At 39.1% G+C, this 143,911-nt stretch overlaps 6 protein-coding genes across 19 annotated transcripts; 1 reads left to right on the forward strand and 5 right to left on the reverse strand.

Annotated features, from left to right (window-relative positions):
- Window positions 1-10,135: 10,135 nt before the first annotated feature.
- Window positions 10,136-73,887, reverse strand: dyl (transmembrane protein dusky-like). 12 transcript variants are annotated; one of them, XM_069110663.1, is made up of 10 exons: window positions 73,750-73,887; window positions 60,525-60,692; window positions 47,016-47,133; window positions 46,447-46,753; window positions 40,564-40,651; window positions 30,158-30,239; window positions 13,901-14,682; window positions 13,336-13,653; window positions 12,778-13,099; window positions 10,136-12,018 (listed from the first exon to the last, which is right to left on the reverse strand). In XM_069110663.1, the coding sequence occupies exons 6-10, from the start codon at window positions 30,224-30,226 to the stop codon at window positions 11,611-11,613; spliced, it is 1,899 nt and encodes a 632-aa protein (XP_068966764.1). In that variant the 5' UTR covers window positions 30,227-30,239; window positions 40,564-40,651; window positions 46,447-46,753; window positions 47,016-47,133; window positions 60,525-60,692; window positions 73,750-73,887; the 3' UTR covers window positions 10,136-11,610. The 12 variants fall into 12 exon arrangements, with proteins under 12 accessions (XP_068966764.1, XP_068966763.1, XP_068966770.1 ...); XM_069110662.1 differs by having other exon boundaries at window positions 40,312-40,651; XM_069110669.1 differs by lacking the exon at window positions 73,750-73,887 and adding an exon at window positions 69,018-69,313 and having other exon boundaries at window positions 40,312-40,651.
- Window positions 73,212-79,972, forward strand: Nt5c (5' nucleotidase C). Of its 2 annotated transcripts, XM_069110675.1 has the most exons (8): window positions 73,214-73,884; window positions 75,381-75,556; window positions 76,286-76,513; window positions 77,681-77,821; window positions 77,892-78,049; window positions 78,390-78,576; window positions 78,656-78,796; window positions 79,042-79,972. In XM_069110675.1, exons 1-8 carry the CDS (start codon window positions 73,686-73,688, stop codon window positions 79,396-79,398), a joined length of 1,587 nt encoding a protein of 528 aa, XP_068966776.1. In that variant the 5' UTR covers window positions 73,214-73,685; the 3' UTR covers window positions 79,399-79,972. The 2 variants fall into 2 exon arrangements, with proteins under 2 accessions (XP_068966778.1, XP_068966776.1); XM_069110677.1 differs by lacking the exon at window positions 76,286-76,513 and having other exon boundaries at window positions 73,212-73,884.
- Window positions 79,973-81,731: 1,759 nt separating this feature from the next.
- P58IPK (dnaJ homolog subfamily C member P58IPK) lies at window positions 81,732-86,239 on the reverse strand. The gene is made up of 6 exons (XM_069111980.1): window positions 84,742-86,239; window positions 84,557-84,667; window positions 84,168-84,367; window positions 83,753-84,078; window positions 83,337-83,680; window positions 81,732-83,075 (listed from the first exon to the last, which is right to left on the reverse strand). Exons 1-6 carry the CDS (start codon window positions 84,788-84,790, stop codon window positions 82,657-82,659), a joined length of 1,449 nt encoding a protein of 482 aa, XP_068968081.1. The 5' UTR covers window positions 84,791-86,239; the 3' UTR covers window positions 81,732-82,656.
- Window positions 86,240-86,377: 138 nt separating this feature from the next.
- On the reverse strand, window positions 86,378-96,049 carry bel (ATP-dependent RNA helicase bel). Of its 2 annotated transcripts, XR_011173015.1 has the most exons (9): window positions 95,710-96,049; window positions 93,749-93,830; window positions 92,803-93,353; window positions 92,231-92,697; window positions 91,850-92,154; window positions 91,468-91,767; window positions 91,088-91,351; window positions 87,040-91,023; window positions 86,378-87,006 (listed from the first exon to the last, which is right to left on the reverse strand). XR_011173015.1 is itself a non-coding variant. In XM_069111979.1 (8 exons), exons 1-8 carry the CDS (start codon window positions 95,752-95,754, stop codon window positions 90,929-90,931), a joined length of 2,109 nt encoding a protein of 702 aa, XP_068968080.1. In that variant the 5' UTR covers window positions 95,755-96,049; the 3' UTR covers window positions 86,378-90,928. The 2 variants fall into 2 exon arrangements, 1 of the variants encoding a protein (XP_068968080.1); XM_069111979.1 differs by having other exon boundaries at window positions 86,378-91,023.
- Window positions 96,050-96,426: 377 nt separating this feature from the next.
- On the reverse strand, window positions 96,427-98,247 carry RpL8 (ribosomal protein L8). The gene is made up of 5 exons (XM_069111981.1): window positions 98,146-98,247; window positions 97,718-97,865; window positions 97,303-97,444; window positions 96,870-97,183; window positions 96,427-96,660 (listed from the first exon to the last, which is right to left on the reverse strand). Exons 2-5 carry the CDS (start codon window positions 97,853-97,855, stop codon window positions 96,481-96,483), a joined length of 774 nt encoding a protein of 257 aa, XP_068968082.1. The 5' UTR covers window positions 97,856-97,865; window positions 98,146-98,247; the 3' UTR covers window positions 96,427-96,480.
- A 1,414-nt stretch (window positions 98,248-99,661) lies between these two features.
- On the reverse strand, window positions 99,662-102,850 carry LOC138178866 (proline-, glutamic acid- and leucine-rich protein 1). The gene is made up of 8 exons (XM_069111162.1): window positions 102,611-102,850; window positions 102,082-102,480; window positions 101,657-102,003; window positions 101,399-101,578; window positions 101,063-101,327; window positions 100,769-100,969; window positions 100,400-100,692; window positions 99,662-100,297 (listed from the first exon to the last, which is right to left on the reverse strand). The coding sequence occupies exons 1-8, from the start codon at window positions 102,722-102,724 to the stop codon at window positions 99,721-99,723; spliced, it is 2,376 nt and encodes a 791-aa protein (XP_068967263.1). The 5' UTR covers window positions 102,725-102,850; the 3' UTR covers window positions 99,662-99,720.
- Between the last annotated feature and the right edge of the window lie 41,061 nt (window positions 102,851-143,911).

Below are 143,911 nucleotides of genomic sequence, written 5' to 3' on the forward strand. Positions count from 1 at the left end.
AACGATTCGATGACGATTCAAGAACATACGCTTCCGTGGAAATATCTAGGGCTGTAGATGTCACGGATTATGATGACAGTAGCGCGAGATTCGACGAGCGTACGAGCGTGAAGGAAAAACTAGAGAGTGCCGATCGAACGATAAAACATCGATCTGCCGATGAGATAGGTGAGACACGTCGCGCGGAAGCTGAAGTGTTCTCGAAGAAAACAAAGATAGAAAGATACGACGATTCGAGTCGGCAATGGGATAAATTTGACAGAGTCGAGGGCAGGGATTTAACAAAGACAGCAGCTGGTACGTTGGAGGGAAAGATGAGAGGAAAAATAAAGAGGAACCGCGATATCGACGGAACCGGCGAGTATCCTATCACGCCAGATGGACGGGAGGAACGTGACGATGTTCCGTATAAAAGTAAGCTCGACAAGATCCGTGGATCGCGTGGTTTACGTGACACGAACGAGGAACGAGCAGCTGCTGGAAAAATGAAGAAAATTAAAAGGGACGCGAAGTATTTGAGCCAGAAGCGATTGGAATACACGGAATTCTCGGAAACGGAATCCGAAGCAACTAGAGTTCATCGATCGAGAGAAGGGGATAAAGGTGTACCAGTGATAACGGAGAAATCACCTAAAGAAAGAAGAAAGAATAAATCACACGGGCGTACATTGGTAGAGAACGAAAGGAAGAAAATGGTCGAGAAGACGACCGACACGGATATCGAAGAGAAAACAACCGGCCGACGAAACAGCAAGAAGCCACGAACGGAGGAGGACATCGAGCTGGACGAAATGACGGATACAAGCGAGCGTAAAGAGGCTGATGGACGAAAGAAGAAGAAGGCAGATGCGTTCGACAATGGAAAGAAAGTGGTATCTTATACCTTCGACAAAGAAGACAAAGTTTTGAAATCTGCTGGAACGCAGGATGGACGCTCGAGCAACGAAAGGAACGAAACTGAGTCTATCTTAACGAAGAAACATAGGGACGGTAGGTATACCTGCTGTATACGTACATTGTGAGAAGAAGTATCAAAATTTCGAATCGTCGGTGATCTCTCGTAATCTACAGTTTTACGAATGTTAAACGCCGAGCTTTTATACTTAGTACAGAGAATTAAAAAATTTGCTATATATAAAAAATAGCTAAAGAATTAAGACTTAGAGAGCGTAGTTCGACGCAAAGTGTACTCGGCAACCTGTTATCTGTCTGAAAGAAGTTTCGCGTACAACGTATAGAGTAACCGGCGTAATGATGCAATTAAATTTTTCTTTGCATGCGAAGTTAAGCGTGGTGTAAGCAGCGCCGAAGATAAATCAACGCTCGATTCAGAGAGTCAGAATAAGAAAGAGACAAGCAAATCGAGTAAGAAGGAACATAGTAGACGGTCTGGTTCGGATAGAACTGAGGATAATTCTAGCAAGACGTATGGATCTCGTTACCACAAAAAAAGAGCGATATTCAGCGATATCCAAGTCGGTAAGGTGAATTATTGTTTCCAAGTGATTCGAGATTCCGAAATCGAAAAAATTCATTTTTTACATATCTGATTTGCAATCGTTGCACGTAATAGTTTGATTTGTAACATTTAGGCACATTAAATGTGCAAAAAGCACGCGACATTTATGGATGTAGCAAGATATGTAAGTATGCACGACAGATATATAGAATACACGCACGCTCGTAAGTATAAGATGGATATTATTTCGAACGGCACCGACCGCCGATCGGGACGAGATAGGTATCGTCGGACGAAATAGTAGACTCGAGATATAACGTTTTAGTTTCGGAAAGCCTCTAGTTCCACTCCAGCTCGATCTCTATACGTACGTGTATAATACATTATCGATCGCGATTTGATCGAGTACACGGATGATTCGATCAGGCATCAGATATTTTCCACGACGAACAAGGCGAGCGAATTGCCTGGCCATGAGAATATATGGATACTCTTCGATACACTGTCGTAAATCAAATTACTTCTTTAGTTTCAGCGATCAATTTAATTAATTAAATCGTTTAATAAAATATAATTAAAATATAATTAAAAAAGTAAAAATATAATTTTCCGATTTTAAAGGTTAAACGTATCTTCGTTCGATAAGTAAGATAAAGAAACAAGATTTAAAAGCTACTTTCTTTCAACTTGAATCGCGAGATCTCGATTCGACCATCAATGGTATCCAATTCGACGTTATTATCGAGATTTCTGACTCGATGGAGATTGACCAAAGTCCGATACCAAATCGTCATTAATCGGGAACATTTAGGGCCTGGCAACGTTTCGTCATCATTATCGTATCGCATCCAAATAATGTGGTTTGCGTGTATACAGCGTGGCGAGTTCGGCATCCTCGTGAAATTTCTACGTTACAGACGATCGAAGCCCGATCGAGTACCAATTATCAAACCAGCACTTCGTGAAGCTCGGTTGGACAGTGCTGCCGGTTGCCAAAACCATGAGGAAAATTATCCAGTATCGAGCAAAGCCTTCGAAACCTGGTCTCGACTGGTACGTAAACGAATCAATACGACGTAATCAACGTAATCGTAACGCAAGGAAAACTTTAGCCTCGACCAAGCTAAAGTACGCACTTTCGGCATTCTTTTTAACAAGCAGATTTTTATTGTAATTTCTCGGAAAAGCTGTACCGAAGTCGAATTGACAACTCTCTTTCGTAGCTTAAGTAAATCTGTATACATATGTATGTATTTATAAGACATTTCTTGTTTAAAGATATTAAAGGTATTATAGAATATAACCGTTCTAAGGTATATCATAAGGTACGTATTTTGCATCTACCGAATAATCCGTTTCTTCAATCTTTTTTTAATCTGCCATAATTTTTTAGAAAGCTATAATCGTACGTACCACATAAAAAATATCGGAAGAAATAGTTAGGAAATTTTAGATTTACGATATTTTATAAAGCCGCTGGTTGTCACGCAACAAAGTAATTTCTTCAAACTGAAAACCAATTTTCTATTTTAATCAATTTCCATTTCAACTATTTACCATATTTTCTTCTATTATTGGCAGCGTCGATCAATAAATTACCGAATATAGAGGATAGCAAATTCTTGATATATTCAGAAATTCTGAATTTGATTAACCAAACTCGTCATCCGTGGAATTCGATCACGTGAAATAGCTCGTTAAATTTTATGCATCGATGAATCGACGATCTAACGCTATACTTGTGAGCTATCCTGGTAGGTAGTCATATGAGCGCTCGACGATTTCTCAACGCTGCGGCCCATTACCGAGTAATATTTCGCGAGGACGAAGAGTAACGTAGCATGTATCGTTAAAAAAACGAATAGAGGATGCGACTCGCGCTATAACCTGTACGACGATCGTATCCTTGTCGTAGAAAGTCAGAAAGTTCTGGCTTTAATTTCTTTAAAGTAATTCTCATTGCGTTTATTTAAATGTTATTCGATATTGGCGATCGAACGAAGAGAAAACGCGAGACCAAAGTAACGCGAAAGCGAACAAACTAAAAATTCGTCGATTCACGTCGCATTCGCATCAACTGTGAACAAACTTCGGAATTAGTTGCTAACGAGTTAACTATTAGTTTGAAGCGCAAAGCTAACAAGATGGCATTGAAGACGGTGCCGCGTACTAACTTGTTGCTACAAACCAACTTCCCTAATTTATTATAATTAATCATTAATCCTTTTATATGTTCTCTCGTTCGTTAAGTTGAAAAAGCACAATCTCTAGTTTAAACTTGCTAATATAATCTGTTTAGTTAAAAAGTTAGTAAAGAGAATGAGGAAAGGGAATAAAACAGGTATGAGAGGAGCTTCGGAATATGGAAACTCGACTATCACGAATTATAGGCACAAGGAAAATCTTAATATATCGTATAACGAGGAAAAAACATTTTCATTTATGTTATATCGGACAATGCTTTTCCTATCTTTGCACGTTTACACGTTTGCTTTTATAATACATCCTCTGTTGTTTGTCAGGTTCAGAAAGCACAAACTCAATGGAAGAATGTATTACGACAACGAAACTGGTATTTTTGTTAATTTTCACACCGATGGATCGGCAGAAGTGTTTTACCCGAATGGAGCGATGGCTATTAAACTCCAGAGACCGCAAAATCGAAAATGTAATTATCGAAGTAAAGTATCAACGTGTTTTGATTGGAATCGATAATCTCGTTGAAAGTTGTAAATTAGTAGGGCGAGGCAATTATTGCTAGTTACATAAAAAGCATATGACAGACCTCATGGATTCCAATGATCTTGGAATATGTTGTCACGTGGTTCTGAATAACCGAATTTCACCGATACGCGTAATTGCCGTTCGGCCTTAATTTCGAATATTAATTAATTAATTGATTTCGCAAAGTTATCTTCAATGCTACGTGCTGCTACAGGCAGTCGCCGACGAAGGTATTCAATCACTTGTGAAAACCTTTTACGAATGTATTATACGTTGTACGAAATATTTTGCAATTTCATTGGCACTGCCACAAAACTCGACTGTCACGATCGTATCGGTAAAGTTCGAGACAAGTGTGAAAATTTATATAGAAACTATAAGATAGTTAGCGCGAGTATATATATATATATCTTTATTACCCGTTATATGTTTAAGATCGTTATTTACAACGTAGACTAATTTTTTAATTAATCTATGATTACAGACAGAGACTATCTTGCGTCTTTTATATACATTTTCAGAAAATCTAACTCCGTTGAATCGTAAAATACGAATCTACCAATATATGCGCATATTGCAAAAAATTATAATCTTATTTTGGGTAATTATCGATTCCTACCGATATAAATTTTATTAGGCTTTCATAAATTGTAACTGAAAGATTAGTTAATTCCGTAAAACATTGAACATAACAAGTATGTATTTACTTGTTATGTGGCACAATGAGATATGAAATTACCATTCGTATATTGGAATGTTCATAATTTAAAGGTTAGAGTTAAATACATGTCAATAGAACGTATTAAAATTAATTATGAAATTTGTGAATATCACGAAAGAGATTATACGTGTATAATTTAAATCAAATATGTTTATACAACGATTTATTAGTATAAATAATTTACATTGATCCGAGTAAATGGATATTAATACAGTAATATTACGTACAACCTGTACTTATTATTAGATCCTCTATCAATTTTACCAGTACAATTGAAAGAAGCAATAATATTTTGAAAATTAATATCTAGAATATTCTGGCATTGAAATTCTGCTAATTTTAAATTGTCACTCGTAGAATGTTTAAAATATTTCAAACGGATCAAACAGATGGAAAAAATTTACCTCCAGCTGGACGATCGATTATACCAGGGTTGCTGAAAAGTGAATCTTATTTTCATCGATGTTCTTTGAATGAAATTGTTCTTTATTCTTAATTTCGTTATCGCGATATTTGGCACTATTAAGGAAAACTAGGGCAAAGCTCTAGAAATGACGAGGTAAAGTAAAATGAAACACGTTGTAATAATAGTGGTCGCGATAGATATGTTTCCATCGTCGTAGGTAAAATTACTCGTTGATGGAATAAAATTAGAATACTATTATATGTATGAATTCTCCATTTCTGCGCTTTCAAATTTCGCATAAATGCATAATAATACGTAATCTAGCGATCGTAAAAGAACGCTACTTTCGGCAACCCTAGTAACGTAATAAAGACCTTTCCCGGCGAAATAGCGAGAAACAAGCGTAAAAATGATCGAAATCGATTTCAAGACGATATGTATACTGTATTCAGCCCAGGAGGCAAAGATTGCATGGGAGTAAAGAGGGGTTCGCAAATTGTCGCCGTATTCGACACCGTAGGCAACGGTGCTGTCTTCGACGAGGACGGTGCGACCAGGTCCGTATTGGAAAAGAATTTCGCTGGAATTTTTAATTACTGTCGCTCTAGACACCTTCCGTTCAAGTTTCCAATTGTTTCTGCAGGCTGTCGTACAACCAGATTGGAGGAATTTGGAGGGATAATCCGACAGGAGTACCGCTGACGTGGAAGTGGGACATCCGCGAAAAGAAATCGATAACCAAAATTGTGTACCTGGTGGGTGTCGATTCCTACATTTCCTACATTTTCTACATTTATTCAATTAGTTTGAAAGAGATTGATTATGGAAACGTTCTAAAAACGATGTACGATACCGTTCACAAGCGTTTCCACGCTTTAGTCAATTTTTAGCGACAGCACCGAAAGGTGAAAGTAAACGTACTGTTACTCGTATTAATAACCGGGCATGGCACTATCTCTCTATTTATATAAGAAGGGTTGATTTAAATATCGCGTTGCTTATTCTGTCTACGATAATACGAGGCGCTTATCGCAGCTTGAAAATACGTAAACAATTTCTTGCTAACGACAACGTGTAATCGTACAACATGTCTGATGTTCAACAAAAGATCGTCTTACTCTTACACCACACCGATATTCGGACGCTTGTCACGTTTTGCGTAACTTTACTTGTTACGTAAAAATCTATTGTACGAATAAACATCATTGTTAGGAAGAAACTGTTTACGTAATTTTAAGCTACGATAAATGTAGAATATCCATATTTTCATAGAACAGGCAACACGATATTTCAAAATCATCCACCTCTTATATTATCATACAAAACAATAAATAGCAACAATAAATAGTACCGTATTCGAATATTGATGCGACTAACTGTAGTATATACCATTGCATGCATCCATTATTATTTAAATGTTTCTGCGCGTATTACCAACGTCAAGAGACTCTCGATTAGCTTAAAAGAATTTCTTTGATCTGACATTAGTATAACGCAAAAATGAACGAACATGGAAATAGAGAGCCTGCGAGTTAACAATCGACGACCAAAAGTTCCAATTTTTTACAATTACATATCACCTTCCAATCTAAATCTATTATATTTTGCTACGACGATTACGAAGAATTAAGTAACTAATTCATAAGTCAGTATCTGTATGTCCAGGAGAAATCAGCAATGCATATAGAGAAGCTTTTGGATCTGGCAGAGAGGAGAATATTAAAAAGGTAGGAATGTTGGAGAAAATTGGACAATGTTCATAAACGATTTCATTAGCATTAGCATTTGTGTTCGACGCAAAATCCGTTCAGTTCCGCAAGTGTCAAAGCGTCGACATCGCCTGCGAGTCCGCGAAATAAGGAGAAGAAGGTCGAGGAGCTGAAACCTGTTGTCGCAGAGCACGGCGACGAGGAAGAAGAGGTCGAGTCCGGGTACGTCGAGGAAAAAAAGTAGAATAATCGCGCTTCACCGAGGGTTTGCTAATTACAACGGGTTCGCCTCAGTACGCGAAACATTCATAACCGTGTCTTTCAATTAAAACTATATGTGACGTCGGCGAGCTTCCAACTTCTCTCCTTCCAGCAAACATCGACTAGATGAATAAACATTAATGTCTGATGCAGCAACGATTCGCCCGTACGAATTCACGCTACATTTCCTTGTCGCTTAATCACCACCAGACGAAATATTATCGAAATATTATAATAATATGAATGGCGATATCACATTGTTATAACGTAAAAGTTTCTTTCTTATTTCTCTGTACGTTAGAGATGCGTATCTTTTTATATTTCTATTTCTATTCGTATATTTTATATTTGGCCCGTAAAACTCATTCGAATTCTTCCGCATCTTAGACAAATTCGTCCCGACGATACCCACCACTTCAGACCGATCCACTTAAACGTGAACGACTATGTCGGCTTAAAAATTTTCAATCGGACAAATATTATACTTCGATTCCTCGCTGACAAGAAGAGTATAAGGTAATATGGAAACAAACAAAGCCAATTGTCTACTTTGCTCAGTTTCGACGTTACGATATAACGTTGAAACGAATATCATCGAGTTATAGTTCGTGTAAGATTATTTCAATTTATTTCGTATCGTGTGGCCGATGCGACTATTGGAACGAAAGCTATCCAATGGCTTTAGCGAAATTTTATAGGTCATAAATTACAAGTTATTAGTAGTATTAGTAAATTCTTTTGCATAACACTAACGGGTTTTACAAGTCGCTTCATTGTGTTCCATTTAACATAAAATTGTCAAATTGTAGAAAGAATCTATAGCCTAGAATTTATAACTTCTTAATTCACTAATAACAGTTGATCGATTATTTTGCAAGAGGTACCAGTTGACAATTTATTACGTAATACGTTTTACCAATTGTAGAATACAGTTGGGCACGATTTTAAATTTAAACGAGGAAGTAGAATCTTATTTCGTGGACGCGAGCCTAAAACATGGTATGCTAAAGTAAGTAATTGCTTGGTAATTTTGTCGAGATCATATCGATTCTACGATATAAATGAATAAAAGATGTACTTGTCATTTTGTTTGTAACAGATGCAAATTCGAGGAACTGTTACCGTCTCGTTTGAAATTGGACATCATCATGGATGGCATAGCCGAAAAGATCCAGAAAGTCAGAAGATCAGCAAGATATCGCCAACTTATGATGACCAAGTATAGACCGTTGTTGCGTGTCTGGAAAATGTCAGGAACTAGATGTCGTCCGCGATAATTTAAATTTATCCTTTTTTTAGCATAACGAATTTATTAAGATTATCCTTCTTATTGAAAATTAATAAATCCTCCTCGTATTTTTAATAATTCAACAATTTACATATCCAATAAGGAGTAAATTTTGCCATGCATATACGAGATTTTACAACAGCTGTAATTACCAATTAATAAATTCGCATAATTATGCAATTTTCACCCGAATTTTCTATAAACACAGCTTAAACGCGGTTTAAATGCATTTTATATCTGAATTTTACATGATAATCCTTGTACATTCATTTTTCCCCTTCCGCTTGCGTTAATCTCCGATGGTTGAAAATTTGTTGAAAAATACATAATTTTAAAGGCGGTCTTTCGTTTTTCTCCTTCTTTTAATAAAGATATATCAGAAATAATAATTATTTGCCAATTACTGCTTACTCCGTTAATAAAAGCAACCCAAATCGTACGTCTTTTCCTTGATTAAGCCGAATAATATCTTCAATTTCACATTGTTTGTTAATTATTATTTTTCATTTTCCTCTACGAACTCTTTCCTACGGCAACTCTGAATTATTATTATTATTATTAATTATTATTAAAGATCTTCGTTCGTTATACGTCGACTGTAGTTGTTTATTCAAATTCATATTTTCGTGAACGCAATTAAGGAATAGAAACTAGATATTTGTTTCACCTACCGAATATTATGATATGTAGTTTCCTTTGAATAATTTGTATATTTTTGCATATAATATGCACTCTGCAAATATTTGCATCTGGAAATTTTCCATAAATGAATAAATTAAGTCGTACGAGCAACTATAACGCATCGAGTCAGTGTGCACCACGTACAAGGAAACATCAAGGATGTACCGAAAAACTTCCACTGAGCCGACACAATCCTATACAAACGTGGCGCGGCTCTTCTATGGCAAAAATCAACGAATTAAGATACGATTTATCACGACATCTATTTTATTCGCCAAAATTAGCTGTCTCTGACTTGCATTTATTCGCACGGTTGAAAAAATTTCTTGCTGAAGAGAAATCCGAAAGAAAGCAGTTATATATAAAGTGAATACTTTACGAATCTTGATAAAGCGGAGTTTTCTAAAAATGTAAAACGATTAAAGGAACGGAGAACATCGAGAAGTAGAAACATTTCCACGATTGAAAAATAATTAATCCATCAAGGACCAATTTTGCGTTATCGAGTTTCGTCCGAACGTGGTTCGATTTTTAACGTGGTCCGATTATGAAAGGAAAGTTAAGCAATATATTTTCCGTAATCGTATCTTCCTCCGTCTTCTTTCAAACCGAAACCTTACAATTTTATGAAATTAAAGAAAACTGAAATATCCGTAGCAGACCTTTGTCTTTGACTTGTGCATCGAAGTTGCGAAAGGTGTCTGTTATTCCAATACTTTCGTTGTACCGTGACACAATGATACTAAGTACGGTATATGTTACGTTATTCGCATCCATCGATACCGCTGCATTTGCGTTAGTTTAACGTATTGTTTCAGTGCTTGGTCCTTAATAGGTTTAGGGAATGACAGCCAATGCCGAAAGGACGAAGAAGAGGAACGCAGGATTATATAAATAAAGATGAATATGTAATTAAAATAATTATGAAATAATCAAATCTTGTCTCAGTGTATACGTTGCTCGCGCCAGTGTAACAATGTGTACGATGTAACTCACGCGCACATACTTCCGCGTATGCGTGTACATGTGCAACTGTGTCTGCATCGTAGGTTACATATACATTCGTACGTACGTGTGTTTCTGTAAGCGCGGGCGTGTGCTTAAGACACATACTTGAAACATATTCCCGTATCCAGGGAATATTCTTTTCTCGAAAATCTTAAATACTAAGCGAACAAGAGGGACAAAAGAGCGAGGGAAAGGGGATGAGAGAATGAGGAAGATGGAGAGAGGTATGTTCGCGGGTAATTTCGACAAATAAATTAGGGTTAGATCGTTCGAAAGAGAAAGAGAGAGTTAGAGATAGCGTAAAAAGAGAAACGATATAAATAAGAAGACGTACGAAGGAATCGTCACGAGTTCCGATAGAGACATCGGCTTCCGGTCGCGCGAAACATCAAACACGCAGAACCCGTGGCTCACGAGATACGAGCTACAGCGAAGTTGCAAGAAGGAATATCTTTCGAATTATACAAACGTATAAATAATCGAGTGTACACACAGTTTGCGATCGAGAACGCGGAATCGAAAAAGAAATCCGCGCGTCGGCATCGCGTAGGGCCGTCTGACTACTTCCGACTTATTTACAATGCCCTCCGAGACTGCTCCGGCGATCATCGACGAACCTTACCCTGGTAGCACGCCGCGACTTATTCTTACCGCGTTAACGCGCGATTAAGCTACTTTTTCTTAGTCTTATTACCGCGATCATGACGCGCCACGGAGTCCGGCCTGGAACGACCCGCATCGGACAACGTTTCGCCCCTTAGTCGCATTAAACGCATGTCTTCGTACGATCGATCTTTTCGCGTAAGGTAGTTCGCGCGGTACGTTACAATTGTACAGATCGTTGCAAGCGGTTACGTTGCAAACGTATCGAGGTAAACATAAAAGTTTGAACAACCCGATGGTACGCGGTGCTTCGTGGCAGTGAAAGGATTAACAGGCACGATCGCGACAGGCGAAACGCGTTCCGTGCGTGTCGTTCTTGCGATTCTTTGATTCATCCTCCTTTTCTCTTGTTCTCTCTGCTGCGGAGTCGCGTTTCTAGTGCGCTTATTTACACGGTACCCGAACATTCCGTCCGTTCCTTCGTTCAAGCAAACTCGATCGAAGAGAAAAGCACACGTTCGATCGACCAACGATAAGATTCGACTAAAAGGAAGGAGGCCTGTGGAAAAGAAGCTGAATTCCGGAGGAGAAAATCGAACGAACGACAGAGGAGAACGGAGAGAATGTTCGAGGTAACTCGGCCATAAAAAATTAAATAATATTCCAGCACGGTGTCCGTCCTCGAGATCGGCCATCCTCGAGAAATCGTTTTCTCTCGTTCTTCATCGAATTTCTTTCACCGTCGCGATCTCAGTTGGCCACCTTGACGAATTCTGGGTTCGGCACGCTGCAGTTATCCGCTGCGTACGCCGCGTGGACGAAGCCGCTTCCGGCCACGATATTTTTCCGGTCAACGGCGCGCACCCTGACGAAAAGAAACGCCGCAACGAGGGATGCGACTACCACTACGAGAAGAAGCATCACGAGACCACCGACGAAACCAGGCAGACTCATGCAGATGGTCTCGGGATCGGCCGAGGCGCTGGCGTTTTGGATAACAACCGTGGTATCGTTGCTGGAATTCGTTGTGCCTAAGGCGAAGTTCACGTCGCCTGGCGCGACCACCTGAATCGTCCTCGAGGTGTTCACGTCCGTCATCTCCTGGGCTGCTCGCTTGTACACGTGGCTCGAGACTAAGGTGACAGTGCGGTAGATACTCTGGAAAATCGAAACGATCGAATGAGTATCGTAAGCCTTTTGTTCTTCGATAACCATCAAATAAATGATAAAGATACTCGTACATTGGAACAACGAACATCGACGTATTTGTAGAAAAGAAATCTTACATTTCTTACATCGTTTTCAGTCGTATTATCGTACGATCGTTGTTATTACTCGCAGCAACAGAGTCGATAGCTAGATATACGATATACCGAGATCGACTGTCGCTGATCGCGAAAGCCTGCACTAACAACAAACGATAGAACGCTAACGAAATACAGTAAGTAGAAATAAAGATGTTCCTAGACGACCAAGCGTTCTTTCTAATCCGTGACTCGTATATAACACGAATTCATAATGGAATGCCCGATAAAGATACGCAACGACGATTCACCGAGTTAATACAATAAATGCTGGTGACAACCAAGTTTCCCGGCAAAATCTGATTTATTATCCGATTTACCTAAATTGTACGGCACGATAATTGACCTCTCGATCAAACTCATCATTTTCAAAAGTAAAAGTCCTCTTTGCAGAAAATCGTATTCTAGATTTCAAATTCCCTTCTAATTATAATTCTATAGCCGATGACTGCGCGTTCGTACAAATAGATATTTTTCTGAAAATAACCAGAACCTGGAAGAATCAGAAGCTAATCGAAAATTTATTTTATTTTATCTTCACATATCACGAGCACTTTGCGCGTCGATTAATTTTTTTTATAGATAAACTGGCCCACACAAAGTAAATACTCACGGAATCATCGTCATGCAAATGTTCGTCGGCGGATCTTCGCCTTCTGGCACCTCTAAGCTCGGCTGGAAAACCTTCGACCGACCTCGGTCGACCTCCGAGGGTGGCCAGGTTACCCTCGAGCTCCTCGGAACCGGCGGTTCCCTTTCTCTTCACGGTCTGATAGGCCCCGGCTGGATGACCAGGAAGAGGGGGCGGAGGAAGGTGAATGTTATCTTGCGGGCTCTGCGGCGAGCTACTGGCCGTCGCATCTCCCGGCGTCGAACTCGGCGAGGAAGACGAGGTTTGTGCTTGCGGTGCTGGTACTACATCCGCGTTCTGCTCACTGTTCCGAAAGTAATATTCGTTTCAAACATTTTCGTATAAAACAACAGAAATTGCGAATCGCTTATAACGTGTAACGTATCAAATACGGCCGAATTAATAACTATACGTCGTTGCAACGAAACGATATTAATTCGTCCTCCGGACACGAAACGAAGAGCGTCGTTAAAAGCATCTTCGCTGGCTTTATTGTACCATCGTAATTCATTGTGTTAATTATATGCGGTTATCATCTACCTGTAAGCTCCAGCCGGTCCGCTAGGATGCCGAGGATCGGCAAACGCCGGTGGTACACCGTACTCGGGTACCGGAGGCGCTCCATATTCGGCACCGAGGTTCTGATGAACCGGTGCACCGTATTCCTGAGTGAGACCCGTGGCAGGGGCACCGTACTCGAGACCAGGATGTCCACATTTTGGCTCCGGACAATTGTAACGACAAACTTGTATCACGCATTGAAAATGAACGTTCATGCTATCGGGGAATTTGAAGGCCTGGAAGTAAGCGAAGCTGACGACAGAGGCGCTCGGACCGAAGTTCTTTATCTTCTGGAACCTGCAAGCAACCAAGAATCGTTACTACTTGTTCCGTAGTCTATAACAGAGTCGACGATATCGAAAGTATTAAGATTACGAAACTGTGTATACGGAATGGAAGAAGGAAAACACGACAAGAACGTTTATTCAAGAAAATTACTAATAAAATTGCAACGAAAGGCCGCTTGATCGCTCGATCGCTCGATCGCGAATAAAGAACAAAGAAATTGGAATTTACGACAGAACGAAAGGATATTATTATTTACCTTGACATGATCTTCGGCCTGACAACGCAACCATACTGATCTACCAGCTGAATAGGTGCTCTCTTGCCATCGTGGGCAACGCAGTTTCTCACCAACATGTCGAACTTATTCTCATCGTCTTTGATAGCCAAGACCATGGTCATGGTTTGCCCTATCTTCACTATGCCGGAGACTTCGCTGGCCCACGGTCCTTTGCCAACCTGGATCTGCATCCAGCATTGCAGATTGTCGCCGAGGAAGTTGGCGGTAACGGCGTGTAACATATCCACTTGGAAGGGTCTGAAGGTTACTGCCTTCTCATAGAAATCGTACCAAGTGCAGCGCAGCTTCCTCGCTTGATCCCACACTTCCTGCACGTACGGATCGTACTGAACGATTATAGTGTTCTCCACGTAACTACCGGAAGGTGTCGGAGCTCCGTAAGCCGCCACGTTATGGTTAGCGGAAGAACTCATTCCGCAGGAATTCAAGAAGATCTCGAAGGTCGCGCTCAGATGACCTGTGCCTGGCTTCAAGTGAACGCAATGCGGGTCCGAGTAGAAACCCTTGCTGAAGATCATTCCGTAAAACGGCCTGTCGAACTCGATGTTTACTCGCATGTGCGTCTTCTCGCATTGCACCTGCAAATGTTTTATTTGCGGTGTGTCCGGAGACGCCAGCGGCCAATTTTCCTCGGCGCCGTGCGTCGCAGGAGGACCATATTGCGCCGGTGGCCCGTAAACCGATCTGTGTTCTAAAGGCAGTGCGCTACTGTCCACCAGCGGAGCTTCGCAATTTACCCTCTGAAAAATACGAATGAACGTTTCTTTAGCTTTTCAAGCGCATTTTACATCGACCGCGACCTACCTGCAACTTGTCGTTGCGATTACCAGTTAAATAATACAGAAAGAAACAAGAAGATAACGTTCTTTCTGTCGTTTCGGAAAATATCTCAAGCGATTTCTCGTTTAAATTTCGTTTGATTTTATTCGAAATCGTTAGAAATGTCGCTAAAATTATAGCGAGAACGGAATATAACGACGAAAGGGTCGCAGTAGGGTTAAATGGGAAAATGTTCGTAATCGAGGTTCGAGAACACGTACAGAAGCTACGACGAAGCAGGGAAAAAATAAGAGGTATTTGTTAGATGACTCTTAACGGACGACTCGAACGAATGACGCGTTTTATGACGGACGGGCCAACTGCCCTTTCCAAGGCTCCGCACGTATGTGGAAAGACAATTTAACCGGCTGCGTTTCGAAACTCAGCGGTAAGTCATAACGGCGAGTTAACCAGAAATATGGACTGGCAACACGATACCGGAAAATCTTCCTCTATCCTCTATCTTCTACCCTTCTTCCTCCGTTTATTTCTTCCTTTCTTGTTTAATCTTTCCATTTCACCGCGTCTACTACGAACGGCGTCGAAGCGCCGGTCCTTTTCGAATTACAGCGAATGACAATGAGCTCGATTCGAGCACCTCCGGCTCGTTTTACCGGAGTAAAGCGAGCAAGAAGCGAGTTGCATTAGGAATTCCACGAACGTTATTCGCCGTTGCAACCTTTCACGGAATGCCAATCGAATGCGGGTTACGGTGCTCGAGATTCCATGCAATTGTGCTGTGAATTGTCAGACCGATCCGACCTTGAAGATCATCAAGCGCAGCTCGACGGTCCAAGTTCCTCCTGCGATAGATGTCAAGGATATCGGAAACGAAAAGACACTTTAATTTCCCTCGTACCGCGATAGTTCCATTGGTACTTGAGAAATGGCGGAAAAATGAGAACGTCGTTGTCGAAGGATAAAATAAATATCGATAAAAATAGAGAAATACGGTAAATAAAAGTAAATAAAAGCAAACGATGAGCAGATTTATAATAGAAAACAAAAAAAAATTCCAACACTTGTACGCTATTTTGTCATAAAAAAAAAAAACAAAAAATCATTACGATTAACATTTTAGTAATAGCAAGAGAACAACTCAAAAGGGAGCTATGAAAATCTAACGTGTAACTAATACCCACTTAAATTTCAACCGAATCGAGTGCTTTTGTCCAATTAAACTAATGTATTATTAGTGAAATTTAGCAAGCCGGAAGCTGCGAGTTAACGGTGTTAACAAATTTTCTCGCGCGACATAACAAATTAGAAATCGTTTGGAAATAAAATAAGTAAACATTTCCGACTAAAGTTTTTAGACAGATTAAAAGTATAGCGTAGTAAGTAAGTATTTACTGTCTTCGTTTGCACATTGCTTCGGCTTTTATTGATTTAAGCGATTCGATAGTAAAATAAGCGAAGCTTTGCAAGCGAATCGTACAAACTCCATTTCATCCGATGATACGGAACAATTGTAAAATTGCAAAGTTTTGAAAGTCAAAAGTTTGGAAGATTGCCACGTTTTTCTTTTTTTTTTTTTTTTTGTCGTTACAAAGGTTGTTACGATTTTTGTCGTTACAAAGGTTGTCACGATTTTTGTCGTACTTGTTAATTATTCAGTTCGCTCATATTATTAGTCGATAAAAATTGTGGCGCAAAAGACACGGATTTTTCAAATTTAACCCGTTCTTCGTGCCTTTCGTTGTATTTGAAGAGGCAATTGCGGTTTAACGAATGCGAGTCACGAGCCGCATCCGACACATGCTGGCAGCTATTACACGGGTCAGAATTTGTATTAATACGACTAAGCGAGTCGGTTAAAAGCGACCGAAAACAAGGGTACTGTTATACAACAGACATTCTTCGGTTCAAATCGATCGCGTACGCATATCGAGGATGTCGGGAGTTCTGACCAACGCCCACAGATTTCGCATTCCAGGTTAACTCAATTGACATACGCACGCGACCGAATCATGTACCGAATAAATAGGCTTACTCCGAATAATTTACATTTGTTCAACGAGCTGCATCTCGACAAAATTATCGGCATATACAACGGAAGCAAATACGACGAAATAATATTTCATACGTTTTATCATTATACGATAAGAGTGCTATATCGAAAGTGTCTAATAACGTCGCTTGGCGGCTAAAAAGAGTTTAAAATTGAAACAGTTTAAATATGAAACAGTTGACTGGGAATAACCCGATGGATTCCGTGTTGTTAGAAACGAATAATATTCGTTTAATCGCGTTAGATCTAATTAATTAGTTTGCGCAGTCCGTGTGCCACTAATGTAGCGTACCGATTTGAACTAAAACTAAAACTTTTCTATGAAAAGCAAAGGACGAGCCCTATTATCGTATTTTCACCTGTAACCATAAAACGATAAAATAGCTATGTTGTAAGAGCGTCGATACTCATTACCCGTATACGACGATCTCTTTTGTTCTTTACAAACGAAAGTACCATGTATTTACCGACTCTGCGTCTCATTCGTGCATTGCTTTGCTTTTTATTGATTCAGTCGATGCCATTTTTCCTTTTTCTCCACTTTCCACTCTCCGCTTTTTGCAATATCAAAGATTTAATTCGCCGCAATCGAACAATTTGTATTTAATCCGTCGTCGCGAGCGAAACCATTTTATAAAACCATTTTACGATGCGGAACGTCGCAGTTATCAAAAAAAAAGAAGAAAAAAAGAAGAAAAAAAAAAGAAAGAAAAGAAGAAAGATCACGAACAAGGATCACGTATAGACAAGGCGAAAAGTAACTGTACAAATGTAGTCAGGTTCCTGAAATTACTCGAGTTCCTGTTACAATAGAGTTACGAAACTGAAGCGTCTTTCTCTACCAACCGCTTTCTGTCCGTCGTCTCACTGTGGCGTTCTCTTATACACGATAAAACCATAAATTATCGTTTTCTCGAGTAGTACTCTGTCCAATCGCTTCGTATCAAGCGAGTCCAACGAGATTAACGAAACTAATTTAATTCATTTCACTCGGATAGAAAGAAAAAAGGAGACGACCGTGATAAATGCTCGTAATCATTTACAGGTGTCGGATAAAAAACGTTATAGAGATGTTACCTAGATCTCGCGTCATATTTTATTTCTGCTTCGTTACGTTGAATCGATTCCGAGAAATTCTAAAACCTATACTATTACAAGATCTGTGAAAGTGTTCCATTAACTGAATCATTTTCTCAACTCCTACTCGTGATTATATTAAAACAAAGAGAAAGCTTTTGCATCTCCTATAGGATGTCTTTCGTTCCTAATTATTTCTCTGTCATCGTAACTTGGTCGTGTCACCTTACCATATATTCTGCCACGTGCAGTAATTAAAAATATAATTTGAAAAATCGCCGATCAACTATAACGTAGTCATCCGGCATCGGAATAACGTTCTAATATACGCGAGCTTTTTAATTCTCAAAAGGAAATAAAAAATTGATAATTGATTCGTTCGACTTAACATCATCCGATGGTCACGTTCGTTCAAACGTATGGTAACAGGATCGTCCGAAGGAAGAAAGATTCGAAATCGGAGCAAAGAACGTTCCATACGGAAGAAAGTGAAAAGAAGAAGACTAGACGTAAACCCCACAAATATACGATATAGCGGTACTATTAGAAAAGTGAAAAAAAAACTCTGCGCACGATTTCACAGAAATCAGAACAAAAGAATGGAAATATTCGCGAACGTTTCATTCGGAAATTCAGTTCTAGGTCTGCCCCGAAAAGGAGAACTGATATCGTGAAAAACACGGCCGACACCCACAAATAAACTACAGACAATAGAAACAACGATAGTCGAACGAACGATAGTTCGATAAGAAATATCGAAATATCGATCGATACCTTTCTAATCGTAATGAAACGATAAAAAAAGGACGATTCGCGATCAACAGGAAACGCACAGTTCGTGCCTGACCGATAGCCAGGTCGACCGTACCTACGCATACCTGGCCGCTTTCTTGTTCTACTTGCACCTGCACCCGATCTGGTCTAAGGACTTTCTGAATAGAAAAGTATCGCGGAACCGGTCGATGCGTGAAACGAAATCGCCTAGCGACGCGGCGTTCATTGTGGACAAGACCGAGCCGTGACCGAGCGCGCATTCTACTCTTCTGAAGATTTCGAAAACGGCCGAGAAAATTGTCCAGCGAGCGGCGATTTTATTTCCACGCGGTAATCTTTACGCAAATTTAATCTCAACTAGCATCGTTGAGAAACGGCAACTTCCTTCGTGATTTCTCCATTCCATCTACGTGGCAGTCCTCGTCAGCGATTATTTGTTATTTGTAAACGCGTTTATCCGAATCCTTCCTTTTGGTAGATGGATTCAAATAATAGTTCAAATAATAGTGAAATAAAGAAATTCAATCGGTAGAGGTGTATCTTTAATCGTGACCTCGTTAAGATTTCATTTCGATAAACGGAGTTCACGCAAGGATAGGATAAGAACGGACAGAAAAAAACCATACTGGTCCACTTTTTGTTGATTTCTTAATTTCCCTATTTTAATTAATCTCTCGTGGATCAAGATGGCTACTAAGTCAGATTCAAAGACGCGTCTCCCAAAAAATAGACGATAAATCTATGAAACGTTTTAAACGACCAAACATATCTTCGAATATCGCTGCGATCGACGAGTTTCGAAAATTTTAGGCAAAATTTAAAGACAGCGTACGATATACGTATAGAATTAGTATCTCGTTAAATAATATTCCGACTTTTGTTATTCGTATTTTGCCACGGTGATGAAATGGTCGTAGATTGGTACGTAATTGGCTGATTGTCGACCGATTGGCATTTCAATACACGCATTTATCTATCGAGTAACACGAGCATTTACTTTGAACTGCTTTAGTAAGTAATTTTAATAAGTAATTTTTGAAGCATCCGATTAAACGTATAACACGCAACGGAATACGGTAGAATAAATCGACTGGCAAAAATACTATCAACTTTTCCAATAATCCGATACATATCGAATCGCAGGTAAAACGTGTGTTTTGGTAACGGCAGTCTTTGATTTTATTAGAAATTTATGTAGCAAGTTGAGATCAAGACGGTCGAATGGCATACGAAAAGAAAGAAGTAGAAAACGGAAAGTAAGAGTGGAAAACGAATGGTGCAGCGATCGGAAGCTCTGTATTGTACTACAGCGTTCAGCACTGAATTTCTTTATGGAGCGTCTGCACGGCGAGTTACTTTCGTTACTCCCCCGCACATTCGATACGTTTCGCTAATGGAAGAAGCCAGGCGCGAGAGCCACCTCCGTGCCCGAAGGAAGCACGGTAGCCGTACGAAGATCCAGACTGATTTCACTTTTCCATCGTCATCCAGCGGGAAGCCCGTCGTTCGTATCGGACGGCACACACTTTCACCCAACACCGAGGACAAAACTAACGCTAGTTAATTGGTTCGATTCAGCCAGCGTCCTGCCTTTAATTAGAACGTTCGCCTTACCGCGATGTCCGTCGAATCACGCCATCGCGAGACGTGCCTCGAAACAGGATAGAGCCAAGAAACTGTCGCGTTGCCAAACAATCCGATAAAATTGCTTTACGTTATTCGTTCGGCAATGCCAACGGAACGATTTCGTTCGAGCAAGTACACTTACGATCAGCGTTTATACTATCGGTTCGTTTTCAACCGTGCCTTGGAACATGCATCTTCCAATTTCGTTGCTAATTTTACCAATACGATCGCGATAATTGTATTTCGTTACAGCGCCAACCAAACTTCGGCAACGACGAAAACAACGGAGAAAGACCGAGCGATCCGTCGAAAACACGAAATGCGCGATAATCTGGTCCAAGTGGCCGAGTTTCGCTCGTTTAGAAAGCAACGCGTTTCCACCGATTCTGCGGGTCCACGTACTTGCAACATACACCGTCGAAAATAAGATAGCCGATTTTACCAAGAGAAACCACGACGTCTCGTAATATCGACCGTCTCTTTCGCTGTATATGGCGGCGAAAATGTAGGCCGGGTCAGTCAACTCGAGCGATGCGATGGTACCAACGTGTCGCGAGCGTTTCGATAACACGACTATCGTAAGCTCGTCTTCGGGAAATTAGAATGTCGGGAGAAAATTCGCTGGCCGACGACACGCTGATCACGCGTCATTTTCACGCGAACATGCCGACGTTTTGCAACGGTGTTTTCTTCGTTGAACGAAGCCGCGTTCTCCTTAAGACGAACTTGTTTCGCAAGCAGATGCAGATCTTAGCGAACCACGTATTTCGTCGATTACTCAGAAGTAATCGTTATCGGTTGGAGAAAGCTACGAGTGCGATTAAAAATAGCACAGCTATAAAATCCGTTTCCGAGTATAATCGACCTTGTCGTTTTACTTTATAAACAGTTGAAGGAGCACGTAATAATATTTGTTAAACTTTGTATTTCAACCTTTTAGCAGCGTTACACGATGATAAAGAATTTGACATGAACGATTTAGAAAATAATTATCGCTTTGTATGGTATTTATAGAAAGCAGACATCGGCGATTCTGTTACGCCCGTTTCTCTCGTTGTCACGCTAGTCCCGTCCTCTCGAACGATCGGTATAAAAATCACGCGTTGATATTTAACAAACGATATAATCGTTTATGCGAAGCATTTACTTTCAAGTTCGTCTTATCGTCGTTACATCGGTATTTTGGTATTTTACTATTTATAGTGGAAATTGGATAATTACAGGAATTCCAAGAAACGCTGCCGAATGCATCGTCTGCTTGAATGTAAAATTGATCGTCGTTTACACAAAATAAAAAGGAAAGCAATTCCAATTGCCATAGACGTAATTACGCGGAAATTCCCACTCGATAGAAATTATAAGAAACTACAAAAGTGGACAGCGAATGTTTGTGCATTTATGAGAAATTTAAAGTCGCAAAGATACAGAGAATACACGTTGATAGAGAAAGATATAAAAACGCGGCCAGTCTGGCAACGAGTAAAGATGGTTTGTTCTTTCGCAGTTGTAATTTTAGATAACGAGAAAATGTTGGTCGGCTAGAAGCAGCGTAATAAGAACTCGGACATCTTAACTAGGGAATCGTTTGTTCTTTAGTCAAAAATGGAGACTGTCGGGAAAACCGAGGCGATCCAATTACAAGGAGACGATTAAAACGACGGCGCGTAGCCCTAACCGTGAGAATCAGGTTGAGAACCGTGGCGAGTGTACGCTCTTTTGTCGAAGTCTGAACTCGCGGGGTGGGATTTTAATTAAAGAAGAACACTGCACGCCGGTACTGCTATGCGAAACGGCGCGGCGCGACGCGACGGTGCATTAAGTGCATAAACGCCCGTTCCGTCCTTCACTGGCTACAGCGTTCGTTCTTTCCTACGAATTGTTTCACGAACGTGACGAACTTATCACTGACAATGAGTATACCGCTGGTTCCAGCTGTAGCTTTTCGTCTCGTCGGTTTACATTTAAAAGTCCTGATTTCTCAGAGCTGGTACCTGCTCTTTACGCTTCACTCCCTGGGCTCTACCTACTGGCTTCACATTTGGAAATTTCCGCTTTCCGTTTTTAACACTCGCGTTTCTTCGATATTCTTAATATTCTTCTCCCGCTTTCTTCGATTTGCATCTAAAGACTTTGCTCGGACGTTTAAAATGCGTTGTTCACCAACGAAATTGAATCAAACTTTGCGTCCTTTGTAGGCTTAATACCCTGGTTATTCGAAGTCAGGGAATAACTGTTGTCATCTACTGTTTCATAACGCGAAACGAAAGTTGGAATTAAGTGTACGCGTTTTTTTATAAAACATATTTGTCCCTTATATAATATACAATATTTTGAAACACGTTCGAGGCATTTTCCGAAACGAAGGGAAATTTTATCGTTGAAAAGAAGTTATGCTCTTTAAACGCGACTTTGATAATCATATAGTTATAGCTATTTATTTTAATTGCGTTACTTTACATACGTTATATACGTCTATACGTAGGTATAATTGGTTCATTGCACCACGTTCATTGCAATATATTATTGCTACTTCTGCTATCGAGTGTTAATTCATCGATTGGACGATTAACGGTAAAACGAAAGAGAAATATTTTCGTTTTGTTAGTTTTACTCTTACTTTTACTCTCTCTTTCTTCTTTAATTTCACCACGTAATTCTTACCGATATCGTTTCTAGAAGAAGAAAGTAATATTATAAAAATATTCCAATTCGACATTTTTATTTTTCATTAACATAAAATTATTTGCTCTTAAAAGATATTTGTGGTCAAGAATTCGAATAATAGTTATTATTTAAGAAAAAGGCGAATGCTAGGCATCGCTATTGAGATGTTTAAAGCGATCGAGAATCACGCGGATGATGTTCGATTACGCTAGCTGGGGAGGTGCAGGTTCGTGAAACGTGAAACAAGTACGGTGTATCGCAGCTCGCGGTCACCCGCAAGATTACACGTTTCAAACGACCACAAAGAAGAAGAATGTTAATGTTCTTTTCCCTATTCATCAGCCTTTATCAATAGCGGTTCGCTAACAGCTGTGAAAGTCGCACTAAATGATTTCACTCTTCTTCGACTACACGACCATAAAACACTTTCGATGTAGTCGTACCTCCTATATCAACGTACGTTTTCCTGCCATTCTATTCGTCCATGTTACTAATTTTCAGACTTGTCGATTAGAAGTATAATTTTTTAAATTTCCAATTTGTCCGTAGTAGCGATCAATTTGCTTCGTATAATTAAACCATTCAACGTGAAACAGTACGACAAACGCATCGGATAACGATTAACTATACTATATTTGTAACGTTACTAGTGGAAATTGAAGTAATTACTTTGTCCAGTTTTTACCCATTTCTTTGTTATTCCGTGAACTTATTTTTTTATTAATTTTTTATTTTGCCACTAAACGATCTCCAAATCTCAGAACCAAAAGGCTTTCATAACTAAATACTTTCCATACTTTCGACACCAACACGTTGAACGATTTCAACGTTACGTTTACAAATTTAATAATTTAATAATGTATATGCGTTACGCGCGTTTACTTCGCAGCGAGCGTTAGCTCGATCCACGCAAAATTCACGTTGATCGATTCCTATAAAGTCACTGAAGCGATTATAAAACTCAAAAACATCGCTACACCGGACACGCGTTTACGGTAAACATTTTTTCTTTTCTTTCTTTCCTTCGCATCTTCTAGCGATTTCGCTTCTTAAGCGTATGTCCACTCGTTTCACGATATGCATATACATCCTCTATATAATATATGTCAGATCATAATCGTCGAAACGTCGATAGCAAACACGGAGATTTTTATTGCATCTTGGAGAGCGATAAAAACTAGAGCGATATTTTTTATTTATAAACGCACGTGCGAGCCTTCGGTTTCATTTCTGTGCTTGGGACGGTACGAGCTACCGGCAAGGAATGCAATTAAACGCGTTAGAAGCTAAGATAAATGCCAGTTTGGTGAACCGCAGCCGCTAATTTCCAGAAGCCGGGATCCCCCGTTTCTACGACGAATTATTAGCGAGATGGGTTAGTTTCGTGCGTTAGTCGCGACTGGTCATCGGTCGTGCAGCCTTCGCTCCTACCAAACAACCAACGTCCAGCAATCTTCGGAGCACGCTGGCCCACGAATTGGCTTTTTCTCATTTTTCCACAAACCATCGTGAAAAGACTTTTTTTTCTAACTGCCGTATCTGACTGGTTGAATGAAAATGCGGCCCATTTACATTAATTCTGCAACATATTTCGGTCTAACGTAATTTCGTCCGCGACGCGTCTCGCGCAGCTCGCCGTCGCGAGTCGGATTTTAGGCGTATTTCATCGCGCCAAATTCCTTAAGCGATTTAAAGGACGCGACGTACCGTTCGATGATATTTTACGGGTAAGGATAGTGGTTTAACGTTGGCTCTAAAATATGCAACGTAAAGAAGTATCGAGCAGGTACGTGACGCGAATTTTTCACTTTGGACGAAACGTGTAACGTTATAATTCACGCGAACGATAATTCACGTAGTTTTTTTAATCCCCCAACCGTAGTATGCAGCCTTCGTGTAACTGTTTAACTACGATTGCATCGGCAACTTTATTTCAAATACAACGGTATTCGTAATTCTGCTACTCCCGCGTTTAAACCGTTTAGCAGCAACGTAACAAGATCGCTTTGTACCAAACGTAAGTCTAGTGATCGCGAGATAAAGATTTCGTGACAAATGAGCAGCCGTAAGGTGTACTTATAATCAAAAATGTTCAATTTCAAGCCGATTATGTACTTCGAAAAAGGATTCTCTCTCGATTCTTTACCAGCAACGTTGCAAAATGAAATTATTCGTTATACCGCCCTTTCTAGCCAAAGTATCCTGCATACTTATTTTTTACTCTTCGAAATATTTTGTAATTATATTTAAAGCGCTAATTTGATAATTTAACGGAATCACGCGACATTTAATTATAAAATGCAATATATTTAACTATAAGATATTATCAGTTAATGAAAAAACAAATTTATCTATGAAAAATATGTAATCGATAATTGGGATTAAGGGCTAGTTTAGAAGAAACTAGTTTTAACAAACTTAATATGTCCCTTAGCAGAGCAATTAATTGCATCGTCTTAACCGCGTAATGAAGAGAGCAGAAACATCGATCGCACGTTCTTAACAGGTGATCTCGCTTCGGTGTTATCGAAGCGTTTTCGATAAAGAAGCTCGAAGCAACTTGCCCGGAATAGGCAGCACGGCTTGCGTTTGCCAAAGCAAACTTTCGACAACGTAAATACGATGAAACATCGTCCCTGAACGTTAACACGTATTAGAGGAAAGAAATTCGTATGCCGCAAACGTACCTCCCCTAAAATCTTAAAAGTCCAATTATGTAACTATATTTGCGTGCGAGCGACGCATATGGTGTAAACTTGACTTCACCCTAATCGTACCTTCCAGGACAACTATCTAAATTTCGTTTCTCGTTTGGCGCAAACCACGATCTTTCCAAATACTTGACAAAAGACATCAACAAAACGCCTCCGTTCGAACTTTTTCGACGATAGGAAAGAAGCTACCGTTGCGATCGAACAAGACGCGCGCGATCGTTTCGCGTTAAAAGGCGTACAACAGCCGAAGCGAGACGAGACGAATAGAAGACGAGACGAGTCGAAAACGAGACGACGCGAGGACAGAGCGAGACATTTCTCAGGAAAGAAAGCTGCCAATGGAAAAGAAGTCGATCCTCGGCTGGAACTCGACTAGAGTCTGACCTGCTACGTATCGTCTCGCGAATCGTCGTTCCTCTTGATAGAGAAAGAGGGAAAGAGGGAAAGAGGGAAAGAGGAAAAGAGGGAAAGAGGGAAAGAGGGAAAGGAGCACAGGGGGGGGATGTAAAACAGAGATCGAGGGAACACGGCGAAGAGCGAGCGAGGAAGAAGGAGCATCGTCTAGAGAGTATAGTCGAAAGAGGGCATCGCGTCCGGCGCGACGACCTACTATCTTCGCTTCGGCTGCTCGACCGTATAGTTAACATCGACTACACCGTAGTGGTGTCCGCGGGTACATCGTGTACGTACCTGCGAACAGCTAACTGTTGCACCTAGCCGTTTTCATTCATCTCCTTCCTCTCGCGTTTTCGAGCGTCGTTCCTTCTTCTTTCGAATTACGTAATCTTCGGAATTTCTAAAATTTACTCGTAAAATTTCATCGGATCGATTCGTGAAAATTACGCAGGACGAGCTAACGGAGACAGCCCCATTGTCATTTGTACGATTACTCGTTGATTATACGTCCAATTATTCCAAGATTAGAATAAAATTGCAAACTATTATTTATAACGTCGGATAAGCAATGTGTATACGTTGTTTTTCATTATCGTTCGGATTATACGAAAACCTGTTAAATCAATTTTATTTGAATTTTATTTCTCTTCGAGGAACGCAACGTTTTACTATCGTTGTCTACGACAACGTTCGTGACATCTTTATGCAGATTCGTATTTTTTGATGGAAATAACCAAAGGCCTAGAACTTGCATGGAAGTCTCGTTTACCGTGTAGCGTTACGTTTATAATCCGTGCAAAGATAGACCTTTTTCTTATATTTTTACGAGTTTCGTGATACGTACTGTTGCGATTCGTATTAAAAGATCTGTACGATCGTATCGTCGATCGAGTAACGTTTTCTCTAATAAACGAGACTGTCAGGAACGTTTTGAACTTGGCGCTTTCAAAGTGCTTATCGACTTACTTGATCGTGATATATCGAGCTGCTTTTTGATCTTCCGTTCCGCGAATTATTTATGTTATGTTCGACTCTCTTCCTACGATATATCGCATAGCGCTTAATGGCAGACAAAAACGACCGATAAAAATCGCAGCTTCGAGTTGGAAACTTTATATTAAAATAGAATGAAACAACTGTAACCAACGCAATACCGGTTTCATATAATGTTATGCTTCCGTTAAACGTTATCGCACAAACTAGTACGAAACCAATTTGCAACTGTTACAAAAATAAATGTATTAATTACGTAGAATGCAATTTATTCCTAACAAAAACTTCGCTTTAATCCCACTACTCGTCCTCCCAGCGGCTACATTTTTAACAAGCAAATAACAAAGCGGAATGAAATATCCATCGAACGAATGAAATGAAATTAATGACGATAAGTCTCGCTAATTGCTTACTCGGAATATCTTTTATCCGTTTTCGTTAAAAACATTTGCATCGATGAAATTCAACATCATGGTTGCAAGCTCTCGTTAATTCGCATCGATCGACGAATACATTTTGTCCGATTAACGCAAATTTAAATGTTTATTCGGCAAAGTATTACATACACCTGGACAAACTGATCGCGTTTATCCGAACATAATTATAGGAAGGTGGAAAAACGACACGGATCTACGCACAGAGCCAACATTCGTAGGTTATAATCCGCTTGTAGTAGCGCAATATGCAAACGCGATGTGTAGACCACGCGTTCCCTTTTATTCCACCCTTCGCGGTTTTTCATGCAGCAACTAAAAAGATACACGCATCCGTGAAATATCGATTGGCATTCGGATTAAACGATAAAACCGATAAAACTCGTCCAACTTTCCTCCAAATCTCCATACATACGACACAGCTAACTGGATCGACTTTTGAATTCAACGAGTTATCCTAACTGGACGGAAAGCGTTTGAAACGAATTTATCGCTTCGGTTCCATTTGTTTAAAATCGCGCACCTGTAATTCCTGTAAATAGCTCGACACGCGAGACACCATTCGATCGCAGCAAATGCCGCGCGTTATTCGAATAAACTTTCCTTTCAATTTCTTACGATAATCGATTTCTCGTTCGTTTATTCGTTTATTCGTTTATTCGTTTATGCGTTGTTCGAAGAACTTATTTACCTATTCGTAATGTTCTATTTCTGAAATAATTGCTTTCCATTCGTTTCAAAGAAAAATTTCTTATTGACGTACGCATGCTTTGTACGACACGTCGTTACCTTTCTGTTCGTTAATTGAAATAATTTTTGCTAAGAAATTGCGTGAAATTTATGCGCGTAAAACTTCATCTACTTGTACAAAAACCCTAGAGCAATGTTTCTAAGCGAAACACGATTTCATTGTCCGCCTAGATTGCATAAGAATACGATTTTACGTAAATATCCGCAGTTAGAATCGCGTATATTTATTTATTTCCGTCATATCGCTTCAACCCTGATCCCACTACGTACATATTAAGATGTATAGTAAAGATGAAAGATGGGGGCAGTTTTAGCGTGGAGATATTAAGTCGCGCGTGGCACACTCGTACTCGACCGTTTCAGACTGTTCAACGTGGTAACCGTTTCCATTCAGGCTTTTACCTCGAAACGATCGGCACCGAACGACGACGATACATAGCGCGAGAAGAGCCCGCGGCAACCTTCATTCCCCTTAAGCATCAACGTCGCGTTGTTTCTCGGCCAGCATGCGCGTCCCGCGAATACCGGTCCAACCGGCGAACGTTTAGGCATCGATCAAGCACGATCGCTTTTTTTCATCCTATCCGAAGGACATTGCGCGTTTTTTAACGCCGATGGAAATCGTTAACGGTCCGATCTGAATCTTTGATCCTGCAGTCGCGGCGACATCGCGTTTCAGCCACGTTATTATCCTTACGAGTAGATCGCCGAGTCCGTTTACGTTGCGACAAACCTGTACAAGATATACGTTCTTTTCTCGCGATTCCGGATATGTTTTCCGCTATGACGTCGACACTCGAAAAGGATCGTTTTGCGATTTGGAAAATGACGCGCGATATCGCGTGTTCGGCGACGATGTCGTAGCGGGATCGACTACGAATGAATCGCACAGCGTCACCGACGCGAGATCGCAACACGCGACAGTTGCGATATCCTAGCGGAATCGTACGCCCGTGCGCATTGCACGATTAAAAAACATATATAACCGAATCGCGAAGCGTGACCGACGCTCGGCATCGTCGTTGCGACACCGCGACGTCGCATCCGTTCTAAACGAGGGGAACAGTCGCTAACCGCGACGTTAATCTCGTTCGTTCGACGGTAAATCAAAGGTTGGCAAGTAGCAATACCGATCGTAATAACGCACGAATCGATCGTTCGTGTAACGATGTAACCTGCGCTTACGAACAAGCATTACGAACAGTCGGTCGTTAAGACACGAAATCGGTGATGATAATATCGAGGATGATTGTCGCCTCGGAGTATGATTTAATTAAACGACGTTCGTTAAAAGACGAAAGCGAAAGATCGGTTGAAAATTTTGAGATTCCTGTAATCGCTGGTTGAATCGTCTTGCCATAACTTCGTATCTATCAAATTTTGACGAGGATCGACATCTTAATTTCCGATAAGAACAACAGTCTTCTCCGTATGGTGGTAAAAATTACTGTTACTCTGTAGTTTGAGAAACTTATCTGCGACTCTAACGTTTCGCGTGGATTACGAAGACGATTTAACCATTAGGGTTTATACGCGGAATCGCGTCGTATTTTGCCCTTGTAATACTCGTAATACCGATTCATAAGGCATCGCGTTTCCACTTGCAGACACGCGTACAGACGCGCGTAGAGAAGCCTCCGAACGCGTTCTTAATCCCTTCCCGTGGCATTTAGTTCGACGAAACTCGGGCCCAAGCGGTAAACATCGACGCGCGCTAAACAGACCAGACTGATGCTAGTAAACGGGCAAAAAAAAAAAAACAGTCCGCGAGCTCTGCTTGTTACGTTTACGTTTGGCCCAAGTATCTGGTCGCGAGTCAGACTGGCGATATTCGTGTTCGGGCCAAAATCTTCGTCGCGAGTCTGACTCGCTAAAGTACGGGAACGGGTTAAAGAGACGAACGAGTCGGACGACAAGACCGTATCTAATCGTCGAATAAATCGTAAATTGTACTCACAGCTAAAAGCAAAGGCAGCAACAAGATTAAAGTCGATTTTCGTATACTCCGCCACGTCCTCTCCATCATGCGAGTGTCCTCTCTGCAATAAAAAGCAAAACAAAGGCTGCTATAAATGCGTCCACGGTTAAACAGCTGATTCCAATCGACCGTCGATGTCGGATCGATCGAACACTCGGATCTTACGTAGGTCGCGCGATATTTCAATTCGTAAACGCTTACGTCGATCCACTCTATGACGATTCGAAGCATCTGGATTATTCGTCGTTGCCACCCCGTTCGTGTAAGTGGAATGCGAGCATCGAATGCGAGCATCGAATGCGAGAGGATCGGAAATATACCGGATAAAAGAGATTCGTGGCATTTATCGTCAGTCGGATGCACAAGTAGCACGTTTACCGTCCGGAGTTTAAACAAAGGACGTTGCGCAACGAGCGTCTAAACCGCACTCTACGAAAGCCGAGCTTCTTAATTAAAAGCTCGTTCGGGATGACGCGGTCAAAGAAAAAGTCGCAGCCCTGCATCGTCGGAAAATTCAATTCCGCGAGATTTAAAGTCTGCTTTATCTCTGTCGGAATTGGCGAGGAAACGAAGTTTAAAGGGAGTTGGAGAGAAAGAGGAGGAACACAAAATAGGAGAAAAATTAAATTCCGTGGGTAGCGCGGAGACAAGGGAAAGAGTTCAAAGACGGAACGCGAGAAAACGAGAAAACTTGTACTTCGAACGGGAGAAGAGATCAAAGGGAACGAGGATCGCGAGTCCGTGCGATCAAAAAGTACCAAAAACTTCGAGCGAAATAGTACGACGGATGGTGAAAAGCGCGAGGAAAAGATGAGAGAAAAATACCGGACAAATATCTGCGTTCTTTCTCCTGCGGATAAGATGAAAAACGATTTGCTCGACGAACAGCCAGTGAACAAGAACGAATCGAAGGAGAAAAATATCGATCGAAGCACCTCTCTCTCTCTCTCTCTTTCTCTCTCTCTCTCTCTCTCTCTCGAATCCTTGGTTTCTTCGCAGAGAAACACCGGCCTATGGTCTATCGCGTTCGAGATCCACCGATGTCCTTCGGAAAGAAGCTGATCGTCGTTCCGCGCGATCCCAGCACGCCTTCCAAGGGGTACACACGAAGCGATAACCCCGAGTGATAATTCACGCTCGTCGATTGTTCGTCATCGGGGCGGAGTGCGCGAGCGTGCTTCCTTTTCCCGTTTAAAGAAAAAGGGAACTTGTGGCTCTGTGTGACGCGACTGCACGGTCCCAGAGGTGGTTACCTTGGCCGACGGGGACTGACTGAAGGTGCGAGCCACGCTCGTCTCCGCCACGAGCCACGTCCCACTGACCTACTCACGATCTCGATCGTCCGCGCTGTACACTCGCCCCTCCTCCGGCTTCTTCCGCCTTCTACGTAAGCAAAGTCCCAAACAGGCCCAACCGTCCTCCGCTCGCTGCTACTCCCCTACCCTACCGCGAAACGCCGCTCTCTGCCACCGTTTCCATTCCTTCTTATTCCTCCTTTCGCGTCCTTCTCTCTTTCTTTCGCCGTCGCCCCTCCGTCTTTCTCTCTATTTCCCCCTATACGCAATTTCTCTTTCCCTCTTTGTTCGCCATCTCTCTTTTCCTCTTCCCACCGCCTTCTCCTTTATCTCTCCGCTCGAGCGTGCAACGTTGCTCGGGCACAGGTGAAAGATAGCCGGAGCGAGGCGCGAGAGTCATTAAACGGCCAATGGGGAGGAGAGAGCCGCGTTTATTTCGGTGGTCGTTGTTCTTCTCCGAACGGAGGCAACGTTTCCAACGCTTTTAACGAGCTCTCTTTGGTTCGAGTTGCCCCGCTGCTAGATATCGTAAATAAAACGCCACGCTCGACGAACCGAATCGACAAAACGGGAAGAGCGAACTTTTCTTTTTTCTTTTTCTTTCTCTTTTTCTGTTTCTCTTCCTCTTTCTTCTCCTCTTTCTTTTTCTTCTTATAGATTTTCACTTCAAGAGGAAAACGTTAAATTCGCGGAATTATAGAAACATCTTCCTTTCGTGGAACGTGCCTCGGATTACTCGCTACGCGTACCACCGTAAAGTAACGAAAGTACGTATTCGATTTATTTCTGTCGTCGATCGACCACATCTGTCAGATCGTCCTATAAATACAATTCTCTCGATACGTATATCGAACGTATTTTCCTCGTGCTTACCATTTTTTACCATCTATCGGTCGAGCTTTCTAAAGACTCGTTTTCTAGCCAATATTATACGCTTCGATCACATCCGTTAAGCTATCGCCTGTTATTTAAATTTCGATTCAGCGAATTTAACATTCGCCGAACGTATCGCGTCTGGAATCCTGTAACGCAACATCGCTCGCGAAGCGCTATTTTACGAAGAAACTCGTTTACGAGAGAACACGTAATAGAACAACGAACGATGCAGACGAGCACCGCTATCCGCGACGATATCGCGGTGTCGGTTCGCTGGTGGACAAAAAGCCGAGACAGAGAAATCTCTGAAAAATATTTCGGTTATCTGTCGCATAGGTGAAACGTACGCCGATCGTGACTCGAATCGTGCCACGGAATCAACGAATCAATTACGACGAAAGTGTCTCAACCATCGAAACAATTTCGATAAATCGCTAGCGAAAGAAAGATCCGAATCGGTGACCGCATCACCCTTCTACGAGACGACGTCTCAACGTTCTACGATTTTTCCTCCGTTGACCAAAAGATATAAACGCGAGACACAAGTTTCGATGAAAGACGAAAATTGACACTATTTTTTCATTTAAACTTATCGTACAATCACGAATAAAACTTATTGGAAAATAAGCGAACGACAAATAAAAGCATCCAGTTAGTTAAAAATATTTCAAGTTAAAAGTAACCTTGCCGGAACTTTGATATCGACGATCATCTATTACAGTTTAGTAATGCTAGCCTTTTTTTCATTTTTTCGTTTCCACGTTATGCGCTTATCCAATTATTAGCGATAACGACAACTCGTTTATTGTCACTGAGATTTTTACCTAGGACTGCCTTCGTATTGGAACTTGCAACGAAACTCTCTATACTTAATAATTCGAGAATTACAAACATGGAAATTGAACGCGAATGTGTCTAATATGGCCGATTCTAAGTCGAACAAATTTAACGGCAAAAAAAAAGAAAGAAAAGAAGAAAATTTACGAATATTTCTTATACCGAATAGTTCTTAAACGAAAGGTATCGCTCCAAATACGGTTAAACGCGAAGGTGTAAATAAGCTTCTAAAACGTATCAAAGTTTTCAGTACATTTCGATTCGCCATAGTATCGTACAACAAGAAGCGGGCAATTTGCATAATTATCGTGTATCTATTAATTACAGCGTGGCAAGTGGCGATGGTAGCACGGAGCCGTGCATATTATAAAACGCTCCACTTTCGCGGATACGAGAGATCACCAAGTCGATAAACTGACTGTGTTCGTAACGTGGTACGCGAGACGAATCGATCTGACTTTTGCGAGACGAGCGGTTAACGTACAAGCCCTGGAAAAGATACGACGAAACGTCCGCCCTTAAGTTAAACTCGGCACACTTTCCTTTTCGCTTCTCGAAATCGCGTCGTAAACCTGAATTTGCGTAACACCGCGACCGATAAGAACCAGACTAGAAAAGCAAGCAGCGGCCTGACCCACATTTCTCACCCGCATGCTACTGAACCAAACCATCCGGAAGTGGCCTATGGTAGTGGTTGTGCGTAGGGATAACGCTGAACGATAGATAATACGTGAAAGTGCGAGTGAATGCAACGCAACCGCCATACTTTAATAATAAATCGCATACGAAGGTGGCGTTCCAAGGGCTTTAGTAAAGCGATCACTAACGAAATATTAGAGCGTATTAGACGAGTAATAGAAAAATTTCGTTGCCAAAGAACGTTTAGCTCTTGTTTGTAAAATAAATTGTCTTCGTTTTTATTAAATTTTGCTATGTATCGAAAGTACGATAAATGTTCGACGAAAATATCTTAAATACCGTCGAACGTACAATGCGATGCGTATACGTTCGATAACGGTGTTATAAAAATTGGATATCGAATTTCGCTGCAAGAAATCGATTCCACGTATTTGCATTCAAATGGAACATAAAAATTGATCAAAAAGCCAATCACGATAGTAACACCGTTATCCCAAAATTGAATAGAAAGTATATCTATTAGTTTTTCATCGAACGTTGTACGTATAATTCGTTTATTATTTCTTTTATAAAAAGATTCACAGAGTGGATTATTTCAGCGTAGCTGAGACACAACCTTTTACCATACGACACTTTTGTAACGCGACAAATCCTCGACTTACTTTAATATCGTACTTATTTTAATATTTCGTACATTTTGTCCGTAGAAACGTTCGAAGAAGAAAAATGAAAGCAACTCACGGATAGGAAAGTATCGGAATGCAAACGAAAACCAAACGAAAGAAAATAGTACAACATTTTATAAATTTTCCCTTCGCAAATTTCATAACGCGTTATAACAGCGCTTGGAAAAAAAAGACCAGGAATTATATTTCTATATAGCACGATTTTACCTAACGAATACCACGATATTCTGCTTCTATTTTTACCTACATTCCTCCATTTTATTCGGTCAGATTGCGTTCCTTTGCCCTTTCTAACCGCGGCTTCTCTTAATTCGCGCAAAAGTATCCCTCCTATTCGTTAAAATTGTTACAACGATTCGAATCGTACGAAACGCAAACTTGGATCTTTTTAAAAGTCCACGGACCGCTGTTTCAATCAGATATCGCGATCGTATCCTTTTCAAGAATTTCGTCTTCTCGCCTCTCTAACTGTTTCGTTTCGTCTCGTTACTGGCAATGAAATTTCAAAGGCATTTTATACAATACGTACGATAGAATTTGAAAAGTTCTTTATAGTAGGCGTACAATAATACTCTGGTATTATGCAACTCGATATCGAGTATCTTTTCATACGCGATATCGATGTCGGTATCTATGCGAAGAACGAGATCTATGCGAAGACACGCGAGACAAGCACAGATGCAAACTGGAATCGGGATCCGGTAGAAAGGTGAACTAATAGGAGAAAGCGGCCCCAAAAATTAATCTTTCGGCTTGGCGCCGGTGTAGCTGATCGAAAATCGTGAAGTTAGGCAGGCGGTATCCTAGAATTTCGTTCCGGATACCCAAATCTTTATCTGCTTAGTGACGGAGACAGGCCTACCTGCTTGCCGCGGGACTGTCTTTGCGCGTATTTTAAATTTACATACGTAGACACGTACCGAAATCTTGACCCATTTCGTCTTAGCGTCTCTGCCCTCTGTTTACCATCTCTGCTATAGTTTGCTCCATGTATCTACGCGTGCCGCCGGTTATATTATTTTAACGAGCCCCTTTGAATTTACGAAGGTTACCGCTGTTAAATTGTATATGCCTGATTTCCAGCAAGATAATCATCTTCTTTCGAGTAGAAAGATTCCGATTAAAGTTTAGATCTAGCGAACCACTTGACAACCAAACGCTTATAACAGCTCCAAGACTCGAAGAGAAGCTTTGTAATTAGAAAATTTGATTCTTTCGTGTCTCGACAAGAATGCGACGTGTCTCTGCTAAATATTATTCGTATCGTTTAAGAACTACGTCGAAGAAGCTACCGATAACATTGAACGCGCGAAATATCATTCCGAATATATGGAGAACCGTCAAAAGTGTCTCGAGTTGCGAAAAGTCGCAAATTAACAGTGTTCGTTGCCATCCTGCGGGTAAACAACCGCTCGAAACACTGACTCGCATAATGAAAATTATCGATTACGAATCCATCGATTAAACGAGCAAACGTTTTATTAAAAGTAGCGAGTTTTCTTCGTACGAGGACATACGTTTTCCGGACTTAATCACTTTTTTCAGCGAAAGATGGATAATCATCGTCTCATGGATTCTCACGGATTCTCACGGATTCTCACGGATTCTCACGGATTCTCGCGGAATTGCATCGCAAAGAACAAACGAATAATGAAATCAAGCAAGTTGGCAAAACTCTTTAATTGCTTCCAACAATTCCTATAACAAAGAGACTAACGAACGTGATAAGAATTTCACGAACTTGCTGCAATTTTTGCGAGATCCGGTTAAAAAGGTTGGTCGTTTTGTTTGAACAAACGTGTGAACTATTCGAGAGTCTGTTAGCAGCAAAAAATCGGGGAAATCGTCCTTTCGAATACAATGAATCGACTTCTCTTCCGCAACGAGAATAGATTTTTTTGCAAGTAGCTTTTCTCCGATTACCGTGTGCCGGTGATTCGCGCATCTTTTATCCGGAGAAACGAAGAGGGGGAGGGGGAGGGGGAAAGAGAGAGAATGCACGCGTGTCGAGAACGCGTCGTTTATGTCTCACGTCCTAAATACGATGCGTAGACACCGGAGAAAATGACACCGAATGGGATCGAGCTCGCGAACCATTAGCAACGATTCGAATAAGCAGTTCGTCCTTGAAATCGTTGCAGATTCACGGACAGCGTATCAAAAGGCGCGTCCAGCGAGATCAAAGTACGCGACCAAGAGCGATCGTTGGTCGGAGAAACAGCGTTACACAATTATTTCGGCAAACTACGTTCCGTAACGCGCCCCCTTTACCCTCGTTTTCGCCAGTCGAGCGATTCGCCTTGCATCTTGCAAACAGATCCGAGAGATATCTTCGTGAATTTATCATCGTTGGTCGTTAAATCTTAACGTACCGTTCTTTCTTTCCATCAACGGCCGTCGCAAACCGACCTACATCTCAAAAACATCGAAGAATCCGTTCCGTTTCTGCCAGTTAATCGCGAATTATTTCCTTAACGACGATAGCGCGGCTAAAGATTCGACCGTAGATAGAAAATCATCGATCGAGTCGAACTACAGCGGATCTTGGAGATTAGAATTACGACAGCGATCGCGAAGCTTTTGGAAAATATTCTAATCGAGATTGTAACGACAGCTGCCTTTTAATTAACGCGATCCAACGCGTCACTTGTACAAAAATGTCTCTGTATAGGCAATTCTGTATAGGCACTCTGTATAGGAATTTATGTAAATGATTTATCGCGACCGTTGGTAAATCAGAAATGACGTTATAGACGAGAGGTTTTTACGTCGCCAGATGCATCTTGAATCGGCAGCTTGAACGAGACACGCGCGCGTATGCGATAGCGCAACGCTCGGATAAAGATAGTCGTGTATATGGGAGAATTGTGCGTAGAACGCGAAACGTACGAAACGAAAAATACGGCGATCGATAAAGGAGACGTCGGCGACAAGGTGAATCTAAGGCGATCAAGGTCCGGAGACAGAGCGTCGCCCTGGGCATCGCGCGTCGCGGTGCTCCGAATACGTCGCTGGCACGAAGGAAACGAGAAGGCGCAAGTCCCAGTTTCCTCGTCACGGAAATCAGATATCGAATAGCAGCGCGGCTTCCTCCTCGGCCCGTATTTTTTTCTCGCTTGGTTGTTATTATTATTAGCGACGGCGGCGACCGGTGGTGCAACCCTTTGTTCGACCGAGGCGTGACAGGTGCGAGCAAATGACGTAACGAGGTACCGTTACAGCTACGATGCACGCTAGTGGCATACGCATCGAACGAAACCCTGTACGAACGCCGGACGACGCGGTGCCCGACACACAGCATGGTAGGACGGTGTTGCGCGAAATTCTGTCGCCCGTTGTGAAAGTGACATGGAGGAAAGGATGCGAAGGTAAAAAAAGATGGTTCGAGTATGCTAATGGTTACACCGTTCCACTTATCGATGGAAAGTTAATCGTACAACGTATGGTATTTTCGAGGAAACCGGAAAGTGGACTCGATTCAAGTTTTCGCCAAGCGATCGCTCAAAATGTTCCAACCGACGCGCTAAACGTCCAGATCTTCCGAAATTGAACTTTATAGTCGAGTGTGTCGAATCTTCCGAGAACCGACTATCTTCGCCAACAACGAACAATTAACGAAAGTAAATTAAGTCGGATAGTCGACGAGAACGATCGAGAAGCATCTCCGGTAAAAGAGGAGATTTTGATCGAAACGATCGTCTCGTTCTACTGGAAATGAATTTTTCTACGGCAGCCTTTGAATCGATTAGTTCTTTGATTCGTTAGAGACAATAAGCAGAATAGCGAGCAAATGTAATTGAGACATTGAGAAAGTCGGTATCCAGTGTAGAAAAGCGTGCAGCTGAAAGGCATGTCGGAACAGCGCGTTAAACCGATCAAGGTGTATCTCTATCTTCTATCGAAACGATTAAAGAGAGAAACAAAAATTCACCGCGTTTCCAAGTAGATATGTAACGTTCATTTTTCATAATTAGTGGCCAAACGAAAAGTTTGGATCGAACGTTTCGAATTAGAGAATGACGGATGATAAATCCTTCTTCTCCGAATCTCTAAATTACGAGGCTGAAACATCTTTTTATGGATAGGATGCGCGAAGAACGCAGGAATAGGATAGTCGTGGAGACAATTCTTAGTTTTCTTAATTTATGAAAATAAGGGGGCAGAAGATAGATTCGGTCGTTTCGGTAGGGAAAAGAGAGGAATGAGATAAACGTATCGTACGATCTGATTAACAGGTTGAAACGGAGAAACAGTCGAGAAAGATTCCAAAGAGATACATTTTAAACACGTATGTGCTTTTTCTTCTCGTTTTCCGATGTTTCTTTCTCCGAGGAATAGTCCGCTGCCAAGGCGAGGCAGAAAGCGGGAAATTAAGGCAACATCGCGCCGCGGAAAATTGATCTCGCGTGAACACGGCCGGTTGCCCAGGAACTTTCACGAATATTCGTCTCGCTTGTTAAAGGGACGAAACAAAAGGCTTTCGATGGTATTTCTGCTGATCCCGCGAAATTATCCGGCGGCGTTCCAACTGCCGCGGAATGACTACACAGCATGGAACTTGAACGACAGGTGGCGGGCATTCCCTCGCTTCGCGGCAACTACCTTCGAACTGATTTTCACGGAAAAATCTACAAATGAAATTAAGCAATATAACGTAAAAGTTTACACGTAGAGATATCGATGAAACGAACGAAGGAAAGAAACTCGGAGAATCAAGGAAAAAGGATCTGTACGTTTCTTAAAACTGTTCGATAGGTTTTAGCCCTGTTTCCCGGCTATAAATCACAAGTAATTAGTCGTTTTACTAAAAGTACGATGATCAATTAAATTTGCCGGCCAATTTTTCCGCGTAATCGATTCGAATAGAAACGAACGTTTATCCGCGTAGCAACGTTTTCATCTTCGCTGAAAAGTCGACCACTGGACTCAATTACGTCTCTAAATCATCGGCATTTATCGCGAATCTCGTCTCCTATGCGGTCAGATCGAGTACGAACGCTGCTTGAACGGCGCTGCTGAGATTCAGAATGAAGAATCCATCCTTTTCCAGCGATCGTCCGGCGTCAGCTTCGTTTCTCTCTTCGTTATCCAGCACGAAGATCTTTCTCTGCCTACACGCGGCCTTATTCTCCGCATAGACCCGGAGAAGGAAGGACGCCTCGAAGAGAGACGTGAGAACGCTGACACACTGACTCGCTACCCCACATACCCTTTTGCCTTTTCAACGTGTGTTCGCGAGACCAAGAGAGTGGGGACAAGAAGCAAGAAACGAGGAGAAGGGATCGGCTTTGTTCGATGAACGTTGGCAAAAAGAAAAACGCCTGCTATTTTCATAGAAAACGATCCAACGAACGATTGCTCGCGCGAATGGAAGCGCGTGTTTTATCGTAGTGGATAAAAACGAGGCATTAATTAAGGATTAAAAGGCAGAGGTAAGCAACGTAATTATTTGGAAAACGAAGAGCGTTTTCTAACCAAATGACGGAGCAGAATCGAAAACTATCGAAGAGGATCGTCTTTTTCTCCGGCGTGGAAACGAATGAAACGCAAAAGCGCGAGTCACCAAATGATAGAAAACAGACAAAACACGAACGATTGGAAAGATTTCCAACGGTGATCGTTGACGCGTGTAGTGCGAAAAAAGACTTTCGAGATGTCACCTTCGAAGATGCTCGGAAACTAAACGGAAACTAAACGGAAACTAAACGGAAACTAAAACGATCACGGATTAGACACCACCGTGTATACGAGCGTATCAATCTGTCCATCGGGTACCACTGATCACAACGTTGTCACAAACCTTTTTCCTCTTGCAGTTTCAGCCGATTATAATCCTATTGGCACACACACTTGGCACTCGAGCGTTTCTCTCGTCGCAGCTCGTCGATTTTCTCGTTGATTTCGTCTCGTTCGGTGACGACGACACCCGACCACGAGATCCTCGCGAAATGGAAGGGCAAATGAACGAAAGGCAGCGGAGAGAGGTGGATTAATAAACGTGACGGGCAAAACACACCGACGGGTTTGCCGAGTAAGTTGGTTGTGAGCTCACCAGAAACGAAACGCAGTCTATATACTCTCCCCTCTCGGGGTCGTCGGCTTTCACCAAAAACCCTCGCCAGATCTGCCGGGACCGTCACCTGCGGCAAAAATTTCAATTCCTTCGTCTATCCTCTTATCTATATTCTCGGGGAAGAAAGCTGCGAAAAAGTCGCAAGGGGTGGGTGGTTTGAAAATTTCGTTTGCCTACGGCCACGTGAGACCAACCGTTCTTGACAGCGATAGTCCAGCGATAGTTTTTTATGCTTTCAACCTCGTGGACAATACTTTGTCCGCCGTCTATAGAATGTAGGCTCGACTTTCTTTTTTCTTAATCATCGGCCGAGAGAGCTACAATGAGACGTAAACGGAGCGAGGTTGAATCACACGACATTCGACGAAGAATGACGCGCGGTCTCGCTCTGCCTACCGCGAATACCGGAAGTCCACACCAGGTACCGGATATCAGCGAAAGTTTTCCATGAATTCTCGAATATAGTTCTTCAAATATAATTATAGAATATGAAATTTCGAAGAAAACTAGAAGAAATTCTTTTCCCACGTTTTACCCTTCTCTTTCTTAATACCTATAAAATTGTTTATCTAAGTTTCACGCGGTTCGACCTACTTTTTACGATACACGGAATTTACACATATTCCTCGTTACGTTTTACCGCAACAGCATCTTAAGATATATACAAATTTCTTACTCCAGTTTAATCTTTCTTCGTCGCATACGATCGAATTATCGAATTATCGAATTATCGTATCGTGTCATACATGATCGTACGTGACGAGTACAAAATCGGAACAATTACGAACGACGAATGAATGTCAGTGAAATATCGTCAAAGGCGACACGCGTGTTTTTATATATTTTTATCGCCAATCGTAGAAAGTAGTTTTCCATGATACGTATCTGTATCTTAAACGATAGACGGCCGTTCTCCGTCTCTCTTCGCTTCTCCGCTCGAATACCGGAAGTGGAGCACGGTCAAGATAGCAGCGAAAGTTCTCAACCAACAACATTCACGGTCGCTGTCTGATTTTAGACAAGATACTACAAAGCTATATACGTATACGTATACGTAGTTTTGCATACTCTGGTCGATCATCGTGCAAGAAATCCAAAGATGCGTATCGACTTTCGCTCGCTAATTCGAGTTTCGATGATAATTAAAACGAGCAAACGTGTAAACGATCGCGAGAGATCGGACGTTCGTATTACAGCAAAGCTATCTACGTAGCAAACAAATCGTTTATATTAATTTCTAATAAGTAACGCGTCGTTTCCACTTACAAGCTAACCGTATCGTGCACCGTACGTATTTTCCACTTTCCTTTGGCTATATAATATCGCTCGTACCGTAAAATTTATCTTCCAGAGCTTACTACTTTCTAGCAAAGTAAACTTTAGTTTAGTAAAATAACGCGAGAAAGTAAACCTTTGATTTCTTTTTGGCAAAAGAAAGCTGTAAGTTCAGCTGAGAAAATATATAAAATTCTCTATAGAAATTTCCCCTACATCCTGTTTGGAAAAACACGGATATTATAACCTGACGGGGAACCAGTTACGAATTATAAATTGTAAAGTGTAAATTGTAAATTTCTTTAAACGCGATAAAACGAATAAAACGTAAAACGTGTATTAAAGAATCACGCCGAGCGTCAAAGGATACAAGCAGACGTCGTTAGAGGGGAAAGTGCTAGCACGCGTTTATAATAGAAGCGGAGCTACGCGGAAACATTCGTATAACCCATTTACGTAAGAGACATCGTCATGCGCGTCGTTCCTAAATCGACATTTAATATTCTAACGCGTTTCATGCGTACAGACCTACTCTAAATCGAAATCCGGATTATCGGATCGACCTAGATACGATACTTGGAAGATTGTTTGCGTAGGAGATGAGCCTGGCGAGTGTTTCATAGCGAGGATATCGATATTATTTACGACAATGGCAATAATTATCGCCATAATTATCGCGATCCGTTGATAGATATATCATCTTATGGGTTGAACGTGCGCGCCTATATTCTTCCATATCGCGTATATCCTGGACATTTTCGGTCGTTTAATAAACGTTTAAACGTGAAACAAATGCAGTAACATGCACCGTCGTAAAGAACGAACTCGATGCGGATACTTTGATCCGTAATTTCGTAATCGAGATAAGCGAGATTCTGCGAAGAATAAGCAAATGTCATTCAAGAAATATTCAAAAAACGTTTAACCGACGAATAACGCTGAAAGTTACGACGGCAACAATAGCGGAAGCGTATCGGAAAGCAAACGATAAATTTCGAGATATTATTCCCGCGTAAGTAGGCGCGTCTTCTCCGGGGAAATTACAACGATTTGTGGATCGCGAGCGCAAATTAGATCCTAATTAACGCGCATTCCGAACACCGACCCCGTTAATTTCCCCGGACTCTCCGGCGCGGCGTTTTTTCTTCCTCCGGGTCCCGCCTCCGTCGCGGTTCCGATTCCCCAAGAAAGCCAGGCGAACGAATTTCGCGCCGGCTGGAACGGTGAAATTGCGCAATTTTTCCGCCAGCGTTGACGTCAGCAGCCATTCACGAGAGTCTCGCATTCAGCTTTCACGCGGATCTTGCCTCGTCGTCCTCGCATCCACGCTACTGCTCCAAAGTATGCGCGGATATTTGCCCATCTTTGACGCGATGTAATTTGCTTGGAGAATCGCACATAGAAAGAATATCACGGCGCGATCGAATAGAATTTGGAAAGTTAACGCTTGACAGGACGTGTTATCAAGTAGCGTAACGCGAACGAACTTACTTAGAATTCTCTTGCGAGAACAGTTTTTACAATTTTCTTAAAGTCCTCGTTTCGTGAGCCACCGTACTCGTACGCAAGCCCGATAACGACGATAAAACGATACTCGACGATTGCCTTTTCTCGTCCTTCCTGGACGTCGGGTCAACAACGATCTACGACATTGTACAAGGGATTTTTTGACGCATTCAACCTGTCGAGGAAAGGGAAAAAGTCGAAACAACTGCTAACAGACAATCCGTAATTCGTTTATTTCGTTTATTTCGTTTATTTCGTTTATTTCGTTTATTTCGCTTTCTTTCGCTTTTTTTCACCGATCGGAACGACCGATCGCAATATTTGTACGACTGTGCGAGTTTAAACTCGCTTGATGGCACCGAACACAGCCAAGTTAAAAAAATATCGAAGGAAATAATGCGGGACAAATAGCGCCAAATAACGCTATTTCAAACACGAGTGAGTCATTTTATCTACCTGTTAAGTGCGTTCTCGTCGTTTGGCTCGAACGAGGAAGGAAAAACGTGCGGGGAAACGGACTGTGCGCCAATTACACCATACACAAAAACTTGTTAAATCTTCGTTGCAATTACGTCCGCTTACGACTCGTATAAATTCAAACTTCATGTTGCGCGATGAAACGAAACTCGAAGTTGAGCTGTTTCGACAAACATCTACGTACGTACATTTACTTTCTTAGAAAGCACCCGTTTCGGATTTTCTTTTACTTTGCTCGCAAAGTTCGTGGGCAGAAAATTTCTCTCGAACAACGAGCGGTCACGGGCGAGAATAAAGGCCATCCATATTGAAGAAGAGAAATTCGCCTTCGATGTCCGATTCGTTCGGTTAATAGCGCATATCCTGATGAACAGAGCGTTTAGAAACGACTCGGTATATCGGGTATTTCGAGGGAGGACTTGAAATTTCCAAGACACCGCGTGCCTCGTACGTGAAACAATCCGATCGAATCCGATCGAATCCGATCGAATCCAACCGTGCGTTTGACCGATTTCTCACTTCGAACCACCGAATTGTAGGAATTCGAGCAGCGTTCCGACCGTCAATTCGCAGTCGATTTCCAAACGGCACCGTCGATCGTTCATTTCGTATTAAGTCGAACGCAAGATTTAATTCTGGCATACTTTCCACTGCCGAAACCACATCGAGAGAGGAGGAGCTTGCGCTCGTCGCACCCTGAAAAGCTCAGGTTACCTATCGCCGAAATCGTTTCCGATCCTTGGGTTGATTCGCGTTTGTACTCCCAACTCGCGAACCGTGCGAATTCGCGCGTAAGCTCAAACTGTCGTTCCACTTTTTCCTGTTAAAAATCAAATAAATATTTGAATAACTCGATCGAACAACTTTTTACACGCCATAAACAGATACTTTGTACGTTATAATTGGAAATTACGTCCGTTGATTTTTATCTCTCTTTGTAGTTTTATAATAGCTCGAAAGTTCTCTGGTAATTACCAATTAAATAATCGTACTCTACGATAATTTACCGTAATCAGCCTTTATAATAATTTCATCGCGCTTATCACCGCACTGTGCTATTCGTCGCTGCCATGCCACGAATTCGCAGATCCTTTTACGTAGATGATGTGCAGGCTATCGCGATGTAATTGCTAATAGTTAGAAATCAATGACGATCCAACGAGAATTTAAGAAGTTAACGACAATGTTATGCAAAAACGGATTAACCTACATAGGGAGTCGTGTATCGCTTTAAGGAAACGTCGAGAAAAGTAGTACGCCAACGTTGTAATCAATAACACGGACGTCAAGAAAATCGTGTTGAGAAACGGTCGTAGACTTGGAAAACGACAATTTTATTCGATATAAGACGCGATTATCCGGTAAAACCATGTAAAAACATGTTACCGATGTTTAATTACGTAAGGCGTTCGTTCGAAATAATTTCAAGATAGCGCTGTACGTAATCGGTTACCGTAACTAATCAACGTACGGACGAACAGACAGTCATTTGGATCAGGTACTATCGTATGCCGTTGATACGCCGTATGTTTCTTCCAATATACGTAGAATCTGCTACCATCGATAGTGCCGTCGGCAACCGGTCGAACAGTTTTTGAACAAGGATAGTTCGTCACGCTCACTTTCACGGTCAAGTTCCTACTTTAGACTCGGCACGTTAGCATAAAGCGTTCTCGATAGTCGAGCGTATCGTAAACTCGGTTACGTTCGAATCGTAATTTGGCTAATCGTAACGGCCCGATCTTCCCGTCGAGGATTCGGCCCGCCTCGGTGAAAACGATGAAAAAAGAAGAAAGAAAAGAGTGGAATAGAGCGGTCAGCCCGCTACCAGAAACGCTACGAGCGCCACGTTATTTCATTCTCACGGTTCACCTTGAGCCAACTTTCTCCCGGCGCATAGCGACCGAGACTGACCGACCGTCCGCTAATTACGATGCACGCTCGCAAAGGAAAAAATGCGCGCATGGTTTATCAACTGGTTAATTGCGCGTCCCCGTGATCTTCACTGGGAATCCACGATCCTCGGAACGCTCACGTAGGATAGAGAGTTCGCCGCGATGTAAGACGACGCGCAACGGGGGCACACCTGGATGTGCTCGATTACTCGATCGCTGGTTCGATCGTGCACGATCGAACGTCGCGTCGCGCCATTACGAAGACAATGGTTCGTGGGCGTGCACCTCTACCAAACTACGGGCACCGTGCCGATATCTTTGTCAATTTTGGGTCACCGAATCGCTTTTCCTTCTTCTCGTTCGCCCTGACGTCACCTCGTCACGTACTACGTCGTCTTCGTTACCGCGTGGAAACGTTTAAATTTATTCCATTCTTTGTTAAAACGAGCAAGAGAAGAAAAGGAAACGCTCGTTTGTTCCATTGATTCTTGATTCTTGATACTCGAAGCCCGCGACGATAACCAAAGTATGTGTCCGGTGAAAACCGATCAAAAGAAAGGATGAAAAATTTGGCAAAGAGCGATATAAAAGTGTTGGGGAAAAGAGAGAGGGGGAGAGAGAGAGAGAGAGAGAGAGAGAGAGAATGAATTCATAATTCGCTAATAAATCTTTATTGGGACAACGACGATCGAATCCTTTTAAGACTTACCGTTGCACCGACGAGGCCACTATACGAGATGTAGGGTAGATTTATCGAGGTGGCGAACACGTCCCTTTTGTCTTTGGCCGTCTGAATTTCATTATCAGTTGCGGAATTTTTAGTCTCTTTGTAACGTACGTTTGTACGTTATGCACCGTTTGCCGGATGAAAAGAACGAAGCGAGGCTAACAGAATACTTTCTGTACATGGCTACGTTTATCGCTGCATTTATATATCAGTTTTCTGTTATACTGTTATAATTTCCTATTGTCCTTGTTCTTCAAATACCTATTTCGCGTATATAACGTGCTCTCACCTGTGATCAAAGTGGGAAATTAATTTGCATTCTCGATTACGGATCAATTCGAAGCAATAACGCGAGCAAATTCATCGTCCCGTTAAACATCGAGTACGTTACAAATTCATTTATATCTGCGAAAAATATCATTAAGCACAAAACTTTTTGCCTTAATAAATAATACAGCGTGGCGCGCACTGCTCGTTCAAACGTTCAAACGGAGTGGAAGTCGTACCCGTTCGTCGCAATTGACGAACCTTTCTCGAACTTGCTCTCTTACCCGTTTAAATCATCTCCATAATATTCCATTACCACTGTAGACATTTCTCCGGCGTACGTTCTTAAGAGCATACTTCAAACTTAAGCACCTTCGGTGACCGAATTCTACCAAAATGTCCCTGTAATTACAATAGAAATTTATATTATTCGGAAATACCGACTATCAGCGTTAAGATTATTATTATTACCTGTCAACGGATATACATATGTGTACATATTCTTTGGTATATATAAACTATAGAGTAGCGTATAAATTGCTCAGCACCCATGCTGGTCGACTACGGAAATTCGAAAGTAGAGAAAAAGATATAACCGTATCGTAAATATTGTAAATATTTGTTATAAATTATAATAATTATAACAAATCGTTCGTAAAATAGTCGATCAGTAGATGGAAACGCCTAACTGTAGCATAAGAATGGAAAAGATGGTCAACTCGCGGAAATCGTTCACGCTGATAATAATAATACTTCTTCTTTGAAAAAAGGAAACAGCGTCTCGATACGAGCAAACAGATATATTTAAGGTAGATGATGAGCAACGTGAATACGTTTAATTTAAATCGCGATAGAATTTTAAGACGACGATCCGTTTTTAGCGTCATCTAGCATATTAAAAGGATAATAACGATACGATGATCAAACAAAAGAACGACGCGGTAAACACAATAATTCTCAAAAGGTTCCCTATGCTAAACGTTCAAATATTTTCACGAGCCAGTGTAGTTTTATTGCAAATTCAACCGCTCGCTCACGATCGGTTACCTGTTTGTCATTCCACTCTGCCAAACTGCTGGCGCTGCGTGCTCCAAAATTCTTTGCTTCAGACTTTGTCCGCTACCAAAAGTATCGTAAGAAAAAAGCAAAAAAAAAGAAAAAGAAAAAGAACGAAAAAGGAAAAAGAAAAAGGAAAGCACGTAGATACGCGACCTTAGTGTGTCAGTGTGCCTATATGCTAATCGCTGAAAGAACGGTTTTAACCTGGACGTATCAGCGCCAGCGGCGCCGTATTCCTCGAATAGCGCCTGAAGAAGCTGCGCTTTTAACACGTTTAGCGTGCCGATAAATGGACGATTCGTTCGCAAACTGACGTACAGATTACGAGGAGATGTTGCAAATGTACGCATAAATTATCGAAACACAAAGCTTCGATGTATGGTTAGTGAACTCGAGTTGCGACTATTTTAAGGCAGGAAGAATTTTCCGCGTATTTATCATCGTTCTACTTCGTACACGTCCTCGACAAATTTATACCCAGCCACTTGCTTACTTTTGCCAGTCTAATTAATTTACAAGATCGTAAATAAAAATTGTATCGATAAACGATAACAACCACATTCCGATTATTATTTTATTACTTCGATGTAACGAAATTGACTTTGAATTAAAGGTGACAACAAACAACGTAATAAGTTGCAAAAGTAAACAGATATATTTCGAACGGCGTGTCTTAACTTTCTTTGCCGATATTCATTTTCGACTGAAAGAACTTTCGAAAGGGGCCCCTCGATTTTCGTTATATTAGTATTAGCGTTTAACGGTATCCGGGCGTCGCGAACGGTAGAAAGTAGTTTGACGTTTTCTGTGCTCGCAATCATTTTCTACACACGCGCGCACACACGCAACATCGTGCAATTTGAGAACGATCGAGAAAATAAAGAAAATAACAGAACAAATTCGTCGTCTGACGTGCCAAATATCGCGAGTTTTATGTCGAATCAACCAACATAAATAAATAATGACAAATCTCGTATTTAACATTTCTGATCGCGTTAAAACTACCGAAGATCGTAGATTTATAAAAAATATTTGAAACAATGTGTTTCGCATTCGTATCAAGCGATATGGAAAAAACACGATCGACGTTATCGTAGAGTCGGCGAAAGTGTATTTAAAGAATACAAATTGACCATTATCTCTACTCTTCGTACTTGTTGCGAAGGATCAAGTAGTCGTTTCAATCGAAACGGGTTTCAAACATACCGTGGAAAGATATAAAATAAAGCGTTTAACGCGATATTTAACAGTTCGTCGTGCGTGAATCGCGGGACGATAAAACAACGTGGAAATCTAGCTAAAGTATCGCACGCGATGGATCAGGGAACCCGTTTCGTTTGTTCTACGAACGAGAGGCCACGAAATCTGCTACCTTTGTGTAACGATATTCGTAATTCACGCGTAACACACACAAACCTGCGTCATCGTATAGGAAACAGAGAAAGAAGCTGGAACAATTAGCCGATTGCTAAACGAATCACACGCGTGATCACGAAAGCCTCAATGGCTAATAAATTTTGATCACGCTTGCTGAAACGCTTTCTTCCATTGTCTGATATTTCGATTGTTTTCAGTCTCGATATAGAACTTATACTACTTATTGGTAGCGATGGGACCAACTTCAACATGGAATTACACGTCCGAATCAAATCCAACGTTCGAGCTTCGCTTCGCAGAGTTCCAATATTTGGAAGGAAATTGCCGATTTTACGCAAATTTATATTTTTACGGGCACGACCAAAGAAACAGAAATTAAATAGATGTTCGTATCCTCTGTTAAAAGTTCGAACGGGTAATTAATACTTTTATATGAAAAACACCAATTTCCTTTTTATGTAATTTTACATGTACTACATCTTTGAAACTTTCTGCAACGTTTCGAACGTATCGATCGTCGTAACATTATGCTATTAGTTCGTCGCGAAGCTTCTTACATTTGCCAGTTATGTATTTTTAAAAGATTCGTATCTTTCGATTTAACACAAGTTTCGCTCCTTCCAACCACGTTCTATTAAAATTCATCGTGCATCATTCTGCGATTTCCAGCTACTTGGACGTTTATTTTAACCCGTTTTCTCTTCCAACTATCTATGAACGATACCTAAGAGAAGCGATTTTTGATTAATCTCTGATAAGAGACACACACATCCGTTATCCTTAATTTTCCTTCTTGTAAATTACGATATTCTTCGAAACACAGGTATATTACGTACTAGCGAAAAGTAAAGAAACTTATCGGTGAACCCAGTTGGAAACGACGCGCGAATACGTTTTGCAGTCGCTATACTTGCGACGTACAATACTTTAAGCCCATCGCTACTTATTAGTATAATATTTCATAAATTCTCGCCTATTGTAACTTGCTCGCCAATTACCACGTAAAATTGAAAGTCGTTACACTTTCGACCATGAAACTATATTCTCCATCACCGTTGTAGTAACAGCGTGTATCATCGGAAGGAAGATAAGGATCGAAGCGTTTCACTTTACGTCTCGTCATAGTGCTATACGTTATGACTGTAACTCGTAAAAGCACCAAGGATCGACCTTTCCCGATACGAGCGTCGCGAACATCGAAGAATAGGAAATCAAAGAAAAGGAGGCGAATGATAGATCGAAGATTTCTCCGGGCGAGAGCAGGATCGTTTATCACCGTCATTGCGCGACGAAGAAAAAAAATAGCTCCGCCGTTTAGCTGATCACCGGTCTGTCGAAGAAGAACAAGAAGAAGAGGAAGAAGAAGAAGAATGCACTTTCTACGGGAATAAGAATATGCTTTCTTTCACAATTACGTTCAAAACGCGCTCAAGTTTGCTCGATAAAATTGCCACGCAGCTGACGAAATAGATCATACAGCGCATACTTGTAACTCGATCATTGTAACACAAATTTAACGAACGAGTCGCAAGTTATGTGAAACACGGTGTATCAAGTTGCAAAATGCAAATATTTGTGAATTTCGATTGAAAAGTTAAAGTTCGAACACGAAGTGAACCAAGCGGAGATGTAAAAATCGTATTGTTCTATTGTACGCGAACATAGAACTCGTACTTGATTCCACGAAAATATGTAACTTTTTCTTTTTTTTTTTTTTTTTTTTTTTTTTATTAACGTGGAGGAAATCCGCACGGACACCAGGCCGCTTCTGGGGAAAAGCGGCGCGGTAGTGCCGGATTCCAACCGACTAAAACCTCCGCGATGATCGTCCCGGCTGCGATCGAGAGGAGCCCGGGAACCGGTACGAAGATACGTAACTTGCAAAACTTTTAACTTGCGCGATAATTCGTTTTCTAACGCGTCTGTCGGTAATAGAATCAATCGAAAGATAACGCGTCCGAATCTAATAAATATTCAATTCGTAAAAGATAGCGGACGCATCGGGCATCGGGCATCAGGCATCGGGCGAAAACGGTCTCGTTAAGTCACCGAACCACTCACTTTCACCACCTACGCGTGAATTTTCTGTTCCAACCAGCCTCCCACCTGGCGAGTTAACGAATCCCGTGACAATGAGTCACTGGCGGACCTCCGGCTACTCGCTTTCTCGTGCTGGTGCAATTTTTGAAATTGTTCTCGACGATACAGCGGCAACCGGGATTCGCTTACTCTCGTTTTTCACTTTTGTTGGCCACACTGTCTTGCATACCAATGCCGTTAGTTCCGCTACCTAATACGGAGGGAGATTAATATCGATTCAATGGGACAAGTTACTCTCACTCTCCCTATGCCATTTCTCCTTTGCATCACCGTCGTCTATTCCGGTCTTCTTGTCCTTCTTTTACGTTTCTTCGTTCTTCGGTACGTGAACGTTCCAAACTGTTTTCGATCTCGCTGATATTCCTGTAACTATACCAATATGCTTGCCCGTTTACGTAGAACAGCCAACTACGTATACGATTAATCCATTGAGCAGCAACCAATGATTTATCTTACGTCGACGTTATTCGAATAATATATCTGAAAAACGATCGTTCGAATAACATATTATCTTGTTTGTTCGTGAAACGAAGTTTTCCGAGATCATTCCGAGTAAGCGTCTCTAACTATTCGAATACGAACAAAGTATTTTATCGAATGTAACGCGCTATCGCGACAATCTGCTCCTATGATTTTGCCACAATATATAATATATAATATATATTATATAATACATAATATATATTATATAATATATAATAGACGTGTTTCTGAAAAAGTGTTCGAAGCAAGAACAACTTTGAGCGCCGGCGTGCTACCATTGTAAAAACTCATCGTCTCGATCAAATGGAAGCCACTTGGCTGAAATAAAATAACTGAAATAAAAAAAACTTACTTCCTCCGTGGTATTTGCAAAGTGAAAATAATAAATCGGATGAGATAATTCGTCGTTTCAAGCTGTAATTTTCATTGACAGCTGAAATTTCAATGACATAATTCAAAATTTAACTAAAATGGAAGAAATAGAAATAGTTACGTATTTCATGTACATGTATAATAGCTTTTAATATATGTATGTATATCGATTAGTTGCAGATGACGTATTCCATTAAAGTATTTGCATACTGTAACTACGATATCTGTGGAACGTCAGCACAGACCAACATGTAACTTTTATCGAAAACCGATATTGTTGTCACGCGACGATAAATATTCTTTCAGCAATTCGTTCCGATTAAAATCTCTCTTTATCTCTTCGGCCCGTTACGATACTCACGTTTGTGCGAGCAAACTTTATTCTTACCAAATCTTTGACGTATTTATACAACCTTATATTTCACTTTCTATATTTTCAACGGAAGATGTAATTTTATCCATTTTTAAAGGAACGAACGTACGTACGCTTTTGTTCGAACGTAAAATGCCAAATTATAATTATTAGATGCACGCAAGTAAAGAATTTATCTTTTATCGTACCCCGTCGACGCGTAATATACAAATAATTTATTAATAATATGCGTTACACGCGGAAGAAAGATGATTTACTTTTAGAAAAGCTTTTCAGGTCGCTAAATAGATCTGTAGGTATCTAGAAATGCGTCGAAATAAAAGTATGTACGAATATACTAGCGGAGACTTGGTCGCATGCTTTCCTTTCGTGTCCCTCGACTTGTTCGTCCTCTCGAACGTCGCCGTTCCTCGATCTCTCGTCGCAAGGCTACGCCCCTGAACTCACTTTCACCGGCTGCATCCTATGCATCCGGAATCGACGAGATTCTCAGCGCAAATAGAATAAGGACGTGATACGAGGCGGAGCTCGATAACTCGCTTTTCATACCAAACTCGCCTTTCACGGTAAACTCCAACGACGCTTCATTTCCACGAAACACCTTGGAAAACGCGAAAAGATAAACAAAAACGCGAGCGTACTTGTCCGACCGAACTCGTCCGATCTCGAAACTCTATCGTACGGCTTGATCCGAATATCAATAAGAAATCTTTCCTATTGAAAAAATTGCTTTATCGCAGCTAGAAACGCTCGTAACGTTCGCTCGTCGAATAATACATGAAATGGATTAACAAAGCTTGGATAAGTGGTATATTTTTGATTTCAACTTGCCGTTGATAAAGTTTTAATCGAGTAATTTAAGCGTTTAAAAGTTTATACGGTACGCGAGTGCCAATGCGACGAGTTAAAAATAAATTCGTTTATCGCAAAGAGTATAATAAACTGAATGGCATAGTTGACAGAAAATTTTAGAAAATATTTGTCACGTTACCGTTACTTGTCTTTATCGTCCCGTATAGAAAATTTGTCCTTTTAAAAGCGTTAACTTCGAGTTAGTAAATGGGCCGACTCCACGAGAAGGCGTCAAATATTGCTTTTCACTGTCAGCTTCCCATTGAGTCCATGTATTTTAGTAATATTCGCGTGTTTCTGGTACAAATCGAGCAAAGTGTCCGCACATTTACCAACGGCAGCGTAATATGAACGATACAACTATTCACGCGTAAAAAGGGACGAAGGTGAGAAAATATGGATTTTCACTTTTATTTCGCAACGAGACTAATTCTAAAACCACATGTACCTATAAGCATACGTTCGGTCTTAAGAATGAAACGCACACATAGGAGCGCTATTGAGAGTACGCGTTATCCGGCTTCTTTCTCGACGTCCGCTTTTAAATAACGGATATAAAAATGCCACGGTCGCCGAGTTTTACGTTAACGTTTAATTATTTATTCGCTCGAAGCTCCTAAGGAGGTAGACCGGACACTGTTGGCTAATTATTATTCACGCCCGTTTGAAACGTTTCTCCGGTGGTTGAAGACCCGAGACTTTCTTAACCGTTTTACGCGTTTTCTACGCTTCTTCGATCCCTTTGTCGCTATTCTCTTTCGCATTATCCACGATATCCGTTTACGATATTACGATACAAAGCATAGCGAAACTGACGACGATGCTAATCATCGGTAATTATCGTTATATCTCCTCGCAATTCGTTCCTTTAACATTCGAACAAAGTATAACGGTGTTCGTTTCTCGATAAATTTGCCAATCTCCTTCCGACTTCCTAAATGTCGTAAATTATCCGAAAAAGTGGATTTTAAGCTACGACTTTCGACTCGCTTTGCTTCCTCGCTGAAAGTTACCCTTCTTCGGAAGAAAACATCCGTTATCGGAAAAAAGGGCATTGGCAAATGTTTAATGAAACAAAGAAGAATTAAAATCGAAGGGATTTAAAATTGAACAGACAAGTGTTTATTCGTTGTTCGAATTTGACTTTGTTCGACGTTGACGATTTGATCGAACATTAAAATTGAATTGATCGAATTAAAACGAATGTCGATCTATGTCGAATGTCGAGATAAGTAACATAGCATAGTATAGTTATAAGTACTAAGAAATATAAGCTACCATATCTAAGCTTTGGTATCAGCGGAGCCGAACGTGCTTCCTCTTTTCCACCTGTTACCGTTTATTACTAGTCTCGAAAACGATATTACGTGCATCCACCGCAAGTATCATTGCAATTAACATTCTTCCACCGTTACTATTGTTGGACGCATGTTTAAAATACGCGGTCAATCGACGCGTTCGAGGTATGCGATGGATGGTCTATTGTTTTAAGCGGTTCGTGCGTTCCGTTTCTGCGAAACCTCGTTCTTCTTTTCCGTGACGCCGTGCCGGTAACGCGTGTCGACCGCGACGAGCGAATGGTAAGGCGAAGATATTCTATTTCACCGTAAAGCGTTATTCTCCGTTATAATATTTAAGCCCTAATAACTTTCACGTCAGCCGACTCTCCTAAATATCGATGCAACTATTATTTTTACCAAAAATACGAGAATATAAAGTAAGAATACCTTTCGTATTCAAAGAAAGAAAGAATTCAAATTCCAAATTCCAAATAAAACACGATTTTCTCAACATTTTCCATCCTATTTTTAACAATTTACAACCAATTTACGTTCCGTATCTTTAAACGAGAGGCACATTGACGGCTGTTACGAGAACGGTTATCGATCTTTGCCAAAAGCCAGCTATAATTCGTGCGATCATACGTTATTTTATCATTTTACGGTGTTTAACGGTTACAGAAATAGAAAAGGTTTCCGCGCTTTTCATCTAAGAGAATGCTCGAAAGGTTAGAGTTACTTCTCAAACGATTAAAGAAAATAATAATCTTCAGAAAGTAGCGGAAAAGAAAGAGTCGAAAGGATTTGTTACTTCGTTTCATCGATCTTTCGAAAGCCTATAAAGATTATCGTTTAATATCTAATTGCGACAAGTAGTCTAATCTAAGTGCGACAACTATTCGAAATTTAAAGTCGGAAGAAAAGACGAAACCGAGGTTGTCAGAGTCGCAACGTACTTTACGTTTCGAGTTAAAATTTCAATCGAATGAAAAGAAAAATCGAAATTTCCTGTCTTTAGGGGAAGAACAGTTATATATGGAATAGTTAGCAGCGGTGTTAAGATAGTATCGGTTGTTGAACTATTTGATATCGGGGCAATTCGTCCCTTCCTGTATCGTAAGACAGTGTCGATTTCACTAGTAGCCGACTAAGCGATAGCGATGGGATCAAGTAATACGCGATAATGGGATACGCGACGCAAACGCGTATCTGTAAATCCGAATCAAATCCAATAGCAAAACTCAATTTATTTTATAAAGTTGTTGAGAATTCTTTTCAAATTCTTCTATTTTCAAACCTCGGGACGAGCGCTCACAGCCTTCCAACATCTAACTACGCGCGAGTACGTACCTTGATCGTCTTCGAAATCAGAACGAATCGATACTCTTTCGGGTACTGATCGGCCAACGTCTCGTAAGAGACGGAAAAGCGCTCTATGTCCTATTTACATACCATATACCTTTGCAACATCGACGTAATCAATTTATTAGCATATTACGAACGAAATTATTAGCTTAGACAGAGAAAAATGCCGCTTCCTTCTTTTTCGAGATACACTTATCGCGGTTTCGAACGTAGTCGGTCAATGTTCGAACCTACTTGCTGCATACTCGAGCACATCGCTACCAAGCGGTCGCGCATTGACCAACGATAGAGGCGCGCTTTTCTCCGTGTGGAATTCGAGTTACGTCGCGGCCGCATCAAGCGGAATAGTATCGACTTCTCGGCTGCTTTCGCGAGGCCGCATCCGGAATCGATCGACGCGCTGCAAGATACGTAAACAGGATACGATGAGTGAGTCACGGCGGCGTAAACTCACCGGTCGTTAGACCCGTTTGTAGACTACGCGACGCACGACGGCTCGATCGTCCGCCAACAAATGTAATTTTATTTATGCGCGAAAGTTTATGCACGATCGGAGACCGACGCGGCAGCGATTACGCCGAGACCGCTGTCAATGCCTGCTTCGTGAATATCTTTCGATCTTTTTGAAATTGTCGAGAGAAGCGTTCGAACCCGTTGGGATTCCAATCGTTCGTAACTCGGCGATCCCGTTTCAAAATCCAAGTGCACGCGCACTGCTGATCTAAAAATAGGTGATTTCGTCTAAATTAGCGAGCAAACGATTAATCGAGGATTTTGTAGTCTAGAGTGGCTCGCGAAAGTATTTCAACGCTTACACGTAGAAACTCGTTACGAATATACTACGCGAAACATTTTGAAATTTCATCAGCGCTATAGCGAAACGCGACTGTTACGTTTATATCGGTAAAATTTTTATCGAATGTAAAAACATGCAACGTACGTAAATATCGCAAGATAATTATCGCGGGCATACATTTTGCAGAAATCACCGAAAAATTTAACCACTCGATTATTTACCATTAGGATATTGGGTTTACGATTGTTATTTCCGCTCTATGCTAATTTCATATTAGCCACGTGTTCGTAGCGAATAGTTTGTACAATAATTTCTATAGGTATGCGTGTTCGCGTTGGTTTCAAATTAGCTCGATATAATCGGTTTCATCTCGTTACGATGGTAATGAAATTTCAGAAAGTTTCGTATATAATACTTGTAACACGTATTAATAGTATTCAAATACTTTCTGTATACGCCGTATACGTACAACAAAAAGAAATTAAAACTATAAGAAACTGGTAGTTGCACTATACCGATTACTCGTTCCACTTCACGGTATATAAAATAGTCCTTTCAGCGACTACTGCCAAACAATAACGAGCAAATTTCTGAAATTCCTTTTTATAATCACGATAGTCGTCGCGTAATTTCAGTGGAATTCGATAATCCGAATCGGCTAAAAGGGACGATCGTTGACAAGTAGAAACGTTAACCGTTAGTTAGTAGTAGGAGGGACAACGCGTAACTGTTATATTTATCGCGATTATAACTTTCTATATCGATGCAACTTTTGCAAACGCAAGTTCGACCAATTTTCGTTGACGAATTACGCTTTACGGTGTTCCGCGATACATGGAGCGAACGGACGGTACCGTAGCGGACGTTCCTGCGCGAATATCGAATTTTCATGAGATTTCTGCTCGGCCGATTCTCCACGCAACACCATCTTCGAGGACGTTACCAAGCCGCTGTTTTTCCCGCCGCTAAATTCTTAAGAATGCCGTGAATCCATTCACCGGTGGCTAATTGCAGGAGCATTGCGATGAATCGGTAGCCCGGTGATGGCAGTGACTTGGTAAAAATTTAATCTACTGCGGCCGGCGAGGAGGACGCTCTGATTCCTCGAGTAATCAGAACATGGCAATCGGCGGGCTCTCGTGCCGAACAAGATACGAAAATGAATTTCGATGCATAGCTGAGAACGAAGGACCGTAAGAAGGAGGAATCGAAGAAGCGTGCTGAAAAAGAACACGGTCGCGTTTCAAGGACCATAAAAAGTAATTTGGACACGATACCGTGGCGAAACGTCTAACGAATGGAGAAAGTCGAGCGCATACGTAAAAGGAGCAACAAACGAAAGTAGCGGAGTCGACGAAAAAATTCCAGTCTCTGTTCTTGTATCCTGTGTAGCATAAATCCTATTTAATCCTATTTAATCCTATTTGATCCTATTTAATCCTATTTGATCCTATTTAACTTTCGATTATCCTATTTAACGTGGTTTTTATACTCTCGGTAACACGATTATCGTTGCCATCTTTAGGACGTTTGCACGGGATCTGCAGCTTTCTCGTTTCCTAGAAAATATAGACAGATGGAAAGATAGTAAAACTTGAAACAGCGATACGAGTTTTAGCCGTCGAAGGAGCATCTTAGAATTTTTCAAAACGTAAATAACGCGTGCCGTGCACGGTTCGTATACACGGTTTATGGATCGTGGCCCATACTCGGATGCGATGGATACTCGGCCAATGGAACGTCCCAAATAATACTTTTAGTTGCACATCCTACACGTACGTGCATTCGGAAAATCTCTCGTAGCCGTGACGTTTTAAACCAGTGGTAGGAAAAATACGTTCACGATTCCGATAAACACGAGAGGATACGCGCAAGTTTTCGAGAAATCTGCTTACCAAATTTCATTTACCATTTCGATTTTACTTATCTTTAAACGTAATACACCAACGTCCACGATGAATCGTTCGAACCATGCAAACGGTGCATGTAATAGATGCGATGGAAAATTAACGCGAACGCGAAAGCTTTGATTCAAACTGTAACAGTTTTAAAACAGCCAAGGGCGAATGTCAATTGCAGTTATTAAAAATTGCAAAAACGTCGACGAAAAAAATTATATATTGGAAGGAAAAACGACTAATTTTATAGAAACGAACAAGGTGGGAACGGAGCGTAAACAATCAGCGTAATAAATTTTACTTTTACTCGGAGTTCGACAGTACTTTTCGGTAGATCTAGCATAAATATACAAAATGTTATTCTATCGTCGTTTTTAAATATCATCGATTATCGTAATAATAACAACGATAGCGTTGCTGGCTCCGCGAAATGGAAAAGATAAAAAGACGATTGAAAGCGATAGAGACGCTTCGAGACACGCCGACATACGCAACATCGGACATAATGTTATACGTTACGTATGATAATGTAACGGCGCTAGATCGAAGGAATAACGATCAAAGTTTGCTCGAAATCATATTTCCCCTTGACACATTTATCTCGCAACTGGTGGAAAACGTTCGTTGCTTGGTGCGCGTACAGAAGAAAAATATCGGCGAAAAATGTACGTTCGATGCGGCATGTAATTTCGGAGTGTCTCGTAAATAATGCAAACAACGCGATTACTAAATCTGACGGGGAGAAACGCACGATGTACGAGTCCGCTGTAATTAAGGATTATTAGTGGCCATTACTTACGCGCAAGTCAGCCAAGCAATCATCCAGATTACCACGAACAAGGATGACGAACGCGGCATGAAATAATTACGCGCAACAACATCTCGCTTGACGCAGCGAGGACGCGTCCGGTCGAGGAGAATGAGTCGTTGCGCGTTTAGGAAAACGAGCGCGCCGTCCTGCCGATGCTGAAAAGAGGAAGAACCGGAAGCCGAAGAGAAGAAGCAAACGAAGAAGAAGCAAGAGGGACAGAGAGGGAAGGAGAGAAGAGAGGAGAGACGACGCAGCCAAGACGGAATCGAAAGAGCCTTAGCCGTGGCAGCCGTGAACGCACCAACGACGCGACGCCACGAGGAGAAAGTTTCGAAGGCAGGAAGCAAAGTAGGCCACGACTTTGACCGCTCGCAAGGTCCATACTCCCGAGGCACGCTGATTCGCGGTGCTTCCACCGTGTACCAGCTTCCACCGTGTTGATGGCATCAAGTTCGATACGTAATTTACAAATCCGACTGCAAGTTTCGCTTCGCACCGTCCGAATGCTACCCGTAACGACGTGTAACGGTTCGTTCGCTGTACTCGCCATCATTGTATTCCATCTTCGCGGGCTGTTTTCCATCCTCGGAACCACCACCTGCACGCTTCGAAACTCCTCTTACCGCTATGTACTCCGACATTAGAACTCGATCGATACTCTTGCGAATACCAATCGAGTTATGAGAATCGGAAAAACGCTATACGCGTGTCCTGTTTGCGCCTCTGCAACTTTGCAAGACCGACGATGTAATCGATCGTCGGACGAACGGAATCGTATTACCTTTGAAAATTCCGCTGCTACCTATCGATAATAAGCAAGAAAAGTGATTTTAACAGAACGGAGTATCTATCTTATGGTAAGACGGCGTTGGATCCATCTACTTGGGAGTAGTTTCTTTTTTTTTTTTCTTTTTTTTTCATTTTTAAAGTTCAATTTCTCCGTTCCGTGTTCGAATCTGCTCGAAAGTATCGCCTCCTTTCTTCGGAATACTTATAGAAGGCTCGAATAGTCGGCCGATGTTCGAACCTGCTTACAACTTATTTCAGCCCATCGCTACCTCGCACAGGCCGATTCCACTCTGTCGATGCTCTGTCTGGCTATGAACGACGTATAGCCTGTCTCCCGCGGTCGGAAATAAAACGACGGCTGTCGTCGGTGATCCGCTTACGAACAGAGTCATCGTTCCTTGGAAGCCTGAAACGAAAAATCTAGGTAACAACGTGATCGTGCATAACGCGTCTCTGCGAGATGATCGATCCGAGTTTTACACGGAATGGAGCTACTCTACGAGCAAATGTCGCGATTACGCTCGTTGGAACTGGTCCGCGGCGAGGAAAAGGAGAAACGTAATCGCGTTGAAATATTTGAAAGCTTCGTTCTCTCTTCGACGGTCTGTGTCTGTCCGACGTCGCGTATCAACGTCAGTTATCGAAATGTGATCGATTTCATCGTTGCTACACGCGGAGATATACGGTTTTTAGTTTGTTCGCGTTTTCAACAACGAGGCTGATCTCGGAAAAGGGAACTAGCAAAAGGAATCGGATACGAACGAATATACCCGTGGCTACGACCAATATCGCCACATCATTGTACCATATTATAACATTTACATAGTATCGGTTAATTAGAAACAAGTAGACGAATTTTTTCGTATATTTTCATGTAATTAGACAAATTCGACAGTACGGAAATTGAACGTAGAATGCGTGCCACGATTCTTTTCTATTCTTCTATCCACTAGAAATTTGAATCTTTGAACGACGTCGCGTACGATTAGACTCATATCGACTACACACGTTCGTCGTCCGAAAACTATGTGACCTATTGACGATCCTGCGAGCATTTCCATGCCTCCCTTTCCTCAATTATACCGGGGTCACCGCAGTCGAGCATTTCAAATTCACACCTCTTTTACCTCGTCTTCTCGATGATCGTCCGCAGACTCTCTCGTTCCATTAGCGCGGCAAGATTATCCATGATTTACTCGAAGACTTGCAGTTACGTGAAAAGAAAACGCGTCGATGTAGCTACGAGGACTACCTATCTTTCTACGGGTAAATCAAATTGGCTAATGAGGCAAAAATCAGTGTAACCGGTTAATCGGTAAAGAAAAAACAAGATATCGTCGATGAAGATCGAATTATTCCGAATGTTTTATCGTTTCTTATCGCCGTTCTTACCATTGATCTTTAATTCCGTGTTTAAAACCGGGACAACAGACTATCGCTATTAAAACGATCACGTTATCGGTACGATCCGATATTTTGTTATATCTATCGAAAATAGTTAGACGGTTTATTCGTACTTGTTCTTATATCGGAAATTCGTCTTTTCTATTACGAAATATCTGATATCCGTTACTCGCATTAAGATCAAGCGTAAAATAATTATCCGACGAACATTGAACTTTCCACTGGACAAAACTACGCTAGACTACGCTAGTTTGCCTAACGTCGTACAAGTAGTAACTTTTGACTCTTCGTAGTTCTTACATACCTATTAATATATCGTATTATTATATTATTATCCGTTACTATATTATTCGTAAAAGTTCGCAAACACGCAAAGATAGATTTCGAAGATCTGAAACTATTGTTTCAAATACTTGTAATTAGTAGTACTTATACCTGTCTTCGATTAAACACGATGAAAACACATACCGATCGTGTGGTAGAGACGAAAGATGGTAACGAGCATACGTCTGTCGCGTAATTTCTTTTACGTGACAGAAAGCGAAATGTGAAAGAAAAAAAGGACATGGGAATGACTGAAATTTGTAATAACGCGTCCGTTATGTCGCTATGCTGTTTTACGTCGCGCGATATACAATGGCTGGAAGAGGTATTTCTGCTTTGTGCTATATTTATTATTGCATTTACGTAGCAATTAATTAGATCCGAGTATATTAAATTTCACGATATTTAACGATACCGTACAACTTCCGTTCTACGAACTAACCGGAGGAAAAGTGTCGCAACAGAACGTGTCGGAAGAGAACAGAACGTAAAGCGTTTCGTTCCGAGTTTTGATACTTGAAACAAAGTGAAAGAAAATCGACGTTGCTTCGTACGTAATTGTATAAATTGAATAGAAAATCAAGAAGCAACCATTTTGATCGATTCTACTTGTTCTCTATACGTTTCTTCAGTGCCACTAGTTCTACCGTGTTACGTTCCTGTTGCACCGTCAATACGTACAATCTCTACTACTACGCCGAATCATTGCGAATACACTTCGTTCTACCGAAGGAAAGGACGCAATGCCTGTATTTATGTAGAGATTCGTACGAAGCGTAGAACGTAACGAACAAAAAAAAAAAAAAAAAAAAAAAAAAAAAGAACGCTTCGTTAGAAAAGACGGATATGCGCAAACAGCCATTCGTAGCCATCGTGCACAAGGATGCGAGCTTTTCGCGTTTAACACGAACAAGCGCACCGAGACGAAGCCCCTTCGGAAGATAGCGCGAAATACAATTTCCTGATAGTACGACCCAGCGCCACGTTTTCCCGTCGCTAGGTCAAGGTCACTAAGCGGCTACTATTCCGCGCAACTTTACGCGTTCCTATCGACGTTTTATCATTCGCGGCAAGTGTCGCGTGCCAAGTTCTTCGTGACTTTTACGCGTACCGAGATACGCGTTTTGTCGTGACAAATCGCGTACATAATGGAAACCGGCGTTTCGATCGTTGTCTGTAGGGCTGGTCCGAAAACAGATCCAACAGCTCGCTCGTTAGTGCCCGATTTCGTATCGTATAATAAACGCCAACGAACCGAACGATATTCCGTTTTAGACGATTACCCTATCTACGAAATATAAAAAAAAAAAATGCGTAAAACTCGTCTACGATTATCGTTCTATTATCGAACGCATCGACGGACAACGTACGAACGCGATCTGTTCGACGACGTCAAACGCAAAACTTGGATACAACGGAGTAAAAGCTGCTTCTATATTTCATTGAGAACGCGAAGAACAAGGCAACGAGTCGTTTATAGCGATCAAGTAAAGACTTGATTCGTAATAACTATATCGTATCTTGTTGCGCGATAAAAGTACGTTATAGCTGTTATTCCGAACTAAAGCGTAAACACGAGTACGTTGTTTTAAATCGGCGCTCGTAATCGGTCGCTATATAAAGTCAAACGTATATGCGTAAAGCGTAAAAAGATAATGGAAAGAAAATTGGAAAACGGAACGACTGTAATTCTCGATTGTACGTTACTTCGTAAGTAGCGAAACGTTGTCGCGTTTACCTGTGATACCTGTTTCTAGGCTCAAATAACATAGAACTAATTACATCACAGTTCATGCTACATTTAGTTTTGCTATTACGAGCATCGTAACGCTGATTCCGCAATCGCGTTTACACGTAAAGAAAAAAGAACGACACCTCTGAAAGATAAGATTCTTCTATGGCGTTTCACGCGTGACGTTATCTGCGCTGTGACGAACAAACACCGACAAAATTTAATTTAACGGCAAAATGTTGCCGCGCTATATGAACTCTACGTCGTGCTCTGTCATATTTCTGGTTATCGTTAGGTGGTAATAAAAGTTTAATTGGCCGAAAATAGTCAATATACACGGTACGATGCGACAGCATACGCGCACACGTAAATACGTACATACGTAGATTACTTGCTGCAGTAACGTATTACCAGAAGGTAATCGTCAAAGCGTATATCGTTGCTGGAATCGCTGTAACGTTCCAAATGCCGTAAAAGAATCGATCGCGATCCATACGTGTACGTTATACGTTGCTACTGTTCTCACTGGCAACATCAACGTTACCAAATCCGTGTCTCGATTCGTAAAAGGTAGAACGAATCTCTGTCAAATCCAAACGGAACTAAGAGACCACCTTGACGCGATAAATTTTCCGAAGAAAAAGAAAAACAGCAAGCCTTTTACGTCCGCGCAGATACATCGAGCGACGATGGAGGTTGTTGGTTACCGCAGCTTGGGTAAAAAGTCACTGCCGAATTTCCAGCGAGCATTCGAATGGGACGACTTTTTGTTCGCTAGAAAGTTTTCGAGCCGCCGTCAACTTGGACGGAAACAGAGTAAGGCGTACATGTCCAGAGGCGTACGGCGCAAAAAACGAGTGGACGTTGCGTTGGTGCAGCGGCAAAAACCATCGATATAGAGCGGATTAAAGAAGCACGAAGATCGAGGAAGAAAACATGCTCGCTTTCGAGTCGGTCACGCATCATCGGCAGGCTCGGTCGCGAAATCGATCTGCCATACTTTCGCCGCGGATGCTTGCCAGAAATCGTCGGCCTTCGCCGACTCGTTCGGTTCGCAGATTCCTCGTTAACTGTTAATCGGACTCTTACACGGATCTGGCGCGGCGAACGGAAGAAGACGGATGCCGCGATAGAAGCAGCGAAACAGGCACTCTCGTCGCCTGTCCCTGTCGGCCTACGCACGTACAACGCCCGTAAAAAGTATTTCTACCGCGTTCATATGGCAATTACATAGCAGCATATAGACGCGACTCCACCTACTACACCTATGGGCAATTTCGTGTATCTGGCTCGCCAAACGCAGATTTGTAACGATCTTTTGGAAACGCTGGTTAGAAGAGCCGACCGCCACGCGAGCACTAACGATCATCGATTCTTTCCTTCTTTTCTTTTTCTTTCTTTTTCTTTCTTTCTTTCTTTCTTTTTCTTTCTTTCTTTCTTTCTTTTTTGTCGTTCGACCAACCGTAAGATGAAATTAAATGCTACTTGAAGCGGACAGCGGCGAGAAACGTGCATTACATTGACAAATGAATACAACGCATGATCACCACCGAGCATAGAAACCGTCGATGATCGATATCGCGGAAAAGCTATTAGGAGAATGAAATTGAGATTATAGATACGTGGAGATATTATAGGCAACGTTTTTCTCGAAACATGCTAGAGAAATTCGAGGTAAAAGTAGGAGGAAAGCTGGGTTGTTCGTAAGGAAAGTGGCGATTAACCGTCTAACTGTAAACTCCACTATCCGATCGAAACTTTGATTCGATAAATACTTTACGAATAGACGTCGCTGCCTAACGTCTCATAGCCGACGCGTCACGCGTTACACGTTAGCTTCTAGAAATACAAATCACGTTTCACGGAATAATATTCCAACGTGCTTTCCACCTGGACCACGTACGTTGACAAAATAGAACAGATACGACTCTTCTGACCGGCGTTTACCGATCTATACCTACCAACGTTTGTCAATTCGCACATATTTCGTCATCTCGTCCTTTTGTCGCCCGGTTTGTCATCTAGAAAATATATCGATATATCATAGGAGCGAGCAAACTTAATTAATAATTGATCGATTAATAATTAATAAAAACATTCTTTGTCTACGAATACGTGGAAAAGCGACGACACTCGATGGGAACTCGATGGGAACTCGATGGGAACTCGATGGGAACTCGTTGCGAATCGTGAAGGATGGACGCGTGTAAATGAAATCAGTGGGAGCAAAAGGGCCGAAAACGTTTATTCGATTATGCGTCCACGCGCCGCGTCCTCCTTTCCTCGAGGAGGTATAGTTGGCAACGCTAGTTAACGCACACGCACCTGCACCGGCGATCGGCTACAGCGAGTGATAATCGTAGAGTAGGTCAGCGGAACAGCGCCTCTAGCAATCTGCGTTCTTCGGCTTACCGAGTCCTATACGTGTGAGGCTGCTCGGGCCACGTATACACAGCGTACTCGTGTACGTGCACGAACACGGATAAAAGTACGCCGACCGTGTATGACAAGAAACGAGTCGGCGAACCGACGATGTCGTCTGGACCAAACACCCGTCAACTTCCACTCGATTTTTATTTTATTCGATCGCGCTTCCATTCCGTTGCTCGTCGTTTCATTCTGCCAAGCAGAAGCGTTTCTCGCCGAGCTTTTCGTTTCGGTCCAAGCCTGATATTTCGGTGATCGACGGAACTTCCTGTTAACGGATTACTGCCAATAAATACGTATCTTGTAACTTCTATACGCGTTTTCACGTCCGTTTCAAATATTACTCGCTAAATACGACAAGTTTCTTCGTACAACGATAAACAAGGCAGTGGTTGTGCGATGCCGTTTAGCCAGGCCACCCTGTAAAAGTTAATTCGTCCAATTATTCTGGCCAAAATGTATCGACTATTTTTAATCGTCTCCGCGTTTCTGTATAAGATTGTTTACACTCTGATAGACACTGTTAAAACGCAAGTCACCAACGTGGTAGCAAATTAATTGTGTTTATAAGCGTAAATACAAATAACAAAAGAAACACATCAAGAGTAGAATCATCGAGAGCTCTGATTATATATAATCTAGGCGTAGTTTGTAGATTTTCAAAAGCGATGTTTTTTCTTTTCTTTTTTTTTTTTTTTAACAACGACGCTTCGAACTTACAGGTTCGAGCTTGTTGTCGTTCTCCAGATATTTATTACGTATCGTTCACGGTGAAAATGGTCAGTGTCTATGGAACGTCGTAGTAGATAGCGAAGCAATATCCTTCGAGACATTTCCGCGTCTCTTTCTTTAGCACGTTCAACGAATTCGGTAATTCACGATTGATCGATAATACGTAATAAAAATAAGAAAGAGAATTTTTCGGACGAGTGAATTTGAAAAGTCGGCAGGTTACGGCCAAGGATTGCAGGTATACATCGAAACGGAATGTTTTCATCGAACCTTGGAAAAAGTTCGGGCTTTCACTGTCCGAATTGTCACACTTTACGCCGTTATGCTGGAATTTCTTCCCGAAAGCCTCGAACAGTGTCGTGTACGATTACCTCGAGCGCGACTCGAAAGCAATTTTACGAAACTTTACGATATACACGCGTGATCATGTGAGCAAACAGTCTTCGTTAACGCGATAATAATAAGATAACGATAAATAACAAATATAATTACGACGCATATGTTTTTTCACACATGGATCAACGAATTTGTTATATTTCAGCATCGACGAACCTTCGTTACCTACTTTCCAGTATCATTGAAAATAAAGGCAAATTACACTGTACTCGTTCTGTTACAATATCCGGTTATCGAGCGCGATTCGCGGTTCTAATCTCTGTGATCGCGCACGGATTTTCGTGCCATGTTTCATACCAAACGGACATACGAGGTTCCGTTGGCAAAGTTTCTCTCAACACGTCTATTATATCGTAATACGTATCTTTAATTAGCTTAACAAAGTCGCTTGATCGTACGCCCCGTTCAACTTAGCGAACAATTGCCTGAACGCTCGCGATCATTTAACACCGACGATTCACCGGCGAGATCGATCAACGATAAAAACCATAACACGTTCGTTAACTTTTGACAACTGCCATAGAACGTAGACGTCGATTATTCCATAATCGACCGTCAAACGATACGAAGCTATTCGCGTTTTCACCAACGTGAAAAATTATCAAATTTCAATAGAATTGAAATCTCTCTCTCTCTCTCTCTCTCTCTCGATAAATCGATAAATCGATAAATCGATAAATAAAAGAAAAAAAATTTGTTGCATGTACGTATACGCGGTATTAAGAGGTTTGAACGATTATTAAACGGATCGAACAAACACATCGATACGTATCTGTATCGATACATATCGATACATATACATGCGTTGGAACACGTATACGCGAAATAGCGAAACGAAAACTGTTACAGTTGATGCACGACGCGATATAAAACTAATACAGAGAGCAACAAGAGTTTGAACAAATTTGAATTTCAATATTTTACGATTTAATCGTACCTCTCTAGAGGCGAACGATCGAGTATCCTTTGAAACGCGATACTCGGACCATTCGTTAAACGCACGAGTTCGTAGGTGCTTGATCTCCGAAATGATCCGATATAAAATAATCGAAACAACATATTTCACTCGCAATTAATCGCTTTCATCGTAAACGTAAACTCGTGTTTTCTACTTTCTACGAAGGCCCGCGTGTTATTTAAATTCCGTTTTACGACACATCTAGCACGGCGTTATAACCCGACACACCATAAAACCCACAAATACGAGCTCACGAGCGTTCCTGTTACGTTAAAGAAAGGTGGCAATCGTCCCATAGAGAGACGACCAATTTCACGCAGGGACGTGTTTTACCGCTTCGCAATTTAAACTATCACTTATTCGTAAGAAACGGTACGCGCGATCCTCGGAACTATTAAACCGTGAAAGTGGTCTAACCGAACAAAAGGGAACGAAGCGGACGAGACGAAGAAAAATGGAACTAATGTACAGCATCGGCCGAAAAATCGAAGCGAATCCGGGAATCGATAGATTCGCGAAGAAGGTAAGAATCGATGGCGAGTGATAATCGACCGGATGGGTGGAGTCGAGTGAGAGGCGCGGAAGAGCATAGAAAGTCTGTATCGTGAAATTGCATTCCATAAAGAATGGAAAGTCGGTGCATAATCCTTTTCGTTGTACTCCCTTCGATTCTTTCTTTCCTCCTCTTTCTTTTCTCCTCTCTCGTTTCTCTTTTCCTCCTTCGACAGAATGGAACGCGCGAACGCGAAGCGAATTACCGTGAAATACCGGAACGATTTCTGATCGGGCTTTTTTCGCTAGAGGCGCTTCTCGGGGCTGCGTACCGCCGATCAGAAAGATTACCAAGAGTACGACGACCGACGACCGACAACCGACGACCGACAACCGACAACCGACAACCGACAACCGACAACCGACAACCGACAACCGACGCGACGACTGGGCTAGATTAAGGCAACGAGGTCACGTGCCAGTGGTAGGCACCGGTATCGTTACGTATGAGCCATTCCACGGGAAATCCACACACCATGGTAACTCAATTTTTCTCAATGCCATCGTGCATAACCACTTGTTCGTAAAAGTAGTTTTTACAAAGTAGTCTTCGTAAAGCTTGCCGAATCGAACGAGCTTCGAACGATGGAACTATTTTTGGAAGATCGAGTTGCCAAAATCATTAACTCGTCGCTTGGATCGTCAACGTCTTACGAAAACAACTTGTTTCGAATCGGTTATACGTCGCGTTCCCTTTGCAAATTTTCTTTCCATCGAAACTAAATAATATCGTTTCATTTAAGTAGTTAATCTTTCGAGTCCGTCTATCGAATATCGTCACCTTCTAAATCAATATGAAATAGCAAATACTTTTTGCTTAAACGAAAAGGCTACAGCAAATTTATCGTCGGTTACTTTCTTACGAGTTACTTCGTTCGATAAATAAAAGACGAAAGATTAGAAAGCTCGTGTTTCGTTGATTCGTCCGATGAAAAGGCTTCGCAGGCAATCGAGTTTCTTAGTTGGCGTTACTCTGCGTTCATAGCGCTATTACGTAGTTGGAATTATCGACTTTATTATTAATTATCGAAAGGGAATTTATAGCGTGCCGTTGAGCCTTCGGTTAGCAAACTTTGTCGATAAAGTCATGTTTAAAGTGAAATTTTAGCTAGCGATAACAGACGACCGTTGCTATTAATCAACAAGACTAAACTGTCCTTCCTAACGCTAATTTCCAGAGAAATGATCTTCTCTGCCATCGCTCGTCCGCGTCATATTACATTAGTTGCTCGCCATTGCTGTTATACCATTATCTAATAAAATATGTACTGGTTAAACGTTCTAATATTGTTCGAAGCTTTTATACGTACATCGAAACATCTATGCATAATAATACGATAAAATATTACGAGATAAGTGTTATTACACTTATTATCGACTGAATTGCTAAGCACGTTACGTCGAATTTATTGTTTGCTATAGTTGGCAACTCGGTAACATTGACTTTGCGATTTACACTTTCGTAATAAGTTAATCTAAAATTAACGTAAAATTCAGTGACGTAACGAGGTAGGCGATCTGTTCGGACACGGTCATCGCATACGATCCATCCTCCTTCCGTTCGTCACGGACAATTCATTTTTCCTTCTGTAAATTTTGTTGCTTTGCGTGGCAATGTTAGACGCGTGATCCTAAACGATCTAAACGATCTCACCGATCTAAAGCGTTAATTTATTTCTGTTAATAAAGCAGCGAAATTATTAAGCGTATTATATTAAGTAGGCGTAACAACGACAACTACAAATAGTAGTTTTTAATTTTGCCGTATAATTGGTACATAATTGGAACGAGTATGTAAATACCCGAAACGCTACGTTCTTCGATAGATTTGCCATAAATACCAATCTATAGATGCGAATGAATTATCTTCCGCGAAATACACATCACATATACATATATACGTGGAACGTTGCGTAAGAAACTCGAACTATATAAGTAGTTTATTCGTTGAAAATAGGTTTAAAAAATAAATCTTAGTTATATAATTTTATCTAGCTCGTGTACACAATGAATTTCGAGATACGACGGTCTTAAGTTAGTCTACGTAGGCACGTGTTATCTTTAAAACAATGAAATATCGCGTGCTAACCGAACTCCTTCAAATTTTTTCTACGCGAAAGTATACGTAGATAGTCGCGTATCCGTATAAATACATTTCGCCGTTCAATTCAAATTTCGCCTACTTGGCAACAACAATGTTTCCAGTACGCAGAAAGCTTCTATTAATAGATCGCGGATATCTACGCAAATTCAAAGTTTTACGAATGCGGCCGAAAAAATGGAGCGAGAATAAGTAGTTGTTTATTCGATCTGATGGAATGTTATCTGCTAGCACGACGCGTTTAAACATTCGGCTGACGCGTTTTAGCTCTCAACTTCTATCGGCATAAAATAGCAGCGGAGAGACACGTTTGAACCAAAAACTTTTTACTTTAGTTACCTTACTTCTTTTGTAGGTTTTCGCGTCTATAAATTTCTTCCACTGAAAAATCCACCGAATTATATTACCTTGCGAATTCTAATTTGAAATCTTTCTCTGCTTGGTAATAGTAGCGTTTGTACTGTATCGGGAAGGGAAAGACCAGATGTCGTAAACGACAGCGGTCGTTGCTACTTCAAATCCTAAAGGTACGTTCTGCTCGATAAATACACGAAGAAGGAAACCGAAGAAAAGCGTTTTATCTAGAAGGAAGAAACGAACGAGTAGGCGTTTTCTCGAACGCTCGCAAATTGCCTGCGTAATTTCCAATTGTACAGAGGTGAAACGACACTTGCGTTAAAACATACCGTGGCAAGAAAGTCTCGCCAAATTGCCACTTTGCGCGCACGTTGCCTATAATTAATCGAGAAAATTGTGTCAGCAGTAGCGGCGAGTACATAACATACGGAAGCAGAAACGTGAGAATGACCGTCCGAAGGACGCGGCTCGTCGTTACTCGTAACATCGGCACAGCTATTGCCAGGGTAACGATTACGGAAGACTCGAATATCAGCGGATAGGATCGAGGCGACATATACAGTTACTTAGGAAAGTATTCGACTATTTAGAGAAACGATACACGTTACGAATATTCATACGTACGTATTATTCGTGTTGTACGAAATAGTTTATTTTTAACACTATTAAACGCTGTAACGAAACTCCACTATCGTTTCGGCAAAGTTATATTGGCAAAGTTTGAAACAAGCCTGAAAACGCACACAGATCGCCAACGTATTTATACGGTCAATAAATTAATTATCCGCTATGATAAACTTAATATCGACGAACCTAAATATATTCGATCGGACCATCTTTAACGCTCTTTGCATACACCTTCTACTATCTTTTTTCCTACAATATGGTTTAATAGCTTCTACGCACAGTGACGGATAAAAGAAAGTTTAAAATTGGTACACGAGGAATTTTAGTAACTTTCCCAGCATTAACTCTTATTAAATGTAAATCCATCTTCTAGAATTACGGCTGCCCTTTTGTATCTCTTATCGTACAAACTCTTTTCTATCCGCAACTCTGCGCACATTTTCAAATTGGCTTCGAACTTGACCGATACAATTAGCACAGTCGTGCCTGGTTTGTAGCGATATCTCGAAATGTTTTCCACGCAACACACACGACACACGATAAATTTCGAAATTCTTCGTGATAAGCGTCGAAATACTTTCGCCAGTCGCAGTATCACCTAGTCACGCGCATACGCTTTCCTGCCATTACAATTTACCGTGATGCGCTGCGCATCGAAGAATATCGTCGATTTATGAAATCACGCGCCCACAAGCGACTACGATACTTGGTCCGACCAAGCAGTTCCGCGTTAACCGGTTGAGTTCAAACACTACATTAATTAACTTAAGGATTACCCTTGGAACTGTGAATCGCGATTCGCGATCGTTTCTAACCTAATACCAATAATATAAATATCACCGATAATACCAATAATACCAATAATACCAATAATACCAGTAATATCGATTTCGAGAAACGTCGCCGATCTGCTATCGATCAAAGTAATTAAATAATTGTCATTTTCTAATTATCAACTTTCACATTTATCTCGTAGAAACATATTCGACAATTTGCGAAAAAGTATTTTTCGCGTCGATGTAATAACAACCGACGAAAGCAGATGTTTGTGAAGCTAAGATGATCGATGTTGTTCGCTCGTGCAACGATACGAAACGAACGTACGATATCGAATAGAAAGTTTGTCCGCTACCGATTGTTGACGCGATTACCTGACCACGAATCGGCACAAGTTTAAACTCCAAAGAGGCGCTGCGCTTGGCAACACACCACGTGTCGCATACCAACAGTTACATCTATTTCCGTCTTTTAGGTATCGCCGCTTTCCCCACTTGCGACAGCTGGCCGTACTACGTATCGTTAGACAGCGACGCTGCGCGAAGCGTTCCAAGCTACATGATCGAACCGCAACCGTACACAGTCCCTTCATTCCCTCGTTACGAAGCGAACGCAAAAACGGACAGTGATAGTCGGTCGGACGTGGCGTACGTACGCTTATCGCGCTTCAAACTCGTTCCCAAACCTTCCCAATTAGTCGCTTACAGGCACACAGTATGACGATATAAATAGCGAGTACTTACTAATAACGAGTAAAATGTGTACTTCATAAGAAGAACGTGTATATATAAGAGAGGAGCCCGAATTTATCGTTATTAGAGTTTATCGTTAAGTTACGCGTGCTCGATTACGATTAAGTAACAAGCGGAAAGACAACAAGCGGCCTGACAGGCTCCTAGTGACGTCGAAGCCTCGAACACGCTTACCAGTGTACTATTTCGAATTTCCCGCCGTGCAGAGCGCCAATCGTCGAACATCGCGATCATAGGTGTACACCCGCCAATCGTTCGTGATGCTGCACACGAGGACCCTCGCCGTCGCTGCAGCATCGCCTCTCATAATCGAAAGTGTCTTACCGTCTTGGTTGGTTCGCGTGTCCGGCAGCCATGTCGTACCCAAGCGTTCCGTCGGCGATCGTGCCCTTAGCCGTGGCCAAATATCGCGCAAGGACATGCTCGACAATTACCAAAAGACACGAGAAAAGTACAAGTGTGAGTATCAGTATGCAGACAGCGGCCATCTTATCTCGGCATCCTTCTCAGTTCCGTCACATCGTTCAGCTTTCTATCTTGGTCGAACTTTTACGCGTTCTGCCGCGCGGTTCGTCCGCGCATGCGCGCGCCTCGACGTTTCGATATTTCGATATTTCGATAGTTCGATAGTTCGATATTTCGATATTTCGATATTTTCGTATTTCGAACCGATGCAACTGGCGCGAGACCTTGATAGTCGTCCATTCATGCGGAAATCATAATTGATCTGTTAATGCATCCCCCTTTTCAGGAAGCATTCGATTTACGCTTAATCTCGAAGCTAAATCAGATATACATATGTACTGTACACTGTCGAGTATAGTTCTATCTGTCGCGCGAAACAACAACGATACGACCATATAACAATTGCTTTTTTTGACGAATTTCAAAAATATTTGGTACATTGGATCTATCAACACTTTCCGCTGTATACAGATAGATAGGTAGATAGATAGATGGATAGATAGATTGGAGAGGGGGGGGGAGGGAGAGACAGACAGACAGACAGAGACAATTAGTAAAAGAACGCGGGAGAGACGGGACGAACGGTCGAGCAGAAAAATCTAGGACGGTGAAAAGTATCCTCGTATCAGGCATCCGCGGAACAAAACGAGAGCACGGACTTATCGTAAATCGAAATGGAGAAATAATCCCGTGCGTTATCCTGCCATTTAATTGAAAAGTCCTCGTACGAGGTCACGTGTATGGAGGCAAGTGCATATATATATATATATATATATATACATATATATATGCATATATATGTCCGATATGTATATCATACATCCGTTTGTAAGATAGTCCGAAACATTACATAGAAAGAATAGCGCCAGTTCACTTTTAAATATACGATATATACGATGCAGGAAATGATAAAAGAGACGAAAACTTTAACTCGTGCGTTAAATGTCAAACGAATGTTTTAATATATTTGCATCTAATTGTTTTTAATGAAAGATAAGAATTAGAATAACCTCCGCTTAATTAGTACTCGACTAAATCGAACGTCAATTCCTATTATTTGAGCGATAAAAGTCGTCAACTTTTACGTATCTGCAAAAGTTATCTGTAAAAATTAATTATAACATTTACGTGTAAATAAGTGTTAATTATAATTACGCTATCTAGCGGAAACAATACCACAATCGTAAAATACGATTGTTCCGGTCCCTTTTAGGCAATATATTTCACGTACTTCGTATTATTAGAACTATCGTACTATTGAAATTCGGAGATTATTAGATAAATTGGAATGGAAGAACAAGTATGTTTCCTTGTTAAAGGATTGTATAATTAATAATTTTCTATTTTAATTCCGTTTACTTTTCTTAGTTGCGCCACTCTAGCGAACCGATGATACAAACTGTACGATGGCTCGAGATAAATGGAACTTTACTTACGTTTGTTATGCAATCAGGCTGGCTCGATGTTGATAAGATGAATTTCCTTTTCAGCTAAAAAGCTTCCCCTCGACGTGAATCCAAAAGGGGTGTTTGCCTGCAACGAACTCGACCTGAAAGAGGTTCAAGTTTATGGATTCGATTATGATTACACGTTGGCTTGTTACAAGCCATCCATGGATTACCTGTTGTACAGTCTGGGCCGTGATATGCTCATTCAAAAGTATAAGGTATATAAAGATATACGTTGCTACGTTATGGATATTTTATAACTATAAAACCATCCTCAGCAACTTTCAATTTTTATACTTTCATCTTGTGTGATATATTTCCGTCGATATCGTAATTACGTTATACAACGCGATAAGAAACGAGAAGAAAGTATGCCATGTTTGAAATCTGAAAAATCGTACTGAAAAGTAATTCGTCGTTCTGTTTCTCAAAAAGGTTGCATTATATTTATAATAATTTTTACAAGTTTAACCGTTTCGCTTTCCATACTTCTAATTAAATTTCCTCGCGTTGTATCCTGTGTACTTTATAGCCGTGTAAACTGATTGAAAATATTAAGAAAGGTGCTCGTTAAATTATATTAAATCTCAACGAAAATTCCGATTCTTTAATTTCGTTCGTCGATTTCGTAGGATTTTGCATAAAGATCGACGATCTCTAGTTGTGAGACGCAGTGTACGCGTGATACCCGTTAAATCGATTTACCGTGATATTTTTCACTGGCACGAGGAGACTTCTCGTATATATGTACTCCAGTAGGGAAACGTCCGACAAACTTTCAAACTCGTCGAGACTAATTCGAGCCAGCGAATGAAACTTCCTAACTGGTTTCTGCTCGCGAATTCGGCTCGTCAGCAACAACGTTTTCTCGAAAATCAAGCGACAATTACAGCCGAACGAGAATTTCAATTGAAAGTTGACGCAAACTCGTTTAATCGGCTGTACAGTACCCCGTGGGAATCGGCAACCTCGAGTACAAGAAGGATTTCGCAGTTCGTGGCCTGCATTACGACATCGAAAAGGGTCTGCTGCTGAAACTCGACAGCTTCTTGCAAATTCAATTTGGCGCCGTTTACCGCGGTTTGCATCCAGTACCCGCCGACGAGGTCCTTAGGCTCTATAAAAACCGGATAATACCGATCGCTTATGTGGAAGCGCCTCATAAACATTCTCATGTAAGCATACTCGAATGAACTGGATAATTAAGAATAACGGATCCATAGAGAGCCTGTTGCGTTATTATATACGCCATGTAATATACGCCAACGTTCGAAAGTATCCGATACTACCAAGAAATGCGAAATTACGCTTTCTTCAATGTTGTTTAATCGCGATCTTCGTAGTAATGCATACATTGGCCCGCGAGATTATCGAAACGCTTGTAGGAACCTTTTTTTCAATACGTTTTGTGATACGACTACCATGATTACATCGATAAGGTTCGAAACAAATCCAAAAATCTACGTAAAACTTCCAAGATATTTATTCGATAGATAGATAGGTTTCACGAAATTATTGAAACAGTCGATAAACCATTATACGAGCAAACCTCGACGACATATGTACGTATGTATGGTGGTAATCGTCTGCAGCGCTGTAATATCACGTATTATGTTTAATGACAGCTGTGATACTAATTTCTAAGTGTACATTTCCAATTATCATATTGCTTGTTAGTCTTCGGATTAGTTTCAATTTTACCACTACGATCGTGATAGTTGTATCTCGTTACGATATCAATGAAATTTCAACAAGATTCGTACGACACGTACGATATACGACGTAATAATCGTACGATAATCACTATCGCAATAATAAATAATATATACACGTATATATACACGCGTATATACGAATAATTTGACCGTAGACCTTCTTCATATTTGTCTTATGCACGTATGTACAGTTACTGCTTATTATAATATTAAATTGCCACTTTGCAAAACTTGTCACGTTTCCTGTCTATGTTCAAAACGATAAATGTCATAGTAGATCATGAAACGTTTCAAAGGCGTTTCAACGGGCAAACAAGCATTTCGAATAACATAGAAATACAAACGAAGAATAACACTTACCGGCAACATAAGAGAACGCATGAATTCCTTTCTAATTGTTACGTATCATTTAATCCTCGAATACTTGAAAAACACTGCGAATGAATGGTCTTGTAACGATCTAAACGTTCAAAATCTAAACGTCTTTTGTTTGTTTGCACGCATCAACTTGTATGTTTTTCACGATGGGTATTTTCCAACGTAAGAAAGTGAGTATCGAGCCGTGGCTTTTTACACATTGGACAGATTACGGATTCCCTATGTATAGTTGAAATTCATTTTTCTTAGGATGCACTGCGCCGAACGAAAATGATTCAGCTAGCTGATCTATTTTCGGTACCGGAAATGGGTCTTTTATGTAACGTTACGGAGTACTTCCTTAGAAATCATATCGATTATCACCCCGAAATACTTTTCAGAGACGTTAAGGTAAGACGATACGTTATGTCGTACGTATTGTTTCCATAAAAATGAATATCGTTGATTTTTTATATTTTAGAATTCTGTACAAAGCTGTCATCCTATAATGCATGGTTTGGTAGTACAAAATGTATCCGAATATTTGGAACAAAATAAGGATTTAAAAAGATTTTTCGATCGACTTAAGAAAGCTAATAAAAAAATGTTTTTAGTAACGAATAGCCCTTTTCATTTTGTGTAAGTATCGTGTAACCAACGACATTGATAACCACAATAATATATAAGATACTAAAATACGTACGTGTAGTTTTCCCGTAGCCAGTTTACATATTATTTATCCGTATCCACTATCGTCTCGAATTAATTTCATTTCTTTCCTCCTAATTCGACGAGATACTTTCTCAAACAGAGATCTCGTAGTAAATAGCATCGAACATCTATCGAACTAATATTTCTTCTAATATTCAAATAATAAGATTAATAAAATAAATAAAATGAATATTTTTTGATCGAACGTCAGTGGGCTCTCATATCCCGTTCATTCATCCTATATGCGTATATTAATATTTTTTTATAGCGATACTGGAATGAGATTTTTGGTTGGAGATAATTGGAAAGATTATTTCGATGTGGTGATAGTACAAGCGAGAAAACCGAAATTTTTTACCGAAGAATCTCGACCTCTTCGAATATACGACGAAGTTAACAAAACGCAGCTGTGGGATCGAGTCACCAAACTCCAAAAAGGAGTTATATACCTTGAAGTATGGGTGAAACGTTTTATTTTTCAATTATTTTACTCATTTTTCGATACTTAAGGCTAACGTTCATTTTCAATCTTAGGGCACGGTTAAACAATTACAAGATATGACCGGATGGCGGGGGCATCAAGTATTATATTTTGGAGATCATCCTTACAGCGATTTAGCGGATGTAACGTTGGAGCACGGTTGGCGAACTGGAGCTATAATTACAGAATTAACGGTAAACTTGACATTTGTTGCACTTTTATACGCAACCGACCCAATCCAAACTCATTCAAAATTACATTTTACGTAGTCCGCTATACTTTAGTCTACTATATAGAATATACATCTTAGCGTAGTCTAAATCTAAAAATCTGTAAATGAAGAAACAAATCTTACATTGATATATTATCAAAAATAGAGATTCAAATTATTATTTTCAAAGATCAACCGCATAACAGAAACTATTTCTGCGTGTTACAGCATGAGATTGCAACATTGAATAATCCAAAATTTAAAGAAAATGCAAACTGGCTACAAATGCTGACAGGATTGATCGAAGAACATCAAGATTACGAAGGAACGGATGTGCAAGCGGTACTCGATGAATGGATCAAGGAAAGAGATAAATTAAGGAACGAGATAAAACGAGTGTTCAACGAACAATTCGGCTCTGTGTTTAGAACATATCACAACCCCACGTATTTTTCAAGAAGACTTTTCAGATTTGCCGACATTTACATGAGCTCGATTACGAATCTATTAGAATACGCAACAAGTCATACCTTCTATCCGAGAAGAGGCGTAATGCCACACGAATATACAAGTTATTTCGTATAATACTTGTACATAGCTATCTGTTATTTAAGTTTATGGCCGAAGATAGCCAATGCTTTGAAGCGTGACGGGGGCTTATGGATCGATGATCAAAAGTATTTCAATCAAAACTTCTGTCAATCAAAACAAATGGGACAACAATGTCAAAAATTAGGTATTTAGAAAATTAAAATGCATTTGCATACAATTTTATGTATATAGCAAGAAAATTTTGTCACTGCTTAGTGCGTTAAAATTATGTGATATTTGACGCAAAAATACCTGATATGCATAAATCTACATATGCATCATCGTTATTTCTTTTTCTTTTCTTTTCTTTTTTTTTTTCTCTTTCAGACAATATAACTATCTTGCTCGAAAGTTAATTTATTCAAAATGAATTAACATAAACTATATATACATATAGATGTTTCGTATATGTCGCGTTATTATTTAGAACGTCTGGAAATTCTTGAGAATAAATTTACAAAATTGCAAAAAGTTTACAAAAGAAAAGAAAAATAGAATAGTATTACAAGGAGAAAAATGAGATGATCTACATAGAACAATAAAATGGTGCACTGATTATTCAGCATTAAAAACTGTTCCATTTGAAATACATATTTCTTTCTCCTTATGGCAAACAGATACAGATACTATACGTAATTTATTCAGGTACAAAATTTGTTATGCTAAATGTTGAATGTAACGTTCGGTGTCAAAGTACACGTATGTATATCGTAGATACTATAAAACAGACATATGGAAATTACTCTCTGATATAATAAAGTACAATTCACGCTGAGTAGGATAAAAGAATCAAAAAAGTTGATAGGGTTGTCCCTAATAACTGTAATTTTAGTTTCAGTTTAATTTAGTTGCTATCCTTGGACGAGAATATTCATTTACTTAACAAGAGGTATTACGATATTCGTGGCAATAGTGATGTACCGTCTAGTAAAAAACATATATTATGTACATAATTTTAGCAAATGTGTATGATATTGAAATGTCGGAAAAAAGAAAACCACAAGAACAATTGACCACAACGAAATCTTTCGATCGTAATATATATCACGTCTGAAAATCTGTACAATTGAATAATCTCATCTATATAAGATATTTCGTTTTTGAACGCAGATCGAATATTTTCGAGAATAAAAACGTAGAAATCACTCTCTGTTCGTATTAGTTTCGTCTACTGTAATGTTTTTTCTTTTTTTCTTTTCTTTTTTTTATATATATATACATATATATATATATATAAAGGATTTTACTAGGTTATACGCAAAGAGAATACAATACATCCAATTAGAGTATATCGAAACTACTAATATAGAAAAGAGAAAAGAAATTCCATTTAATATTTTGTTTATCGTAGTAGTACAATAGTATGTTTTAAGATTGTTTTGTTTCCGCTAAATACAACATGTGTTCAAATGTACGTAGATAGTCGTGATAGTTAATAAAATTAAATTTAGACAAAGTTATTATAACCTTCGACATTTTCACTTATGCCATCATCGATTTAGTTTTATTTTCATTTTCAGCACCTCGCTCTTTAAATTATATCGAAAGATATATTTATTTTGTCATCATATTTTACCTTATTCCATATAAATGATAATGAATGGTAACGTTAAAAGATGAATTTTTAGTCTAATTTAATCATTTCTCAAATTTGAATAACTTGTTTTATCATTCCTATTTTAATAAATATTATATAAAATAAATAATAAAGTCAACGAGTATTATTATTATTGTAACTCATATAATCATCGTAAAAAGTCGTGAAAAAAAAAATTAATTCATTCTTCGTTTACGTTATTATTGTCCTTGTTACATTAATAATTAGTAGTAAAATTTATGATATTCTCAACTGCAAATGAAAAGTACAAAATAACATTCCAGAAGAAACGCGGAAATAGTTGACTCGCTTTAACGATTTTCTACATTCGAAACATCATAATGAGAAAGAAAATTGCAAATGATAGTAATGATAAATAATAATTACAGTGATTACAAAACTAATCTCGTAAAAGCGAAATAAATTTCTTTAATTCACTTTTTCTTTTTCTTTTTTTTTTTTTCTTCTTTTTTGCATAAATGAACTATTTCATGACATAAACTAATTGTAATTATTCGAAATTGTCCATAATCGATTGTCTATAATAAACTGAAAATAGTCAAGACCAACCATTCGATGGTAAGTTTAATTAAATCTAGAACAAATATTAGCCATTTAAAGAGAAATTTAGATGGAAATAGATCGATATACGTTAAAATATTCCTAGAATGCGGCAGGTATTTGAGAGCGTAATGTACGACATACGTCGCGTATTTTATAAAGTGTAATATATGTATATAAATTAATCAAATATATTTAAACAAATATTAGAGATACAGTATTTACATAAAGTTCTCTCACACTCATGCGAATACAACACGCACACAGCATTGTCCTACATGTGTTTATTAACATCGAATACAATCACTCCATATCATAATTCCGCTATCCATACCTCAAGTGTATCTGTACTCGATCGTTACATTACCAAAAATGGCTTTAATTGTATTTACTTCATCTAATCGTCGCATGATTTTAAGCTAAACTCAATAATACACAGCCCACCGCTGTAACATTTAGGTAGCAGCAACATTATCGCCGCCATATATCCTATAGTTTTATTAAAATGCGAGTTCAATCACGACTTTCGTTTCGTATGTCAATGATACGAAATCTATGTCTATATGGTATCGATGGTACCGAATATTCACATCGCTGAAAACTAATTATACGTTCAGTCTGCATCAAGTATGTCGTTTATTAGTTATTCAGTAAGTCAATTACTCAAAGTTATTACAATCCATATTATATAAATTATTATAACTAACATATTAAATTACATGCATACGTTATTTACATTATGTATATATTGAATTTCAATAACAGGTTACTGACTGAAAACTGACAATGAGAGGATATTTTATAGTTCGTGTGATTCGAACAACATAATTTTTAATCATGTATTACGATTCGTCATTTATTATTATTATAGTTATTGGTCACTTTTTCTTGACTTACTGATTGATTAACAATTTTCCGTATACAGTCTTCTGATTCAATGCAGATACAAGACATATGACTACCGACGAGGTAGATTAACAAAATTAAATTTCAGCTAGCAAATGTCATATTGCATACATAGCGATTTAATATTTTCATACTATGAAAAATTAGGAATTTTATTTGACCTAATGCCGTGAAAATGAAAAGAATTACTAATTAAAATGGAACTTAAATTGGAAGGGAGAGCCATGGAAGTGATGGAATTCTTGGAAGGGATTGAAACCTTGTTGATGTTTCCCTGATTCAGGATCTAATGGATCTTCTCCTTGATCAAATTTCGCTCTTTTTTCATCGTCAGTCAATACTTCTTTGGCAGCTGCAATGTCAATAAATCTTTTCTCTGCTCGTTTCTTCTCCTCCCCTTCTTGAAAATTATCGGGGTGCCATTTTTGTGCAGCTTTCCTATATGCTTTGATAATATCACGTTTAGATGCCGTTCTTGGCACACCCAAAATTTTGTAATAATCTCGTGATTCAGACAGTTTTTGTCGTTGTTGCGCTTTATGAAGACCTTGCTTCGCCCTTTGTAGACTCATATCAATTTCTAAAGCTTCTTTAAAATCTCTAATCGCTTTTGGAAAAATAATTTTTACGATATTAACTTGTATTAACAACACAAGAGATTCATGTACTATACAACGTGCACGTACAGCTGTATAGTTTTCACGCGATTATCTCTTAAACAAGTCGTCGTGTGAGAATACTCGAGCGAATCAACAAGTCTGGAGTAGAGAGAGTAGTTCAATGTTTAAATTGAAGAACGAAATGTATAGTTTGAAAGATAATCGCGTATCAAAGTTAAAATGAAACACTTTATATAAATAACACTTACCATCGTCAAACATCTCAGCAGCGAGATACGCTTCTGCTCTATCGCAATATACCGCAGCTTCTTTTCTTATTTTTAACGCTTCGTGACAATTTTTTATTGCTTGACTTGGTTCTGAATTACCAGTATAACATTTACAAAGATGCTGATGAGCAATGAAACGCACATTAGCTACTTGCGGTTCAAGTTTAAGTACAGATTGAGCAGAGTCTATACAACTAGCGTAATCTCTTTCATTTTCGTACTCATTCGAATCTGTTAACAGTTTTGCCACTTTCTTAACTTTCTTATAGAATGAAAAACACTTTGAGTGCTCCGGATCGAGTTTCAAACATTCTCGAATTTCCCTGCACGTACATAATTTTAATTATATGAATTAAGATACAACATACATAATTTTACATTCTATTCTTACTTACTTCAAAGATTCATCGACTTGTCCAAGACGATAATGCAAGGTGGCTAATTTTAAAAATCCTTGCATATTATCAGATTGTAACTTGGTTGTAGAACGTACATCAGAAATAGCACTAACATAATCTTCAAGTGCCTCGTAGCATTCGGCTCTACGTTCCCTAAGTTCAGCTGACCATGGACATACTTCGATAACTCTGGAAATTTGTTGCGCAGCTGCTGCATAATCACCATCGATCATTAATCTGTCTATAACTAACAAATCTTCTTGGACAGGTGCTATTTTATATAAGGCATTATAGGCATCTGAATTCTGTGGTTCAACTGCTAACTATAACGAATGAAACAGAAATATTAGAACAGAATGGAAACACTGTATATTAATTATAAGTTTGTGTTTTTAAATAAAAGCGCGCTTACAACATCTCGAAAATCAGCCTCTGCTTTCTCAAATTGGGCTTGTTTAAGCAATACATTGCCACGTTGTAATCTGGCGGAAGTAAAATCTGGCTTCAATTCCAAGACTCTATCAAGATCAAGGAGCGCAAATTTGGCTTTACCTAATGCTAGATAAACTGTGCCCCTTTTATAATATGTTAGATAGTTATTTGAATCTCCCTCTATAAAAGCAATATATATCAAGATTTTAAGAAAATTTAATATATATATATATATATATATATATATATATATATATATATATATATATATATTTTTGTATCTTTTGTACATTTTATTTTTTATAAATCTATCGCAAAAATTGTCTACAAGGAAATATATTAAAATAAACGCTTGCAAACAAGACTTACCAACAGCTGCATGATAATGTGACAGTGCATCCTGTAACTGTCCTTTTGCTAAAAATTCTCTACCTAATTCCAAATGTCTGTCAATTTCTAATTGAGAAACACTCCCAATCACTGGAATACAAGGTTATTAAGTATTACACTGCAAAATACTTATATTAAAGGTATCGTAGGTTAGGATTATTTACCATCCAAAGACAGATCCAATAATACCAATAATAAACCACAATGATACATGACTGAATAAAAAACTGAGCCACGATAATATGAATATTTTAATACATAAGAAAACAAACTTGCTGGCTTTAGAAGCCTCTACCTAACCACCCGATAACGCAAAACTGTTCAGCCACGCCGCCATTGCGATCGTGGTCTTATACGATTGGTCCAAGTTACTCCCAACAGAATTGGCGTTTCGTCATCAGCGGTTACGATCCCCTGTATTCCAGTTCCAGATAATACACCTACCATATAAAGATACCCAACTAGGATTATCTCTGCTTCTTAAACTATAAATTTATCGCTAAAAGTAGTTTATCCTTTACCTAGACCTTATATAAATTAATGCTCTAACCTTTTGACCCAACTAAAAATTCTATTTATAAAAATATGTAACGAATAGAAAATTGTTAAAATCAAGAAATTCGCGTGTGAGAATTCATTTAAAATTTATTTGCTTCTCTAAACATATTCTTCTCTTCTCTTCTAGACATATAAAATAATAAAAATACGTACATGAAAATTATCTGTGTGTGGTCAATATGTATATTTTTAATAGTGATTTAGGATATTTTATATAAATTAATATTTTTCCATACCCATGAAAACTAAATATTTTATAGTAGTTTTCATCATGGATACGAAAGCGAGAACACACAGGTAATTATCCTACTGAAATTGCATGAATTAAAAATTGTACGGTATAAAAGATTATGCAATTTTTTTATGTTAAAATATAAAAAGTAAAGAACTACTGACGCATATTCGCAAAAAATAGTAGAACTGTGGTGCAAAATATCTTGACAATGGCTTGTTTGAAAAACGATGGAACATTTGAATTTTCATGCGAACAGCAGGGTAAAAAGGCATATATACACGCATATAATGTATAAAGAGAGACTCTACAATGCATAATCTTTCCTTTCTTTATTATACGATTCATTTAATAGAATTCTCCTGTCACTTTGCATAATACTATAAATAAACGAATGAATCACTAAATGAACGACGTTTAAATAATATATGTGATCCATCGTCTCTTATGAGGTATTTGTAACAATATTGACACTCTACAATCATTCTTCACGGAACACACATGTTGCTTTACCCAAGCGCAAGAAGCACATGCTATCCACAATGCGACCGTAACTTATTACTAATGAACGTCAAGTGTATATATATTACGTATATATGTATATGTATATGTATATATCATACACTTTATAAGGTTAAGTTGACTTCCCTTTTAAATTTCAGACACTTTATTTTTATTACTTCATTCAATAGCCGTACGACGTACAGTTGTTTGCAGATTTTTTTCCTACTTCTCGTATTTTTCTCGGTTCACCTAATGTAGCGTGTAAATGTGCAATTATTAATTAAGAGACCGACAAAATGGTACATTCATCGTTCCGTTTCTTAACTCTTTCACAATTTTGCCATTTGCTCGCCATCTCAGTGAAGTAGATATATAGCAGTATCATTAGAGTTACAAGTGAATGATACAACGAGCGTCATTCGCCGTAGAAAAATGAAACACAGCCATTGAGACTCGTATTGAAAGCGCAATGTTATTGTGCTTTCTGTAGTTTGTTCTTTTCCTTCTTTACTCTTTTCTTTTCTTTCCTATTTTCTTTGTTTTTTTCTTTTCCGCTCCTCTATACACGTCTTGTCTGCGTTCTCGATTCAACGACAAGCGACGCTTCTCGATTAAATAACATTCATAAAAGTTAGAAGACATTTTTTTTGCCATCCCACCTAGTTTTGCCCACGAAAATTTGCCACCTACGCGTGTGCTCTTCGTTTTCTATCTCTCCCCCTTCTCTCGTTTTCTTTTTCTCTCGTTCTCTCGTTTACTTTCTTTCTTCCCCCTGCCTCACAATCGTCTCACGCGCATACGATAACTCAATGCTTCTTTTTCTTTTTCCTTTGAGTATTAGTATTTTATCGTTTCTTTTTACCTTAAACAGAAAATTGCTCGAGGTAGACACACAATTAGCGTATATAAATCTTTTTGTTTTCCACCAAGAGCAAATTGAACAAGATTCGAGTTTTCAAACACGCGCAACGTAAAAAATTACGAAAGAAAGAAAACTATGATCTACCGCACGCAACAATTTTATTCGGTAGCAATTTACGTTTACCGATTATATTTTCTTCTTTTGTTGACATTGTTGCGTGTTGTACAGAGTAACATATGGCTTACAATGTTTCTCTCTCTCTCTCTCTCTCATCTATCTATCTATCTATCTCTCCCTCTCTCTCACTCTCCCTCTCTCTCTCTCACTCTCCCTCTCTCTCACTCTCCCTCTCTCTCGCTCGTATGTGTGCTTTGTAATTGCGCATTCTTTTCGTAATAATGATTGCAGTCACAGTCAAACGCCACTTTTTTTACATAATATGTAATGATTACTATTCGTAGCCCCTCACATTTCTTCGCACTACACTTTAATTGATCTTTGTCTAATCATTCCACTCTGCGTAGATCCATAAATGTTTTCTAAGGCTGCTCGTCCGATATACTTTAGAGGACCAAACAATATTTAAAGGTATTTGTACCGTACAAATGTGACTGTCCTTTCGAGAGATGTAACATAAAAAATAAATACTTAACACACGTTAATAAATAGTCTCGTTTATTATACCACTTTCCTATTTCCTCTAAAGATGCTAATACGTCCTAAATCATAATACCGTGCTTGAATTTATACATTTACCAGTTACGAAACGGTGGACATCTGACTATCGCACAAATATATTTATCAATCTTTTTTTTTTTTTGTTTTAAATATGAAACATACGACAATAGCTACACATCGTTTAGACTCGATCACGATACTCGAACACCTGTTGGTTCACAATATACGAAAGGAAAGAAGAAAAAAAAAAAAAAAAAAAGATAATAATACACATGGAATTAATGACATTGTGATTGCTCGGCGGTCAACATCACTCTGTTATGTATAAAAATAGCGTTATAACTAGGAGAGAAACAAGTATGAAAATACTTTCGTGTATAGTTGTTACTTGCATAATCTCTGTCCACCACATTATTCGTAAATGAACATATTACTTCCAACTGCACAAGACTAATAACTTACACCGACACGTCATATGTATTCGTTGCCTGAGTGAACGATTGGACAGTAGAATCCAGAATTTCTCCGATTTCATATACATAGCTATAGAAATTTTAACGGGGGGTCTGTCTACAACAGAACACTGTCAGAGACGATTGCGGGTTTTTATCGATTACGAATCTCGCGAAGAAAGGAGAGGAAAAAAGAGATACATAAATATGCGAAAGGAAAAATTCGGGATAATAGTGTCCAAAAGTCACCTATTTTCGTTTTTTTTTTTTTCTTTTTTGCTTGTTTTCACCTATCGCAGTAAAATAACGCAACGCAATACAGCAAAGCCGTTATGCAAAGTTTGCGCATATAGTACCACCTACGAAATCATACGTAAATATTTTTATCGAAAGGAGACGAAATAGTAATAGTAATAGTAATAATAATAATAATAATAATAATAATAATAATAATAATAATAATAATAATAATAATAGTAATAATAATAATAATAATAATAATAATAATAATAAAAATAATACGAACAATAGCGATAGTGGTACTAGTGATAGTAATAATAGTAATATTACGGCATGATCTACTATCTCTTAAATAGACTAAGGTCTAACTGAACAATTGTGCCGTAAAATTGTACACTATATTAACAGAAAAGTGACCGATCACTTTTCGTTGTGAATTCTTCTTGTAATGTTCTTGGCAGGGCCTCCGAGTTGATAAACGGACTCGACGATAAATCAATCATATTAGAATTTGAAACCACACGCATCAATCATGGTCGGAAGCCAACAATATTATTCGTATAACACTATTTGAAAGTTCTAGTTGAAATAATTATTCCCCGTCAAAGAGGCATTCACACCTTGGTCCACTGTCACACGGCATACGATTCACGCACGCGATTGCACTATAAATCTATTAATATAACAGGTATAAGTATGACATGTCTAAAAATCCTGTCAGTTGTCACACAAATTGAATTTGTACTTTTTCTCACATAGATTAGGTAAGAATCCGACATGTTTGCACAAAAGATATCGACATTCTATAAAGCCCTACCAACATCATCAATCAGTAATGACGCGTTCCGCCGTTATTATCTATTATTAATGCGCGTTTATTTTAAGTAGAAACAATGCCCCAAAAACGTGTTTTTAGGACTGTAAGAGGCTAGCGTTCAGCCCTCCCCGATCGGACAACAGCCACGTTGTTCTTGATGTTCTATTCACTTTTAACGACTTAATATTTCCATCCTCTGCTCAAACAACTGAGCTCATGCTTTCTGGACATTCAATGCCGATTAATTAATACATTTAATATTTGTATTTCGTTAAATTGTTCATTTATCAATTCGCATGGAAATTGAATGTCACAAGATCGTTCGGTATCACAGTCGTTTTTCAATTATTTTAATGTTTATGTATTTACGAATATTACTTAGTATGTATATATATATATATATATATAGCGTACTGATAAATACAGTTATAAAATATGAGTGCGCCTTTATGCATCCTTATTTTCAAAGGGCCAGCTTTTTGTATATTTTTCTTCCTTTTTTACCCCCTTTTGTCTTGTAAGGTTGAGCCAACAAACAACGTAATGTATTTTTGCTCTTTGTTCTTATCTCTTTTGAAGTTCCCTTCTGTAACTGCAACCGTATATTTTTACCCGTTTTTTCTTTTTTGTGTTCTTTTTCTTTTTTTTTTCTCTTTTTTTTCTGTGTGTGTGTGTAAGCTTTTCTCGTTCTAGAGCACTCGCATTCAGTATTGCGATCTAAGATTTTGACCACCATACCAATTTTACAGGACAACGTCTTTGTTACGTTTAGAAATTCTAATTAGAGTACGTTAAAATTCAGGTACAAATATACCTGACGTTTGCTGAAAATGTTCAGCCTACTCTAAATACAATGACCCAACTTTTAAATAAAATAACTCTTCGAATCAAAAGAGTTACAGAAGCAAGAAGTTTACAGCATCAGACTTTTAAACTTACTTATATATTAACAGGACGTGACAGAAATATAAACGAGATTTCTAAAAGTACCTTAAGACGTAGCCTGTGTGTCCTTTTCATAACATCAAAGCTCTCGACTATTGAACACTTAACGCGATTTAGTCGATTAAACCATGATATCGCCGGCGCAACGTCGTCTGTGTCTGGGGACGGCAAAACAACAAAGTACCATTCGTCGCTGGACTATAGTAAATTTAAAACAGGAATCGTGACGAAACCTATGGCGATGGCGATATGGCGTATCGTAGGCGCCTAGTCAAATATAGATGCGTTAAAAACGAAGTAAGAAGGAAAATGGCGCCACTGGTATTAAATTAAATTACACAAGGTACTGGCCATTCAGGCGAGAATAATAAAGCACTTGTGCATTTAAAGCTCTATGATTACACGAATCTAGACGCCACACGATTCTCGAAGATACGCCCACCACGTCCTTCAAAAATTTTAATAATGAAGCCACAATGAGCCCCATAGTCTCGACAGGAGTTCTAAAAAATTTCACTAAGTTTCTTCTCACCTACTACGCGTCACATCGTTATACCGTAGCTAGGCATTAACGCGACTGTTCCATTTGATTCATTAATCAATATACTATTTGTGTTGTTCAACACGCACGGCAACGAAACTTTGGATGGATCCTATATTTCTCTCCAATAGCTGACAAATCCTGATAACTCTTTCCCTTCAAAATCAATTCATCATCTTTGGTATCGTATGATGAATTCCTTTCACAGTTCCTAATGCTGAAGATTGCATTCTGGACTTGTCAATCGTGTTTCGTCGCACGCGAATAAAAATATTTATGGAATTGAATAAACACAATTATCTGTTTTCTTTTTAGTTTGAAAATTGTAGTGCACAGGCAGTCAGCGAATGTGATTTGTTTATACGTGATACTGTCTTTTCTTGTGTATACGTATACGCGCGCAAATACGTGCGTGTTGTACCCGATGTGTATGTCGTACGTGTCTTTCTTACATATATTTGAATTTACGTGTACAGATAGTAATAATGGTAAAAGTGAAAATAGAAATGGCGATAATGATTTTTACTTGTCCCACCAATCAGGATCATTACCGCTGACATTGTTAGCAGAACTATTATACGGGCTGTTATAGTTACCTCCGTAATTGCCATAACCTCCTATAAGAGAGAGAATGATTTATACGAAATTTTCATTAAATTACAATAATGAACATTTACGAACCTCCGTAACTGCCAGGCCTATTGGAGGAACCATTATTACGGGCAGATCCGGAACTTGGTGTTTGACGATAATCTCTAGCACCAAACCCGCCGCTAAATCGGCCTTTAGTACTCCCAGCCCGACGAGATCCACCTCCAGAATATCTCGCTTCAGAGAACATATCGTCTAACCAAGGAGGGAGTTCCTGATTAGCTTCAATTAGAAGAGATACCAAATCGCGCACCAAGTTAATATTCTTGCTGTTGAAGAATGACGTTGCTAAACCTATCGCACAAATTACATTTGTACTATTATTAAACATCGGATAACAAAGGGTAGTAAATGCGTGTAATAATATATATATATATATATATATATATCATAAAGTAAAAAAGACGAACCTAAATTTCCCATACGACCAGTACGGCCAATTCGATGAACGTATTCTTCAACATCTCCCGGTAAATCAAAGTTGATTACGTGCTTCACATGTGGAATATCAAGCCCACGGGCAGCAACAGCGGTAGCAACAAGTATCGGCGCTTTACCAGCTCGGAAGCGACGCAAAGCTTCTTCTCGTTCACGTTGTGTTCGATCACCATGAATGCTAGTCACCGGATATCCCATATGATGTAAATATTCTTCCAACATATCTGCACCTTTCTTTGTTTCCACAAATACTAGAGTCAATGACTCAGCAGCTAAATTAAAAAGATAATTGTTAAAGTTATACATGTAAAGTATACACGTATTACACAATGTTTCGCAATTTCGATTACGTACAAGAATCTGAGTAGTTGCCAGCTTGAAGAAGGTCAAGCAAATAAGAACGCTTATCATGTTCTTCCACCCATACAATTTTCTGAGTAATATTTTCAGATGTAGAACCAACACGGCCTACAGCTAAAAAGATATAGTTACTGAGAAAGTCTCTTGCTAACATTTGAATTTCTTTTGGAAACGTAGCTGAAAACATAAGTGTCTGCCTTTCCCCGGTAGGAGGCATTGTGTCCTCCTGGACTATACGTCTTATTTGTGGCTCGAAACCCATATCCAACATACGATCTGCTTCGTCCAATACTAAATATCTGAAAAGAAAAATTAAACATTATACACTATAAATTAGACGTTCGAGATTAATGATAACAGAAGTTTTATACATACCGGCAATTATGCAACCCAATTTTACCTCGCCCTAACATATCTACAAGGCGACCAGGTGTTGCAACAAGAAGATGACAACCACGATCTAATTCTCGCATTTGATCTACAATGTTCGAACCACCATAAACAACAGCAGGACGCATACGTGATCTATATGCGAATTTCCGCGCCTCGTCATATATTTGCGTAGCAAGCTCTCTTGTAGGTGCTAGTACTAGACCAAGAGGGAAATGTTTACGCTTTCCAGAAGTGTTGGCTGGAGGTGCACGTGGCCCGCTTTCGTAAATCTGATTTAATATTGGCACTAAAAAGGCCGCTGTTTTACCAGACCCCGTTTGGGCACAGGCCATAACATCACGGCGCCCGATAATAATCGGTATCGCATATTTCTGTACTGGCGTGGGTTTATCATAACCAGCCAAAGTAATGCTATTCTTTATTATCTCCGTCAGCTTAACTTCGTCAAACTATAAGAAGAAGTAAGATCATAAGATGCGTAAAAGTTGATACGACTCATTTCTAGTTATAAACTATATGTGCGCAATTCAATTATATGCAATTTTAAAACTTACAGATGTGATGTGTGGAGGTATGTTATCCCCAGTAGCCTCAACTGGGATATCCTCATATTTACTAAAGTTAATGCCAGTATTGCCGCTACCAAATAGCTCCACCTCCAATCGCTCATCTCTGGAAGTGGGAATTGTCCAGTCGATTTCAGAGTTTGTTCTACCTCCCTCTCTATCGTCCTTCCATCTACCACCCATTCTGTGATCGTTTCTGCTCTCTTGCCAGCGATCGTTTCTAGGTTGATCCTGCCAACGATCATTTCCAGAATTAATTTGGCGATCTCGCTCTCGCTCTCGGTCACGGTCAGAATTGGCATATCTATAATCTCTTCCATTTTCTTGATTGGCACTACGTCTGTTGCGCCCACCAAAATTCCCGAAATTTCCAAAGTCGACATCACGAGAGCGCGTATCTCTGTAGGCTGAACCACCTCTTCCCCTATCACGATCTCTATCCCTTTCCCTTTCACGATCGCGATCTCTTCCTCTATCTCTATCGGAATATGGTCTTGAGTTGGAAGAAAAATGGTGATCACCGCCAGAAGGCGCGTTACCTGTGGGCAAATTAATATTACAGTCCTTATCTTCTCTTTATTATTATTATTATTATTAATTTTTTTTTTTTTTTATTATGATGATATGAGACGAAATCGTTTAAATAATAAAACTTTTTATAAAATAGCACTATACAAAGAAGCTCTACTGACTCATATATCTTTTCAGTAGCAACATTTTTTAGATACTCATCCAATATTTGATATTATATTTGGGTGTTTACAATACAAATTCTACATACATACTCTACATAAATAAACTAATAGAAGTAGTGAATGTATAACATAGTAGAAAAATCAACAGAATCATTTCAAAATATGATATTATGTATATATGCACATGCAAATTAAAAATAAAGCATAGATATAATGTAATAAGAATTTAGAAGACTCACTTCCAGATTTATTTCGCAAATGCGGTGCTACGTAGCGACCCCCACTTGGTTGGCGGGAGCCCTGCAAGTCCAGACCAGCTAACTAAAATATAAAGTACAAATATTTTTAAATCTTCTTTATTCGTAATATACAACAGTAACGAGCGAACTCTGGATTTTTTGATAATATAACACGTAAGTACTTTAATATGAAATTATTTAAATGAAATTGTCCAAATATAAATTGTTATATATGTACGCAAACACATGATTTGTTAAACCAAAATATATCAAGGAACACTTTATTAATAATACAAAACATATAACTGGAACAAATTAAACACAAAATCAAATTTGATTAGTTATTTCAATTAATTTAAAATAAGTAAAGTAATTAAATATAATTTAATTGAAAAAGCAAATATAAACTATAAATATATATGTTATTTAATAAACATAAAATTATATTATATACAGATAAGCAGTTGTTTAAAAATTGGTTCTAACTATCCCTTAACAGCATGTACATCATTGTTTACAATTCTTTTAATCATGCCTATTTACTTCCTATTTCTTTATCACTATGAAAGGTTTGGTTATCATCTTGCATTTCACTGACAATTTACATCACGGCTTTTAGTAGCCAAGAGACTGATACAAGAAATAAGTAAAATATCATATTGACAAAATTAAGTAAAATACAAAAAGTAGCAAATAGATCATGTTTAACAACATACATGAACATAAATAATTATAATGATATATATATATAATAAGACAAACTAGTCTTTGATCCAATATACAAAGTTGATAAAAGATATTTCACTGAGGTCAACAAATATTATTCGTCACATGTTACAACAATAAAGACTATAATGACAACATATAAAAGAATCCCTACGTTCATAAAATAAATGTATAGTGAAAAGAAATTTTAAAATGATGTAGCACTTTTTAACGAAGTCAATTTATTTATGAAAATAATATATGAATGAAAGTAAATATGAGATAACTAATAAAATTTATTGTTTGATTGACACATCAAGAACAGATTTAGTTTGTATATTACTTTCTATTTTTAATAACAATTATTATTATTAAACAATTATTAAATATTTTGTCAATTTCCAGATCTGAATCTATGTACGCATTTATACAAGGAATCGAAGACAAAATTAAACAGCGTCCGATTGATGAAAAAGAAAAAAAGAAAAAACAGACCTAACTATCGAAATAAAATAACCACGGGAGAGATGTATCTTAAATTTAAATACTAGGAAACAAACAGAACGTATACCTATTTGATATTTATATGCTGTCATAAATGTTACTATGTATGTATATATGATAATATATAGAAATTATTTTATAGGGTATATGCTGAAATTTGTCACTAAAATGTATGTATCTTCTTGTTCTTATTAATAGAATATCAAACATATTGCTTGTCTTTGTTAGATAATGAATTATTTACTGTTAAATAAGCAATTATTAGTTTAAAACTCATATCACATCTATGACAAATTTAAGCAGTGTGGATGTTGTTCTCTATTCCTTAAGCAAATGGAACTTTTACATCCGGTGTACCCTCAATTTTATACGGAATTATGTATTATATGTAATTCATCTAATCATAAGAATTTGAACATGATAGAAGAGCAATGTTAGAATGCGTCACGGCACGAGGTTTGCTATTCCCGGAATTGGTTGCCGCCATTACAAAGCTGTACGTCACAAACCAACCCGACGATGATCCAAGTCTACAAACTTTTTAATGCAGGAAAGATGTAAGAACGATTGATTCGCAGAAATGTAGGTTATAAAATAATACTTACGGACAGTCACGCACGATTATATGAAGAAAATTTTTGGGACGGTATAAGACAACAAAAGATTCGAGTAGAAAGGATAAAGAAAGAAACGGTAGATTGGAACAAGGCTTGGCCTGTCAAAAATATAACAAAACCGCTAATTTTCTTTACCTGCTGCTCTAGACCTGATCCATTCTGGTTGGCTGCATTACTCATATTACTCCGCCTCGGTGCGTATTTTTCGTGGCTCTGCCGCAGAAGCTCTTTAGCTATTTCTCACCTAGACAATCACTAAGCAAAAAATTTCAATTGTTCGTTCCTTTTTTCTTTCCTTCCGTTTCTTGATGAGCTAAAAACGAAACTTGTCGACTAAGTCAAGTATTTAGAATTACAGTTTCTGCCTGTCGATAATTCGATACAAAGGAAATTCGAATACTGGCTACGATGAAAGGCCTCTAGCCACACTTGACGTCAACGCAACAAAAATGGCCGAGCGCCGAAATATCGCTAGCAAAATGGCTGACGACTAATATCCGCCGGATATCGACGCAACTAAAAGAGCATACTTTGCTGGACAATTTTCTGTTTGTTTACCATTCCTACTACTCTAGCGTATTAAAGTTTAGAACAAAATTTACGGCTTATACATGATGTTAGAATGGAATCCACGAACACATTGTATTACTTTTCTAATTTATTATCGGTTGGTACCCGTGTACGACATATTGACTACATCCAAATTTCATACCAAATTGTTACGCTAAATTCACATTCCACTATTGAATATACTAGAAAAATAAAACTATAAGATTACCATTCAATACTTTTGTAAAATAAATCTTTCAATGACATGAATCGAACGGCAACGTGAATAATATTACGACAGAATGATTTTTTTAAACATTTTATTGTATAAGTCTCAGGGTTTAATCAATCTCTAATCTAATCGTCTTTCTTAGTGTCGGTCTTTCCACCACGAATTCTTCCTGTACGACGAGCAGCAATAAGACCGATCTTACGACCGGCGCTAGTTCCACGTTTAACTGTGGATGCTTTACCAATATGTTGATGGTTACCACCACCATGAGGATGCTCAACTGGGTTCATAGCAACACCACGAACCTGTAAATAAGGAAAGATATTACAGACCCAATACCGTGATGCCACACCATATTATAGATATCAAACTGTAGGCTTGCTCAGTTCAAAGATTTTCCACAACAAATTGTTCAGGTTTCAAATGTCTAAAAACCATCATCGACAAACATTTTTCTAATGAAACGTAAAAATCTGCACATATTGTATTTAGTAATGTAAAAGATAAACTGTACCTTAGGCCAGCAATTTCTCTTTGCCTTGTACTTGTGATACGCTCGACCAGCTTTAAGAATTGGTTTATCAATACGTCCACCACCAGCAACAATACCAACCATTGCTCTATTGTTAGATGGTATAACCTTTTTAGCGCCAGATGGTAATTTCACTCTAGTTTTTTTTGTATCGGGATTATGAGCTATGACTGTAGCATAATTTCCTGAAGCCCTCGCCAATCGACCTCTGTCACCAGTTTTTTCCTCCAAATTACAAATAATGGTACCTTCAGGCATTTGGCCAACAGGCATCACATTTCCAATTTGGAGATTCGCTGCAACATAAAATATTCTATACTATTGATTTATATCAATACTTTTTCCATATTTCTTCCATTTATAAATAATTCAATGCATTCTAAATAATATATCCTGGCTAAAGTTCTTCGTTTACCTTTCTTCCCGCAATACAAAAATTGTCCAGTATACATTCCTTCGGGAGCAATAAATAATTCTTTACGGGTTTTGAACTTGTACGGATCTCTGAAATGAACAACAGCTAATGGTGCTCCACGGCCAGGGTCATGAATGATATCCTGCAAATGCAATCATTTTTAACAGAAGATAGTAATAAACTTTTTATAGTATAATTTTATAAAAGCGCATAATAATGTCAGAAAGAGCCTCTAGTAGTTATTCATCAGATGTCTATTCAGAAGTAGACAAACTAGAATTCATCATGAATGTGAATATAACTTCTAAAAAAATGAAAATACAGTAAGAATCTACAGTAAAAAGGAAAAGTGAAAAAAAAAAAGAAAAAAACAAAGTTAACTAAACATATTATGAAATAAAAAAATTGAACAAACCTTCACAACACCTTTGATGTAACCATGTCTCTCGGAGAAATCCAAGGAGCGAAGTTTTGGTGCTCCCTTTCTCCTTTTCGTATGGGATCTGAAAACAGATCCAGCTCCTTTACGCTGAGCACGAATCACTCGACCCATGGTTTAAATCCTATACACAAAATTACATAAAACGTTAAATTATTTTGCTCTTACAATGCTAGAAACAGTGAAAAACGTGACACTATCTGTTATTCTCGTAGCGTAACGACATAACCTCTAAACGATACAATCAACATTTAACTTAATTTTCTTCCTAAAAACTAAAATATTTACAGAAACGTCTACAAAATTAACAAATGTGTCCTAATAACAATTGTTTTATAGCAGATGCATTTTATTTTCATAAATTTAAGAGGATTTTAAATGTAACATAATCACGCGTCACATACCGACCGAACCGATGTCGAACAAAGAAAGACACAACCGGAAATCACATCAACGTGTATAGTTTAAATTGGTTGCACTGCCTGCCCCGCCGAAATGTTTGATTTTAAAAACTGAAATGTATCTTTGACGAAACGATACTTGATATAGATTTTATTATAAAAATAATAATTTAATAATTGTTAATTTTATAGTGTGTGTGTGTGTGTGTATGTGTGTGTGTGTGTGTATAGAAACTCTCACTTGTGTTAGTTATCAATACCAAGAATACTTAGAGAAACGGATGTTCCGACTATTGTAATGCAAGCATGCAAAATGTGTAGACGCGTTTGCATAATATTCTCAAGTTTAGTTTTAATTTGTGTGTTTGCTTTAATTTTATCAAAATAATTTAAATGAAAAAAATAATAGTATGCTCATTCACTGCTTTCCTTTGTTTTTCGCAGTTCATGTTTTAGGTGATATTGAAATATTTTCTTTATCAACAAAATTTTACAAAATATGATTTTTCGTAAAAACTTAAATTATTCCAACCAAATTATACCAATTTAATTTAAAAGCTGACACATATTAATGATATATATTACAACAATAAAACTTTATCACTATAAAATATATGTATGTGGACATCAATTTATCAACTCATACATCCTGTAATAAGGATTGCAGGACTTCCTGGATCATTATTCCGTTTAGAGACTGATTCTTTTGCACGTGGAAGGTGAAATTAATGCCACAAAACAGGAACCACCGTGTTTCCAACTTAATATTAATTAACGACAAGAGAATTACAAGATGCGAAGATTGTAATGTAAGATTTTTGAACATATTTACAGTTACGTTCCCGAATTCTAACAATGGATATCCGGCATTAACATTTTCGTACATGGGGGGCGGGCGGTTTTAGTATGAGGTTCTGCTTGTCAGTATGAGATAAAGAATATAATTGAAAGAAAAATAATACAAGTTGTGTCGATTCAATATAGATTGGGTTCATTTGATAATCAAACTACAAATAAGTACCTACATTAATGTAATTATTATAATATTTATTTTCATTGTATAATAGTAAGACAGAAAAAGTACTTTTCATACATTATGTTACAGATTTATGTTTGGATTTTTAAGTTCCTGAACGAAGGAATTACCGGGTAAAATAATGGCATATTCGACATTATGCTAGTGGTTAAATAAGTGGAAGGTTATATAGAATATTTTGATGAACATCAAAGAAAGAGTTATAGCATTTGGTCATGGTACAGGAGCTAGTGCTGCCTTTACGTTCGCATTATCGAAATTATCGAGAAGTAAATAATTGTATATACAATTATAAAATTCTCATAATGATGCTTTATGATTAAAAAATCTCTATAACGAATTTTAAAGAATGAAACAAAAATCCTAAAAATCAATGATTTGATAGAAAGTACAAAATATGAGAAATTAAAAACTATGTTTGGAAAGAAATTTCAGCAGGCAAATATATAATCCACAAGTACAATTCTATATAAAAATATGCACGGAAAGCATAAAATAACAATATATTTAGCGCGAATTTAAAATGTTCAAAATGGATGTGATTAACTGTCATTCTTTGGTACATCCTGGAACAATTGCAGCATTTCTTCTTCCTCTTTTTCTTGTGCAAAATGCTCTTTATTTACTTCAGATATTCTAGAAATATTTTCCGAGCTACGCTTAATATCTCCTATTGTATTCGTATTTTCAATACAAATACCGTCAGTTTGTTTAATAACGTTCAATGATGACATTGATTTCGGTATTTCTGTATCATTAATCACGACTGTCATTGAAGCAGTTTCATTTACTGATTCGTCAGAAATTTGTACAGCTTGTTCACTTTCTACAATATCTTTATTCTGTATTGTAACTGTTATTTGTTCTTTTATCGTGTTATCTTGTTCTTTTACAATATCTTTGTTTGTTTGTGTAATATGCAGTTTATCTTCAGTAGTATTTTCTGTCCCAGGTTCAACAATTTCATTATGATTTGAATTTGTAACTTTTAATTTTTTATTTGGTGATGGTTCTACACCTTTGTCTGCAATAGTTTCAATAAAAGGTGAAAGTACGTTTTCCATTGTGCTATGTCCTTGTACAATTTGTTCATCAGTAACAAATTCCTTATGTATTGTCCTGAAAAATATATATAATTTCGATTTAAAATCTAAATTATAGAAAACTATTCGCCATTGACATTAATATTCTTAGGCAAATATATGAACTCTTAAAACTTACTCTACTTGAGTTAGTTGAATAGGTGGAGCATGAGGATGCGTGATTTTTTCAAGTTCGGCCAATGCCACTTTAGCTTCTTGAATAATATGTAAATTATTATCATTCAAAGCCATTTCAAATATCTCTAGAGAGTATTGCGTAGGTAAAGGTGTTAAGGAATGTGGATTCATTTGCAGAGCTCTCAATACTCTAAATAGTAACAAACGACAGTGAGTATGTTCTTTATAAAATTTTTGTTCAGTTGTACTCAAATAACAGTCATACAGCAAAGGTATTACAATATTTTGTACAGTCTAAGAAAAAAGAAAAGAAACAATTATTACATCCAGCATCAAGCTTTATAACAAAATATGAAAATGGAAGGCTTACCTTAAAAAATGTTTGTTTTAAAAGAGTTCCACTATTGAAAAATACATTTTGCAATACATCAAGAGCCACTTTACATACATCCGTATCTAGATAATGCTCTTTATTAGAAGCAATTCCATTACTCAAATGTATACCCCTCTCATATTGACTATCTCGGAGACGCTTCAATGCTCTTTTTGATAAATTTTGCGTTTTTTGAATCTGCGACACCAATTTATCCGTTAAACAAGTCAATTAAGTTTGCATTATATTGAAATACAATTAAATTTTTGTTAAATGCTATTATAAACTCACAGTCAATAAAACACGATCTTTTTCTGGTACAATATCTTTTAATATAGAAGAAAGATATTCATCCGCAACTGTCTCTATACCAGATAATGAATTAGTATTCATTAACCAAGAGTTCAGACATTTATAAACAGATATCCTTACATTCCTAAATGGTTTGTTTCTACTAATCGTTATCTGGTTTTCTAAAGCATTCTCTGTCCATTGCAATGTTTGAAGAAGCAGTTCCAATATCGTCGATCCATACGATACTAACTGTTCTTTAAATCTACATATTTTAAACTCGTATAAATTTCATTTTAACAATAGTTTGCTATTTCAAAATTATAATATTCTTACCCATTTATTAGTGAATTCAAAACATCGAATAAAGCAATATGTAGTTTTGGTAAAATAAGATATAAAATCTGTTCTTTAACAGAATTTTGATTTTTTATGTTTGACGGTTGTATCGCTAATCCTCTACATAAAACCTTCAAGATCTCATGTGGTAATACTGAATTTTTGTCATCAACTCCACTATAAAGTTTAGACCATTTAAACAATCTCCTTTTAATATATTACATACAAACTGACATTTGTAAATTATTCTCTTACCATAACATAAATGATAAATAAGAACACAAGTTCGAAAATCTTTGTTTCTGTGTAAAATAGAATTGAATGATATTCTCTTCAGATATATTAGGTAATTCTAATTTATCCCATATGTTCACATTTTCTAATTCTGTCAAGTTTGAAAATAATTCATCCATTATTACATGTAAGCTATTGCAAATAAGTGCTTGGTTATATATCCATCCAGTATAATTTGGTTTCGAAGGTGGAGGTTTAAACGAACGCTCTGTTGCTTTTGCCAGAAGGGCATAGCATTTTGCACTGGCGCAAACCAGATTTTCTTGCGTAGAATCAACTTGTAGTAGTATTATTTTTTTTATAGTCACCTGAGATATTAAAATATTTCACACTAAATAAATATGTCTATACATCACTTTTCTGCGATAGTAAATAAGATCGACTACCTGAAAACGTTCACAAACTTCTGGATATCGATGTAATAATACAGCAATTAAATAATATACCGGACCACATTTCTTTTCTGTACTAAAGTTACTAATTACATTGATAAGCTGCTTTACATTTTGCATAGATACTTGTTTTTGTATCTCAGGAATATCTTTTGATCTGATAATCAGATGTCCAAGAACTTTACAAGAAATGGATAACTCTTGTGGCGTACTATGGATACTATCTAATACTTGGGTAGCTTTTGACATCCATAGTATGCAATATTTTAAAAGAATATCTTTCGAGCATTGTGGTAAGATCGAGTCCAAAATTAATAAACCTTTACATCGAGATTGTGATTGATTTAAATAGGTATTTACAGTCGATACAATGACATTCTGTACTTTTTCAACCTAAAAATAGAAACGTACATTGTATATTATATATATATATTTGGAAAAAGGGTGGTGTATTTACGTTGAAATTACGATCGAAATGTATTATTTTTCAAGTGTAAGGTTATGTACAAAAATATAATTTTACCTCTTCTACATCAAATGGTATATCTCCGTTAAAACATATTAAGTGTTGCAAGAATTCTTCATACTCTTTTGACTCATGATCAAAAAAGTTAATTAATTCCATTATTGTTGCCATTTTATTTCTTTAACGATCCACGTGTTTTCGGCAAACTCACAAGTGAGGTTAACTACAAGGGAATCTAGCTATGAAGTATGTATAATATTTTCTATGTGCAATACAAGAATCCAATGAGTACACAATAACTATATTTAACTATAACTACATTTTGCATTTTTAATATAATTCAACATCATTGAAAAGAAATCAAAAATTTAATTTTTAAACATAAAGTAGTTATTATGTATATTTAAAAAATGTACATATTTGGTTCAAAAAAAAAAAAAAAGTACATATATATACATAATAAATTGTGAAGAAACTGTATTATATTTTAATTATACCTTAAAATAAAAATTCATATATTATTATTTTATATATGTATATATATATACATGTGTAATTTTTTGCTATATTCGTACAAGATGAAAATTAATTAAATCACAGAACTGAATCATCGATACTGATATTAAATATCATTATTAAAATAGTTCACCTTATTATATCTTGATATCTTTTGTTTAAATCTTCATCTGTATATTTGGAGATTTGCATAAATCGCGCGCTCAGAAGCAGTTAGAGCGGAGTAAATGACGAGATTCTTTTACGCAATGTGATTGGCCTCAATTGTAAAAGGAATTACATATTATGTAATTTTGCGGTGTACTCGGTGACGACGATTTAAATATTTCTTCTTTTCTCATGGATGTATACGATCACGCGAACCACGTTTTACGCTATTTTTTACATTAATCTCTCCGCTGCAATATGAGGAATAACTTTGACGTAAAATACAGTTTTAAATGTTTGTAACGTTTAAACGTATAAGATAATGATACAGATTGTTTTCTAATCGATTCAATTTGTTTGATAAACAATCATAAATATTAATTCTATAGCTATTTAATTTCAGGATTCTTCCATTAATTAACGGATAAAATTAAAAACCAGAAATAGAAGAGTAAGTGAGATATACATGTATGTATGTACGTGTATGCATGTATGGCATATGTATTAATAAGCGTTTAAAGCTAATTTTTTAATATACTTTTTGTAATGTAGGACTATTAAAAATTTCCTTACTGTTGTATAGATGATCTAAAATGTAAAAATATTCTAAAAAATAATTGGCTGCAGTTAGAGCGAAATAAAAATGATAAGCGGATGAGCTATGGATGGAACATAGGCGAAAGATAGAACGTTAACGTAAGAATAAATTTATTTTCCGTGTCAGTTGTTGAAATTAAAAAAATTAACTTTTAACGAGCATCAATCTGCTCCTTTTTTCAATTGTATTTAGCATTTCCTCTGTCTCTTCCGTTCGTTAGATTTCCAATGAACAGTCTGAAAATAGTATAAGATACGTCCCAGTGTATTTGGAGTATACCTACGAGTATATCTACGAGTGTATTCGGTTCCTTAAGAGTAGATTTCTTTTTATCTTGTTGTTTCTCTTTAAATTTTCTCTTTAAATTTCTCTTTAAATAATATGATTCACACCGTTACGAGACTATAAAGAAAAGGATGTTTATTAGAAACCGTAAAAACGGAGAACAAATAGGAACGGAAAAAGGATAACCAATTTGCGTAAAACAAAAAAAAAAAAAAAAAAGAAAAAAGCAAAGTAGCCGTGTAAACAATGAGGAACATAAAGTGGAGAGGCATTGAGACGTGGTAGCTGCTGGGTATTAGTGTGGAAGGTAAAAATCGAGTCACAGGTATACACGGTAATAAATAGAAAAAAAGATCTGAAAGGAAAGAAGGATATTTCAATTACATTCACGTGCGTATAGAGAGGTTGCTACATAGGAAGAAAACTGTGTTGAGCCCTAACGCCTACCGGCCATCCTCCTGCCTCATCAGGACAGCGTTGAGTACGAGGCTTTCCCCCTCCTGTTGGTTTTGTCTTTCCTCCCTCTTCTTCGTCGGCATCCTACGTCCTTCCTCTCGCCATTCGGACTCGCTCCTACCTCCTACCTAGCCCCTAGCACTCGTTCCTCGGATCAGTTCCCCTACCTACCGGTGTCCAGTTATGTTGTGGAGAACGTTGCTCGGGCAACAATTTGTTTGGACTTTTGTTTCGGGAGACGTCCCGTAGAATCGTTCGTTCGATAAAGACGTTGCGGACTGTATCACGTTATCGATCGTGCGTTCAGTGATCGTGAAATAGTACACTTCGTCGGTTTTGTTTGATTTTTTAATAATCGTCCAGTCCATTTACATTCCAGACCCACGCGTGCTTCTCGATATACATTTGCGCAGGATCTGGTGTGCTTGGTGAACAGATTCGGGAGAAAGGTGAAAATATTTTTCAAGAAGCAACGTCGACGGCAGTTTCGATAGGATCTCTAGCTGGAATTTTCTACGATCGAATCAGGAATGCGGCGCGAATCGTTAGCGGAAAATGGACATTAAAGAGGTACATACGTAAGTATAGCGAATAGCGGATCAGAACCTATGTATGCACACAGCCATATTGAAAAGGATCGGTTTCCGAAGGTGATTTCGTGACAGTTAGGAAAGAAAGTTTCGGAGCGCGATTCGTTTTCTGCCGTTAGTGAGTTCTTTGCTTCCTTTACGGTCCGTGAGAGAGCGGACCCACCTTCTGACAGGTGGAATGCGGCAACCTAACATAGCCGTGGGGCCCGACAATCGCGATCGCAGCGACGCGAAGCGACTTGTTCAGGTATGTGCCTTTGCTTTGCCCGCGACTCTTGTCTTTTGCCTTTTCTTCGTTTTGCTTTACTTTGCTACTTTCCTTCCCATTCCTTTCCTTCCCATTCCTTTCCTTTCCTTTCCTTTCCTTTCCTTTCCTTTCCTTTCCTTTCCTTTCCTTTCCTTTCCTTTATCGCGCTTCTTTCGATTCCCCCCCTCCCTCCCCTTTTTCTTTTTCAAACGGAAACGCGATTCGCTGAGAAATATTAATTTCGGTAGATACATCGGTTCGTTTAAAAATTATGCGGTGAAGTTTAAGGAAAATTTAAAGGTAATATATTTTCGTAGAATTATCATATTTTAGAATTGTATCACGTAAACAGAACATACACCGTTTCTTCGGGTGATTTTCTGTCATTTAGTCGATAGCCTTATGATCGTTAATTCGAAAAATTCGTTTGGAAGTTGCGAACCCGATGAGAATCTTTGGTCGTTAATGTGTAATAAAGAAAAGAAGTGCGCGAAGAAGTTAGCTACTCTTATCCATGATACGGGAGTGAAAGTAAAAGATAGCGTTATGCCAGAAGTAATGGAAGTAATAAAAATAATAAAACGAAAGTAATAGCAAGTATATATTTAGCTGATGTTCGCTACTTGATTTAATTCTCTTTTATAAAATCTTCTTATATCTCTATTAATTGTAAAAGAAGAAAAAAAAAAAAAAAAAAAAGGAACTTCTGTCGCACGAAACACCCTATATACGCTAATATACACGCAGCTAACGCGTTATTTATTTATCTAATATTCGACCATTCTCGAGGTGATTATTACAAACATGGCCTTAATGACACAACATCTGACTTGGTCGCTTTATGAGTTCTCGCGGTCACTGTACACAGCAATTCCTGATGCGCTAATATCTAAACATGGCATAACAGGCACCTGTTTCATCCGCGGAATGTACACGCAAAAAGCGTGAATTACGTTATCCACCAAGATTATTGCACAGTACGTAAGAAAATTGAAAAATCGATTTTCCAAGTGTTGCAAATATCTCGAGGCTTTTAGAAACGACTGCTCTTTAAATATTACGTTAAACTTCTTTTCGTTTCGTGCAATCATTTTTATGTACTTCCAAAGGCTCGATGTTGTAGCTTTGACTTTCACTCGGTGCACTACTTTCACCCAACCTGAAATGCGTAAGAAAATTTCGAAACGAAAAATCCTACTGATATTCTTGACGATATTACGCTTCGTTTCATTAATTAGGGCTACAATGATTTCGAAGTTAATATTGGCTGGGTTAGAAAGTTGATGGCGAAATTTGAAATTTCAAAGGCGATATAGTATTTTCATTGACTTATGATTTTATACACCGATACTTTTTGCAATTCATAAGGAATCTTATATAGTACGTTTCGCTATTTCAGTGTGCTGTTCTAAGCAAATTATTAAACCATGCTGCGTTCCTTCGATCGTTACATGACAATTCATTTCAATAAATAAAAGCTGTCGGAATCCCGGTCGGTTTTCGCTCGGCATCTCTACAACGCGATTTAGTCGTAGTTGTATCGTGGTTATTTCAGCGCAGCTTTGGTGCTTCGGTATCCGCATAAAACATAAAACTATCTCTCGTGTTTAATTGTTAGTCACTGTGCGTGGAGATAGCAGGTACTGACACGTTAGACTACCAATAGTCTCAGTAGTGATAAGAGAGGTGCATGCGCCACAGACTATTAGAGCCTTGAGCGCGAGTACCACAACGATGGTCCGAAACACAACATCTTGCTAGTAGCAGCCTTCTCTCTAGCAGAACGAGAATATACGCGTGCGTCGTTTAAGTGCGACGATAGTAGTCGTCAATGACTGCAACAATAACAAAAAGAAATTGATAATAGAAAGAAAAACGCAAACATTTAATGTTTTGAAAGGATATTTATACACGAAATTGGAATATCAGTTACATCGTAATATTAATGCGACGATAATAACATCGATAATTCATTCACTTTGTCTTGAAATTTAAATTTTCCCTCGAGAGATACGTACATATATTATCGTGTTAATATTTAGCTAACATACTTGAAACTTCCACTGTTACAAGAAAACTCTGTCGTATTTGAACATTCTCATATCGCAGAATGTGAGAAAGCAAAGGAATTAAATTGTTCAGAATCTGTTTAGAATTACTTGTTCTTTTGGTGGAAATCGTTACAACAAGGCGTGTCGTCGTGCTATCTGATGGGAATTTTCAAGGATGCAGATGGAAAGTTGTATCGGTACATTTTTCGTTATTCTCAGAGGATCAGAGAGCTTCTTCAGAATGGATCGATCGGCGAATTTAGTATGGATCATATACTTGGAACGAACTAGACGTTATCTTATAAGCAGTCTTGTTAGGTCGTTTATACGTTGTACGTTGCATGATAAATCCTTTATCGTAAACTCACCTCTACGATCGTTATACCTTTTTCGATCCGTTTCGTTCGTTTCCGTTTATATTCTCCGGATGTCAGCGTGTATCTGAATATGTAAGCGGAGTATCCGAAGAAGGAATGTACGTACTATGCAAAAGGTAGCTTTTAACACATTTTATCTGTTCATGTATGTTTATTAAACTGATTCGCACAATTTTATGGCATTTTTTTCTTTTATCGGAAGATTTTCCAATAAAATTAAAAAAGTTCATTTCTTTTATCTCTATGTAAATTTCTGTTCAAAATTTGTTCAAACTACTTGCAGTTAACTGTTGGCAATTAACAGCTTTCGTTCGTACAAAAAGGTTGTACGTTGATAAGCGCCGGAAGAACAAAGAAAAAAATGTTTGAACGTGATATACATCAGCGCCGTCCAAAGTTGTTTGCCGCCAGAAAAACGCTGTTACCACCATCGTTTATTTACATCTTTTGCCTCTCACACACGTATCGCGAATCATTTCTAACGTTTACTTGGCGAAACTGCGCAAAGGTTATCTCGTATCCGATTTCAATGACTTTGAAATATAGTCATAGAAATTAATATTTTGAATAACTTTTTCCTATATATATATGTATATGTATATAGGAAACCTGCGCGGTCACGCTTAGCTTCCGAGTTGGTAAAAAAACTGTCCGTACCACGCGGTAAGCGAATTCCGTCTATAGTCGTGCGTCTATTACAGCGTACGCGTGAGTATTGGTTGCCAGTCGCCTTATCTTCCGTTTATAGAGGGTCGAGCGAGCTTAAAGCCCCGTGCACAACTGTATGGTATATCCGAGACTAGAGATAGAAGGAGAAAAAGTAACGCGAGTAAGAAATGTCTATTACAACTCGATTAAATCGATTGGGCTTGGATTGGGCTTAGATTTTTCAATCCGGCCGCCGTGCGTGAAATAATAACGATACAATTATTAACAAACGAAAATGATCAACGAACGAATAATCGATATTATTTAATATGATATTATTTATTTTATTAATAGATAAACTAACTATTATCGATGAGAGATTTTAATGGCGCAAAAATGCACAGAATATATACAATATATATATATAAAAGAAACGCATAAAACGTTCAAAGTATCGAGTACGTGATTTAAATCTTTATTTATATTTCTATTTCTTTAGTTGTGTCGGTAAAAACGTGAATTTGTATAAAAATCGTACGGTGTTAAAAAATATCAAAGGTTATGTACCGTGTTATCGTCGTAAGAATAGATTCTGTCTGTCTTATTTGATATTCGTAAAGTGATTTGTAGTTTGCGTTCCAAAAAAAGATCTATAGAATAGCAACAGCATCAAAGCTTATATAATACACGTACGCAAGTATTATATATACATGTAGATTCGGTGCTTTACGGTATTTTAATGCTGTTTTTTTAATGCTCGTAATAAAATTTTCAGTAATAAATAGTACCGTGCACGAATGAAAAGTCATAAATATCTACTTATTAATTTTCAAGTCGTTAATTATAGACGCGAACCGCGTAAAAAAAAGCTTTAGAATCTAAAATACGTATCGATCACATCTTCTAGCGACTCGAGGCGAGATTCAAACGTTTATCTAAATTATTCCATCGGGTTTAGTATTCGTGGCGGAAGTTTATCCAAGTTACGTAATTCTAGAGAAGTCGGAGAATATAAAGGAATATGCATCTGTTTGTCGGATGTTTCAAATATCAATAAACATTGACGAGCATCGGGAAGGGTAGCCGTCACCGTTGAAACGGAGGACGATCGTTGTACCGATGACGAGTGTCGCTGTGACACTGCAATCTATTGTTAGAGCCAGATAATTCGAGAGAGATAAATGGCATTACCGTTGTCGAAATGCAATTATGTTATGTTAAAAGTAGCTTATGAAAGTATTCCAACACTTGTCCAAACCTTCTACGAATATACGGTGTGTCCGTTTTATCTGAAAACACGCGACTTACCTTGAACACTATGGACGATGGAAAATAACGTTTGAAACGAATGTCGTAGGATTCCGAGGAGAGCACAGTTGTGCCGATATTTATTTTATCTTGCAACGACTTTGAAAATCCCTATGGAAGCTCAGAAAAAAGGTTTATACCTTTAATAGTTATTCATTTGGGGACCATGATATCCTTTTATTCGAAATTCACGCATCGATACATACACGCGTGTCGAAATTAAAACATTTCATATCGCGTGTATCACTCTAAATTGAAAATAATAAGGTTAACGTTTACCCGGATTTCCTTCGAGCTCGATCTATCTTTTTTAAAGGTCGAATAGGAGGTATCGATCGTTCAACAAACGGTTAGACTAGCTGTTAAATAAGATTATTGATATTACGTTAATCCGTTGGACGTAAATACGATTATTCCGAAGCACACGATAAATTTAAATCGTAGAGTAACTATTAACGCGAGCCTCGTTTCCTGATGGCTGTAAAGTCATATCGTTCGCTGTAATAACTTCCTTCTATATAGCTATATGCGTTCTCTCTACGAACCTTTGTCTAAAAAGTTACAAACACCTTGTTACCTTGACATAACGTTACTGCCACGCCTTTCACGATGAATATGTATGGAGTAGGTCGAGGATCGTTAAAATCTACCGACTTGTTAGGTACTTTCTTTTTTTCATCTCCGTCTACATAGTCGCTAACTTTCAGAAATTTCGCTCGGTTAACTTTTATCGAACGTTTGTACTCGAATCTACAAACTTTCAGCGAATACAACGGATGGCACGAGCTCGCGGATAAGTCATGATTCAGTCATCCCGCGACCTTCCAATTTGGTTAATCGTCCACGGGGTCAACTCGATTACCCGATCGTCTTGTCTGACAGTTTCTCTCCTTCGTCCGTCTTCACCTTTCTCCGCCGTTGTTCTTCTTGCTCTCATCCATATATTAAATTATTCAAATATTAGATATTAAAGCAATTTAAAATTCTTACAATATATATATATATATACACAATATAATTGCCAGGCGATATTCGTGGAAATTTAGCTTAACACGTCTGGCTAATTTACCTTTTTGCAGAGAGATTCTGTCATTTGCTATTTTTTCTTTTTTTTTTTTTTTTATTTGGTAGATTATTTACAATCGATCGATTCTCATTGAGAATTATAAGTAAATTATTTTGGCGTGGTACTGTAACTTGGATTATAAGAATTTATAGTATGTTTGATTCTGTCATTTGCTGCTGATCTTTATAATCGGAGAAACAGAAACAGAAAAATTACACAGTGCTGGAAAATTGTAGAGAAGAGGTTCGTGTGTTGTTTCCGTGCCTACCTGTAAAGAAACTAGCGATGTGAAATCGTGCCCTCTCTGACGCCATTCGACTCTTTGTATCCGATTGTGAGATCTAAACGTACCGTAAATAACGCCAATACAGGAGCAATACAAATTTGTTCTTCTGACTTTGAATTTCAAAGTTAGACTCGGTGTCGTGCGTTAGCTTTTTTACGCCAATTTGTAGCAAACCGAGGCTGTAGAATCACGCTGTGGTAATCCTCGCATATAACTTCGACGCACCCTGTACAACACGACGATCCAAAATTGATGGAATTTTCATTATGATGTCTAACATGGTTGTTTTGCAATTTAAGATCGCCAATAAGGTTAAACGATTTTGTAATGGTTTGCCACGTTTCACTTGGCTTTTTGTAAATACGTAATATTACTTAATACGCATGAACGGAGGTGGTGTATTTTGTATATTTATAAATGAATATTGAGAGTTTCATCGGTAGTTACACTTGTTCAAAACGTTGAAAATTCTTTAAACCATTAAATCGCATAATCATCGATACGTAGGTATTCAGTTACGTTTCTCCTTCGACAACGTAATGGATTTTCGATGCAACCAACAGCTGTTAATTAATATCTGCACGGTTGCGCAATAACCAACGTGCACGATCGCATTTCCATTTCTTCGACTTTCCTCGTCTTTCCTCGCAGAAGTATCGACGAATAGTTTATCGAATAGTTTGCCTACCAGAAAATGGACAAATCGGCATTTTGCAAACAAATGGAAATCGATCCGTTTCTATTTTATTTAACATTCGACTCGCAGCTATTATCGTTTCTACGTGCGACGCTACGTGCCCTCGCCGTGATATTCTGCACGCGGCTCGTCCATTTCGCGATTTCGTAGTTTTGCAATAATACGTGTATTAAACGAGCGTGCAGACGAACGAGGCCCATGTTCTCGACGAGCATCGGCGACGACCGTTTTACCGCGATCGAATGTCACGCGTCGCACAGTCGACGAGTATTATTCCAGTATCCCGGTATTCGAGTGGTTCAGTCGAATTAGATACGAGCCAGAAACAAAATTTTAGTACGTCTTTTATCCTGTAATACGACCCTAATTACCATTGAGGACAGGCATCCGTTTAAATTAATAAATCATCTTCGATAAGTAAACATTTCGATTTGACAGTTACACGTACTATGCAGAGGGGATGATTCCAGCGTTGACCTTGGAATAATTTTAAATTTCATAAAACAACCAGTTTTAACGGAAGAACCGAAAGAGAGATTGAAAACAACGTACTGGCAACGCGCGATAAATAAATTCTTTCTATATATATATATAGCAATAAGGAAAAAGAACTAACCCGGTACTCACGCGTCGACTATTCTAACGTTGAAGAATAAGTAATGTACAGTGACGATGCTGTGTCGGAGGAAAGCTAGCTATGGGTGTGTCTAGCGCACGGGACCATCGGATTTGTTCATGACATTTTTGGTCAGGAAAGCGAGGGCAATATACGTTGCTTCTGATTGGATAAACGAAGGTTGGTGGTCTAGGAAGGGTCTTGGCCGCCCTCGATAGAAAGTTGCTAGTGGGAAGCATCGTACGTGAGAAGAACTAACTTACCCGTGTCAAGCTGTAGTAGACGATAATATACAGAAAATGATTTAGAAAGAAAGATATTTGTTCGGTCTGAAGGACCTCGGCTAGCAAATTACCGAGATTTACGATGGGTCCTTGAGATTATTGAGGGTAGGCAGTAAGGATGAGCGGACATCTGGTTCCCGTCTGGCCCGCGGTGTGTGGCTTGGTCCAGGTAGAGTGTCGCCCGACGTAACATAATTCTTTGCAAATAATTTTCTGCTATTTAATTCGTGCATTTTTTCAAACTTCTACATTAAGGGTATCGAACGTAGAGTCGGATAGTAATGTTGAAAAACCGTACGTCGCCAGCAGACGTTGAGAAAAAGAAAATAAGAAAGAAAGAAGACGGTCGACCGAATCGATGAAAGAAAGAGTGGAATAGTCGCGGTTCGATAGAATTTCTATTTACGACTGTACGCCTAATTAAATGGAACGATCTTGCTGCGCAATAACGACATCCAATAGACTCCTTTGAAATCGAACCAAGTACAAATGGAAGAAACGCCGTGTACTTTCACCAAATTACAAACGACGCACGGCGAAAGTCGTTATTCTTTTATGTCGTCGTACAAAATTCTGCCAGAGATGATGTAACGTCACGAGCTTTCTTTCGGAGAATCCATTTCTCCATTTGCATACTCCGCGCAGCTATTGCAATTTGTTTTCTTTTACCAGACTCGCAGACGAATCGCGCGGATCTTGATAGAAGGAATTATTCAAAGTTAGCTAGACGGAACGGTGATTTTCGTTTTTATATGGCACGACTGGAAACCATAGGTATCTCGTTCTTAAACACGTGTACACTATTTTTTGATTATTTTTTTAAACAATGGTATTTTTTGTTCTCTTTCTTCTAAAATGGATATTTTCAGTTTGGTTTCTGAGATCGGAACGACAATGGAATAAAGATATTCAACTAATCGATGCGATAGTTCATTTCTATTTGCAAAGTCATAATCGGCAAGGAAGATTTATTGGAAGCAACGAAGAACGAATAGCGAAGCGACTAACGAAATTAGATAATCGGAATTTATTTTATCGCATGATTTGTACGATTCGGCGAACGTCGCGTACGATTAAATCTAGCTAACTAAATTAAAATTAGTCAGATTCAGACATCAGATTCGATATCGGATTGTATCCGTTGAAATAAGTTGGTCGGAGAATTGCTTGGAAATGTAACAAGGTTCTTTATCGATGCATAAATGAAACACGAATGCTGTTTATATAGTAGAATCGCTACAGTAGTACGCACTTCATATAACAGAGTCACTGGGAAATCAGCAAAATATTTGAGATTTAATTAATCGATTAATCCAATCGTTCGAATGCAATGATAAATACCTTAGTAGCTAGTGCGTGCTTCTCCCAATTTTCTTCTCGTTACGATATACGCACAAACGTTTCTCAAAACTTTAGAAAACGTTTGAAAACGCGAGATTCAGCATGGCATCCCACGTAGAAGATGGACTATTGACTGTATCAGAATTTATGGACTCGTAGGTTAGCGGTATTCAAACGCGACAAGTATACGTACATATATATGTGCATAGTATATAGATACATAATTTTTCGCAGTGTTGTTGCGTTAGGTTGATTGGGCGTGCGCGCCACTCTATCGTAGAGGAGGTAGTAGGAGTAGGAGTAGGAGTAGGAGACGAGACAGCGGGAACGCGAGCCAGCAGCTCCGAGCGAGCGCATCTCATTCATTCGTCGCGAAAAAAATGCAGCTCGGTACCAGTTCCGCCTCTATTGTTCCTGACCGCAGAAACGCACACGAACGATCGTGCAATTTAGCCAGGTGTACGATGTGTATACACGTACGTACATACATACGTACATACGTGCAAGGTGGTCGGCCGTCGACCAATCCCGTGGTGAGTAGTCAGGCGCCGTCTGTAGTCAAACGCTAACGTCGCCAGCCAGCGGCACACTGGCGACTCGTGTCAGTTCGTGTACGACCGTCGTGCGTGTACCGTCTCTGTCACTCGATTTTTCTTCTCTTCCGTGATTTTTTATCAATTCGTTTCTTAGCGTGGACGCGTTTCGAGGTGCTGTCAAACCGTGGATTTTGTGATCGAACGTGACTGACGACCGTGAGCAACCGTGGGAGGGCGGGCAGTCGGTGGGGAGAAAACAGCGATCGTATCAGGTAGGCGATTTCCTTCGTAATTGCGAGCAAAATGTTGCAGCGAACGAACTCCTCGAGTCCATTGGCTCGGCAAAATGTCTCTGGTAATGCTCAGAGTTCGTTAATACGTGAATCGACAGGGGCTGGAATTTAAAACGCCCGTGTTTATTTTCGGAAAGTGAGCGTGACGTGCGTTTTCTTTTATACGTGTTTCTTATCGAAGTAGAATTTCTCACAAATGTTTTTACTTGGTGAATCAATTTAAAGCAAAATCTGGATTCTATTAAAAATATCTATTAAATATATCAGTCTCAGATGGAGAGGAAGGAAATGTGTAATACCGTTTGAAAAACGTTGCTTACGGGAAAATTGTCGTTTATAAGAAATAATTCAAATTAGAATGACCGTCGTTAAAGACCATGTTATCGATGCGATGCGATGTTTAAGAATGCAAGAAGACGACGACGAGCGTTAGATTGATCGCGGTTCTTTAACGAACAAATGCATAAATTAATTCTCATAGATAAACGATATGAAAATAACGTAGATAAAAACGACGCGAGTGTTGGATAACCATAACCGTAACCATATCTATTATCATCTGTGCAATAATAATACCTATTGAAGATAAAATGGTCAACAGTAATATTATGATTTTTGTTTTTGAATCGTTCGTTCGTTCGTTCGTTCGTTCGTTCGTTCGTTCGTTCGTTCGTTCGTTCGTTCGTTCGTTCGTAATAAATGTAGAAAACGGGGCGAGATCGATCCAACTGTTCGGTGAGAAAGTAGCGCGTATACGTGGTTTACATTGATTTTTCTTATTTTGTGTTACGTCGAATATAAATTATTGTAAAATATGAAAACAGTCGAGCTAACGAATCGTAATAGTTATTAATTAATCGTATTAGTAACAGGTAAGAAATAGGATTAAATACGTAGGAAGAATTTTAATCGTAAATTCGTCAATTTAACGCTTATCCTTGTTTACGGCTCGGGAGATATACATTTATTTTCCAATAGTTGCGTCGATTATCAAATTATACAAACAGATCGTGGTGCAGCACCTTTATAAAAGTTTCATTCTTCTCGCTCTTATCGTGACGTTTCAATTTTAACAAAATCGTCATTCCACACCAGTTGTTCTTCTATCGAGTCAACGCACAACTTCTTTTCTCTTAGGAAGGAAAAGCTGTTGCGAAGTATTCCGGATACGCCGTAATTTCCATCGAATTTTTCATTTACGCTGGCTTTATTAGAAAAGTCGTATCGCTTTTATGCCAAACAAATATTTTCTTCTCCTTATCGATATTTGACCGATTAGCATTATTACGTTGTCGGTTAAACAGCACGAAGATTTTCTCGATCAGATAAGTTTGCCAAAGATTCGGAATGATAGATACGCGTTGATCAAACTGATAAACGATACGAAGAATAGATAAGCTTAATGTAAGTGCCTTAATGTCGCATAAAACATTTTTTCTCAAATATTTGCTCTTGATCCGTTGGTAAAATAGCTACTGCGCGATTTGAACTTTCCTTTCGAAGGAAAACCAGATAATTTCAAGCGTTTTGTCATTACCGCCTAATGACAAAATCCGCAATCACTTGGTTGCCAACCCAATATTACGGCGGAAATTTTATACAACTGGATATACTTCTTCGTATCAGGAATCGATAAATTTACACAGAAACGCGATCTTTATTATCATCGTACTCGATATTAGACGAAAAGCAAAAAAAAAAAAAGAAAAAAAAAAAGTTTCACAGGCAATCGAGAAAGATTAGCCCAATACCAACAACAAAATGATACTTCAGCGAATATCTTCGTGTTTGAAAATAAAGATACGGAATATTTTGACACAACGTGATATTCTTGATACAACAACTATGCGCGTGTGTAATAACAGCGAGCAGGATCAACGGTATGCGGAACATTATTCTTCTATACGTTTGTCTCTAGTAATTAATCGCATCGTTTTTCTGAATATCGTACATCAAAAGAAACATCGTAGTCGATGGAATCGTATATTTTGTTCGTCTAACGCACATACCTTTCCTAAATAAGAAATAACAAGCTAAATGAGCTGATAATAAATAATAATAGATAAATAAATAAATAAAATATTGGAATATTAATGCGTGTCACTGTAAATATTAACAAGATAAGAGTTTCTATGGAAGTAAGCGAGGCAACTTTCTATTTTACGGTATAATAAGTCGAAATTGAAGGAGTTCCGTGTCGTAACAGTTATCGCGATCAAAAAAGGAAAAGCACGCGCGTTTACGAGTAAATAAATAAGTAGCGTGTTTCGAACGAAAAAGTTAGATCGTGGCTGTGATGGCTGTGGCGTCCTCTGATTAACGACGTTACGCGGATATTTGTCTTTAGGGAAGGAGAAATATCCGCGTTAGCAGGTGGGGTGTTGGATCGGTCTAATTTAGAGAGGGCCAGTGGTAGGGACGATTTCGCTCTATTTTGCGGCGTTACAACCGGTGCGTTCTCTGTTCGTTGTTGCTGCGAATCACTCGTGCACCTCGTGCGAGATGCGTATTACAGAAGAGCAATTACAGAAGGAAGTAAGAATCGCGTGTGCAACGAGCATGTATGGAATTAAGGACGAAAATGAGCTATGTCGGATGGTAATCGATAACCATCGGTGAGATGCACGATCTCTTGGAATCGTGTACGCAGCGAGGACATTCTCCGATCGAAATGGATATGGAGGCGCTGATTATCAAATCGTTTGGATGCGCTGAACGCGTATAAGATGGAATCGAATGGTACTCGATAGCACGTCCTTGTTCCCGCGTAAACGCGTAATTTTCCACGCAGCCAGATATCGAGGAGATAGATGTCTCGTTTTAGGATAATGAGAACCAAAGTGTTTTCTAACGCGCGATGTATTTGTTGCGTGTGCCCCGTGTACCAGCGCAGTGTTGTTAAGTGCCGTTATATGCCTGCAGCTGTACATTCAAAAATAAAGAGCACGACGATACACGCGCCCGTTGGTTAATAACGAGCCCTAAACACGATGATAGATCGTCTAATCGTAACGGTGAGATGGTCGCATAATTTGTTAACGCTGTGCAGCCAATAGAATCGGTACGCAATGACCACTGGAAAGATATTCCGGGGATAATTTCGCACATACCTATCGTGCTTCGTGCAGATGATTCCTGCTTTACGTCATTGGCCGTGATGTAATTAACCGCGCGAGTTAACCAGCGGCGATCATCGAGCTGCAGCGTGCACGGTACACACGGTACACACGGTACACACGGTACACACGGTATACACGGTATATAGGGTGGTGCGGTGTTGATCGAAATTCACGCGGAATACCGCGGTATTCTGCTTTTCTCGCGCAAATCGAATAATAGCGACGGCAACGATGATAAAATAGCGAACAAAATTCTCTCCATCGTATTCGATTCTTCGCCAATTCTTAATCCATCTAACGCGACTGCGATACGATTGGGTGCGTTCTTTTCTACATTTCGAAATTCCTTCCTTTACGGTAATATATCTTTTCGAAATTAGCTTCTGATCGTTTAAATTAATAAAAATGTCGATATATTTCGTTTATAAAGTTGGCAGAATAACTATATTACAGATACGAATAAACCCGATTTTATTCTCGTATTCTATACCATGATTATTCGTGAACAAGATGGTACCTTTTGCATCCAATGTACCATTTAAATAAATATGGTATGTGCTACGACGTGGTTTCTGTATCTAAAGTTTCTCGAAGCCTCCGAGTTGACCACCTGCGTACACGACGCAGTCACTCGTATTCTCTTACTACCGTCTCTAATAATAGAAACAACGTTAATCCGCGAATAATTACTTTTAAGTAATACGAGTACATACGAAGACCGAACGCGATACAAAACAAAGGAGAATTTTAATTCATCGAATGATAAATACAAACGAACCATATTAACCGAAAACAATAGAATATACGCAACATCTTTAATGCATTTGTTTCGCTCGAATACAAATGCGAGTATTATCAGCTGAAGCAACGCATGCGAGCGAATTACTAAGCCTCAACCACGCAACGTAACCTAACAAAGATCCAATCGATACATAATATGAATACAGCAATCTCTATAAACGCGAAATCTGTTGGTGCGTCGAAGGATAGGAAATGTGTATAAAATCGCACGATATAATACGTTGTACGTGATACGCTCGTGATATTTACATACGAATAAAAAAACGACACCTCGTTTCGTTCGCACAAATATAAAGATACTTATACGTATGTAGGTACGTAAGTATGTAGAGGCTGCTGATCGTTAGGATTGCTCGATCCAATGATTATCTTTGCCACGATGAAATTCTCGCTCTATGTACACGTACATATCGATCGGTACAAGCGTGAAACGCGTGTCTATTTCTAGTTAGTTCGTGTACTCGTAAACAATAAAATTGTAGTAGAAACGCGCAGAACGTATCTAGCATCCAAAAATATTTATCAGCCGCTGGGAAACAAAATCTGGCTAGAAACGTTTCAGATTTACTTTGCGCTCTCCTCTGCGAAATTGTAAAAGGGAACGGGCCGATACCGATCCGCGATTCGCGGAATCCGAAGGACAGAACATTCTCGGATAGCCGGTCTCGTGGATGAATCGCCGCTGACATTCGTACATCTCCGATAGAATCCGTGGAATTCGACGTATCGAGGCATCGGCGATAATTTTCGCTGAGACGCAAAGCGCCAAACGAATCTGCCGTTTCGTTTTCATCGTAGCCTGAATCGTATACTGTATCGTCGTACCGTGGCATTGTAACGTAGCTTTAGTGGACTTGGTGTTCGGATGGAATTTCCGACGCTGCTATGTTATAGCGCCGCGAAGAAATTGCTGGCGCTTTTCCGTGGCATACTTCCTCGAGAATAAAAAAAAAAAAAAAAAAAAAGAAAAAAATAGCCAGTAGGTCGGCAGGGATTCGATCTTCCGGCCGCTGCAACAAGCTCGACAGGTTGCAACGGGGAACCGTTACGCTGGCGAGACGAAGCAAAATGCAGAGGAAACCGCGAAAAAGCTACGCGTCGAAGCTGACTCGTGGCCGTGCAATGCTCGTAAAGTCAAGTTTACGGTAGACTGACAACGAGACAAGGACTTTGCGCAACAGTTATGCTCGCTATTTCTCGCGTGCCTCGAAATGCTGGAGAAAAATATCGTCGGCTCGACGTGCAAAGAAACGGCCCGATCAACTTCCACCGATTCCATCGTCACCGTTTTCTATACAAAGTTTCTTATCTCGAAGGAAGGTATACGGTCACAGGCAACGTTTCCTTCTCCGATCCTACATACATTTCCAAACATTTTCTTATTAGTTCTTTATTCGACTGCTTTTTCTTGTAAAACGATGTTTAAAACTTTGTTTAAAACTTTCTTTCGCAGAGTCTTCCGGTTTTTATATAAGAATTTCATATTTTTATATAGTGCGTACGTTTTAATAGGGACGATTCGTTATTTAAGTATAAGAAAGAAACTCTTCATGGACTGTCGATAGTGTCAATCCCAGATAGCGCGTATAATCTACCGTTCGTGTTAACGAAGCGTAATTTATACCAAGTTAATGACATAGCCGAGCACGAAACGCAAGTTCTCCATACGTACAGTCTCTGTGAGAAGGTGGAAGATTTTCTTGACACAAAGTTGCAACTTGACACAAATCGCCACGGTTTTGCTAATTTTTCAACTTTAACGCTTAATCGCGTAAATCGAGTAAAACATGGTAAATCGCGTGCATTAGTTGCTAATAGAAGCAATTAGAAATTTTCTATTTAAAATTGACCGCCTGTAGAGCGCCGCGAAGCATCTGTGCGAGACAATTACGCGGCTAGCAATTAAAATTCTTCCGTATATGAAGAATTGGTGGATAATACAGCGGAGATAGTTCTGCGAACATGTGTGGTCGCCTGACTACTATCCCAGTTGAACGCATACGATTCGAAGCTTCTAATACGACGATTAACTTTTACGAGAAAAAGTGTAATTAACATTTACATCACCTAGGATTAAACGACTGTAGTAGAGCGATTAACCAAATCGTTTTAGCAGAATGAATATGATAATTTATTTTCGCCGAAGGAAAAATCCTCCTTCTGCACGCTAAGCCGCGTTGCGGGTTTTCAACTTTCTGCAGTGACACGAAAGAACGCGGGGACGGAAGAAGGTCTCTCGATTCTCTCGCTGGATCACACGAGTCATTAAGCTCGGTCATTACGACCGGCGAGAAAACCTCATACTCTTGTAACGATAGATTCAATTATCGACCGTTTAATCCCACGACTCTTTCGCCTCTTTGCCCGCCTCCCCCCAAATATCTGATGGTTCTCCCTACTATGCGCAACGGAATGAATTTGGTTTCGTCGCCGACATCATCGTCCAGACCCATTAGCGATTAATCGTAGCCCGGATCGCTTCTTTCCTCAGCCGCGCCAAATTAATAAGACGATCTTGGTAATTGCTGCGAGCTACGCGAATCTACGTTCCACGGGATTACGAACGACAGGTAGCTGGCGTAGGTTCGATGGCTTTCTCTTTTATCGAGGTTTTTCACGCCAAGCTTTTCCGTCACGGTCTCTCGATTCTCCTGTTCGTTGTCTGGTTCGAACCGAGGGAAGAAAGCGTCGATTATTCGTTCTGCGCGATATAACCGGCGTAACGATATTAGTTTGGATCGACTCTCTTTCACATCTACAGACGAGATATCTCGCCTGCCCTTTCATCGAAGCCTGAAACGTCCGCTTCATCGATTTGTAAGAATAATACCTGATCCGTCCGTTTAAACAGCTTAACCAAGATCGGACAATATCGAAAGAAAATATTTGAAAAATAATATCGGTTATCAGCGTAGAATCTTAATTTCTTATAATTCTACGAAATAATGAAATTCATTTCGTCGTGCTTCGCTGTCAAATAACAAATTGCGATCGTAAATATCATCGCGAGCATACTGTAAAGACAATCGCAAGACAACGGTGATATACATATACATCGTCGTAAAATGGCGCGTACTAGTGCAGAAAAATGACATTTCCGATTGTAGTATAGCACGATTCTTGCTCGTTATCATCGTTCTACTCGCCGGTTATATTACGCCAAACACACGTGTATCGAGCACACGTGGAACCACGTAGAACCAAGCGGAAAGTATCGGGCCAATCGTTACGCCTAATGAATATTTTAACGTTAAACCGGTACAGCGTGACTTTGTCGACAACCGAGCTCTCTGACGTATCCAACTGCTGCTTATTAATCCGGCGTGCCACTTGCTCGATACTGATCTGGTAGCAAAAAGAATTTTATCGCAAGACCGATAGAACAATTTTTATTTAAACACGTAGCTTTCCTACAGTTGCGCTTCGATTACCAACTTGTCCAAATTGATATTTTCTACGCGTCACGTCTTAACCGAGCGAAGGAAACGAGAAAAATCAGCGATTTTAAATCGATAAATGAAATACCTTCTAATTTCAATATTTCGACGTCACGAGACCGTTCTCCGCTCCTTCATCGTGGCTTTGACCCATTCGTAACGTCCACTCGTAATACGAGTCTCAAATACAGGAGCCCAGGAACCTTGGCAAATGGAATAACGTAAAAGAACCGGTAGATACAAAGCTATTATATTTTTAAACTGTTATCTTATTTCGTATTGCACGCTCGTATCCGTATCTCGAATTCCGACTAAGTTATCCGAGTAGAAAAAGTAGTAAAATGCTACGTGAAAATTTTAATGGAAAGAACGTTGTGCTTTCCTCCATACGTTTCAAATAATATAATTTTTAGATATATTTCACGTTCTGAGTTTTTTTATTACAGAATTTGACGATTTTTTAAATCTATTAGATATATTCGTACATGCTCGCGTATAACGACGACTTGTACAAATTATGCCGTCACATCGTTTCCTTCCTAATGTCTTTACACATGTCTGATTTTGTCGATTTCCATGTACTTTTCCATGTATCTTTTATACGAAACAAGAAACTATACTACAAATCGCTTATTAGGTCGTCCGATAAGCTCGTTCCGCTTATTTCCTCGTTATTTTTCAATTTTCAATATCTATACGATTCCCATTATCTTTAAACGTTCGAGGACTTGTAGGATCGCTCGACTCTGTTTCATCCATCGGACGACCACGTTTCTGCTGTTCCACCGGATACGAATCGATCTTGAAGATTTCCTTCTCAAAGCGATCGAATCCTTTCGTGCAAGTACAAGGCGATAGACGCCTCCTATGCGTACATGTACACGTACATGTATATACGTGGTACGCTCTTTGCAAAGAGACGAATCACTGTTTCCTAGAATAGTTATCGATCTCACAGTTCGCTAATTCACGATTCGAATCGTGTCTGAATAACGAGAGTAGACAATTGTTTGTTACATCGATAAAAATTACGCGTTTTTTTTCGTTTGTATTTTTCATACACGGTTTTTCAATATCATGAAAAATATCGCAGACTACGTGTATAACGTACATCGTACACGCATACTCTGATCAATCTCCATTTATGTATTTCATGTAGCTCGTAAGGCGGACTCGAGAAACGGCGTGTTTCCGTCCACTGATCAGGTGCCGAGCGTTTACAGCGTAATTACGATAGGATACACGTTACCCTTTCAGCGTAGGAAACGTTATTGTAACGCGATTTCATCGTAGGCGTAGCTCGTTTTTCGGATGGAGTAGATTAACGAGATGTGCGGTGTGAAAAAAGAAGAAAAAAAGAAAGAAAATGGAAGGATAAATAGGAAGAAAAGAGGTTACCGTTCGACTGGCTCGCCGCGATACTACCTTTTTCCTCTATCGCGTGCAAACCTTTCGATCTTTCTTTACTCATACACACGCATGCTCCACTTTTCACGGTACGCGTACGTAACGACTGTGCGCAAGTTCAAGTTCTACCAGTTTTCTCGAAAAAACGAGTAGCAAAGTCACGGAACTCTTAAAGTTTTTTTCCTGTGGCGGAGAGGCGAGAAAAAATCGGATATATCGTAGGGTGAAAATCACTGGACTCGGTGGAATCGTCGGATGCCGCGAGACGTAATTTGCGTTGCCGCGGCGACCACCGTCCTTTGATCTAATACTTGCGCGAATTTTTTTCGATCAACGATTGGGAAAACGATCGTGTCTGGTAGCTGGTACACGCACGGTGCGCTTGGTGCATTATGCATTAACGACCGACCCACCAACGGATACAGGCCGTAGCACCACGGCACCTTGTATTACGTATTTTTCTCGATTACTGTTACTCGATGAAGTATTTTACTCGATGAAGCTGTTTGCCATCGACCTCGTACGCGTTAATTTATTTCACTAGGGACTCTCGTCGCTGATAACAATTTCCATCTACCCTTGCTACCGTGCTGCGTCTCCACGTAAATTGAAATTGCTAAGCGTTGCGAGTTTTTCCTCGTACGGACTTGCGCGCTTTTTCGCTTTAAGCGACCGCATTGTCTCAAAGGCAATCTTAATTCGCTTCGACGCGATATTTTTCACGTCTTCTTGAAATCGGTATTACGAAGATGGCGGTGAAACTGGCGATAGCTAATTTGTAATTCGTAACGACGATCACAGGTGAAAAGATGTCTTTATACCTCAAATTGCATAGCTGTTTGACATTGTTGAACTCGTTGTCGCTACTACCTCACAGTCAACTTATTGAAAAATCATCGAAATCCGTGAAATGGATGTGATATTAAGTTACATCGTTGACGAATAAAGGAAATTACCGCAGGTAGAATCCAAAGAAACGAGGAGACGATAAGAAATATGTCGCGGTAATCGGTCGCCAAGTTGTTGGCCCGATGAGAGACAGGCTACAAATGTTCGTGATCGTGATCGTTGGCCCCGACGAAAGATAAGTGACCGGTACACGTGCGGAAGTAGCTTGAAAGGACAAACTGCAGGGTGTATCTACCACGTGTATCGTAAGTCCTGCACGTATTTTTTTGCCTCGGATGGCGGGTCGTGTATCACTGGATCATGATTCAGCGATGACTAACAGGCAGTAAGCCGGGGATCGTTATGCGAAGATGTTGTTGGTGCTGCTGCTGCTGCTGCTGCTGCTGCTGGCAGTGTTGTTGCGTATCCCGTATAGTTAGTTGGGTCGTTAGGCCAGCCGATTAGACGTTAGTTAGTCCCGTCTTTAAAGATGTACACGCACGTACACGTGGACATACGTAACGGATATCTGTGTATATATATATGTTCGAAAAAGCTGGGACAAAAATTCAGATACAAGTTGCAGGTGTCGAAATAAGAGGGGATTTATCGTCGTTCATATAGACGGTAGGGCAACGCTTATACGAACTTGGTACAAAAGTACAAGAACTGGGTACAAAAAGTTTATATTTAGTAGCCCAAAAAAGTATTTGAGTGCTCGTAGAAGCTTTTTCATTATATTACAAATTATCAAAGTATCTTGAAATTTGATCAGCACCGTAACGAGACACGACTATCGCGACTGCGTTGGTAAATTTTGATAAATTTTGATAAATTTTGATAAATTTTGATATTCAGCGGAAGCTATACGCCTCGTAAACACCGTCAAAATATTTAAACAGTCGATTTTCCCCTGTATCAATAAGCCACGATACGTAACGATCATCGTAATCATTTTTAACGCTATGCATGGCGTATATCGATTTTTCGTTAAATCGATGAATTTGCAGTTCGAACGAATCGTATAGAACGTAAACGCACGACATCGGTGACATATGGCTAATTCTAATGCCAAAGCAAGTTATACGGTAGAATACGATCGAATTAACGCGATCGAATTAACGAATCGTACAACGAACAAATTTCAGATATTAATAAAGTCAGGTTGAAGTTCACGGTTGAATATTTACAGCGTACAAAAGCTAAATCAGTCAATTCGATATTATTCTCGTGTGATTCGTATCGATTAGAAACTTTGCCATTCTTTAGACGATGTATCTGTATTATCTGTCGAAATCGTACGCAAGTTTTTGCTGGCAAACTTTTTCAAACAACCTATATATATATATATATATATAGGTGTCTCCACCGAATGAAAATCGAAAGCATCCTCGGGGAAATTAAAATTGGGATTGTTATCGGGCCTGAGTCGCGACGCGCTGGCCAGCAGAAAATGTTCTCACGGTTTTCAAGGAACGTTAATCCTGAATTTTCATCGGTTAACCGCCGCGTAACTCTGGTACGCCGCAGCCGAATGCCATCGACCTCTTCCTCTATATCTTTTATGCTCCTCCATGAAATCCAAATTAGCTTGGGGAAAATTGATGTTGGAATTCGCCTCGACACAGATACCAGCCGCACGCTGTCGGCATTTCGTAATCGGCGAAATAGAATTTTCAAACGGATTGAAATCCACTGTCCGTTGCTGGAACCCAGGCTCAGTTGCCGGAACAAATGAAAGATATCCGCTATTTTATGGAAAGATGCGCCTCGCTACCATTTGCCTCTCTTTATTTCGTTCAGTATGTTCCAACGTTTTCGTTCGAAGCGCAACGTGCCATGTTACGCCAACTATCCAGTGCTTTTAATCGCATACGTTTGATCGTTCCGCCTTGGAAATAGGTGCGAGCAAAATTTCAAGCACCTCCTAAGCAAATTGCTTCTGTGTATATATTCTATATCGTAAGCCTCAAATTTAATCGAACACCCATCGATTAATATAATAATACATAGTTGGTTGATTCGACCAGGTGTGTCTACGCTTTCGTTCAGCTAGTTCCAACGTCCTTCTTAGATTTGTTACACGTATAATTAGCTATTTGTGAAAAAATCTATCTCGTTGTTTTCGTCTTCTCGTATTTTAAGTTGCTCCTATCTCTGTTTATTCGTAACAGTTTGCAACGTTTCTTGCGGCAGGCTTTCACATTTTTGTCCTTTATCTCAGAAACTTCCCTTTTCATATAATTTCAATTGCAGTAAACGGACTTGAATGTTTGCTATTTCAAACGTAGATATAATTATTTTAACTACTATTTCTTTTATTTACGCTTAAAAAGCGCAGATACGTATGCATAATGATATTTGAAATGGCCGTTAACATAACCGATACCGTAAACAAACCGATATTTCGTTCAATTATAAGTTTAATTGCAATTAAAAGATCGAAACTACGTGAAACTGTTATACATTTTATTTAAATTCCAAATGAAGTTTGCCAAGCTCTACTGGCAACCAACTTGTGCATCTATTAATTTATCATTTTTCCATAGAAACTCTCGAGCATCGTATACAGTCTGCTATCGAAACGTACGTTTTACATAAAATATGTTAATTAAAACTCGTTACTTTTATTTTATAAATTACCTAAATTACGCTGTCAGAAGTAAATGATTAGGTGTGCGGGAAAATTAAATTGGTATCGTTAAATAGAGATTCATGATATATGATGTAAAAAAGACCAGCCAATTGGAACGATTCGAATTAAAGATTCATCGAGCAGGTGCAGGACAGTTGCAAGAAGTAGAAAAAAAAAAAAAAAAAAATAAAAGTAGAATAAAATATGAGAGAAGTTTCTTGTGCAATTCATAACTTACGTAATCTCGTGGAATGAGCGAATCTAAATATCTCTGATAAATTTATTAGGAAATAAGTTGTTGGAAAATTGTGGATGATGTTCTGCATCAACGACAGACACGTTGGGAACGACAGTGCGAAAGGTTCGTGTAAATATCTAATAAATAAAATATCGGATCGAATGAGAAAGCTTTCGATAAATGCATTACGAGTTTGTCGTATTATTGCCGATACGCGTTCATCTTACCTGATAAATTGTTTCCTTTAACGTTCTTGGCGAGGAAAATCCAGCGGCGCAATACGCGGCGATCTTACGAGCCAAAGATCGATTCTTCCGTCCTTCGTCGAGGTTAACTCTCGTTTAAATATCGCGTCGAATGAAAAACCAGTCTGTTCTCCTTTTTCTATCTTTACCTTGTTTCTTACACAATGCGCTGACATCGTTCGTATTCCTTCGTTCGTATTCCACGGCATTGCAAATAGATTGGAAAATATTACTAGTAACTCATCCACGTATCCTTCTTCCACGCTCTCTCGTCTATTTTCATTTCGTTCTTTGCGATCGCGTCGATTCCTGTCGCGTAATATCTTATTAGCGAAGTTGAAATCATCGAAACGAACGATTGCTTTCTTTTTCGAAATTATCTTTTACGTAACAAGTATTAACATGGCCGATAAAACGTAGCCTATTCAGCGAATACGTGGAAAATAGAGCAGCGATTCGAAAGTGGGTCAATGATTTTATCATCTTGAAAGTAGAATAATTCTATTGTCGCGAAATTCGACTCGTTCTCGAGAAATGGATAAAAAATGAGAAACGTCGGCCGAATCTAACTCGATATCGTATGAATGAAAATTTCGATTTAGAAGCAGTTATTAGGCACAGCCGATGTTAAAACATTTATATACTAGTTGCTAATTGCTTTTTGAAACGGAAACAAAAACGTGTTTCGGTACGATGGTAAAGGATAAATATCGCGTGATTTCTCGCGGTTAGCCTGGTTGGATCTTTTCTTCGACCTTATCGCGTATCTCGCACCTTGCGGCTGCTTTTGCCGATTCCCAACGGAATCGACCGGTAACAAATTTCGCCAATCTCCGCGCGATTTACAGACGAGAGATTAGGAAAGATTAGAAAGGATGGAAGATTAATACCGAGGAGAAAAGGCTGATTAAAAGGGGAAAGATGCGGTATCGATCGTGTCATAGACGGTCACTGGTACAAATACCATACAAATAGAAAGAAAAGGCAGCGAGTGATTTAAAACGAGACAATCGTCTGCTTTATCAAATACAAATTACGTAGAATATTCAAATATTCCCTCTTTTAATAAAAGTAAAATCGATCGATTCTATTTTCCGTTAATTTGTTCGTTGCATCGGAAAAGTTGACGAGACTCGGTTCTCACGAGACAAGTGACTTTTCTAAATTCGTTTATCCCAAAAGCGAACGTTCTTGCCGGCTCTGCGACCGGCGTAGTTGCAGATGATATCGTCGAGGAAAATCCATCGACGTTCCGCGTAGGAGTTTCTCGCGTTTCGAAACCAACGGTTTCTTCGAATCGAACAGATTTCTTGGCATCGAGTCTCGTTTAAAAGTCCGTAAAAACGATTTGCGCGATCGTCACGGTCTTATAAGAAATTTTTCATTCTCGCCGCGCGACTTTCTAACGCGGCGTAGATTTTTCACTGGCGGCGAAAACAGTCGTGACTGATATTTCAATTAAACGGAACGAACGAGGGCTAACCTTTGAAAAAACGTCATTCGCATGCACGGTAAAAATAGGAAATTGCGGCATAGAATAGGAATAGAAAGTAATTGATTTCGATCGCAGCTTTGCTTTTACGCGTAGTCAGACATTATTTTACTTTTATAAAAATGCATGTGTATCTTACCTATCCGTCGACGCTTTAAATATACCGCTCGATCGTAACGTTATCACGTTGTTACTATCGCGTTTTAATATTTCTATCGACATGCAAACTGTCTATCAAAGAGTAAAAAACGAATACGAGAAACTTAAAGAGCACTCGACGATTTTATAAAATCGTAACGTAGAAGCAACTTTTCTTCTACTATTATCCGTCGATTCCAAGTTGTTTTTGCTTTGTTCTTTTAAATATCGTTTGTCACACGTGAAATTCTCAGTCGTCGTGCGTTATCAAGAGTTAATTAAAAGTCAAGAGTCATCTGCGTCGCGTATTTGTATATCGGACTTGAGAAATTTCACCGACTGGCTCCGACTGGAACAAACCGGAAGGAAGCGGATCGAACGCCGAGTGGTTGGAGCTTAGGCGACAAAACTTTTAACGATATTTTCCTGTCAGGTGTGAAAACGCTAAACACGTAAAGGAAAGGAACGGACTTTCCTGCAGGTGCGTGCGCCAACCGGAAAGAGATTAAGAGAGTTTAGTCACGAGCTCGCATCTATGCGTTTTCTAATGCATTTCCCTGTCCCTTGTTGCGTTTGCGTCGTGCATCGGCTTATAGGAATCGCCAAAAGCACGCATTCGCTATTAGAGAAACTTGTGCATCGTTAACGAAAAGAAAGCTAAGAAACGTACGTGTTCCGTCCTGGAAACACGGTTTTTTTTTTTTTACCACAGTGTGATACGTTCCTGTGGTACTTTTATATATCTCTTAATTACTATCCTATATCGGGTTTATAACATCAGAATAATATACATATATTATTAAAGCGTAGACGAAATCGAATTAAAGCTGTAGAATATCGAATATTTTTCTTTCGAGATGTTATCGATCCTTTGTATTTTCATTGTTAATCATCGACCTGAAATTCCATCAGTCTGGAAATCGTTTAACCTTTTTTCGAAATATTCTCCGCTGTTACGAACAGTTTCCGAGACATTCGTAAAGATCCATTTAAACCGCACGCTCTGTATACTCTATGCCTTTACAAAAGGGGAAAATAGATTAGGCGTGAAAATTTTGCGATAGCGAATTTCATCGATATAATCGAGAAAAATGATTTGAAGAGTAATAAAGTTTCAAACTCGTTCGACTTTAGTCCGATTTTAGTCGCGAGCCCTTTTATTTGCCAAGCTACTCGTACGGGGATCGAATATGTCGCGTTTAAACACCGACCTACTCGTTTCTTTTGTTTTTTCTGCTTGCTACGTAGCTACTTACTTCGTTCGCACGTACTCGAGCTCGTCGCTAAAATTAATATCGATAAAAGTTGACGCGAGACAGCGATTGACGTACGATCGCACGACGATAAATGGAACAAACGTGGTAGACGCCCGATTCACCTGTTTCTACCACTCTGTGGAAGAGACGCTCGAACGCGTATTTCCACTCTTCTAGCCGGTCGTTAGACAGAACGCCGGCTTATTAAAATTTCAGCAGCTGAAAACCAACCTCTGGCCTTTGTTTGGCCTTTGAGTTTGTCTCGACGAAAATGCAAACGGACCAACCTGTCCGTTTCGACTATATTATAGTCTGGATTATAGTCTGTTTCGAGGACAAAATTCTTTCTGTTCCTTCTAACGATCTTCTTTCTTTCTCATGGCTACATACGGTTATTACGTTATCGATATAGTTACAGGATTCGGGTGAGAACGTTTGAACGTTTATGACGGAAAAATTAATAGAAATCAAATTTTATCTTATCGATTCGTCGTCCGTGCGAAAGAAAAGAACGCAAAGACTCGGAATCGTTGACCTCGTCGGTGGATCTTGTTGATCACCTTGCCGGGGCACGAAACGCACGTTGCAGACGAAAAGAAATCCTGCAGGAAGCGATCTTGACTGTCCGTTCGAGGTGAAACGGTTTCACCGCGTTCACCTTGTTCCATGTTCGGCGCAGAATTTTTGAAACTAAAATTGCCAATTCCTTGCGTGACTAAAAGCGATTTACGTTATCCAAGTATCCTTTATAAATATAAATAAAATACAAATAAACCTTTTGCATCGAGCTGATCGACGTTCTTAAGGAATGTGCGAATAATATGGCAGAGCGAAGCCAGAAACGCCGCCAGGAGGCTGATCGCTCGATCTTTTTTCAAACGGTCCATGATCTTGCACCTCGATCGCTTTATAACCGCGCAAACATACACGCTGTAGTATATAACTCGATCGTAACTGGAGCACAGACGCTGTAGAAAGTGGTCTTGATTTTTTATCGTCCCGACCCAAGTCGCTCTTCTATACGTCGCTCGTGGCGCGATTTTTTGAATCGAGGACGTCCGGGATCACCGCGATCGACTTTTACGTCCGCGGAATATCGTCGGAAACGTTAGTTAACGGGTCGGAATACGATAATATTGCCAATACCGTATCGTAATTGCTTTCAACTCGACCCGTTTCGATTTCTCGTAGATGCTGCAACTTACCCAACATAGAAACGTTCATTCTCATTTGCGATATTAGTTTGCGAGTCGGTTAGCGTTCCGAGTTATTCGATAGTGTACCGATAGGTGACCGTCGTAATGTCACTAACGATCATAGTGGTATTTATGGTACAACGATAGACGAATAAAATACTGGTGGTATTAAAGAAGATGGACAAATGGAATAAATCAGAGCGGAACAGTTTAAAGTTCGTCGTAACAGTCTGTGCGTAACGCTCGAAACAATTAATTCCCCCCTTACGTAGTAAACGTTACTCGCACGTATCGCGTAATTTAGCTAATAACCGAGTTTCGATCGTGTCGAACAATGCCGGAATCCTAATCTCTGTATTACGTGCCGTAAATCGAGCTACGCTAAGGTCCGTGTTTAACTAAGAAAGCTAGTTATTAATAGGAACCCGTTAGGTGAATTGTCGCGCGAGCGTCGTCAAGACGCGTAAATTCCGCCTTAGGAATGTTCTCGTGCAAAGCTTATTTCCACGTTTGAAGAGTCGCGTATAAGAGCCGTTACGTACTCGGTCGCCAGCCACCAGATAGATCCTCGGTAATCACTGGCTTCGAGAAAATATGTAATAACGCGTGTACGTGCACGATACGAGGTCGTACTTTGTACGCACTTGGCCGTTGCGGCCACGAAAACACGAGCGACGCACGGGCCAACGATTCCCTTTGCTTTCTACAACTTTAAACGAAATTTCATAATACGATAGAATTTCCATTCATTCGAACAAAATCTCAGTTAACGTCCTCCAATCGATCGATTTCGCTCGTCTGCTCTTGAACTCTCGTTAATCATCGTATAGGTAGGTCATTATCGATAAGTTAGATTAGAAATTTGAAAATGTACAAATGCACGGAATTAAACGGAACGTAATATGGAAAAGTATATAAATATCGAAAGTGTAACATATTTCATTCATCTTGTAACATATCTCGCAACCATCGCTAGATAAAATACCGTCTTCCATTTCTTCAGCTCCATTTACAGAACTTATTAAAACTTATTAAAAATTAAAATATCCAATTAAATATCCGAAGGGTCGTTGTCGATTCAAGGCGTCGAACAAATACGATACGTGGCTACTAGGCATTAAAAAATCTACTGGAAAACTCGACTTTCCTCCAACGACATGGCCGATGGTTTTACGCACCGAGCCCCTCGTTTCACCTTTCGTTTCTCCTTTCGTTCTGTATCAACGAAAGTAGAAGCTTGCATCGTGCACACGAAGAAATATAATGACACAAATTTAAACGACTGCGGTTACTCGTAGGCGGTCGTAAGAGATTGCAATTAGGATCCAACGAGAGATTCGCGATAGCGATTACGATGCCACCGTCGTGAGAAAGTCCCGGCACGAACCTCGGTTTCCTTACTTCCTTCCTTGAGAAGGTTCGCCGGCTTCTCCGACCAATCTTGCCGGTGCCCCTTTACCCTTTTCTTTTCTTTTTCTTCTTTTTTCTTTCCTTCTTCACGCGCCACACTTTATTTCCTAACACGATCGCCAATTTCACCCCCGACACGACTCTGTTAATCGCAGCGCTATACCGCAACAACCACGCCCCTCCCCCCTTCTATTATTTTAACGGAAATCAGGGGATCGATCGATTCGCGGTGTCGATTCGTAGAATCGTAACGGGAATTTACGACTCCCGTTGACGCGCTTCCTCGCGATCGCGTCTCCCCACGATCGGTCGAAAATACAGCGTATGTATAAGTTACACAAGTGATTGATGACACGTTGACTGTTCTAACGATGAAGAATAAGCCAGCTAAAGTGACGACGATGCTGTGTCGGAGGAAAGCTAGTCGTGAGTGGGTCTAATCTACAAGAAAGAGCTGATTTGTCAAGGGCAAGGTTTCATTGGAAGAGCGAGGGAAAGACTTCGCTGTCAATTGGTTAATTTTCTAGGTTGGTTGGAGGAGGAAGGGTGCTAACCGCCCCCGAGAGAGAGTTGCTAGTGGCATGCATCGTACGTGAGAAAACTAACTTTGCCGTAGTAACAATAAGCTTTAGAAACGAGATTCGGTAAAGAGACGTTTGTTCGGTCTGAAGGACCTTAGCTAGCAAATTCCTGAGATTTACGATGGGTCCTTGAGACTATCGAGTTTACGCAGTAAAGACGAGCGGACATCTGGTTCCCATGTTGCCCACGGTGTGTGGCCTGGTCTAGGTAGAGTGTCGCCCGACGTAACACCGCTATCGGCAACCCCTTCTTGCGAAACCAACAGTATAAAATACAGTTGGTACAAAGACGCTTCTTCGCCCGAATCACGAAATTATCACTTCCTTATCTCTATCTGTACAGTGACTCACGAAAGTATTCAAACACCGTTAGAAAATGTACGGACGCTCGCTTATTTCTCACAGAATATAAATTAACTAAGAAATTACAATTGGACTCGGAACGATTTTATCCCTTATTAGATCGATCGATTTAGCATTATCACAGACACAGATATTTGATATTTCTATAAATCGTGTATCTCTAATTTTAACACATCATCGATAAGGTTGTAAATAAACGATTTAGATTACACACGACACACGAAACATCTTTCGATCGTTAGTATGCCATTAATTCATACACTCTTAGCGATAATCGTAGTTTGTTAGTCGAAGGTTCTTAATAAATATCGATCAAAACTTGTCAACCTAACGATATGTATGTACGTACGTTGATACGTTTCGAACGGTACGTTGGAACGGTCAATTATTCGTCGTATTAACGCGCTACGATACACGGTCGAGAGCATCTCTGGCGTTAATCGTATATTTAAGATTACTAATTAGTAAGAAAACTGAATTTCGTCCAGATGAAGTTTGCCACGTAATTCGAACGTCGGCTGTTTTTTTCTCTGTTTTTTCTCTGTTGTGTTTGAGACAATTCTTTTTTCCTACACCACCGCATGAAAGCGTCAAGCGAAAGTTTCACAGAGTCCAATGGCCTTTGAGCGAGCGCAGCACAACGACGCTCGTTACACGACTATATTTACTTGTCACTTTTTCTTATTACGTCTATCTATGTATCAGAGACGTAGTTATTCGCTTTTTTATTTTCCTCCTTGTTCGCGTCTCTTTCCCTTTTATATCGCAGCTATCTAAATAACGTAGTGCTTCAAAAGCTGGAAAGCTATTATATATGTACGTTTTGTTCCAACTAGCACGAAAGAACTACTTTTACGTATTTTGGCTTTTACGTATATACCTTTCCCCATCAGGTACTATATAATTCGACATATTATAATCGGCCGTAATTTATATCGTAAAAGCGATATATTTCTTACTTATCTTGAGACAGGTTTTACGTAGATGAACCTACAATGGTATATACTATTCTTCTTTCTTTCCTTTTTTTAAATATCGACATAGTTATTAAGCTTAGAAAAAGTGAGACGAACCTTAAAAATCACGTAATTATCATATAATTAGCGTATCTATCTGTTTGGCATTGAACAAATTCAAGGCTTTGTAATTTCCGATGTAATTTCATCGCAAGATTTTTCAGAGTTACGCAAACGTTTCAACTTTTTAAATTCCTTCGACAAATGCACAGTGATAATCGTCGCATATCGATATGTAAGTATTAAATTAGCAGGCTAAATCTCGTAGCAAAGTGCGTTCTTCGTTTCGTTCCTAAGTCAAATACACGTAATTAAAATAGGTGTATGTAGATTTTCACGACTGTATACCATCCATCTTATTTACGTAATTCTTACACGTATACATAGGTACGCACGTGCAAGTCGCGTACGCAATTCGATGACGCATTTTCCCGCACGTCATCCCCTTTCTCGTTTCAACCGATACAATAAGTTCCGTACTTTTGACTTTGTTCTTTCCACTTTCGTACAACTCTCGACGCACCGATGAACTCGTGTTTGCTATCATATCTATAAATCACGAAACGACGAAAGTACGACTGAGTTTCGTGTAGCGGATAAAACGTGAATTTGCAGACAGTGCTCTCGCAATCGTTGCTTTAGCATACAATCGTGGGAGGTTCCGGTGCAGGGCTATGCTCCATTTCCCTTCGTCTCGTCTTCCTTTGCTAACGTCTTTTTTTTCTTCTTTTCTTTTTCCAACCACCGAGATAATTACCACGACGAGCCATAGACTCGGTACCATAGAGTACCGAGGTCCTTTTCTTTTGCTCGCGCGTGTTTCTTCTTTATCTCTTTTTCTATCCTTATTTCGCGCGGACCAGTATATTTCGCGACAAAAGAGAGTAGCAGGTGCGTTTAAGGATCGTGCTTCTTCGCGACGCGTTTGTTTTTGGTGTCTGTTTAAACTAGTCCACGACCATCCGAGGTATATGTTACGCATGAGAATATTTTGATGCATTTAAACATTTACTTTCTTTTTTCTTTTTCGAGATATTATCGCATAACTTTACTTTCTCTGTTTGGAGACACTAAAGAAACGATGGGCGATAGAAATAACATCCAGTGAAAAAAGAAAAAAAAGAAAATAAAAAAAAAGGAGGTGCTACGCATCGTTCCATTGTACCTAATATCCGCTGTCTGTTTCTTCGAATATCTGTTTCGAAGGAAAGGAATCGATTGGAAACCGTGAAAAATTCTCGACTAAGAACGTCTTGGAAAGAAATTGACCGACTCTTGGATTGGAAGAGAACGAGGTCGAGTCACAGATTCGACCGTGGTTCAATTTAATTATTCAATTTAGCCAAGTCATAGGCTCATAGGTTGCGTAGTAAAGGCTCGCTCGGTTTAGCACAATCTCAATTACGGAAGATTCAGTTGTTCAGTTTGTTACAGTCTCGATAAAAATATCAATGGCTGGTCTTTCGAACCTCGAATGACAAATACGATCTCTAGGATCTTATAATCGAACAGTTTTCTATCTGTCACGGAATTTCCGATGTAACTTGTATAGCGGCCTGTAGAAAAAACGAGATAGCAAATAATTGTATCGCGTAAGAATTGGAAACGTAAATTTAGATGAGATCGCAACGGAGAACAACGCGATAGCGAAAAAGCTCCGAACGCAAAGAGACGAACCATATCAAACGGATATTTATAAAAAGAAGTGGCTGGTATCGCGTTAGGCGGTAAAAACAAGAAGTTGATATTTTTTCTGGAAAGCGTTCGAACGAACTCGCGTAAAAACGAAACGTGGGTGTCAGCGTTGATATCGTGTAAGTATTACCTCTTAAAAGCTATCACGCTGCCAATTTTATTTGACAATCGATTTTACAATCCACGTTACTTGTAACTATCGTAAACAACAACTATTTATTTAGTATTGTCTCTTATTTATTTAGTATAGTTACTGTATCTGCCTTTTATTTAGTATTAAATGATAATAGAATTCAATTAAATTGCGTTTGTTTGACTTTATCAGTACCTAAAATAAGATAAGATATATTTCAATAAGATAGTATCGCGCGATCGCATTACGAAACGCGATTCCCCTCGATGATAGCTTTTAAAAGTTAATACGCGGTATTATCGCTAAGTAACGATATATGTTCGTATAATATCATATACTATTATCTGGTTTAATTTATCCGTGAGCTGTACTTTATAATTATTTATACCTGTAAACTCTAAACTAATCTTTCGATAAACTCGTGTTGACAAACATCAAGTGGTAACTAGGTGGCACGTAATCGCCTTTGAAAACGATGTAGGAGACACAAGCTCGTGCGTATTTCGTCTAGATTCGTTCGCTTTGGATTTCAGAAGAACACACGGACTACATGCACGTAGTTCTTAGGATATAGATCGTGTTTTCAAGTTTAGTATGTCGCGCATCGCGATAGAAACGAATAATTTCATCTTTAGATAGAAATAGCTAAGACATATTTCTAAAAAAAATCTCGTCGTATGGAAGACTATCGGGCAATTTATTCGGAGAAAGTTTACACCAGATATAAGATTTTTTTTTTGCTCCACTCTAGGTCGTTAATTCCACTAAATCCTTTCGCTATTTACCAGATCCGCTGGTTAAACGACCTCTGCGATGCTATTTGCTATTTACACGAATACGGTGCATAAACACATTCTTTCACGTTGCTACTAGGAATGCAAACGCTTTCTACCGACCTTCGTCGAAAATCGAGCAAAAAGGCGAACGTGAGAATTAAGCAAATCACGTGGCTAGTCAATGGAACGATTTAGCGAAACAGCGAACATATAGCGCGATCAAAGTGTACATACACGAATGAACGCAACAATTTGATAGATAGAAGCACTTGCTTCGAAGAAAATAAACGCTTTATATCGATCTGTTAACGACCGATCTGTTAACACGATCGTACGACCTACAAATACAGTTTAAGAACTAGAAAGAAGTTCTCGCGAACTGGAATTACAAATTTCTCATATACTCGGCGATACGATCCTAGTGCCAGGCGCCTAGTCGGAAATTTTACCGGTGTTGTCTCCTTCTGCTGGCACATTTCTCACAATGTCAAGCATGTTTCGCAGATTCAAGGCACGTTCGAGGTCACCTAAATCTTACATCTACGCGTTTCGTTTCGTAAAACGCGAAAATCCGGCAAAGTCGAAGGCCATGGTGCGTGCTCTTGTTCTTACTACTCGTCTCGATGATAGTTGTATTAGCGGTTGATATTAGCGGTGATAATTCGTTTACGTGGAAAACGGCTACTCGTAACGACCCCAAAACCGAGAAAACGAGAGAAAACGAGAGAAAACGAGAGAAAACGAGAGAAAAAGAGAGAATTACGGCCGATTATATTAGATATTACTCGCTGACAGAATACTCGGTCGTTGGTACTTTTAATCGAGGAGATTGCAGGAACCAAGCGAATCGTGCAAGTTGCGTGGCAAGTTTTAGTACAAGTTTCTAGCATTTAGCACTTTAGCTACGTTCCAATTGATAATTACGATTAAAAATTATTTGAAAGATTCGTTTATTTTATATTTACAAAATGAATAAAAGTTTCACGATAATTCGACTGTTTGCGTTACGGTATTATATAGCGACAAAATAATAGCGATATAACTCCAAGTGTCTTTGATACAAGTCACGAAATTGTTAACCATTATGACCATTGGTTCGTATTTGATAATCGTAAAAATGTTTCAATTCTTATTCTCCAAGTATTTATCGATATTCGATATTTACCGACTTACGAATTATCAGGTACAACAGGTTACGATAGAACGATGCATGTAAATTTCTATCTATGAAAATTAACGTAATTTTTATCCCGATAAATCCGGAAAAAGTATCGGTTCTAGCGAAACGGTATTTAAAATAACTGTTTATTTAAAAATAACTGTACGCACATGTACACGTGGCAAAGCAATCTCGTCTGGAAAACGTTATTCTCAATTTTACATTCGTTTCATCTTGCAGGCTCGCTTCACTCGCCACGAGAAACTCTGCATCTATCTTAATTATCAAGAATTGCTACCTATGAAATTTTGCAATTAATAAAGTAATTTGCTACTTACATATTTGTATAATACCTTTAATCGTCAAATTCAACGATTTAATTCATACTATAGTACGTAAAGGTACAATTAAAGCGTGATAAAGTAATTACATCTGTTTTCTTATAAAATATCCACCTTTTTCTCCAAGCTTCGGATCGTTAGCCCATACTAACGAACAAACCAACCTTTCGTTACGTAAACGTACATAAGAAATAATTGGTCGAATAATCGCAGACGTTCGAGCTGCTAATTCATCCGCACCTTTTCATCACTCTACATAGATATAGGATCCATAGATGTAGGATGAAATATATATTACGTAAAACTGTTATGTTCATATCGTACGCGTTCATATCGTAAAAACACGTGGAAATTTTAGTAGCATCGAGTAAGTTGTTCAAAGTCAACTTTGAAACTAACGTAAAAACGTTTCTACGTAAAATCTAGAAACGGGGATTCAAGGTATTTATTTGCCGCCAAAAACAAACCGCGTACGATAAGTGTTAAATATCGAACGAAGATTAAGCGTGTGTGTGTGTGTGTGCGTGAGGTGATAGATGTATCGAAAGTTTTGCCCGGTGGCGTCGTAATTTTACAGTTCGTCGTGACACGTGACGGGATATTGACGCGCACATTTCAAACGAAGCGGCTACGCAGAGGATAAAGAGGCGATTCCTTCGATGACGATGTACTGCCATGAAATTGTTGCTAATAAATAGCGCGAAGGATAAAACGACAGCGATTTCGTTAATAATATCGCGATGAATCAAGATCCCGATGAATCGTTCTTTGTGCGATGGTTGTGCGACAGACGATCGATAATTTTACACAGATAATTAATAGTTTCTTTTAACCGTGACTTTTAATACAAATTATACATGTACGGATAAGCACAGGTAGATAATTACAAGCGATAAGATAACTAATTATTATAGCGACTACGGTGGTTAGCGATTTGTTAGAAGTAACAAGGCGTTTGAACGATCCACAGCAAACGTACAGCTTCTTCTCGTATTTACAACTTGCTACAAACATACAACTTCTAACTCGTTCAACTTCGAAGGTTCGTACCTCGATTAAACATTGCTTTAAACGATATTTAATCTGAACAACAGCTTGTTTCGCTGAGTTCCGAAGCTTTTCTCATATGCAATTTTTTACACACCACATACGTCGTTACTGCGTAATTCAGTTGCAACTTTGACTTTCAATATTTATATCATATATGTTATCATCTACTCGCTAGGTAAATACATTTTCCACGCAAACTCCACTTTTCTTATTTTAGAAATTCTTTATTTACTAGCCTCTAAATTTACAATATATCGGATAACGTTCTAACGTTTCGAAATTATCTATCGTATAATACGATATTCCATTATTTCGTAGCATTTATTCGTGTATTATATCACACGTTAGGTAGTTGATTTAACGACACTTGGCGAAACAGTCTTATGCAATCGTTGAATCGTTGAAGCATATACGTATATACATAGCGATTCGAGTATTCTATTTTCGGCCCATTGTAACAGTTACAACCGTCATCTTTGTGCATGACATTGACTCGAGTAACCACGATTATGTCCTGTTTAACAACATACGGTCGAGCAACGTATAATAATAGTCGAGATGTTCGATGGATCTTACAAATTTATGCGCGCACGTTGATCCTTGACTCGAACTGACGGAAAGCCTGAAACTTTTTTTCCAGATATATCGTACGAACGATCGTTGATTTTAATCGGATATCGAGTTCGTAATAAACGCACGTACAACGTCTGCACGTTTTCCGTGCGTTTATTCGTTTATTCCGTGCGTTCTCGTGCGATCTCGTGCGACAGAAGGAATCGTAGCTCGAGCGATAAGAATTGGTCGCGCGAATCCTCCTAATGATCACTGGTAATTATTACGCAGGTAATTACGATCACTGGTAAAACGCTTTGATTTATTCAAGAAGAGACTATACGCCTGATATTTGTGCAAATAGGCAGTCGTATTGGTGTATTCAGCACGACCATGTGGATTTTTATTGAAAAATTTGTTTGCATCAAAGATGAGAACGGAAAAATGATATTTCCCTTCCAAAAGCGATACGTATAGCGACTCTTTGAAACCGATATATTTCCTGTAAAGCGAAGCTTTAGGGGTTAAAGAAACGACTTTATTGTATACGTTTGATTTACGATAAGTTATTAGGCTCGGTTCTACGTTTGCTCTTTCGTAACGTCGATTATGTATTATTATAATAATATTTTCAACACGTTATACATGTGTACACCTACTACTAAGAAAGTAATTTCCACGTGACTCGATACGTTTTCAACAATTTACCAGCTTCGTTATACCACGAGAAGCGTACGGCTCAAATCTTGATCTCACGTTATTCAGTGACTAAGAAAGCACTTGCGAGTCGATCGTTATCGATACGATGCGTTGTAAATCGGAAGCACTTCGCGGAAACGATTATCTACTGGTCGATTAGAACGATGGTTTAATCGGTACCTTTTCTCGGAGACGTTTCTTCCGTTCTAAATAACAACGAACACCGTTCTTGCACTTTGCCTTTAGCTATCTTACGTTTTTATTTTCAAGCCGGACAGACAGCAATTTCTTACATCGGCGTTGCGTTTTATTTAACGCTTACCGCGCGCAATTACGGTTAATCGCAAGTAACGAGTTATTATCGAAATGTTCCAACACTCGTCCGATAATCACCTGACAGTTTTAAAACACACGATCGTTTATCAGTTTTCTTTTTACAAGTTCGCATGCTTCGTAGGTTAACGTAACGGATGAATTTTTCACGACAAAGGAATTTTCATATTATTTTTTTAATCGTGCGAGTTTGAAACATTTCTTGTAAAACAACTTATTAACCTGCCTATATCAAACCTATCTATATCGTCTGTATCAAAGTCATTCACTTGGCGGATATTTTAACATTTATCTTGTAAAATCCATCGTACGAAAGAAGGAGAAGGACGCGAGGCTTTACTTTTTCTTTCCATTTCTTTTACATTCTATTCTATTCTATTCTATTCATTTATGCGGTATATTGAGAAAAAGAATACCTTGGACGCAGTGTAGGCGTGCGCGCGTACAGGCAAAGAAACACTCGATAAAAGAAATTCGAAGGAGAAAGAAATTTGTCGGTCTTCCGAAACACGGTAGCTCGATTCTTGGGCAACGTTTCCTACTGGACTGACCGCAACGCTTCCGTTGAAAGCCGTAATTTCCGCTAAGATAAGTTAAGCGGGCAAAAACATAGACGATTTGTACTGTTCAGTCCGCGCCGAAGCGCAAGACAGGAACCTTGGGCTCGAAATTCAACAAACCGTGTACCAGCTTTTACGCTTATCCCCGTCCATCCTTGCGATCCTTTTATTTAGCGTGGTTCGCAGTGAGAGAAATTTCGTAAACTCTGTCAACACGTCCCGTCATGTGTGGTTAATCCACGTTTCATATTTCGATTCGCGTAGTTTGTCATTTTAGCTGCCAACAGCTACAAATATGTTGTTCAACTACAAATAACGACACTATATATACCTAGTTGTAGAATTTTTCGAGATTACACGTTTAAAATCGATATAACCCAATACTAAACACGTTTTTTCTACCTCTTAAAACGACGTTGGAAATTTCTATTTCTTCGCACGTTCGTTTACGGTCGGCTACAATGTTTTGCATGTTTTCCATTCCACGAAAATGATAGACATTCGTGTGATTTTGAAGTTTGTGAAATCGGAGGAGTGGCACGCGCAGAGTATCATGCGCGTTTGTGGGAAACACCGATATCGATAATTGTTCCATATTAACGATACCTAGTAAATCAAAGAAATCACTGGCGAGACCGAGATTCCGTTTCTTTAGTTGTATTCAGAAAAATATGACTTTGCGTACACGTACTGTTACTCCGTAATACCTAGTAACAGACAGATGACAACGATTACTAGATATAAATATTGGAAGAGATGGGACTCTCGAGCACCAGTCCCTTTTTCATTTATTAAATATTACTAAATATTACTATTTATCAGATACCGGAATATCGTATTTTGGATATTTTATATATTGCCCGGTATTAAATTAAAATGTAAATGCGTAGAAAGATCGCGTGTTAAATTACGTAACGAGAATGTAGCCACACTGATAAAACGATCAGCTTTATAATGACATTTTATGCGCGTTACGATCTTTTAAAGTTTGAAGTATCGCTAATGGTTCGAGACGGACCTTTCTAATCGACGCAGGTAATAGTTATTTTTCAATTTTTGCCAAGGTGGTGGACGGCTGGTGGACGCAGTTATCTGAAAATATCTACACGATATACACGTTTATACGTACACGCATGGAAGACAATGTGTCGCCGCTTTTCTGACACGTGCTTATCGTCCGGGTTCCATGTGCTTGCAAACGGAATACTAACGCGCTTTTATCGAGGTTTCCACGCAAAACCTAGTAAAAGGTCGTCCAGGAAATTACATCATGTGTCTTTATCCTGTTGCTACGTATTCGCATCTGCGATTCACAGGGCTACGAACAGCCTATTCTTCTATAATTCTAATAATACGAACGAAGATCGCGCGGAAAGTGGTTCCTAAACACGGACAGAGATCTCGTAACAATGACATTAATCGATCGACGTTAACGAGAAAATTGCACGTATTAACGTTTAGTTGGTTGCACCAATTAACAGGTATTTCTTTATTTG

The sequence above is a fragment of the Bombus flavifrons genome, chromosome 4, assembly GCF_040668555.2.
Source record: "Bombus flavifrons isolate JBK064 chromosome 4, iyBomFlav1_principal, whole genome shotgun sequence".
Lineage (NCBI taxonomy): Eukaryota > Metazoa > Arthropoda > Insecta > Hymenoptera > Apidae > Bombus > Bombus flavifrons.

Bases quoted from the DNA above. Each gene is read 5' to 3' on its own strand.
- LOC138178866 (XM_069111162.1), bottom strand. From the start codon at position 102,724: ATGGCAACAATAATGGAATTAATTAACTTTTTTGATCATGAGTCAAAA. The intron at 102,481-102,610 runs GTAAAATTATAT...TTCTATTTTTAG, and splicing joins TACCATTTGATGTAGAAGAG to GTTGAAAAAGTACAGAATGT. The intron at 100,970-101,062 runs GTGAGTTTATAA...TTGGTGTCGCAG, and splicing joins AAGATCGTGTTTTATTGACT to ATTCAAAAAACGCAAAATTT.
- dyl (XM_069110667.1), bottom strand. From the start codon at position 30,226: ATGATGGAGAGGACGTGGCGGAGTATACGAAAATCGACTTTAATCTTG. The intron at 14,683-30,157 runs GTGAGTACAATT...CGTATTTTTCAG, and splicing joins TGCTGCCTTTGCTTTTAGCT to AGGGTAAATTGCGAAGCTCC. The intron at 13,100-13,335 runs GTAGATGATAAC...CTTTCGGAACAG, and splicing joins GGACCGGCTGGAGCTTACAG to TGAGCAGAACGCGGATGTAG.
- Nt5c (XM_069110675.1), top strand. From the start codon at position 73,686: ATGCTGCACACGAGGACCCTCGCCGTCGCTGCAGCATCGCCTCTCATA. The intron at 77,822-77,891 runs GTAAGACGATAC...TTTATATTTTAG, and splicing joins TACTTTTCAGAGACGTTAAG to AATTCTGTACAAAGCTGTCA. The intron at 78,797-79,041 runs GTAAACTTGACA...TGCGTGTTACAG, and splicing joins CTATAATTACAGAATTAACG to CATGAGATTGCAACATTGAA.
- P58IPK (XM_069111980.1), bottom strand. From the start codon at position 84,790: ATGTATCATTGTGGTTTATTATTGGTATTATTGGATCTGTCTTTGGAT. The intron at 83,681-83,752 runs GTAAGTAAGAAT...ATGTACGTGCAG, and splicing joins CAAGTCGATGAATCTTTGAA to GGAAATTCGAGAATGTTTGA. The intron at 83,076-83,336 runs GTAAGTGTTATT...TTTTTCCAAAAG, and splicing joins TGCTGAGATGTTTGACGATG to CGATTAGAGATTTTAAAGAA.
- RpL8 (XM_069111981.1), bottom strand. From the start codon at position 97,855: ATGGGTCGAGTGATTCGTGCTCAGCGTAAAGGAGCTGGATCTGTTTTC. The intron at 97,184-97,302 runs GTAAACGAAGAA...TTTATGTTGCAG, and splicing joins TTTGTATTGCGGGAAGAAAG to CGAATCTCCAAATTGGAAAT. The intron at 96,661-96,869 runs GTACAGTTTATC...CCTTATTTACAG, and splicing joins AGAGAAATTGCTGGCCTAAG to GTTCGTGGTGTTGCTATGAA.
- bel (XM_069111979.1), bottom strand. From the start codon at position 95,754: ATGAGTAATGCAGCCAACCAGAATGGATCAGGTCTAGAGCAGCAG. The intron at 93,354-93,748 runs GTGAGTCTTCTA...ATTTGCCCACAG, and splicing joins TTTGCGAAATAAATCTGGAA to GTAACGCGCCTTCTGGCGGT. The intron at 91,352-91,467 runs GTTCGTCTTTTT...TTTGTGCGATAG, and splicing joins TGGTCGTATGGGAAATTTAG to GTTTAGCAACGTCATTCTTC.